The 144,179-nt window shown below is 43.9% G+C and overlaps 1 protein-coding gene across 1 annotated transcript; it reads left to right on the plus strand.

Annotated features, from left to right (window-relative positions):
* Window positions 1-23,443: 23,443 nt before the first annotated feature.
* AHSG (alpha 2-HS glycoprotein) lies at window positions 23,444-100,903 on the plus strand. Its single transcript, XM_085635315.1, has 7 exons — window positions 23,444-23,787; window positions 35,376-35,486; window positions 42,995-43,079; window positions 76,539-76,702; window positions 80,026-80,139; window positions 89,871-89,948; window positions 99,595-100,903. Exons 1-7 carry the CDS (start codon window positions 23,575-23,577, stop codon window positions 99,865-99,867), a joined length of 1,038 nt encoding a protein of 345 aa, XP_085491441.1. The 5' UTR covers window positions 23,444-23,574; the 3' UTR covers window positions 99,868-100,903.
* Window positions 100,904-144,179: the final 43,276 nt, after the last annotated feature.

Raw genomic sequence — 144,179 nt, forward strand, 5'->3', positions numbered from 1 at the left:
ACAGGGTTTGTGTTAACCTGGTGGAATGGATATGATATTGGTGACGTGGGAATGACATTGGTGGTGCAGGAGATACAAATGCACAGTGGGAGTGACAGTTGTGAGTCAGCTATTCCAGGTGATGTACTGCTGGTCATCAGTCTGCACACAAGGGGTGCATAGAAGAGGGTTGCCAGAGACTGGAGGGTACAGCAAGCCAGGCTTGAATTTGAGGTTCAGGCTACAACCAGTATCACCTTCAGAGCTCTCATCTCCCTGAACCAGGGCCAATATGCACATAACTCCTAGCATAGGTGCAGTCATAGAATTACTATCACAGAGCAGTGAAACATCTTGTATTTCACAGGTACTGAAAGTTCAGGGACATAACAGGATTTGAGGCAACAAAAAGTAAACAAGTATTAGCAACGTTAATAGCTGACAGCATTTTGGGATTATCATTGCTTGTTTGGTTTTGTCATGGTTCTTGCAAAACTTTATTGTTGGAGACGTTACCAGGCCCTCATCAATCTGAAAACATATTTGGCTAAAAACAAAAATATTTTTTGGTATCAAAAAGCGCACATTGCTATAGTAGTCCCTGGCACTGAAAGGAACTACTTTTTGTGTGGAGGTACTCCTTGTGAAAGAAAAGAATGCAGTCACTCACAGTAAATTTAGCCAATGGCTGAAGTAGGCAGACCCATTTCCTCATGCTGTATCCTGTGGTGGGCGGCAACAAATATAGAATGACACAAAAACAGGCCAATGGCTAATAAGAGCTGACTGAAAGCTCCTGTAGATAAGTATATTCTACATATAATTTTAGTGAAATCAAAAACTTTTGGCTAACTCCAGACCTAAAAATGCACAAAGATAAAAGTCTAATTTAAATTGATTAAGACGATCCTTCAGAACGTAAGCTCTTTGAATCGCTTTACGTTTGGTGGCCATATCATTCCTGCAGATGCTATGCTGTTATTATTATGAAGCAAAAAAAACATCCTTTGATGCACTACAGCCTATATCCTGCCTCTTGAGTGCTTAACCTTGAAAGGAATGTAATGTTCCGGTATGTGCATCCACTAATGATCTAGTTCCCAAGACAAATCTGTCATCGACGTCATTGGGAAAGTTAGATGACAAAGTCATGTCCTGTCGGTGAACTTGCTTTGAGGCGCCCATGCTCAGCAGATAAAATGAAGATTGGCTCAGTGTCCACAACTATATCCTTCTGTCATCTGCTTTCTCAAAGTAAAAGTTGGAGGTGGTGTGTGTTCTAAAGAACACACATGAACCAGTGTAGCAATTGGATTTCTGAAAAATGTATCTGGTGAAGGCAGTAAAGAGAAAAAGCAGTCTCAACTAGAAAGATGAGGACATCTCATGCTTTATTTCAATGTGATAAAATCAAAGAAAGGTCTGAAAACTGATTTCTACAATACCTTGAGGTATACAAAAGCCACTACAGAATAAAGCTCAACATTAAATAAATTATTTGATTTACTATGCTCATGAGAAACTTATGGCTGATTTAGACTTTGGCATCTGCTGTACTCCACCAAAAGTGCGGAGGAGTACCCGGTTCATCAAACCCTCGGTATGCCTGTGACATTATGAGCCGGCTGGACTGTCGCATTTTCAACGATGGTGGCCCTACCACTGGAACCCTAGACCAATGGCCTAATGGAGTAAAGGCCATCAGCTGAAGAACATTAGACCACCAGCCTATTTAGAGCGGTCGGTGTGGCATTCTTTTCCTGTGTTCTGGACCACCGGGGAAAACCTGCAGAGTCCAACAGAAAACAATTACCAACGACACCCGCACCTCATGAACGTTATTTGGGGGTCGCAAATGCAACCCCCAGCTTGAGTCTTGCCAGGAACTGCTGTTGCGACCCCTGGCATTAGAGAGTCTAAAAGCAGAGCTACTGCGAAAAAAGTAGCCTTATATTTTCCACTCAGTGTCGGGCAGTTGCTGTTTTGGAAATCAATTGGGTTTCATGGAAACAGTTAACAGCCTCAACAAAAACAAGCATTGGCATAGCCAATAGGTCTCGCCTTTGTGACCTTATAAGTGTTTAGCCAAGTAACAGTTGCATAACTAAATACTTATAAGGTCCCAAAAGCGAGACCTATTGGCTATGCAAGTGATCACGATCAAACATCAAAGCGGCAGTGCGGCCGCGAAAGTGAAAGTGATCGCGATCACGATCAAGCATCAAAGCGGCCCTGCGGCCACGAAAGTTAAAGTAATCGTGGTAAAGCGCGGCGCGCGCGCCCGCGCACATGCACTGTAGCTCTAGGCTGGCCTGGTAGCACTTTTTGGAGCCCTCTCAATAAGTCTTGCCAGACCAGCGCATGCGCTGGGTCAGGCGAGACCTAAAAAAGCTAAATTGTTGCCATTTGAACGGATCTGCAGTAGTATTTCCACGCAACAAGCTCACAAGCCCCTCTGACCCCAACCACCATCAAACATGAGGCTCACAGTATATAGGTGCCACACAGCACAACAAAATAGTTGGGCCTGAATTCCATAAGTGTGCATTGTGGGTTTTTGAATGAAATGATAGCATGGATACTGCTTCTGCATTATATTTCAAGGGGAGGTGCAGGCGGTCCAAACTCCAGAGGCACAGCTGAATATCTTGATGCTCCAGAGTGCATGATATTGAAAAACATTCCACCAGAACTGGTGAGAAAAATGATTTGCCACTATCCAGTACCTAAAAGTAAGAAGAAGAAAGTTGAGACAGGGAATGAAAGGCAAGCAGCATGTACGAGTGATATAATTTGTTATTTATTAGTTGCTGAGTTGAGCAGCCAACGATCTTAACAATGGATATGCAGAGCTACATTAAAACATTACATACAACCAGTGCATACAAATATGCTTAAATAGCTTCCAAGTAACCCCATGTCCTAGGTGAAATCATCAGATGTGTGACTTATTTTTAGCCAATTGCCTTTAAAATGGGGGCATTTTTAAAACTATACCTACGATGTTAGTGGTGTAAATAAAGTATTTGTCAGCAGTGTAAATAAAGGAAAAGGAAAATGATAATTACTCGTTGTTTCTGCTGCGGTGTCTTTGTGGGGCGGGGCTGCTCTGCTCTCAGAGCGGGGGGAAGGAGTGGTGGCCGGCCAAACTGTCATGTGCACTTTGCATGTTCTCTACCCAGGCTGCATTACAGCTCGGATGGAGACATGCCCAGGCTCCCATTCCCTGGCTGAGCACCGAACCACGGCCTGGCGCTGAGACCAATCATGACTCTTGTTAGACCTGACATCCTTGGCGTGGGTTTTTCCCCTATCTTTTGCCTCTGCTGCCTGGATTTTTGATGCTGTGCTGGATTTCGTTTTTGCTGGTTTAGATGCTTTGGACACTCTGCCACTGCTAATCAGTGCCAGAGTGTAAGTGCTCCCTGTGTAAAATATCATATTGATTGGATATACCTGATTGGCATATCTGTATCACCATGAAGTCCCTAGTAAAGTGCACTGTGTGTGCCAGGGCTGGTGATGACAGATGCTACTGGTGGGTCTGCAGCGCTGATTGCGCCACCCACCTGTGTAGCCCTAAAACGGTGTCTCAGGCCTGCCACTGCAGGCCTGCCTGCAGTCCCCGGACTGCCATGTCCTCCTGGCCAGTGTCCACACTGACCGGGCCTAACCCTTCCCTTTTCATACACGTCAGTCATCCCTATGGAAGGCCCAAGGTACCCCCCTGGGCAGGGTGCACTGTATGTAAAAGGTAGAGCATGTACTAGTGCAGGTAACATGTTCTGGTAGTGAACAACGGCGTTCACTGCTGCAAGGTTATCTTGCTCCATAGGCTAACATGGGGGAGGCTGGTGCCAATGGCCATCCGCCTATCTTCTCATAGGAACAAGATAAGACATGAGTGTTTGATATCCCTGAGCTCAGCATTTAATAACACATCTTTTAGGAGAGGTTGTTTTTAAATCCTGAGTTGGAGAATAGTACTTTTTAGAGAGTAGCTGTTCTCTTGTCTGACCCTTCTGTGTGCCTGGGCATGCTTGTGGATTGACTGTCTGGCTTGAGAGTGACAGGGGCTGGGGATCCCCCAGGAGGTTGGCTGAGTCAGCCCTCTGCTGAATGGCGACATTTGCAAGGAGAGTGGAGGGAGGAGATAGCACCTGGGAGTGAATAGGGCTGTGCCTGCCTGCCACACTGCTGGCTCCACCTCCTGCTGGGCGGCTGACGACTCTGCCCCTCACTCTGAAAAGAAAGCAGAAGCCAGGAAAACAAAGTGCTCCAGCAACACCCAGAACTGGATCAGACCGGGTTCAGGACCCACGTGCACAAAGACTTCAAAGACTTTTAGGGGTATAAGTACAAGACCCCTGACAACAGATTTTTAGATTCTACCATCAAGAGGAACCTCTGCTGAAAGACGGACCGCTGAAGAACTAAAGGAAGATTGCCTTGCTGTGTGCTCGAAGGGCTGACCTGTTCTGCTGTACAACTGAAGCTGAGGAGGAGAAGGGGTCTTGCTGTGTGCTGACCCTACCCACTTGACCAAACAAGACTTTGCTGTGTGCTGTGTCTTAAACCGAATCTCCAAGGGCCTGAGAAGAGCTGGCCTCCTGTTTCGCAACCCAGGGATAGAAAGGTTGCCAAGAACTCAAGACTCTGCTGTGTCCCCCCTGCGCTGCTGTGTGCTGCAGGGACCGGGGACTGTTCTACCAAGCTTCTCAACATCTGCCTGTGAAGTGGGCTGGCTGCTCTCTGTCTTGCTGGAGAGTGCCGCACTGACCCGGGCCTTACACCGGTTGCCGCATCAAGAAGACCGACGTGCTCATCGGCACGTGCCTTGCCGCGACCCGGGGGCCTGAAGCAGATCGAGAGTCGTACTTCCCTGCTCTACGAAGCCGCGCTGTGAGTGGCTGACTCCGGTGACGTCGACATCGTCACTGGGGGCTCGTCGAGGGAGTTGTGGAAACCTTGCACCGAACAGCCCGAGGAGCGCTTTTACAACGAGTGCAGCGACACCGCCGGAGCAACGTAGCTGCCTAAACATCAAGAGCCTACAAACTGATTCATTCTCAGTGAGTATCGAATCACACAAGAGACTAGAGACTATCGTCTTACGATCCCGACCAACCAAGAAAGCGAATATTGTATAAACCTGTGATGCTTGATTTCAACTGCGGAAACTAGATAAAGATATATTAATTTTGATATAACTCATCTGTGTGGTCTAAGTTTGTGGTGTACGGAAGGGGGATCATTGTGGTGTCTACGTGCAAATACCTTACACATTGCCTTGGGGATAAGCCTGTCTGCTCGAGCCAAGCTACCTAGAGGGTGAGCAGGGGTTATCTACCGTGTGTGTCCCTGTACCCTGACTTGAAGCAAGGGTCCCTATTTGGTCTAAGGTGTATACCTCTGCCAACTAGAGACCCCCAGATCTAACAACTCTTCATTGCAGCATTGTGTTTGGTGAAGGGAGCCTGGGTGATTCCTATTATGGCCGAGCAGAGGGACGGCATGGAGAGACAACGGGAGAGAGACACAACGAGGAGGTAAGTTTTATTTATTTATCCTGGAAGACGATATTGCAGCACCGCCCCCCACAGCTGCAAAACCATTCTCCACACCTCCTGGGGAAATGCCTGCTGCCAGTACAGCCATTCCAGCCCTGATTTGTACGCCTTTGCCCACAATTTCAATTTAACAGTTGCAAAGTTAGTTTTACAGAATCTTAGAGCTATTCCATTACTGATACATAATCAGTCTGATGTTGATTGGGCCATCTTGCATTTACTATTTTATACTGGTATCAAAACCAATAGCCAGATAATAAAATAACGGTCCCCTCATGGTGCGAAATTAAAATCCTAATTAGACTGGAAAAAAGTGAAGCACAGAAATACTTCACTCAAGGAATCGTACTGTGAGAATTCCATCGTTTTTTATCTTGTCCGGGTCATTGCAGATAGGGTCCTACAAAATGCAAATCTGTCTTGGCCCAATACCAAAAGAGAAATCCAGCCTGAACTGTCAGGCCATATCTCCACAGAAGGGCAAACCACCCTCCCCTCCTCCTCCACACAGTGAAGCCCCTCTCTAGCAGATGAAGAGGGCTGCCACTGGCGCCATTGGCATGTGAACTGGGCCCCAGTAAATAATGGGGCATCTTCTGTGTGCAGGCCAGATTCTCATAAATAATACTGTTAAGAAATATCATGACAGAGGATTGTGAGCTCAGGGAAAAAGAACTGATGATAACAGGATTAAAACAGGAAAAGTTTAAAAGTTACATTTCTGGCTATTTCCTTGCCCCCGAGCACATGCCACAAAAATGTCCAGTCTTAAGGAGGTCCTCCTTGTTGGACACATTGAACTTTCAACTTCAAGATGAAAAGCAGCTGGTGCTTGAGTCACTTGCCCACTGCTTTGAGAGTGTGTCCTGACAACACTGGACGGTGTCCCTGTCAACCAGCAGTGCTTTTTTTGTTTTTTGGCATGTCTGTTTGGACTTTAGTTACTCTATCCTTTTCCTTGGGGTGCACATAGGTCATGTTGGCCCTGCATGACCATATGTGGCAGTGCCCTTTGCCTTATGCAGGGTGAACACTAACTCATTAACTGCTCCCATAGTCTTGACAAGCCTCATACCCCCATGTAGCACTCCCATTTGGTCTTCACAGACCCCACAGTTCTCAGAGTGGCCCAGTATAATTGCTTAGCCTTCTGCTCAGTCTGCATTGGCCTGATGTCACCCTTACCTGATATCCTTTCCTGGTCTGCACAGACCTCATGAAGACCTTGAACCACTTTATTTAGCACTCCCTCTGCACAATCATTGTGCAGGATCTTCTGCCCTTTCCTTGCTCGTCAAGGACACCATTAGTCGATAACGACAATAAGGTAATCAATACAATTTTATTTCTTGGTTCGAAATGGTGCAGGACATCAATTCATTTTTTGATGTGATGTAAAACTAATACAGCGGCTACTCTACAGTGTCTCAAACGAACAAATGAATGAACACTTACATGTATAGGGTGCACGCTATCTTAAAAATTGATTTTGGCTTTGAACTACCACCACAACTGTTCTTGTAGCCTTAACTTTTCAGCAGCATGTCCATCTGTGTGGATTTCAGCTACCCAACATTCCTATTTGCTGATGTATTTATGTGCTGTTGTTAGTCACCTTTTCAGGTTGGTCCATGCCATCATTTGGTGGTAATCCGAGGTGATTTAAGAAGCAAGTGGACCGAGATTCACTTCCACCCATATATGCTGCTGGCCTTGTATGCTTCAGATTGTTGTCCATGGTGGCTCTTGCCTTTGCAGAGGCAGTGTGGATTTTTGAAAGGATGATGGTACCATAACTAGACTGACAATGTTCCACGATTGGCCTCCAGCCACACTGCACCTTACCTGGAGGCTCATTATGTAAAAAAAATTCATACCAGAGATAAAGAATATCAAAAGTTCACCTTCCTGAACCTGGAAGGAGAATCCACTAACTTCTTAAAATGAAAAGTTTAGATTTGTAGCTAAAGTTTGGATGCAGATCGCAGTAGCAGCTGCTACCGGGCATCAGTGGTGAGGCGAGGCGAGGCGAGGCGAGGTGGGATTAAAAAAAAAGAGAAAAATGGAAAAATAAAAACACCTTACCAGCGACCACATCTCCTCCATCCTTCTTGCAGATGTAGGAACAGGAAGCACCCAGGCTTCCAGATTCCTCTAGCCAAACATAATGCTGCTAATAGCAGCGTCGTGATTGGTCTGAGCGCTGTGGCTCGGCACAGAGAATGGGAGGCTGGGCATGTTCTTTACCAGGCTGTGTATTGCAGCCTGGTGGGGAACATGCATAGTGTGCAGGACTATTTGGCCGGCCCAAGACGGCCAGCCAAGCAGTCATGCGCACTTGGGGAGTGCCACCACTCTTCCCCTGCTCTTTGGGCAGCCCAGCCCCACCCCGCACCTGGAGATCCCTATGGAAAAATAAAATAATAATAACTTGGTGTTAGTATCATTTTATTTTTCTTGTGGGGTGACGCTCTTCTGCCATAGCGGAGGAGCCGCCACTGGCAGCTCGTATGACGCAAGACATAGAGTGTGTTTCCAGTTTCTTTCTGAAGAACATTAGCGCGCCATTTTGGAAGACCTGGCGCAGTATATTGCAGTGCAGTGCATTGAATTGTTTTGGATACATTTTTATTCATGTTATAAGGTGATACAAGAGCATGATGAATATATCCAGCCAGACTGCAACACTTTCAACGGGACACATTCATCAGTAAGCAAAAGGGCTAAGTCCCAGATGCAGAGAAAAGAGTTCCCTTCAAAAGAGGAGGCAAACATTCGATTGGTTGCTATACTGCTGGACTCAATGCCAATGTATGTTGCTTTATGTTTGAATAAACTCAATAAAAATATTTACAAAAAAAAAAAAAGAGGAGGCAAAGTAAGGGGAGGAGGTAATGGCGGTATGTGGAATCATAGGGGTAGTGGAAAGTACAGTGGTAAAAAACACCAAAGGCGTGGCACAATATGACTGCTTATGTAAACTAAAAGCAAGGTTACGAACAAGGCAATAAATATGCCATAAAGGGACAAGGCAGTAACTCTGAGGCACACTAGGCAGTATCATACAGAGGACCCCCTCTTTTACTCCTGCTTCTTCCCCTGAAAGAAATTGATAGATCCTGTAATGAAACTGAATGGGACCTCAAATGTTGAGGTAAGCATATACTTGCAATTGCAAGTGAGGTCACAATCCATCTACACAGTTGCAAAGTGAACCCGGGAATGTCCCCAGTATTATCAAAGATGGCTGGTCTAGGTGACAGTCAGAAATTCAGTTCATTAATGGCTGCCATTGTCTACTACATTGTGTCAGATTATTAGCTGTGAGCTCAGCAATACTACAGCACATGCAGGCAAATAGACAGGTGTTGGCATCTCCAGCAAGAAACACTGGGGAGGAGAACTGCCTTCTTCAGTTTATATGGGTCCAGTATCAATTATGTAGGATCACATGAGTTAAATTTATGTCTGGCCTCTTTTAGGACTCTATAACATGTCAGTAGAATGTATGACCATTCTATCTCAATGTTTTCACAGGTTAGACATGTTTGCCATTATACTTTAGTGTATTTCTTCATGTGTCTGGTGCTGTCATGACACTCTATTCGTAATCTTATCATTTAACACACAACTCTCTCAGAGGGCAGTATGGCTATGGCCCTCCATTACATTACATATGATGGTAGGGTCACTCACCTTTGCCTGGACTCTAAGGTGCAGATAAAGGCTGTATGTCATAGAAATGGGGCTGGTTGTCATTTATCCATCCTGCGGGAGCCATCTTGAATGAGTGCGTATGAAAGGCAATTCCCAGAGAGCATCTGCGCTTGCTATTGTGTTTCTGTCCAGCAGTTTACCTGCTGCCACTTTGTAGGAGGAGGAGTTCGCAGCGCGGCTGCACTGCTTGGTTACCTGATTCTCTTCACTCCTCGTCACCGGACTTTGGGAGAGTTGCTCTCGTTTAAGCTATCTAGAGCTGCTAGGATCGCAGCGGCCCCTCCTGAACCCAGTTTGCACTCTGGAAGACTGTTGGGAAACCTCTCCCAGTTGCTAGGAGCAGAAAGCCTTCACCGCCAGGACTGTGTTACGAGGCATGGACTGCTTCCGACGACGCAGCTAAGTATACCGGCTACTGGATGGCTGAGCAAGAAAATTCCCAAACACATAATGTAAAAATCACCTTCACTAAAAGGTGAATCTTTAAATTCTGAGCTCAGGCATACTAAACTTTATTTCTCTACCTTGTACCCAGGGCCATTTAACTCTCGTAGCGTCAACTTTTTAAAAATTGTACTTAAACTTGCACTGATCATTGCACTTACCTCCCGACTCTGTACACCTCCCACTTACCGGTCCACTGTGGTTTCCGTTTGAGTGGAGGGAGCGGGAGAAGTGGGGGTAGAGTTGGAGGCAGAGCCCAGGGCTGAACCTCCGGGTGGAAGCCTCATTAGCCGCATGACGGTGCGGACACGCAGCGGGTGTGATGCTGGCACACCAAAGGCACGCCTAAGGCAAGTCCGTCCGCGCCTGACCGGAACCAGGGGCCAGAACCCCTGCCCCTGCCCTGTGTGTTGCCCCGCAACACGCAGGTAAAATAGCATACTCACGCTAAGGAACTCCTGCCATCACAAATGCTGCCACTCTATGACCCTCTTAGTGAGGAGCTCAATGCTCCAACTCTACCTTCAGCTTTCACCTTCTCACAGAGAGAAAGCCGGGGACCAAACACTACTACGCACTCAAAATATTTCTCTTAAATTGACGATCTCTACCTAAACACTCCCTTGAGCTGAAGACGCTCTTAGAAGATGAGGCCCCAGATATATTATTTCTAACGGAAACCTGGCTTCATAATGAGTCAGAACCAGATCTGGAACAAACCCTCCCTATTGGCTATGATATCCAATGGAAAGACCGCGAGAAAAAGAAAGGGGGAGGTGCGGCGAGAAATATATAAAAGCTCCTTCAAATGTCAGGTGGAACCTAATATTATTGCTGACTGTAAGAGTCTTTTTTTCACCATCGCACCATCCGCTATCCAGTTCCTTTCCGGAGTGCTCATTTACCGCCCTCCAGGTGGACTTGGGCAATTCCTCCAATCCCTTCCAGACGTAGCAGCTACACTAGTATGTACCTCCCCAAATACTACGCTTTTGGGGGATTCAACATGCATTTTAATGACTTCGATAAGGCTGATGCCTCACATCTGACTAAGGACCTACTAGCGACTCCAAAAAGTCACAGGCCCCACACATAAACTGGGTCATACTCTTGATCCAGTCTTTACCAATGATAATGAACTATCGATAGGCGATCTCACCCCCCTGCCCTGGACCAATCATTTCCTGATTCCCATCTACATTAACTCCCAACCCCTACCCCCAGGTACAAAATGTACCACCAAGAGAGTCAGGCCCTGGGCCAAACTGTCAGTAGAAGCTTGGACCACAGCCCTAGAAAAACTTAAACCTGAATCCGATCTGAATCTCACCTCAGTTGCAGATTCCTTCACCACCTGCATCGAGACATCACTGGACATGGTCGCCCCCTGCCAAACCCTGCATCAAGTGAGAGAGAAACTCTCACCCTTGTACTCCCCCAAACTTCGATCACTTAAACAGGATTGTAAAAGATTGGAGAGGAAATGGAGGAAAGACTATAACGTCCTCAGCAAACAGAAATACAGAGAATCCATAAAACACTATCAAAATGAAATACAAATCTCCCAGGGTGCGTACTATGAAGAAAGAATTAACTCAGTGGCTAACACCCCCAGCATGGCGATGGACCTCCTAGAACTCCTGAGATCTGAATCTTCTCTCGTGGCAACCCCTGAGCGATGTAATGAACTAGCAGACTTATTTCTAGGAAAAATAAAAACATTTACTCTGTTTTCCACAGCTCACCCTGCCCTAGTGACCGCCCAGTAACGGACAAGCTTTCCCTCGGCCCAGACCGTACTCTTAAAGAATTCCCCCCTTGAATCTGGCCAGGCTATCAGAAATCCTCTCTCAAATAAAGTCAGGCTCCCCCCTAGACCCAGCTCCCCCCATGCACTATGCAAGGCAGGATAAGTGATACTTCCCCACCTAGAAATGATAAATCAGTCTATGGCTACCGGTTTAGTCCCTGCACCATGGAAAAATAACATTTGTTTTTCTTATTTTTACGGAGTTTTATATAGCGCAAACTTGACCTGTGGGTATCGGGTATCAGAGTGCTTTACATAGCACCAGTTGCATTACATGAGGACACATTCATTTTTGTTAGGCACGGGGAGATTACGTGATTTTCCCAGAATCACAGGATGTTCAGCGTCATTGCTGAGACTCAAACCCAGTTCCCCAGATTCAAGGTCAGCCACCCTAGCCATTAGGCCAACTCCTCTCCCCATGGTGAGGTCTCTACTAAAAAAAATCAACCTGAACCCTGATGACTTGGGTAACTATCGCCCCATATCCCTGCTTCCAGTGATTATTAAGGCCCTAGAAAAGCATGTGAACTCGACCCTCTCAGAATTTCTGGAAATCCATGACCTTTTACACCCCACACAAACAGATTTCTGGCATCAACACTGAACTGAAACTGCCCTGCTCGCAGTCGTGGAGGATTCTAAACTGATCCTCGATCAAGGGGGGGCAGTGGCTATCATCCTCCGAGACCTGAGCTCAGCCTTCGATGCTGTGAATTTCAACATTCTATTGGAGAGACTCAGGAGGAGAAGTGATTCAGGTGAGGCAGTTAACTGGATCCAATCTTACCTAGATAGCAGAACTTTTCAGGTCTTCTCAGGCAAGTCGACCTCTAGAACCCAAGCGATCAGCTGCGGAGTCGCTCAGGGATCCTCCCTGAGCCCAACATTATTTAATGTATATATGCAGCAACTGGCGGATATCATTCTGCCATATGGGATAAAAATTGTCACCAATGCAGATGATACTCAGCTGGTACTCACCATCAATGGCCCATGAACCCCTCCCCCTGACTTAGAAACCTGCATGGGGTAAGTAGCTTCGTGGATGGAGCACTCTTACCTCAAGCTGAATGGTGGAAAAACAGAACTAATGCTCCTGGGTAACACCTCCGGCCTAGACCTCAAATAGATTTAGCCCAACTGCCTGGGTCCTGCCCCAACACCAAAGACCAAGATAAAAAGCCTGGGAATCTGGCTTGACAGTTGCCTTACGTTCGAAGACCAAGAAGTAAGAGTAGCTGGAGCCTGTTTCGGCGCTATCAGACTACTTTGCAAGGTTCTCTCCCTCCTTCCGATAAGCACAAGGAGGACCCTGGTACAGGCCGTGGTCCAATCATGCTTGGACTACGGAAAGTCACTTTACCTTGGAGCACCCAAAGCAACTTTAAGGAAATTCCAAGTCACACAGAACTATGCTGCTAGACTATTGCTGGGGGTGCCAAAAAATAAGTCGGCCAAACCGGCCCTGAAGATGCTTCTCTGGCTACCTGTCTCCAAAAGAATCAAATTTAAGGCTCTGTGTATAGCCCACAAGGCCTTTTGGGGTACCAGCCCGGCTATTAACAGACCTCTCATTACCCCCTTCAACCCCAGAAAATGCCTTCGCTCAACTAATCTCCATCTTGCAGTCATACCGAAAATTAGAAGGGTAAGAGGCGGAGGCAGATCATTCTCTTACAATGTTGCCAGACTCTGGAACGCTATGCCCCCAATCATCTGTGCTGAATCTTCCCGTCCGGAAACTACTCAAGACCTGGCTATTCCAGCAATCAGCTCCATAAAACGGAAGTCGCAACCTCTGTCTAGAAGCTAGCACTGGGATGCTCTTAAGTAGCTATGCGCTCTAGAAATGCTAAATAATAATAATAATTTGTGTGTTTACATTTTTTTTAATTAAGTTTATTTTTTATATTTAGTTAAAATGTATATTAAATTTAATTCATTTTGTTAAATATAATAATATTTAATGCATTTAATATATATATTTTTATTTTATTTATATTTTTAAATCAATATTTTTTACATCTATATTTTTAACTTCGATATTTTTGATTCAATATTTTTGTAATTACCTGTTTAAGTATAGGTAGTCGATAATTTTGCATTCTATAATTTTTTTTCCGATATTTTTTACATCGATGTTTTTAGCATTGATATTCTATCAGTGAACCCTCCATTTGGTTCTCCATTTGGAGTGCCAACTCCCAACACTCAAGCAAGAAACTGGAGTGCACTGCATCTGCATGGACCTGACGTCACAGTGTCCATGGTGATGCACTTTGCAAGTTCCATCTTTCATCCTCTTTATTTTTTTACCCCATCCTTTCCTAACTCTGAGACGAGTTGGGAAAGGATGGTGTGACAAGCTCATTGATATATATATAGCTCTGAGTGCTGCAGGCCTGAAACTGAAAGTATCCAGGGTTACCATTACAATTTAAGCTGCAGCACATCACAAATAGGGACACGCTTGGGGTGGCTGGCCCGTAAGGCCAGGTTCTGGAAATTTGTCTGATTACTCAACTGAGACTGTAGTCACTTAATAACAATAGCATTTACTGCATACAAAGTAGTGAGGCAACAGAGTTAGACAGCATTCTAAAATATAATTTGATTATTCTGTAATTCTTATTCAGATAAAAAAATACTAAACGAGAGTCAAAATGTTCAGGCCAAATAGTGGAGCATATCATCAAGGACCGGCGATAATTATCGCTAAGCGCACTTAGCGCTAGAATAATTATCACCGGGTAAAGTGGAATTTTATCGCTGAGATAGTGTGCTATTAGCAATGCTTATCTCAAAAACTATAATAATTCTAAGCGCTAACTGCCAAATGTGAGATTCTCGCTGGAAATCCAGCGATAATCTCACAAAGTTTGGCGTTAGCTTGTTGATAGGGCCCCACAAGCTTAGCCATGATATCCACCTTCCATAGGATATCATGGCTAAGTCAGTCTTGAAGCAGGCGTAAGGAAAGTAGCGATAACAGAGGATATCGCTACTTTGCTTGTCGCTCTGCAGGTTTGTGTGCCCATTGATAATTGAAGAAATCTCGCTTAGCGACATTTCTTCAGTTATGTCAGGGCAGGAGTGCCCACTTTGCATCTCATTAGAGATGCAAAGCTGGGCGTTCAGTAAACAGGCGCTAATGCAAGGATTCACGCGATAGCGTGACCTTGCTGATAAGGCGATAAAATTATCGCCGCTGTTCGTCCGAAAACGGACGCAAAAGCAGCGATAATTTTATATCGCCTCCTTGATGATATGCCCCAGTGTAATTCCTCAGGTGTATCCTTCATGCATGTTTTGCATGTAATGTGTGACACTACACATGAGCACATCGAAGTTATAGAGTCATTTAGCTTATTCAATTAAATGTAACATTCTCTGCTACATTGTTTGCCCAAAATATCACAAAGTTACACCCTTGATAAAACTTTGAGTTTAGATATGCCACTGTGAGACACCCACCGGCTGTTGTCAAGAAATTTTCCACCAGTATCTATCTACTTAAAGACCCCTTCATTAGAATAGCAAGACTTATGTAAGCCACAAACTAACTGTAGACTATGGGGCAGATTTACAAGCCCCTTGCGCCACTTTTGCGTCCTTTATCATGGGAAAAGTGACGTAAATGTGGCGCAAGGGGCTTGTAAATAAGCCCCTATATATTTTATTTGTTATTATATTACCTTATTTTGATTTGTCACTCATTAACAAGACTAACTAGGTGGATGGATCTCTTGCAGGGCGTCCAACAGCCCTTCATCTGGACACTTTCAGGTGCATTCTGGAGAGAGCATGAAGAATATTTCACCTATTTGAACCAACTTTTGAAATTTGCATCAAATTCCAGTCCCAGCAATTGTGAGAGCTGTGCTACAATCCAGGATGTGTAGCTTTATTTCTCAAATTATTTGCAATTTGTTTTATTTTACTATTGTGCATAACGCCCCACACAAACGCAAAGGGTTTGAAAAGCTTTTTTCTTACAGTGTGACTATTTAGATGATGAACTAAGCATTGCTGTGCACGAATTTACTATTAACTTATTTACAAAAGGGAGCTGAAAGATATTTTTGGACAATGTTTTTCAGATGTAGAGTTCAACCACTGGACAATGCTCCCGCGTCCACCTATCATTACTGCGGCTAAGTTGGCTTTCTGCCTCAGTATTTACTTTTATTTGATGTTTATATAAAGATGAGATAAAGTCTTATCTAATGTCTCTTTTCCTTGTACAAACTCCATAGGGTAACATTCGGTCACTGTGAAGTTAAATGTCTCCCCAGCATAAGGTTTAGTAAAGTGACACTTTAAGCTGAATCTGGCCAGCTCACCAGGCTATCTGCTCTTCATACATTTCACCAGGGTAAGAATGCCAGCAGTAGAAATCCCTATCGATAAGGCAACAGCTCCTGTCATCTCCACACTTCAAAGCAGCATAGTAAAATGGATGATTACCTTCCTTGGGGGCTGTAGGCTGTCCCAACAAAGGGGAAATTCTGGTGAGCCCCTTAGCAGAATCACACAATCCTAATTCACCAGGAAAGAAATCCCCTAAATTCCCCTTTTCTTGGACAGGAGCTTGCCCAGCTTAGAAAAGGTATTCCTAAATACTGCCACAGTGCAATTGGTATCCCAGGTTCTGGGGATTCCCCAGGATTCTCACCTATATTGATGTGCATGCTGCATGGTAGGTGAGGTAATTGTGGGGATTCCCAGTGTTGAGGTTGTTTGCAAAGTTCGAATTCGGCTTGGTGACGGCTTAGTATTGCAAGGCAAACCAGTGACGTCAGCATGGTGCTGCTTGTTTTTTTCTCTGTTGCAATACATATAGGCATCACATCAACATCATCTCTCTCTCTATATATATATATATATATATCTATATATATCTATATCTATCTATATATATATATATATATATATATATTACCTACTGGCGGTCGCCAGTAGGTAGTTATAATTAGGACCACGTTTCCATAGGAAATCCGCAACATTCTATTTTGAATAACTTTGGCGCCGGTTGACGAATCCTCGCGAATTTTTCAAAATAGGTGGGGCGCTACGCTCCGCTCCTACCCTGAAAGTCTCGGGGGGATTCGTCAAGCGGGGGCTGAGATAAAAGGGGGGTCCCAAAACGCGTTTTTCCCATGCATTTTTCCATAGGACCTTTAGACACAGCTACAGCCCGAACGGCTGAACAGAATTACTTGAAATTTGACAGAGAGGTAGTCCTCAGGTCAAGGAAGTGCCTTTTGTAGGTTTGGTGTAAATCTGTTCAGTAGATTCTGAGAAAAAAGCCTTTAAATCAATATATATATCTGAGCCAGCGTACGGTGCGCTTACGGTGCGCTTACCGTACGCGTACGGTGGCGTGCGCGAGCGCGATTCTGATTGGCCCTTAGATCTTAGTAAACATTCGAATCGGTCGAAACCAGGAAGCGGCGGCCGCCATTTTCTCTCTCGCACTCTGACAGGGGGTTGAAAAACCAAGTGCAAAAACATGTAAAGGGGCTGTTTACACAGCTCCCAAGCACCTAGCCATGTCGAGGGAGTCCCCAACGATCCCCCAAGTGAAAAAAGGCAATTTTAATTTTTTCGAAAATTTCGCCGATTACGCTTACCGTACGCGTACGGTAAGCAATAATAAAAAAAATAAAAATATATCCACATTCTCCCCACCCCGTGTGCAAAATGTGCCCGAAGGGCACCTTTTGTGCATGGCTTATTAGAGCTAAACAAAACATATATTTTACCTGTCACAACGATGCTCATCATATGTCCTCCATGTGCGCACGGTGCGCGAAGCGCATCGTGCGTTCATGGCCCATCTAGCGTAACGTGGGCACGCGGTGCGCGAAGCGCACCGTGCGCGCACGGAACAAACTGCGTTAAGTGGGCGCGCACGCCACAAATGGCGTAAAGTAACTTAGCATTTAAAAAAACGTACAAATTCACTGAGAAAACCATAGGTTTCACACACGTTATAGTTAGGAATTAGCATTTAAAAAACCTTGCAAATTCACTGAAAAAACCATAGGTTTCACACATGTTATAGTTAGCTGGACATTTTACTGATAAAAAACCAATGAAATTCCCCCGTTATAGTTACTGTAGGCAACTATAACTCACGCGACCGTAATCCTCTGCTGATGACATATGTGTCTTTATGAAAAAAAAATATTTGTAATATATGTATAGCTAAAATTTAATGGAAGAAGACATGGGCAAATAAGTGTCTAAATACAGTATTAGCATCAGCAGAGGATTACCGTCGCGTGAGTTATAGTTGCCTACAGTAACTATAACGGGGGAATTTCATTGGTTTTTTATCAGTAAAATGTCCAGCTAACTATAACATGTGTGAAACCTATGTTTTTTTCAGTGAATATATATATATATATTCACTTAAAAAACCATAGGTTTCACACATGTTATAGTCAAGCTCAAATAAACTGCTTTTGTCGAATTCCGGAGCTGTGTCCTGCTTGCTTTTATTCAAAGTGAGCATTGGTGGTGGAGATATAGCCGGTTTGCTGAGCCCGGCACAGGACACGCCCTCCCGATCAGGTGCACCACGTCTTCAGCAAAACTTTTGGTGTAGCACGAGGAGTGCAAACGCGGTGCCCCCCCGAGCGAAAACTACTGCCACCAAGGCTGTGATGTGCGCGAGGGGAGAGAGGAGGCAGCGAGGGGCTGCCTGATAAGGACAAAGACATCAGTGTGAGCAGTATCAACTTATCCAGGAAGGCTGTGGCAATGTGCATTCCAGCGCCATGAATTTTGGGGCATCACTTGATGTTCTGGGAGCCTACACCACTGTATTAGGCACCTCGTTGGACTGCAAGTACCATCATGCAGCTTACCTGAGTTCAGCGGTATTAACGATTTCCACCTGGTCTAGAAGGAGGAGCTGAGAGACTGGTTTTAAGGAGTGGTCTCTCACTCAAAGGCAAAGCTATCAGCCGTTGAGACCGGCACTGAAGACGGCCATTCCGGCCAGAAACGCGTCTGCCATAGCGTTTCACGGACTGTAAGCAAGCGCTGTCAAGCTCAAATAAATTGCTTTTGTCGAATTCCGACGCTGTGTCCTGCTTGCTTTTATTCAAAGTGAGCATTTGTGGTGGATATATATATATATATATATATATATATATATATATATATATATATATATATATATATATATATATATATATATATATATATATATATATTCACTTAAAAAACCATAGGTTTCACACATGTTATAGTTAGGTGGATATTTCACTCGTAAAAAACCAATGAAATTTCCCCCGTTATAGTTAGTTCAGATAACTATAACTCGCGCGCCCGCAATCCACTGCTCATGACGTCACATATTACATCACTCATGACATGGTCAGTGGCCTCACTCATGACATCACTGATGACATCATCCTTGTGATAGAGTGGCGGTCGCGCGAGTTATAGTTATCTGAACTAACTATAACGGGGGAATTTCATTGGTTTTTTACGAGTGAAATATCCACCTAACTATAACATGTGTGAAACCTATGGTTTTTTAAGTGAATTTGCAAGGTTTTTTAAATGCTAATTCCTAACTATAACGTGTGTGAAAGTGAATTTGTACGTTTTTTTAAATGCTAATTTATTTATGTATTATTATTTTTTTTTTATATTTATTTTAAAATAAACTACGTATTAAAAAAATTATTATTTTTTTTGGGGGGGTTTTCACTGTGCGCGCACGGTGCGCGCACCCCCGCGATTTTTTTTAAAAAAAAGTTAAAAAAAAATTCTGCCTTCGGGGTCCTTCAGGGACCCCCTGACAAAGGCTAGGGGGTCAGGAACTCTCTACCCTGCCCCCTTTTCACGTTCGCCACCGTCCTTTTTCACTCTCGCACTGAAAACAAACAAAATGGCGGCCGACACTTCCTGATTTCGACCGATTCGAACGTTGACTAACATGTAACCACCAATCAGAATTACGCTCGCGCACGTTAGGGTGCTCGCACGGTGCGCGCTTATAGATATTTATATGCTTTTAAATGCTATTTTCTCAGGAACTACTGAACAGATTGACACCAGACCTGCAAAAGGCACTTCCCTGACCTGAGGACTACCTCTCTGCCAAATTTCAAGTAATTCTGTTCAGCCGTTCGGGCTGTACCTTCGACTAAAGGTCCTATGGAAAAATGCAAGGGGAAAACGCGTTTTGGGACCCCCCTTTTTTCTCGGCCCCCGCTTGACGAATCACCCCGAGACTTTCAGGGTAGGAGCTGAACGGAGCGCCCCATTAGTTTTGAAAATTTCGCGAGGATTCATCAACCGGCGCCAAAGTTATTCAAAATAGAATTTTCAGATTTCCTATGGAAACTCGGTCCTAACTATAACTATCTACTGGCGACCGCCAGTAGATAATATATATATATATATATATATATATATATATATATATATATATATATATATATATATATATATATATATGATGTTGATGTGTCCCCCTTTATTTTTCTTTAACACGATATTGATTTACTCCCTGGGGTTCCTATTAGAGGTTATTCTCTCCTGTTGCTGAACATTTTGTTATTTATTTCCATAGGTTGGAACATATGTTTTATTAGTTTTCATATTGCCCTGGTTCCTAGGTGTCAATGGGCGGCAGCCGTGTGCATCTAATAAGGATACTCAGTGCACTCTTAATAGTAGAATATATGCCAACATTTCGTTAGCACATCTGCCAATAATGGAATGAAACTTGCATACATCTGCAAGTGGCAAAATACACACCTCCAACCCTGGGCGTCCACAGATTTCTTTCTGGGGGGGGTATAATTTAAAAAATTTCCAGATCACGCTGGCGGTATCATACCAGCAGCGCATTCTTGAAATTATTTTAAAGGACAAGTACAAAATCCAGGGGGGCAAGCAATGTCCCTCAACCCCCCCTTGCGGATGCCCATGTCTCCAACCCTGAAAGCCATGATGACATCAATGTGGCACAACACACACATGCATACCCATGCTAAGAGAGAAAATAGATAGGAAAGCTTTAGTTCAACTTCTGTTTTACAGCCGCACCCAGCACAAGTAAGCGCAGTGGGGCAGGACGCGGTAGGGGGAAGGCGACGCAATAGGTATTATTTATTTATTGATTTAATTACATCTATGCTGTCGTATGTCAACTTCTCCCATCTCCCACCCCGCCCCTGCACTGTCCTACCGCATTAACCTGTGCCGGCCGCCATGAGACCTGTATGTGTGTTTTGCTTTCTAAGACTTTGTGAACTTATGTCTCTAATTCTAGAAATAGAATGTAGAATATGGGTACACAAAGGGGACTATTCACAAAGCAATTTGGAGGACATTAAGTACTGCGTCTGTAGTACTCTTTTGCATACTCTCAAATGGTTCCAAAAATGAGACCCAAAACATCAAAATTTCCGTACTCATAAATGCTTTTGTTAATCAGCCCCATCATTTTTTGGGGCTATCATATACATTGCTAAATCTATAAAACAATACAATAAATACTATCTGAATAAATCCAGTTCAGTAGCTCATTTTTATCAATTTTTCCTGGTAAATTTAGCATAGTCCGACCAACAACAAAGAGCCTTTGATGCCCAAAATAAAAACATTATTTGACATTCATCCTGTGTCTTGTGGAAACATGGGTTTATTTACTTTTTTTGGTAGTTGTCTCTGCGGCCTCTCTCTTATATATCTCCCAGAACCAGTGTCTGTTATCTTCAACTATTAATGATCTTTCCTTCAACCAGCCATTTGTTGTAGAGGTTGCTATAGAATCAAAATGGCTTCTCATTTCCATTTGAGCTCACCTCAGTTGTGTCTAATTTGGAAGAATTTTTTCAAAGAAAAGGGAGTTACCCCAATGCAAAGCAAAGGGACGGGGTAAATACAATACTACTAATTGTCCAAACTGTTCTCACCTATAGACCAGGCTATAACACTGTTTATCAGCAATAGAACTTTGACATAGACACTTGGTCCATGGTGAGCGAATTCTCTTGGTGGTATTGAAAAGATAGGGACATTGTGTTTTAGTAATTTGGAAGACTCCCACCAGTGCAAGTGCTCTTGGTATCACCATGTTACAATGTTATGGGCTTTACAGTTCTGCTTCATATGTGATATGATCACAGTGAGCAGTTCCAGATTACCAAATAGGCAAAGTAGGCACCGGCCTATGGGCCCCACACCTTTTAGGGGCCCCGCGACAACAGGTCAAATAATATTGATTTGATTTTGAAAGAAAATTACAATCAAGCTTTCTTAAATTGTTTCCAGAGGATAGAAAAAAATGAATCAACCCAAAGAAACGAAAACTTTACATTAAAGACTCTATAATTGGCTGGTAAAGTTAAAAACATATTGGGTGATAACTTGCGAGGGGGGCCTCGAAATTTCGACTGCCGAGGGGACTCCACATCCAGCACTGACAGTGAGATAATGGGACATGAGTAAAACCATTCCACTTTCTTTTTGGGAGATACAGTCCTAGATACCTTAGTAGAACTCCATGCACTCTTTTTTACACCAGGTGTCAGCCCCACTCAGGGGACCACAGGGCAGGTCAGCACTACTACGACCAAACAATGGCGCGTGGGCCCGGTTGCCATTGGTTTCCTGGGATAAGGCCTCCTATGCACTTAACTGGCAGGATTTTAAGGGAGGGCAGCCACAGGCTTTTCAGGGAGGTAGCGTGGTGGGCAAGAGCTCAGAAAGCAACAATCAAACAACAGACTCAATGATATATTATTCAGGCCAGTTCTTATCTTTTTGGGAAAAGGGAGTACTTTTGGTCCAACATCTAAAGGAAATGCTACACAATTCCATCAATCCAGTATAAAGACATACCTGCCAACTTGAACTACAATCTCACTGAGTGAGGAGGGGGCGGAGCTTTGAAGGGGTGGGGCTTAATGCTGAGAAGTACCTACGAGGCACTTTTAAACCCCAGCCCCAAGCCCCTCCTTAAAAAAATAAGCTTGCTGAGGCTGGTGCCGACGTCCTGGGGTATTTTCATACCCCTTAATAGACGTCGGAAGTTCAAAGCCTCAGAAAATGAGCTGGAAAACCACTATTTACAGCAGTTGTCAGCTCCTTTTCCCTGCTACCGTGTAAAATCAGCTCCCCACCAGGAGACCGTGTGATGGGAGCCAATATCGTGTGTCACACGGTGGCACCGTGTGAGTTGACGGGTATGTATAGAGTCATCATCAGTTGCACTTTTACATCCTACCTTAACTACCTCCGAACTATTTGTCCACATATTCTACGATATATTGTGTTCTTTTTTTATATATCTTTTTTTATATAGTGCCACTATGTATTTTTATTTACTCCACATGTATCTCATGTTATTGCTGCTGTGATATCCCTGTAAAGCGCTCTGATACCTTTGTGTCCAGTTTGCGCTATATAAAACTCGATAAATAAATAAAATAAAATAAATAATGAAGAGGTCCTACATGCCGCTTCCTTCCCCAGTAACCATCTTTCCTCCCTCTTAGGTCTGGTATAAAATGTACACAGATGTGGAAAAAGCAGAGACATATTAAGCAGACATATTCCTATGTATGCCTGGACACGTCCATGTTAAATGCATACACTGAAACTGGATCCATGAGAAGAAACTTCTGACTTGTCATGAAGCTCTCATGATGGGGAGCCTTTTTTGGGGTTGTTTTTCTGTAGGAACATCCAAATGCTGCAAACTTTACAAATTGTGTCCGACAGTTCATGGCACAGCGCCCCATCCAAATATTAACAGACGCATTGATTTCTTAACTGTTTACTTTTCTGTTTCATTGGGAACACAAAGTGTGGCCAAAACAAATAGTTTACCCCCCTTGTGAGAATTTATGAGGATATAAAAGATGCCAGGTGAGGGCTGCAAACTTCCCACCTGGGTTCCTTTTTTATACACTGCACTGGAAGCCTTTCAGGGGGTTTCTTGAGATTGTAAATTATATTTATAGAGTGCTTACTACCCCTGACAAGACATTGAAGTGCTCATAGATCAACCATAAAATGAAATTATTTGTAGCTGCAGTGTTTATGGCTCAGCTCTTGAGCTGCACAGCCATAGCCTTTCATCCATCTCCTGTCATACGGGCACTTGACTGTGATGACCCCGAGAGCGAAGCTGCCGCCTGGGCCGCCGTCACTCACATCAACGCCATCCAACAGCATGGATATAAGCACACCTTAAACCGAATTGAATCAGTTAAAGTCCTCCAGCGGGTAAGGTGAACATGGCGAGACGCATGCGCAGATCGATGGATGCTAACATTTTAGAGTCTGGTGCAATAGAAACTAATGTTTGCAATGGATAATTCTTGATTTCTGGCAAGGGGCTCTATGCACAGTTCCGCGCTGTTGGGCTTACATGCTGTTATCTGGTTCATGCTGTAGGTTTTGTTCCTTAAAGGTGGGTGGGCTCAGAATAGGGTCTCTAGTATTGTGATTTAACCTGCTTATTGAGAGACTTGACTGTTTGAAGTTTCTATAGCTGCAGTGGCCAAAACAGCCAACACTTATATCTGCATGAGACTAACTGGCCAACACATATATTACCAGGGGCCAAAACATTCAACTCATAAATCTGCAAGGACCAAGGCAGCCAGCCCTTATATCTGCATGAGCCAAAACACCCAATCCTTATACCGGCTAGGGCCAAAACGGTGAACTCTCATATCTACAGGGCCAAAGCAGCCAACACTTACAACTGCAGGAGGCAAAACAGCCAACATTTACTCCTGGAGGGGCCAAAACAGCGAACGCTACACATTGTGCAAGAGCCAAAACAGCGAACGCTTCTATCTGCATGAGCCAAAGCCGTCAACATTTATATCCGCAGGGGCCAAAAAGTCAACTCCTATACCTGCGTTGAGCAAAGCAGCCAACTCTGATATCAGCGGGGGCCAAATGTTCACTTTTGCAAGGGTCAAAATTAGCCAAAGTTCATATCTGCAAGAGCCACAACAACATTTCCCCCACCTCTAGCATTCCTTCTCAGTCATAAAAACCGGGTATGATCTTACCCTACCACAGCTTGCTCGAACTCATCACCCTTCTTGCGTCACCTTTGCCCCTAGTCTACTCTGCATGCGGTGGTCTTTAGATGTTGAGCCTTGGTCCCATAATAGCAGTCCTCTGCCTCTAAAATGAGGCTTGTTGTCCACTGCCAAAATAACACAGTAGTAAACTATTAGCTCTAGATTTCAGTGTTGGTCCTTCGTTAGGATTACAAGGCTACTTTCAACAAAGTTACCTTTTTGATTGGTCAACTTATAGCAGCAAAACTAAAGAAATTGTTTTATGACAGAAATAGCTTTATAATACTCAGTGGAGCATTTTACATAGAATAGTATTACCTACCCCTATAAAAAAGTATCTGTGAAATATCTCAGGGGCCTGATTACAAGTTTGGTGGACGTGGTTACCCTATCACACACGTGACTGATATCCCGTCCGCCCAATTACAATTCCATTATATCCTGTGGATCTTATAATACGGGGGCAGGATATCTATCACATTTGTGACGGAGTGTCCCATCCGCCAAGATTGTGATCAGGCCCTTAGTAGAGCATGAGTTCAATGATCAATGCTTCGAAGCCATGCTCCCCAAGTTCGCTTTATGTACTTTTCCAAGCTCATGTTGGGGATTACTACATTTTTTATTAAAAAGAATAAGAAAAAAATCACTATGTTATTTGCATCCAGGTCTCTCTTCATCTCTAATTTTGTAGCTCGTTCTCCCTTTGCCTGTGCATTACATTCTCCATTTCATATCTTTTTTCAAACCTTTACCAAAGTTTTGCCAGCAACATCTCAAATCATTGACCCAGTGTCTGACCTTGATCCCTGCTTCTCTCCAGCACACACACCACAGGGTTTTAACTGCATTGCTCTGCATCTCTGCTGATTAAATATTTCAAATGTTTTTCTCCCCTAACAGAAGTGTTCTTCTGTGTTTTCATCAGTCATTGGTTGTTTCTTATTGAATGTATTTATAATTAACTATCTGTTTTCCTGTGGTGTGTCGATTGGTTAACTGATGTGCCGAAAAGCCGCATTCAATGATAGGACCTACATTTCCAAAACAATTTGATTGAACCAATCTTTAAATAATTGAAATGCCAAATTCCATTAAGATACTATATGCTTGAAAAGCATCCCAATTTCTGCAGATCTATTTGGCCTCTAATTTTGAAAAGAGACCCTCCTTTGCCCAAGGAACTTGCTGGTCTCCTAACCCGAGCTCACATTCCATATACCACCCCTAAATAGGTATCATATATGCTAAACAATTATGAAAAGTGCTGTGCCATAACAAATGATGTGGCTTAACGGCTAGAGCGGTCCATCTCAAAGCTGGGGAACCGGGTTTAGTCTCGGCAGGGATTCTCAACATCCTGTGATTCTTTGCAAATCACTCAGTCGCTCCATGACCAACACAATGAATGTGTCCTTCTGTAAAGCGACTGGTGCTCATGTAAAGCTCTCTGATGCTTTGTGTTCGAAGTCACACTAAAAAAAACTAAAAAAAATAAAAAATAAAAATAAGATAACACACAAAATCAAATAACATATTGTGACATATTACATCTCTCTTGTCCGGTGTCTGCTTTGCCCAGCTCCTTTCAGCTCCATCCAAAATAACCTTATCAGGAATGTATGATGTTACAACGCATACATTTACAATGCATGCCTTTACAACGCAGTTTTTACATCGCAATATCCTTTACAACGCACACATTTACATCGCATGCCACTACAACACATTTTTTTAAACTACACTTACAATGCATTCCATTACATCACATCATACCTTCACAACACATACCATTATAATGCATACCATTACATTGCATTTAAGGTAAGTGGTGGATAGTGTAGGGGTAAAAATTACTATTCTAACTCCAGGGGGTGCAACAGTAGGGTAAGTGTTGGTTAGTGTAGGAGTATTATGCGTTATAATGGTATGCGTTGTAGTGACATGCGATTTAATGCCTGCGTTGTAGTGACATGCATTGTAGTGTTATGCGTTGTAGTGACATGCAATGTAATGGCTGCGTTGTAGTGACATGTATTGTAAAGGATGTTGTGATGCAATGACTGAGTTGTAAATGTAGTGCAATGTAATGACTGCGTTGTAAAGGTTGTTTCCCCCTTATCAGCTTTCACACAAGTCTAAACCAAGTAAAGAAATAACAATAGCGCTTAAAATCCAAAATAAATTAGTAATAGACATTATCATTAGAAAGTCCAAAAATCTTAAAAATGTTAGACAGTTTCCTCATACAGCTCCCCCTGAGAAGTTCCAGTTGTTGCTAAGAACTGAGAGACTTTGAAAAGCACTTTGAGCATTACCTGACAGTCCTAATACAACTATAATCATTTTAGGAACCGCTTCAATTCCTGTGAATGGCAATGTGATGCGATTTGCTTCTCCACACTCATCTATGATGCTAAAGTGTTAAAAGTGTGCTTTATTCCTCTGCGGTTTATCTTGTGATTTTTTTATATTGGAAAAAGTGACGCACCGGCGGCGCAAGGGGCTTGTAAATAAGCCCCGAGGCATCTTTGAGCAGAATAATGCTTCAATCCTAGGCAAGGCTCAAAGAGAGAAGTACAGATAGGCAAGGCTCAAAGAGAGAAGTATAGATTGAGAATCTACTTCCACTGCAAGAATGGATTAAAATGTGATTGTTCACATGTCTTTTGATAATAGATTGATTGCAAAGGAGACAGGTGCTAAAGGAACTGTAGGCAATGGGTGGTGGTTTGCTTAGACAACTGCTACCTTTGGCCAGGCTATAGAAGAAGTGAGCCCTGCAGTCATGTTGGCTAATCTAAACTGAGACATAAAAGATGTCCAAGATGTTCAATGATTCTCCTAATAGAGAAACCATAAAACAAATAATCTTACCCACATATTCATGGGAACTGTCTAAACCATTAGATCACTACCCACAAAGCAACTAAGAAACTTACATTTTTAAAGAAAATCCTTTAAAAAAGAATACGAAAGTTAAATAAATAAATAACAATTCAATAGTGAGACAATTACACAATTAATTAAATGAATGTAAATGCTTACAGACAAGCTACTTACCGGGGGGAAATAGATTATCCTCTCCAAAACATTGAACAACAAAAAAGTTATTGAAGGAGTGTAGTTGCCTTTTCCCCATTGAGATATTAAGGGAGCCTAAGACGAATTATATAATTTTATATGAACCATTCAATTCCTTTGAAGTTATTCATGCATCCAATCCGCTACAGTCATCAGTGTTTTGGCTCGCCTCTAGTTGGATGCCACCTTCATCAGAACTGAACTAGACCACTATATCTGCGACAACCTAGAACCTTTATCGCTTGCCTCATACTTTTCTACAAATTTGTCATTTTGTCTGCCCACTTGACATTGGAAGTATGGGACAGCCACAGGCGTTGAAAGGAAGACAATGTTTCTAGTTTCTCAACCAAAATAGAAAAATTGATCTTTGTGCATCTCTGGGTATCACAAATTATTTTTGATTTTGAAGAGTTTACTATTAAGCGTGGCTCAAGACAGGATAAATACATTTTTGTATGAGACATTTTAACACATTTAGTGTTCTGGCAATGATTGTAAGGATATGACAACAAAAGCTGTGATTTGTAAGTTAATATTGGAAAAAGTCACCCCTGATTTTGAGAACATTCTTTTCAGTTCATTAATATGAATGCTTTAAGGGAAGGAATCAATGCACATCCTTGCCTGACCCTCACTTGAGCAGAAAAGTACAATTCTTTCTATAGCAAATTCATGTGGTCTTATTTTAATAGACTCTATATGTGATAGATATCAAACCTGGCCATACTATGACCTCATGAAGTGCCACCAAAAACCTGGCATTACTCGTTGTCCAAAAATCAAGAAATGGAAAAAAGAGAGACCTTCTATAATGAAGCATACCTCTTGAGCAGAGTGTATTGCACAATAGATTGATCCGCCGTTGATTTTCGTGACTGAGAGCTGCCTGTGCTCTTTTAATAGACATTCTTTTATTTTCTCTGAGCCTCTCCAGTTCATGAGCTTGACTTGGTAGAATAGATTGGAAACAACATAAAGCAGGCCTATTGGGCAATTTCCCAGGTTCTGTGGTGAGCCTTTAAAGATGGAACAACAATGCCTTCATTCAGCTAGCCAATGGTTCTCTTAAGGCCACAATCACACTATATACAAATCTCAACACTTACTATAAGCACAGAGGGGCATATCAGCAACGAGGCAATATAAAATTATCGCCGCTTTTGCGTCCGCTTTCGGGCGAAAAGCAGCGATAATTTTATCGCCTAATCAGCAAGGTCACGCTATCGCGTGAAACCTTGCATTAGCGCCCAGATTCTTAACACCCAGCTTTGCATCTCTAATGAGATGCAAAGTGGGCGTTCCTGACCTGACATGACTGGAGAAATGTCGCTAAGCGACATTTCTCCTATCATCAAGCCTCACACTATGAAGCATAGCGGCAAGAAAAGTAGCGATAACCCCTGTTATCGCTGCTTTCCTTACGCCTGCTTCAGGACTGACTAAGCCATGATATCCTATGGAAGGTGGATATCATGGCTAAGTATGTGAGGCCCTATCATCAAGCTAATGCCAAACTTCGTGAGATTATCGCTGGGTTTCCAGCGATAATCTCACGTTTGGCAGTCAGCACTAGGATTTTTATCGCTTTTGAGATAAGCGTTGCTAATAGCACGCTATCTCAGCGATAAAAATCCACTTTAGCCGGCGATAATTAACCTAGCGCTAAGTGCGCTTAGCGATAATTATCGCCGGTTGTTGCTGATATGCCCCAGGGTTTTTCTTTCAGCAAAAAGAAATGTCAGGCTCACTTTCGCGTTCAGTATTTGGCTGCACCACTGAGGCTGAGCCAACCATGGCCAGAGTTTTAAGCAGTGGGGGAAAATATATGCCGTATGCAGGGGCAGCTCCTCCACTTGAGTGGAGAAATGTCGTCGCACAAGCCCCAGAGCTGAAAAATGAAACAGTAATAAAGTTTATTTATTAACGTTTAATTTTTCAGTAATCCGTCATGGAGTAAGTGTCAGGAGAGGCGGGCCTGTGCTGCGAGTGGCAGCTGCAGAGAGCTATGCACTTTAAAATGCACAAGTCCCTGACTGGACGTCTTGGGACGGCCAGTCTGACATGCACATTTTAAAGTTCTGTAGCCCAGCTGTCTTAGTCTTGGGTTATAGAAAGTGCAGGCCTCCAGTGCCCTTAGGAGCACTGAGAGAGCCTGCTGTATCCAATCCTGGCGCTGCTTTCATGCTGTGAAAGCAGCGCCAGGAGTGGGTAGTGCAGTTTCCCGATTAATAAACTTAAGTTTCACCCCCCCCAACCCTTGGTAAATGCCAGCCGCCACTGGCTGTATGGCAAATAGATCTTGTTATTACCCCTAGTACAGGAAACCTTGCCATCAGGGCCATTTTAAGAGGGGGGCAACTGGGTCTTTGCCTCAGGCCTCTCTCTCATATTAAAGCACCTAGCGAGAAGAAATCCTTTTCTTGTAAGTAGAGTTTCTTGTGTGGTCTACATTCAATTCCTTTCTCAGCACAGGCAGCAGTAATTAGTGTTTGGACCTCGTTTTGAGCAAAGTGGTAACCAGAGGCTGCCCTGCATATTGGAGGGTTGGTATAGGCAGCCATATCCCAGCCCCTGTTACTGCATCACTCCATTTCAGTGCCTTTGCCTTGTATATTGGCGCTACCATCACAGCATTTACATCATATGACAATTACATCGGCTTCAATACAATGGGCATCACCATATTGCAGGTATGTTTGTGCACCGGGGACCAATACAACACAAAGTTCATCATTTCTCAGGACGAGGTCCTAAAAAAAAAAAAAATGAAAAAAGCATTGGCAAAGGCAATTTGTCTGGAGATTGCATCATATCTCAGAACGCGGTCCCAAAAAAAAGCGTTGGCAAAGGCAATTTGTCTGGAGATTGCATCATATCTCAGAACGCGGTCCAAAAAAAAAGCATTGGCAAAGGCAATTTGTCTGGCGATTGGAGCAACCCTTGTGCTTTGTCAATTATTGTTTTGTCATGTTTTTATCAAAACATCATTGTTCGGGAAGCTGCCAAGCCCTCACTCAACTGAAAAATGGGCTAAAAGCAAAAGGTGTTTTGGTTTAAAAAAAACAACACATTGCTATTGTAGTCCATGACACTTAAGGGAACTATGTTGTGTGTAGATCTGCTCATTGTTAAAGAGCAGAAAGCCGCCAGTCACAGTAAAGTTAGCCATTGGCTTAAGTGGATTGACACACTAAAAGAGCAGAATGCCATCAATCACAGGGAACTTAGCCAGTGACGGAACTGACTGACAGACTGTAGCGCGTGTTAGAAAAATGTGAATGATACAATTTAGGACCAATGCCTAGGAGGGTTTGCAATTAAGAAAACACAGGTAAAGGTTTAAGGATACGTAATGAAGTCAACATCAAATAAAAAGGCCAATTCTAAATGAAAAAACATTTAGAAAATCTATAGCTGTAAAATAAAAAATAAAAAGGTAAGAGATGTAAAAAATAGGAATAAGGTTAAAGGAACATAAATTAGGAAACATATTAATAATAATAAAAAAATGGTTTAGGGCTTAATCCACAGAGTGTAATATGATATCTATCACCAGTGTTGAGTGTGGGTAGGGTCCATGACGCACAAAAGGTGAAGCCTTGAATGAGTCATGCCGCCACGGAACAATGGTAATAAATAGCATATTACACTTAGCACATCTACATACATGGTTTATTCCATGATATTTCATCATGTGTATGTGTTTTACCAAAACGGTTTTCACTAGAATGAGGATGCAAGGGATAAATTTGTGTGGACCCCTAAAGTCACATTGAAGTGACCTCATGGTTATTAGGAGAGATGCTTCTCTGCGTGAAGTAATTGTTCCATGCAAACTGCGAGACAGTCAAAAGTGTTTTCCTCCTGCCAGTTTTGCTGTACTGTGGTATTAATCTCAAATATGACTTTTGCTCCCCAGTATTACATTCGTGAATGTGCCTTTATCAGTACAGTTGCTCGAAATTACACTTGTTATTGGGCCACATATATTTTCACTGCTATGGTATAAATTTAGATATTTTTTTTTTTTTTTTTTTTAAAAACCTTTATTTGTGCATAGTAAAGGAACAAATACGGGCCTACAACCATCAGGCCGGCCACAATACGTTGCGCACAGAAACAAACGGTACACCCCCTAAGCATCAACGGTCAAGGCAAGCAACGATTCAGGATTACACTGGAGGGATCCGTGACACTGGGGCAGGAGAAGTGAAGGTTAATTTTAAGGTTTTTTAAAATAATTTTATCGAGACAGAATCAGTAAAAGAAAGGAACAAGGAGATTCGAGTCCGCGAGATATCTTCATACACTGGAGAGCAGCAGCATCGGTAAGACAGCCATAGAAATCACATACAGTAAGGCGATGTAACTAGAGAACAGGATCATAGCATTAGTGCATACACACCCCCTAAGCGCCGCCCCTTCACAATCCACCCCACACCCGGACCCGGAATCGAAACAAGTATAGCACAGAGAGATGAAGAAAGAGGCCCATAGAACTAAGAGAAAACAGTAATTTACCCCCCCACCCTACACCAATGCGGAGGCTACGGCCTACCCCCCCCCCAGCATAGTGCCTGTCGCCCAATGAACCCGAAATATAGACGAGAGAGAAAGTAGGAATAGAGTGAAGAAACTAGGGGAAGAAAGAAAGAAAAAGGCGGGGGGGAGCCCACGCAACCACTGAGCACCCGACACCACCGGCCAACCAAGCCTCCACACACTGAAACCCCACTACACCCAAAGACGGTCGTGTGAAGAGAGCATTCGATAATAAGGAAATGAAGGCAAACAGATCACGACAAGCGTGTACAACATGTGCAACAATTCCAGTCCCAGTCCAGCCCGTCCGTGAAACCATGATGACATCGAACAATCTAGCCCTGGCCCGTTCGCGGGCTTACGAGTAGGCCCGCCCCCTCGTGAAGGCCCCGCATCCCAAACAAACAGAGACAATATGGCCGCACGGAAGAAGAAGGAGAAGCAAAGTCACAAAATGGCCACCGATCATCCAACAAAGTCCCCTTGCACACCACATGAAATCCAAACCTGGCTTGCAAAGTACATAAGTTCCGTATAAAAGGAGCCGTAGACCACCGTGCACGGTTCCTCGTGGGCGTCAGTTGTGGCTCCGCTGGCAGCTCCTGCGGGCGCGGTGAGACAGGCAACATCAAAGCAGGGAGCAACGACCGGGGAAACAAAGTATCCGCCATCGAACAGGAGGGCGTGCCATCCTGGGTACCGGGAAAGCCAAGTGCGGACTCTAATGTAGCACTGTTATACCCGGTCGCCGCTTCCCCGCAGGAGGACCAGAGCACTGGCAGACTCACATCTCGTTGATCACAAGCAGGGCGCTCACGACCCGCGGCAGGCAGTATGGTATCGAACCGCTCACTGAGCGTTTGCAAGCCGGCACACAATCGCAGCCGAAAGTCCCGCAGGGCAGCCAGGACGGAGCCGTATGTCAGCGGAGGCTGCGCCCCCACAGCGGCAGCAGTCCGGGACGGCGCCGGGAAGCTGGAGTTTGGCAGAGGGAGGGCGAAGCGGGCAGCGGGCGAGACAGAAACATCCCCCCCCAGCAGCGAGCAGGCACCCAGCGCCATGCTGTACCGCTGGACGTTACCGTGGGCAGGGGGGGGGTCGTGAACAGGAGGCAATCCCCAATAGGTCTGCGCCGCAACAGGTGAAAGCCAACAACCGATGCCCTCCCTCTGGGCTCTCGTTGCGGCCGACCAAGCCAAAGGAGAGGGGGGTCCGCAGCCCTCCACAGCGTGGTCCACAGAGCGGGGTAGGAGACCGGCCACGCCGGGGCTTACCCTCCAGTTCCAGGTTCAGGGTGCAGGAGGTGTCCGGGCGTCTCTCCCCCGGCTCCTCTGGCGACAGTCCGTGGCGCGAGGCCGGATCGGGACCGCGGGGCTCAGAGTTGTACCAGCGGGTCCGGCGACCGCGTCTCTTCCAGGGGGCCGGCCGCGGTCACAGTAGAGCGGGGGCCCGCACGGGGAACGAAGGCACCAGGAACAGGCGTCCGGGCGAGCCAAGACTCCGGGAAAGCAGCGGCGCGGTCCGCGCGGCGGAACACACGTTGCGCCTCAAAAATCGGTCAGGTATCTATCGTCTGGAAACGTCGGTAAACATTTGATGAGCACAATTCCATCCTCACCGGCACCTCCAGTCTACAAATGGCAGCAGATTGCACACAAAACATACAGGGCAGCCTTGGGGTGGAACAGCCACAACCATCACACGTCTATTGGCTTCCACGGTAGGTTCAGATTTCGCTAATGTTTAGTTATAGAGCCGCTATAGTCCGGGGTTGACTGTCACACGGCCTCACCAGGGTCCCTCATCGGCCTCTCCCTGGCTGCCCGGTCTCGTTAGTACGCCAGAATCACAACTGTGCAATCAGATCCTCGGAAATAGTCCTCAATGGAGCCTCCCCCGTTAAGGGCACACGCGTTGCTAATTAATGTCTACCCTCCGCACTCCTGCACACGGTACAGACCCAGCCGCTGACGTCTTCAGGTGCACATGGTGTCCGTGCTCCCCATCGGGCTTATCATATCGCTGCCCATACCTCTTATTTGGGGGATCTCAGTCAGGCACTCTCCTTCCTCCTGCACTTATCTTTGTTTTGCTTCGCTTTTCCACAGCGCAGTGTGCATGAGAAGCGCCGTCTGCCACACGTCTCTTCGCGGCGCCCGGGAGCAGGCCTCTTCACATCCCCGTCCTCGCGTAGGCGCTGCGCCCGCCACGCTGCCACACCTCGCCTGTCGCATCACCCTCACCGCAGTCGGCACCGCCGCTCCTCTCCGCTTCGTCCTGCGGGAATACAGATGATTGCCAGACCCTCGACTTCGTCTCTCCGGTTCAGACTTGGTGACACCGCCTCGGGAGCACAAAGGATCGGTGCGCTCCACTCCTTCCTGATGTTACACGCTCAGCAGATTGCTGCGTCATTAGGTAGCTGGGGGCATATCTTCTGTTACGGGTGCCCCCCCGTCCTCCCGGTGGCACCAAGTCTTCACTGCCGGTTCCGCTGTATACCATCGCGCTCCGGAGGCTGTCCAGCGCAGATTAGCTCATTTATTTCAGGATTAGTGCGGCCCGGGTCCGGAGCTCCTCTAAAAGGCAGCCGCCATGCCTGGCTGCTAGCCACGCCCCCCCCTAAATTTAGATATTTAATAATGCAGACAACTAGGGTTTCACTCTTGTTGTCTATCTGATATCCCTCAGAAACCCTTTTGGGAAAACAGTCTTAGCAACCAAAGTTACTCATCTATAATGGTATGTGTTATATAGGTCCCATAGTATAGTTCACTACAATTATGTCACAGCAGTGAAAATTAAGGCTTATTTTCCACTACTGTGATGTAACCGTGCTCAGTCCGGGATATCGCCCTTACCTCTTTCAGTCCATTTACATTTCTGTGTTTAATAACCCATATACCATATACAATTGTAGATGGGTCGCTGTGCGTAAGGTGATATTTTCTACCTTAGGGTTCTGATTTACAGTATCGACAACTCAAGCTTTCTTTTCAGTGTCTATTTCATGTTCTCATGAACCCCTTCGTGAGAAACATCCCCTTTGTTCACAGTTGCCCATCTAAAACTCTACATATTTTACAGTCTTTCATAATTTTGTGATGGTGTTACAAATGTTTAGAATTATGTTTTTCATTTCAGAGACCTGCTGGGGAGGTTTTCAAACTAGAACTTGACTTTCTGGAAACAACATGCCCTGCTCTGTCCCCCACACCTCTTCAGGACTGTCCAGTAAGACCACTAGTGGAACATGTAAGTTTCAAAGGTTAACACAGGAAAGTACACTTAATATGCTGGCTGTAATTCCAGGCAGCTGTAAAGGTGGACAGCAAAATGTCTGTTTTGTCAGGAATCATCAGACTCATCTGTGCAGTTGTAAGACCTATTGTTAACAATTCATTATAATTTCATGGATGAGCTTTTGCTCCACATAGAGGAATTAATACCCTTTCACCTCATGTCATGCTAATGGCTGCTTTTTATATAATTAAGTCTACTTTTGAGTGGTGTATTGCAAAGCAAAAAGGACTATTTTGCATCTCAAAAGTATACTAAAATATCAGATATTAAAATATGTATCCTAAAGATGCGTTGTATACAGAAAGCACTGTTTTTGTTGTTTTGTTTTTGATTGCAGCAAGTTTCTTTTCATGTTTTAGTCAGAACCCAAAATGGAATTCAGACCTATTGGCTTTGCAAATTCTTGTTCTTTCAATGACTTTCTGAGCTGGAGGATGGTATATTTTTTAACTCCATCTGTCTGGTCTGGGCTTCACAGCAATATTAACTGAGGTGTTTTCCTGTTTAATATTGCATAAGAAGAGGTTTACTCCTCAAATAATATTTCATATCACTAGGTGGCTCATTTTTTAAATTATTGTTTCTGTGCCACCCCAAAGAATCAACTTGAGGAGTGAGATCTTTGTGACTATAGAGAAGATCAAATATTTTAAAACCTGAGATATTCCCCATAGGTTCCATAAAAGTATGTAAGGATGGGGGGCTGTCCTGCTGGGCAGATTTTCAAATATTTGTGTGTTCATTCTCTTTCCACTACCCTAACTTGTCAGGTCTGTTTCATTAGTTTTTTATTTTGTTAATCTGCTGATATCATGTTGAGGGATTAGATAATACTCAGCTAACAATCTGACCACAGTGTTGAGACCTGGCCCGGAAAGGACTAGTGAGCCTGAATGTGGGGTTAACTATGGGCCAAATGTACAGTTCAGTGGATGGAATACAGTCATCATGGAGGTAGAGGACATTATGTACACCACCCCTGAGGAACTACTGTCTGTCAAATTTAGAAACCACCACCGCCGCAGCGGTGATCTCTGTGCCTTGATAGAAACCACCGTCATAAAGGGTTCATCTCAAGATACAAAAAGTTGAGTTGACAGCCACCATCAGTTTTAACCTCAGTTGTCCATTCATTACAAAGATTTTTGATTTTAAAAATAAACTCCCAAAGTGAGAATTTGTTATTAGAAAACAAACAACTTCTATCCCCACACCCAGGCATTTTTTCCCTGCATGTGGGCATTATTTATTTTTTCTGTCACTCACCTGCAAGTTTTACCTGAGGGTGAAGGTCCAAACAAATACCATTTACCCGAAATAGGCCAGACAATGTAATGTCCTATTTCAAATGGCCCTTGCTCCATCGGCCATTAGGGGAAAGATTCCCATTGATGTATTTAATGGGGGCATTGCCGATGGATAGCTAATGGTCCATCTGACCTAAATGGGGTGGGTGGTCAATCACATGTGCGACAGAGTACCCTGTCCACCAGACTCTGACACTAAAGGCCTGATTTAGATCTCAGCAGGAGTGTTACTCCGTCACAACAGTGATGAATATCCCATATGCTGAAATATAAATCCAATAGGATTTAATGAGATTTATATTTCGGCAGACGGGACATTCGTCACTATGGTGATGGAGTAACCTGTGCGCCGAGATCTGAATCCTCCCTCCTGCAATCGCTGTCAGACAAGGGAGCTGAACTTTCAGGAACTCATCCTGGACTGCCTGCAACACATGAGCATGAGGCCGATTGACACAAAGAAAGAGAGGAATGACATGGGAGTTACAGTTATGATGATGTGAGCCAGAGAGTTTTGTATTATACAACATACTACTTAACCCCAATGACTTTTGGATTTTTCACTCTGCCCTATATAATTACTCAGCCTTCCTGTACTCCTCTTGAATCAAGAATATTCCTCAATTTAACAATACTCATCTATATTTTAGTATGTTAGAGTCTATTGAAATTCAAAGCTTTGATTGTTTTAGCATTGACTTCCCGTCAATGATCACTGACTTGTACATTTTGTTTGGCTTGCAAACATGGTCGTATGGCTGCTTCTCTGTACTTAAAAGCCAGATACAAAGCATTTTTGGGGTCACAAACGCTCCCATTTAGAGTTTGTGATCAAAAAACACAATTTGCAATGTATAAAATCCATTATGTGATTCAGTAACAGGTTACCAAATCCCAAAATCAGTTTATATGGGTAGAACAAATCACTAGTTGGAAGGGATGAGTTTAAGACATCCCTTACAAATATTGAAATGTTATGGTATATATCAAAGTTTTGTGACCAACATGCGCTTTCAAAACATTTTTACTGAATCTTAAAATAGGGTGGTAAGCCATCTGCTTAAGAGTAGGGGTACCCTTGGGACAGTCTACACTTTGTGAATGTAAAAAAAAAGTTTGTTGGGGAATAGGGAGTGGTCCAGGGAACCACCGTCTACCTTCAACAAAAGTTTTAAAAATGTCAAACATTTTTTTTTTTAAATGCAATTCCATTTTCCTTCGGAAAATCAGGCTGCATTTAAAAAACAATTTATTTATTTAAAAAGTGACCCCTGACATGGTGGTCTGCTGACCCCAGGAGGTCACCATTCCAGTGATGGCCACCAATTTTAGTGAGTCAATTCTGAGTACCTCAGATTATTGATGAGGTCTGTCGTAGTATGACTCACTACTCTAGACTTTGTGAATCAACCTATTTGTACATAAGTTGGTTCTACAAGCTTCTACACTGGTCATAGAAATACTTGTCACAATTATTGACCAGTTTTTTGCAACCAGTGTTTCGCACATCTGGACCTAGGTCTCGACTGCCAATCCATGTTGTTGCAAGCTCGACATTTTGGTTTGAGAATGAATTAAGGTAAGTACTCATTACTTATCATTCCCAAGCATATGCCTGAATTAATCTTTTCATTTACTGCCATGCTGCCAGCATTTCTACATTCCTACTACGCCATTTATTTTTTTATCATCCACAGTCTCTTCCTGGCTTGATGGTGTAAAACACAGTGGTACAATTAACTTTCTGTATTGAAAGAAATTTAAATAAATGTAGGTACCACTCTTGAGTGTTGTTGATTTTAGATATTCTCCACATCGTGGACAACAATGTCTTTGACCCAGCGTGGCATGGACCCAAACACAACAACCTACCCTCACAACAAGTATATACACTTCGCATCTACACCATCATCTTAACCTGCGCCGTCACCTCCACTTTCTCAATGCTTTCCTACATTTTAACCCTAAAGCGATCCCATTGTTATCCTAACATTCATACTATTACTGATGATACCACTGATCCTAATGTTGAATACAATATGGACATAGCTTGCAATAAAATATATTCAAACTAAGTTCTGCAAAAAGAAAACCCTAATTCTTACCTTAAGAGAAATACATATATTGAAATGGTAAATTAAAATATTGACTATTAATTCTGCAATATAATAAAGAAAATCACTGTGATCCTATTAAATTTTTACTTACCTACAAGGTCAGTTGATTGATGTACTGGCTCACAGAAAATATGATTAAAGTTATCACCTGCAGACCATACAAATTAAGAACTTCTCTCTGAAATATGGTCTTGAAAAAACGTCCTGTTATTTATAAATAACTTATAGGTAACATGAACTCCAGAAATTGATCTCACATAATTCTCTTTTAACTGATCACTGAGAGACTCCACACCAACTTGTACAATGGAAAGCCCACAAAAAATATCACATTCTCATAATAACCTTCAGCTTCATCACTGTTCACTGCTAACTTCACAATAAACTCCTTCACATGACCAATCACAACCTCAAAACACTGATAACACACCTGCCCACCGCGCAATCTAAGCCAAGTATAAATCCTAAAACCAAACAATCCACCAAAAGTCAGGCCTTAAAGTGCAAGCCCCAGCACTCAAGGGTATACTTACTTCCAAGACCTATACTGCCGAAGGAGCTAACAGCCGTGTTACCACTCACAGCACTATTTTTCATTTAATCACAACAACAATTAAAAGTCTTCCTGTTCCTTGACTGATATCACATTTAGCACGCCGTACAACCACAGTGGATTAAATCATCTCTAGAAGCCCTAAAACACAACAGTGCTGACACAATCAAAAACACATTTGCCTTAAGCAGAAACATGTAACATACAGCTGCAATCATACCAATAAACACATTATTTCATCAGTAAAATTCAAGAGCCCACCATCTCAAACCACTAAAGTGCATTACTTTCTCAAATAGATGTAGAACATCCCAACATTTTTCTCCAAACCGTGTTCCATTGATAGTATATTTAAAAAACGTATACCTACTTGCATAACAAATGCACACATGCAGAAACAATGCCCCCTCCTACCCACAAGTACCCAGACCAACAAAGATAACAAATGAAACTTAAAGCAACATATCGGACACTATACCACAGCCTGCAAACTTCAGACAGTAGACCGTACCATTTTCAAAAGAAGGAACACCCTACACACTCCTTTCACATTCACACTGTTCAAACTGCAATGTGCAAATCAAGAATTACACAACTGTTAAAGACGCCTAAGATCGACCATTTGCAACCCATCGCACTACTATCTTATTTGAATAACTAACTTATTAGAGGAAATCTTTAAAACAATGGCTGCAGACCGGCTTGTGTTACAAAAAGCAAATGCCGACTAACACTCATCATCCAGCCCTTCCAGTGGCACAGTCCACCTTATCATAGGTGAGGCTCCACCGTAGTCAGTTTTCAATGGAGAAGAAGCATTTCTGATCCCACTCACTCAATTATTTCTCTAGTTAACCTGTAGTAGGCAGATGAGAACGGGCATAGTTCTTCTAATTCCTAACAGATCCATTAGCAGATGTATTAATACACTCTTACCAATAAACCAATCACATTTCCTGAAGAAGTATCCAACAGAGCTCTACATTGCTCTTCTCTTTATACATAAATGATGTGGAAGAAACACTTCCGGTGGTGGGTGCATATACACCCAGGATTCGGAGGAAGCAGATCCCAATACTCCTTTATGCTCACTATGCGGCTGTCTTAGCATGTACCCCAAAAAGTCTGCAGTTTTAATAGACTCATTCTCAGACTTTATGGAAAGGAAGAGTATGAAAATCAATATTGCTAAAACTTATACAATGAGTTGTGATCGCGTGAGATGGAAACAACGCAACGCATGGTCGCCATACAGTAGTATTGGGTTCTGCTGCCTCCCAATCCTGGGGGTATCTGCATCCACCGCCTGAAGTGTTTTTTCCACATCATTTATGTATAAAGAGAAGAAGAAGGTCCCCCAGGATGCACCCCTGTTGGACCCTCTCCTTATACCAAAAGGTGCGGTCAATTCACCCTGTCTGCCATATTGAACTTTGGATTTTAAATCATTATACAGGTGTGCCAAAAATGAAATTACTAAATGCAAACACTTTTAGTTATCTGAGGATCCAGTTTTCATCTAAACTGGACTTGAAGTACCATAGGTAGCTCTGTGTATCAAATATGATCAGGAAAAATAAAGTTTTTTTGAGGTTTACCTCTAAAGTAGGCATCTAAGAAATTGCTCAGATGCTCACTCTATTGGGGACAAGGGTGTTCTACATAAAATAGAAAATGCCTTTCTACAGAGACTCCTGGAAGTACCTCCTCTACTCCAGCATCCATTCTTCTCTTGAATTGGGTGTTGATTTCTTCTTGGATACCCTTGAAAGTAATCGCCTCCTATTATGGTGATCTGTTGGTCCAAACAAGAAACTTTGTTTATTAAATCAATTCTTAAGGATTTGTGGACCTATATATGATGAATAGAAACTCCTGGCTACGGAATATAAAGCAGGCCCTGTCGGGATTGGGCCAGACAGAGGGCGACTTATGGTCTCACCCGGAGGAAATTTTAAGTCATTCTAAAAAAAGATATAACAGAGCATGTGTTTGGGGTCTGCCATGGCAAGAGGGTACAAGTAGACTTCCCCAAGGTAACAGTGGGGCAATATATAGTATAGAACGATCAGCCTGGATGTAAATTGTACCTCAAGATAACCAATAATGCACAATATAGGTACCTTCTAACTCATTTTCACTTTTTCACTTTCCATTATTTGACTGTATCCCCCATAAAATTAAGGTTGTGGTAAAATCACCTGAAAATGCCCTTGCGATGATTGGTCAGAGCAGACTACTCAGCACGTAGCACTTTTTTGTAAGTTTTACCTAATCCCAGGATATCCATTCTTAAATCTCTTTTTCTACAAGAAGGAATCATTCATCATCAGGTGGCATTTAAAAGTTTTGTATGAAAAAGGGGACATGACAGTAGGCCATTGGGTCATCCTGTTTCTTTCTGAAGTGATCCGTACTAGAGCTCTATTAGATGACTCAAGGAATACAATAAGTTAATTGGGTTAGGGCCAGGCTTTGTTTTGCTGTCGCTACCCTTAGTGATTTAGTGGCTATATTCAAATGGTGTTAGATTAAATCAATTTTAAATTGTAATGGCTATTGCAGGAATTTGATGCTAATTTGCGAGATGTTTGTTTTCCATTGTATTTCTTTAATCTATTTTAGATGTTATTTTAACTGTCTTCACGCTGTGTAAATTTTGGTTTTATGAGATGCATGTTATAACTATATTGTAATATATTTTATTGTATTAACCTGGTGCTTTTATGGTTCACATAACGTGTTCCGAATAAGGCTTTTGACTGACTGTCAATCTACTCCGTTCGCTCTCTTCAGAGTATAGATTGAGGATATGTGAGTTAGATTATGAGGCAGTGCTAAGGTAATACTCAAAATATCACTTTAAAAGAAGTGAATTCAGAAGAGCATTCCAGTTAGCTTTTCAATTTTTTTCTGATCATCTAATTGCCTACTTCAATAAGTTCACTATTTCAAAGCATATGCAGCATTTACTCCTACGGTATTCAATTTAGTCAACACAGCACCATCCGAAAAAGCACCCCATAACTATTAATGTGCGTATTATTTTGTGGAACACCGGCCCAGTTTTCAGTTTGAAAATATAGCGCCTAAACTTGTGTGAGCCCTTATTTCTATTTTCCAAGGCAGAACATGTTCAAATCATGGTCACTCTGGGGTAAAATAGCCTGGAAAATATCATGAATGACATCTCCCTTAAATTACATAAAGCCACATCTAAACCAGTTGCAAAACTATAATGGCTTAAGTGTGGCTTATGTGTTGTTGGCTTGTAAAGGCTGATTCTTAGCTGCTGATCATTCTATATGATACTCTACATAATGGTGAGAATTTGCAGCCACACTCAGAATGGCTTTAACCTAAAAACATGTACAAAAAAAGATTAGATAAAGTAGTTAAAGTAAATGTCCAAAGCTTTGCAGTGAATGTTCTATAATTGTCATGAATTTAAGTCTACATTTCAGGTTTCTGTTTTACCTACAGACAGTTGAAGGCGACTGCGATGTCAAACTGCTCAAACTGGATGGCAACTTTACTGTTCTGAGCTACAGGTGCAAATCAGAGCCAGGTAAGATGTTTTATTTAATTTACAGTTTCACATTCTATGTTACCCTTCTTATCTGCGTTAAATATCATTAAATAATTATTTCAAAACAGTAAAATGTAGATAAGTCCCTGATTTCAGACGAGGCCACTCAACTACCCATCAGAATGGAAAATGGTAGATTGGCATAAAAGTAAAGTTGAAAATTCTACTTCCTTAGGTCTTCTGATGCAATTTCTGTGTTGTCACAGCCTTGGTATTGGCCAGGTAAACTAAGCAGAGGGCTTTATTGACATCACTGGTATAATTAGGGCTTTGGTGGGCAAGGAATGAGTCAATGACAGTCCTTGATAGATGCTATTAGCTGTGTATTGAATCTTTCTTATGAAAAGCCTGTTAGGATTTGTCTGAGATGTGCTACCACAGGTCTGTGCAACATTAGTCGATGAAGGACAATCTTATGCCAGACTTTTCATATGAAATACATAAGCTTAAATATTATGTTTGATGGAAATTATGATTATCTTGAGTTTCAGGAATGGATACTGCTCTAATGGACCAACACTGCACTTAGGTCTACAGAATCCTCTCATAGGCCTTGAAAGAGCAAACCCTAACAAGCTCTTTGCTAATTTCCCACCCTGAGCTGACATGTTAATATATGGTTTGTCAATAAAGGTCTGTGGGAAGGAAAAAAAGGCACAATATCTACTGCCCTCTGGTCAAGTCTGAAAAGTAGGAGAAATGCCATTCAACCTAAAGGACACGAGTCACGTGTTTATACTCCCTTTTATACTCCAAGTCAGAACCCGTTGGGTCTGGGTACAGCTGTGCACCTTATTCTTATGGAAGGGCACGTAATCTAGCCATTACTCTGTGTTTCCAGTTAGAGCTGCCTTGTAGACCATGTTTCTTATTAAAGGGACCAAGAGAAAAAGGCAGTTCTCTTTTCCCTGTCCTGCATGCTAACAATCACCAACAACAGGCACCTTAGAAAGTTGTTTTATTTCTTTATTTGATGAGGCCAGCTTGGGTTTTGAGATATATTGTGATATAATTCACTGGAAGGCCCCTTTAATAATGGAAATAAGCAGTTCAGACAGGAAAAGGGCTAATGAGTTCCAGAATGAGGTTATGCAGAGTGGGCAGTTATATCTCAATTTACCCTTTGAAATCTGCAGGCCATAACTAAATACTTGTTCCAAGGTAATAGGTGAGATGTCAGAAATTCAAAATGTGAAATAAAAAAAAACATTTTTACTATTTTTTCACTGTGTTGCTGTCCCACAATTAATGGCTCATGAGAATGGCAATGTAACTAATATTTTTAGAAAGATCCACAGAGGCTAATTTAGAGCTGGGTGGTAATGGGAAGACCTCCTGTTTCTAGGGGAAGTGCTATATATGGAACAGGATCTTTTAGTGCCGTGGTACTCAGAGTACAGCCCGCAGGCCACCAGCATCCCACCAGACCTTTCTTGGTGGTCCACGGACCTTTTCATGGCCCGTTCTTGCTTGGGCAAGTCCAGGACAGTTGCTTCCTAACGGGCTCCCCTGAGGTTTTTAGTAAACACAAAGGATTTCTACTGTAGCATGTGCGATAGCAACTTCACTCTGTATGCTTCAGTGACCCTCTTTTGTGTTTACTGGAAGTCTCAGGGACATCAATCACTAAGCACTGGTGGGAAGCAAAGGCCCTTTAAAAGTCAAGCTGTTGCACATTCACAGCCGACATTTAAGGATCCTTTCAGCAAGCTTCCTGCTACCTCTGCTGAGGGCGTCACTGGATGCAGCCTAGTCTGTCCACACCGCTTGCAGTGTCCACACCGCTTGCAGCCTGCTCTCTCTGCCCTCCCAAAGGACTACACACGCAGCAGGGGGCCTCCCGTGAATCTGGCCAGCCAGTTCCCCTCCTCGCCGACCAGCTTGTTTTCCTTCTTTACCAGCCTGCTCCCAGCCAGCCAGCTGCCCTCCTCGTCAAGTTGTCTGACTGCCCTGTAAAATGTGCCTGCAGGTTGCCTTTGAGGCCAGTGGTTGGTCTGTTTATTGACAGTTTTTGGGCCTGTTTTACAGTCTGCTGGGTCCAAATTTGCTGACATGGGCCACATTTTTAGGTATCTAATTTACTTAAGAGGGCCAATTCTATTTTGGTACCAGGGCCTATTTTATGTCCCAGTTTGACCCTGTCCCTCATGCCCTCCATGTCCCTGCATGTCTCTTGTTACAGGTTAAAACTAGTCTCCTTGTCTCTGTTCACAGGACACAGCAGTATTCCTCTTGTTTTTGCATGTCTGTTTACAGGTGCATGCTGGCTCACCTGTAACTGCATGTGAGTTATGAGTGAACATTAGTCACCTATCATTGCAAATACACATCTATCAAAGAGTTCTTTACCAAAGGCAAGTGCATGGTTTATTTATATATGCTGTTATAGTGTTTCTTCAGTGTAAGTGCAGCTCTGGCTTGTAATTTGCAAACATGTGCCTCTTTATTTTACCTGTAGTTTACAAGTGGGGACCACTTTTATTTTGGTGCCCGGTCTATTTTTTGTCCCAGTCTGACACTGCCAATAAAAAGGTTTGCTGAAAATAATAAGGGTGACTTAATGACACTGTTTGAGCCTCTGCAGAGCCTGAAAACTAGTGGTGTCACCCTGGGAGGGGGTGTCCTTGTGGAGCACTACCAGTACCCTGACCACCCCCCCCGCCTCATCACCAGCTGCTGTCAATAAAACAAGGACATTGGCCACCCAGCCTGGGACCACCATATTGTTGCTCTTTTTTCACATTTTCTTCACGTTTGAATTCCCTGTGTTGTTTTATTTGGTAGGGTGTTGTGTTTCTGTCGTTATTTTCATGCAATATATTCCTTTTGTTTGATTTACTGTGAAAAGAGCTCCCTCCATAACTGTGTGCGCTCAGGTTGTTTGCAGGTGTTTATGAAAGGGCACAGATGAGAACTGTGCAGTTCAAGCCTACGGCAAAGCAGACTTCTCACAGTACCCATTAGTGGGTCAAAAATGGGTTCAGAATAAATGGTCATCCAATCCTTGGACTGCCTCTTCAGAGCGCATAGAGAGCAATGTTCAGGTGTGCCAAATATAAATGTGTTTCTATGTGAAAGTGGGTGGATGAGGAATAGAACTGCTTAAATATTGCAATGGCAAGAGAGTTATATAAATCACTTCTAGAGGTGACAAATATCCAGTATTGTTAACTGTAACTGTGGAATGTGGCAATCCTATTTCCGTTACATTAAAAAAAAAAAAGAGAAAATGCTTGTCTCTAATCCTTATGTATCCCCCATAAAATATGTTGCAGTCCTGTATTAGTTTGGTTTCTTTGCGTTATTTTCTTACAGAGTGGATTTCCGTTTTGTAACCTTTCTTTTTTTTTAGGTCGAAATTGCAGGCAGCGCACATGTGCTTTTGCTTGGCAACCTACTGCATCTTAAAAAAATCTATTAAAAAAGGGGGTTTTAGCCTGCCAATCACTTACCATTCATTGGCATCATCTTCACTTTTCTTTGCTGCCTTATAATTCGGCATTGTGTTTGATGCTGTCACTTCTGGGGCAGGTAGACAAAATTAGATATGCTCTGGTGGGATACCTTTTACCCATCAAACTAGGATACCTGGCAAATTGCAAGCATATTCCAAAATTACTTTTTCTAATGTGCTTCTCTGGTCTCTGAGAATGGACCAAGGCTAATTTGTGTGTTAAAAATTAAATATTTACTCACATGTGAGTGCCTCTGTTTTTATACACCACTTTGTGTGTTTAAATAAATAACATTGCTTTGGTGTTGCTCAAAAAGGTCTATAGCCAAGACTCGTTGTCAGTCCTTTAGGCGCGAGCCGAGGTGCTGGTCCTTTTGTAATGAGCCATGGCACCGCTCCATTTGTCGTGAGCCAAGGTATCAGTCCCTTTGTCATGAGACAGTGTCGGTCCATTGGTCATGAGATTACCCCAGTCCATTGGTTGCGAGATGGTGACGGTCCAACTGTCGTGAGGCACTGTCGGTCCATCAGTTGTAAGCCTTGTCGGTCCATCGGTCATAAGACGGTATCGGTTCATTGGTCGTGAGGTTGAAAGTTTGATTCCTGGTCCTTGTTACCTAATGTACAGTAATACACCAGCTGGAGAGCTCTGGAATGGCCTTGAGTCCAGTTACCAAACAATACAAACACCCCAGATCCATACAGAGTGAACACAGAGCATTCCAGGCAGCATGGGAAGAAGAATACTTTTTTGTTGAATGTCCAAAAGAGAAGGCCACCTGTTTGCTTTACAAAGAGAAAGTAAATGTCATTTAAAAATCTGACCTGTAGTGACACTGAAAAATCTGACACTCAGAATAGAACTTCCCATTGAACTCAAAACCGCATTCTGCAAAAGTGGCATCATTAAAGCAACCTCTTGTTTCCCATCAGAGGCTCTTCCTTTGTCAGATGAAGGAATTTGAGTCTGTTACAGAAGCATCATTCAAAATATGCTACTTATCGGCCAAACATAAGAAACCATTCAGGGAGGTTGAGCTGGTGAATAAATATTTCCTCTGGCACACGCCAACGACTGTTATACAACTGGGAAAAGTATTTAGGGCCGCCACGGAGGTTTGATAAGGGAACAGTGACTCTGATCTGCACATGGTGATGATTGTTATGCAACTGTGAAAGTATTTTGGGCCGTGACGGAGGATTGACGAGGAAACAGTGACTGTGATCTGCCCCTCAAGAATCCGTGACATAGACCATCATTGGTGCTCATTTGTGTGAGGTGGTCCCATTATGTGTTTGAGGTGCTATTACAGACGTCACGAATTTGGGTCTGTGAGAGACACAACCCGTTTAAGAGTCCATTACTATTCCATTGCCCTTGTCCTGAGGAGGCCAAGAAAAATTCCAAAGGCTGAAACGCGTCCGCGTAAACATGTATTTCGTGTCTCTATCAAGTTGATTGAGTCGTTTAAATAATTTTGTTACTGACACTCTAGAGCTATAAGAATATTAGTCTTTTTGCCTAAAGTGTTAATTTAGACTACCTCTGAGGGTATCACCCAGAATAAATGGGTGAACACTAGTATCAATGTATTTTGGGGTATTGGAAACGCTAAATTGAATGTATAGTTCTGTATATATCTTTTTCACAGGTCTTTTTGTGGTCTTATTCTTTGATCAGAGATCGGTGCCATTGTATATGTATGTTGTAATTCATGTGATAATATAGATTAAAAACTATAGAGAGGGTGATTACTCATAAATAAAAGTCATATATTAATTCCTCCATATCAATGCTTGTTTGTACATGTTAATGTCCCATACCCAGGTATAGGAGGGTGAGTTGGGTATACCCCGGATATATATATTTGAAATATTTCCTTTCGGCATCCAAATTTTATTTCAAAAACTATAGTAATAAAGCCAGCATTTTAAAGGAAATCAGCGAATTACAGCTATCAGATTCCACTTGTGCATGCAGAATAGAGGCAATGCGTCAAAACGTCCAAGTAGTTAGAGGGTTACCTATCTTCAGCATTGCCATGGATGAGTCAACAGATATAGGTGATGTGGCCCAGTTAATTGTTTGGGTGAGGTCTTTGGACCAATAAATTCATCCAAAAGAAGGGCTCCTGTGCCTTCTACCACTGCAAGGGCACACAAGAGGAGAAGATATACTGGGCAGCATCTATAACGTCTTTGAAACACATCACATACCACTCAAAAATATTGTCAGCATCACAACAAATAAGCCTCCTGCCATGATAGGCTTGTATCTCTGTTTAAAAAGAAGCTCACCGGACAGACTATCATAGACTGCCACTGCATTATTCATCAAGAAGTTCTGTGTGCAAAATTAAAGGAAGGAGAATTTAATAAAGTCCTAGAACTTGCAGTGAACATTGTTAATTTTATTTGTGCCAAAGCCCTTGACCATAGACATGTTAAAGCAATGCTGCAGGATTCCGAAGCTGAATATACATTCCTCTTAATGCACACTGAAGTGCGATGACTAAGCAAATGGAAAGTTTTGGAGCGGTTCATCGCTTTGCTTCCTCAAATTGAGCCCTTTGTAAACAGTAGCAGTTAATTATTCCCAGAACTAAAGGCTGCAAAATGACTGATAATGCTCCTTTTTCATTCAGATCTATTCGCACGCTTCAATGCTCACAATTTGACACTGCAAGGCAAACAACAGCTTGTGTTCTCCACAATCAATGATACTTACTCATTTGAAAGTAAGCGTGTGCTATTCAAAGAACAGCTGGAGGATGCAGACTTCACCCACTTTCCAAAACTGTTGGCTGTGAAGCAAAGGTTTCCAAATGCCCCAAAAATGCTGTCAATGCTAAACCTTGGTGCATGTCTTGGGGACAAATCTGGGGAGTTCAAAAGACAATTTTCTCAATTCAGAGCTCTCCCCACTCTGTTCAGGGTGGTTGGAAAACCCTGGAGGGTGAGTGCACAAAATATTGATGATGACCTAATTGCCATTAAAAGGCCACAAGCAGAAATAGAGCTGGTTGACATGCAGCATAATTCAGCTCTTAAAGCATCTCTTTTGAGGTGGGCACTAGAAGAACTCTGGAAACTTTGTCTTCTGATAAATCTCCTCTTTTTTTACAGTGGCCCTAGAAAGTAATTTGTATGTTTGGGTCAGCATATGCTTGTGAAAGCTAGTTTTCCACAATGCGAGTGTTGAAGAGTAAACTTAGAAATAAACCTACAGACTTACATCTGGATCAGCTCTCGAGGCTTGCCGTTTCAGACACAGTACCCGATTATAAGACACTAATAGGAGATGAAGTGTAAAATAAGATTCTAGTATATCTGTCTTTAACTTATTTTTCAGAATCAGTAAACCTGTGCTGCATTGGCCCTGTGCTGAATATCTTTTTAGTGAGGATTACCATGCATTGCCTCTTAAGATTGCTATTGCCTGATAATAAAAATTAATTATTAAAATGGCAATAGAATGTGTTTTTTGAAGTATGCATACCTATGAAAGGTCATTCAGCTGTTTGAAAAGCTCCTCCTTGTAGCTTTGTAGTTACATCTGCTTTTGAAATATAGCATTGTCTAGTAATGTTTTGAAAAGATGATTTTCTTTTACTCTAGTAGCCCCTCCCCTACCCAAACCTTCCCCACCCGCAGGCTCACAAACCAGATTGTAATTCTGCCCCTCGAGAATATGTTTGTGAGTACCCATGCTTTGGAGAAAGTTTCTTTAAAATTCAATCTTTCTGGTGAAAGAAATCCCATTGATGTATTCCCAACATTCAGCACTTTCTTCTCAAAATGGGTGATTTTCTTTGGCCATACACAATAAGGAGCAAAAGAGGGATAGACAATCAGGTCGCCCTCCATTCAATTAAGTCACAATATATAAAAGGCCTGATTGCCTTTAGACACCCGTCACATTCCGATGAATCAGAGAGCAATTTAATAATATTCCTGCTCAAATGCTAACTTCTCAAGAATGCTAATCACATTCGGATCTGGGTGTACAAATCTCACTGTTTGTCAGACTACCAAGGAGTGAGCAGTCTTTGTTGAAATAATCAAGACAAAAAAATGTGTGAAATGTCAGAAAGTACCTCACGTAAGAATCACCAAGGGAGCTGCTGGTTGGTACTCACCAGTTTGCTCACATTTTTCATCATTGGTGACTTTCATGACTGTGAAAACGGAAAAGAAATTCAGTGTCAAAACAATGCTCAAGAGGTGATGGAAAGGAACAGAAATGTGTGAAAGAATGCGCGCCCAAGTGCTTGTGGCATTCTATACCCACTGGGCCCCGTGGTGAGAAAAGGGCACACTTTGCTTCTCCAAGCTAAAATAGGTTGTGGCTCACTTGCACATATATGTACTTTATTGGAACCCGTGAGCACACTCAAATTGAAATGAACGGTATGCTTCAGACTATTTCATTCAGGAAAGGCCAACATGTTTCATTGCCAATAAATTCGGACAATTTCATAAGGGCTTCGGGGACCAGTCTTCACCTCACTGGTACTTCGAGTTTAACCGGGTGGTTGCTAACTTGATTCATACCAGTAACACACCCCGAGGGGAGTGTTCCTTACTTCGTGGCCACACAGCCCCTGTAAATAGTCCTAATGGCTGTTTGTCGACAGCTATCTTTTGCACATCAAGCTTGATAGTATTAATTACTAGGTCAGCCGCAAACTTGTGCCGCCCAGGGGCAGCGCATTCAAGTGAAATACAGAGCGGCAGCTTCAAAGCTGCTCTGTGTTTCACTGTGCAGGCGGCAAACTGCCTGAACTTTAAAGAGGGATTAGAGATCCCTTTGCAGGTTGGTGCAGTGAGTGACTATACCTACTAGCAAGGTAATGTCTGGGGGGTCTATAGGCCGTCCTTTTCCCCCTCCATAGGGATGCCATCAGGGGCCACATTGACAGTGCGCCACCTTATTGTGTTGCACTTTCTGTGCACCTCCTGACAGCTCCTTTGTATCTGCGTCCATCGCATGGCGCAGGTGCAGAGGTAAAGAGATTCCCTCATTCACATGTGGCCATGCCCCCATGCAAATGAGGTAATACCCTATTGAGATAGGGCTGGTGCTACATGTGCGCAATCTAAATTACAGAAGGGGCAGCACAAGCGTCTGTGACACCTTCTGTAATACTAAAGTGCGCCAGGGGCACACAAAGTGGGTTCACATGCCCGTTACGCACATCCAAATAAAGGACAACTTTGTAACTGAAACGTAAAACATAGTTCTTCTTTCTACTCTATGATGAAAATATTTATCCCCTTGAGGAATCCTTTCCATCACACTGATTCCACTTTTAGGTGTGTTTTCTACCCATTAACACAGTGGAAAACTGTTTCCAAGGTGGAAAGATAACTGAAAATTAGTTTTTAAATATCCACAAACATATATGTTTGCTGGTATTAACTATCTTTTGTAGGTATAGCCGTTCGGGTACTGCGACAAACCTGGCCTAGTACTGCTGGGACATTCTATCAAAATGGTGTATTAACTGGGTGTAAATCCCATATGCACTGATATCTTTTTCCCAGTTTCGGATTTAGTGAGCCAGGAATTGGATTTTGGCATGCAAATGATGTTTTCTGCACACCTAGATAGAACTTTGGTGTGCAAAATGGTTGAAGAATAGAGCAAAACGTGTCTTCTTCCATGCTGTGTTTTTTTCCAGCAACAGACAGGTAGATCTCAGACGTTGAAACAAAGAAGAAAAGCATATTTTGTGTTCATTGCCTATGGGTATATTCATATGGCACATTGTATGGAAAAATAGGTCTTTTCACAAGAGATTAAGTGGAGAAACAAGCAAGAAGTTAGATATAGGTTAGATGGTAGAGATCTGGTGTTTGTACATAGGCATATATGAGGAGAGTTAATAAATAAGAATGATGATACTACCAATAATGTAGAAAATCAGTTCTTGGCAAGATACCTACATGTTCATGACTTTATAGTTCTCAATAACTTGCAATATCTTTTGTGGGTAAAATTCATCACATATAACACATCCCTAATGCAACCAACTTCTTTTTGTCAGGTCCTATAACGCTATCCCATTATAGAGGAACTCAATAATAACTGGCAAAAAAGAAAACAACATACACAATTAAGATATAAAAAACTATTCATAAAAAGGTTGAGGTACTGTGCCAGCAACACTGCCCTTTTACTTCAGATGCAATTGGAGGGGTGTGCTCTTTTGCACCTTCTTAAAACCACTACTGACTACACTCAATATGATATGAAAAATAAATACTGAAAGCAGGGTAAAGAGAATGGGATGAGAGAGAAAACTGAGACACTGGAATTTAGTTTCTTTCTTATTGCTCTGCTGGGCACAGATGCCTTCAGAATGGAACCGATGTCTCAATTCACATAGGAAAACACACAAGATGATGGACGGAATGTTGCACATTGGCAAAACATTCACCCGCCAGTCACAGATCTGGGTTTAATCCATTGTTATTTTGCTCCCCACACCACCCCAGTTCAGACATGGCCATATGCAAATCACTCTTGACCCTATGCCTCATGGGAACAGTCCAGCCCGAACTGCCAAGCCATGTCTTCCCTGGACCGGAATCAAGCATCCTAGGACCGGTTTCGGGGTTTCACCCCTCTTCAGCCAGGATAGCTTGACTCCAGTGGGGTAGTGAGCACGGGACCCATGTATGGGCATACCCTTCCCACATAGGGCGAACAGCAAAATACACAAGATGATGGACGGAATGTTGCACAATTCACATAGGGACATTTTTAATACTCTGCCATACACATCATGCATTGAACTTCAGCAGTGAAACTACTTACCTTTAGAACATCTCTGTGTAACCTACTCACTGTGATTTAGTATGAAACTGAAATACACGAAGATACAAGTGACCAATGAAATGCTGATCTCAGCTCCCTCTCCATTGGCCAGATAACTTCTTCTTACTTCATATGGAAACAACTTTTGAGACTGATTGGCTAATTCCTGATTTAGTCTTGGTGCGCCACATATAATTAAAGATGTGTTAATACTCCTAATCTTGATGATATACATTTAACTTAGGAAGCCTGAGGTATACAATTCCTTAGGATCAAAGCCCTTCCAAATGACCAAATATTGCAATTGCTTTCTGACAATTTTCGAAGCTAAAATATTATGCACCTTACAAACTTTTTCGGCATTCACCTGACTCAGTGCAGGATTGGGAGCAAGTTTTGTCTTTGAAGCACATGATTTCAGCAAAGAAACATGGGATACTGAATGAATTTTCATGGACTGGGGCAGTGTCCTCTTTTCAGCAATGGGATTCACAATCAGTTCAATAGAGAATGGACCCACAACATTGAGTTGCAACTTACAAGGTTCTTCAAGATATATATATTTTTATGAGTACCAACACTTTCTCACCATCAACATAATAAGGCACTGGATTTTCTTACAATCACCATAGAATTTGAAACTAGCTTTATCTAGGTCTTCTTGTGGTGACTGCAACACTTTTTTTTAACTCACAAAGTGAACTTGGACAGATGGACCTAATAAACGTAGGGGCTGGTTACAATGCAGTTCAGAAGGCTCCAACTGTCGGTCGGAGCCTTCTGAACCGCATTGTGATGTGCCAGTCGCATTCCTTTCCGACCTCCTCATTTTGATGGAGGCGGTGGGAAAGGAATCCAACTGGTCATTCTGGCTGGCTTTGAACGGGCTCAGAGAGCCCATCCACCAGTTGGAATGCCGCAAGTAATATCAAGGGCGGGCCTTTCCGCCCTTGAGATTACGATGAGGGTTTCCGGCATGGTTTCCATGCCGGTTTCCCCGACATGGAAACCATGTCAGAAAGCATATTTGGGCGCCCCCTGCAGGCCCCTCTTGGGTGCACGGCCTACGGTTGGAGGCCCCCCAGTTGTTCTCTGCACCTTGTGGGTGCAGGGATGAACCACACTTCCCATTTTACTATGGGAGCTTGCATTACGGCCGGTTTACGGCCAGAATGCATGCTCCCATATTAAAATGTAGGAATGCGACTAAACAGTATTCGGTCGCATCCTAATTAGGTGGTCGTGTCCGCCGACAGGGTGTTGGTCAGTCCCATGACCGATGCGATGTAGGGGGAAGTGATTCCGCCTGACATCGTGATGAGGGCCAGAATGTCTGATCTAACAGTAGTACTAGAGGAAGAGGGCCATTTAAGCAAAAGAAGGGAGGTGTTTCCGATGAATGCTTTGGATTATTGCATGTTACTTTTGGCCTGTGTCTTACTCCAGTCCTTATCTTAACTTTAGATCTCAGATATTGTTCAGTGCTAGATAGCAATCATGAACTGTGAGTTACTGTAAATATGGAGAGAGATTGTTACTGGACAGTCATCACAACTGGTCTGTCAGACTGAGGTGGTGTGCACAGTGCCTTGGCTTGTGTGTTAGTGTGTGAGAGGGCATTGAATGTAGGTGATTGTGTGAGTATAGTTACTGATGTGTGTGAGCTGGTCTGGTCATGATCATCGTCTGAGTATTAGGCAGAGTATGAGGTAGGGACTTGATCATGTGTGCCAGTGTGATCCTAGGCAGTGATCATGAGTTCTGCCTGTATGAGGTTATACTGTCAACATTGACTATGTGTCAGTGTGAGGCTGGAAAGTGATCAAGCATTCTTTGTAAGTGTAGGTTTTCGACAATGCTCATGGTTTGTGTGCCACTAAGATGTAGTGTGAGCTGTGTACCTGTGTGTCAGTGTAAAGATGGGCAAAGAATATGAACTGTGAGGTTTTATGATGTTGGGCAATTATTGTGATTTGTGTGAGGCTGAACCGTAGTAGTCAAGTTAGTGTTTTGGACAGTAATGTTCCCCTGCCCTGAGTACTTAACTGTAAGTACCTGACATTCCGCATTTTGATTTTGGTCCAGGCCTCACACTAAAGTATTGTGTCTGAGAAGGTCTATGCCTGTCCCTTCACATGAGTAAGGTCCTGTAACTGTTCTGTGACCCAGATGGATGCACCAAGTGTTCTTTTATTTGACTGACAGTGGATCACTGTCCCTGTCAATGGTTTAGCATGTAAACCGGTGGTGGCACTGTACCGTGTTTTGTGAATCAGTAGTTGTGACCATACCTTTTTATCTATGTCACTGGAGTGCTAACCCGGATCCCAGAGATAACATCCCCAATGTCTACTATATGTGTGTGCAGGGACGTACATGTTTTGTGTGTCTGAGTGAACCAGATTAATTGAGGCCAGGGGGTTCCCTGTCATCGTCATGTCCACAAGATGTAGTTTAGGTTCTTATACCAGACAGTGATAATGTATCATGAATATTTCTGAGACTGCAGGGAGGAGACCAAGCTCTGAAGTGGGGAAAGAGGAGGCAGAGTGCCTTTATGAAAATGAATTAGTCATTTTGCTGAGAGGAGCTGATTAGTCTTCCCGAGCACTGCCATTTGGTAAAAGGTGGAGGTGAATGGTGGAACTGCAGCTTCTTTTGTTCAGTATGAAGGATCCTTTAGGTAAAGCCATACCTTTCTCTCTTTCTCGATCCATGTTCAGTGGGGTTGTTGATAGCAGGTGCACAAAGTTCACATCTCTTTGCGCTTCTGCTGTAGGTACTATAGGCTGGAGACTTCCCTGCTGCGTGGAGCCTCACTTTATAGAAAGTCTGTTTCTGGAGAACAGCCTGGTAAAGACACTTAAAAGAAGTACCATTGCTAACCAGTCAGAAAGTGCATACAGAGAATCCACATTCTCTTTCTGCCTTCACTGTACAAAGGTGGTTGCCACTGACCTACCTATTGTTGCATTTCCAAGTTCTCTTTGACCAATATAGGGAGTGCTTCTACAGCATACTCAGAGGACTACTGTGTAACCAAAGCTATTGTCAGCCTCTTATCCAGTTTCCCAAACGTGAGGGGACATCACACAGAATCTGATTTGGAAGGGAGAAGTTGTCCCCCGTCCTGAAGTGCCTGGAGGCCAACCTGCCTGCTGAGAGATTGAAGAGGCATGACAATCCTATATCATTGTGATTGTCCAGGATGAGCCAAAAGCAGCTGACTCCCGAGCTTTAGGGTCCTTCTGATACATTTTCTAGATTTTCTACAGCATGGCCTGGAAATTAGGCTTTCTAGACCCCTGGCACTTAGGACTTTTCAATGTGCCAAGACAGACAGCTAGTTGGGCTGCAACCATCTCGCAGCCCAATAAGCAGTACTTTAGTCAGATGCATTTCAGGTAATGGTCAATTCTATGAAACATCACAGGGATGATTAGTGGAACCCAAACCTTATTTTATGACAGCGAGACACACTCAAGAGCACTAGGAGACAATGGATTAATTTTAAATATTTATTCTATAATTACAATCCTATCAAATACACAAAATTTGAATTATAACTATAATAAAGACAAACAGAATAGTAGCTGCAAGTAATATGAACAGCAAATAATATTCCAACATATTGGCTGTTTAGCATGAGATCAATCTCACCTTCATTTGTTTTGCTTACTAAGCTAAACTCAGCATCCACCCAAATAAAAGCCTAATTCGAGTATTAAGGACGGTTCACACTCTCATATCTGTTTTGAATAACGAAGTTACTGTTCAATATAAGTGAGTCTGCTATTCTCGCCTCTGCTGGAAGAAAGGCTGACAAGCCCCCAGTAAGTGAAGACTAAAAGCGCCTACCATTAGCCTTCAGTAAAAATATGTGAAGTGATCCTGGATAGCCTAGCTCATCTCAGTCTCCTGTCATGAAGTTCCTCTCTAGCTTTTGACGCTTTGTTCCTAACTTATATAACATTATAAGGCCACTGTTGAATCTTTAACAATAAACAATTAACAGAAAGTGGCCTGGTGATCTTTCAACAATAATAATAAACGAGAATGAATTTTTCAGTTTTCATGTAACTATATTCAAAACTTAACAATTATTTTCGAACAGAATGCAGCTCAGGTTAATTAGTGTGAACATATTAGAGCAGAATTGATTATCACATTACAAGGAACAGGTACAAATAAACAAACATGCACTGCAATGTATATGTAAACAATTAACAAATGTAACCTGAAAAGGGGGACGCCTAATAGAAGAAGAACATGATAATTATAACATATCCACTGAGGAGGAGGAAGGGGAGCAATCATTAAGCTCCATGTAGCGGAGCATAGTCTCTCCCTGCAACCAGCCGGCACCGTGCCACATCGGAAAGGTGTGTCTGGGCTGATTCTGCCACGGTAACATTGTGAAGCTGGGCCTGAGTGGTCTGCGCTACTGTGACTTTGGCCTTCACGTGAGCAGGCTGAGATGCTAACCCAGCAGCGTAAGCCATGGTAGGGTCATGTTGCCAGAAGAAGAGTGCCTCAAGGTGGTGCCATGACCCTTGACCCCATAGATGACCAACCCCAATTCACCCAAAGCCCAGAAGCTGTCTTGCGACCAGGCAAAGATCTGAAAAGATGCCAGAGCCTCCACCTCAAATTTGCCTTGAGTGCCGTGCAGGAGTATTCAAAAGCAGCACGTCTCCTCGCAGAAGAGAAAGAGACTGCCAGATATTCACCGTAGGTCCCTGCTGAGGTTGAGGGGGACAAGAAACTCCACAATAGTGAGAGAAGAAGAATTAAAATTAATAAAGTAGCTGAGTGCACAAACTCAATAGAGTAGGTAACACTGTACCTGTGTCTGATATCTAGTCAAGACATAACTTGAACCCAGGTGAGGGGAGAGAATGAGTGGAGGCGGGCAGGAGGCATTACCAGCCCCAAGTACAATTGCCTTGAGCCAACGAAGGGTCCATATCTATGACCAGTAGTCTGCAGTATTGAGTTTTCTGTGTGTATTAAAGTTCTTTCTTTTTAATGAAGATAAGAATTAGGTTAGATAATCCATTATTCACTTGTTTTTTAGTTCTGAGCTTGAAGCACCCCAATCTACCTCCCTAGGACATCCTGCCATACCTACCACTGACAGTCACGTGCAGAGGGAATTATTCTTGGCCGAGTTGCAGAGCCATAGCTGGACAAACCTGGAATATCAGAGAAATAATCGAAGTTTCCACTGCTGAGGCCCAATAGCTCATGCTTTCCCCTTGGCACCCCAAAAAGGGTCTGACAAAGGGCCATTCTAAAGCTAGACAGTGATCTTACATTATGTGTCAACTTGATTGTAAACAGTGATTCTGAGTTGTTTGGCAGACTGAGCCTGGATATTGTGAGTTGTGTACCAGTGAGATGATGTGAAAGACAGTATTCATCAGCTGATATTTTGTCAATGTCCAGTCTATTGGATACTTTCACTGCATCGGTTAATGTGAGATTGGGTATCTTTGGGGATGCATAAGAAAAGGATCCATGCGGGGCGCATTTGGTGGTAGCTCTGAATACGTAACTCACTGTGCATTCACTGATGACATTCTAGTGGGTCCCTCTTGAACAAGTATGTAGTGTGGAGGCTGATTTGCAGGTCTGCCCTCTAGTTACAACGCGGTGAGAGTTAATGTTTTATCTTTGGACCTTAAATGATACATGGTGTTATCATGAAAGATAGAGAAGGATGGGCCTGCACACCTAATTTGAGTGTGTCAACAATGATAAATACTATATGCAATAGTTGTGTGATTTTTGTGTGCTATCACGTTAAGGGAGTATGAGCCCTGACCCCTTGACTATAATGCAAATAAACTGGAGGTTTGGAAAAATCCAAGCCTGCGTGATGCACAACAGGGGACCCGAAGGTCTCAAACAAGAGTCCACAAAAAGTTATTGAAAGTAAATCAACCACAATACTGTTGTGAAAGAAAAAACGACTTGTATTCAACTTGAAAGCCAGTCACTTGGTTCAAACCTTGTACAATCCATAATAATATCATGAAGTACAGAGTTGACAGGGTGAACAAAATCCCGTCTTGCAATATCAAATTCAATGAAAACAAAGTCCCAATCTTAAACAAAATCCCAATGCATTTCGGGTTGAAAAACTCTTCTTCAGGGGATGAATATCATCAGGGGAAGTTGACTTTGTAGAAATCCACCAAAAGGAATTACAACAAAAGGTCAAAAGTCAATGTCAAATGTAGAATTCATTATATTAGGATTTGCACTCACTGCGTGATGTGAACCTGAATAACACCCAACAGTGTTCATGGCCCTATGACGTGCGTAATGAGAGTGGTAGATGTAGGCGATCTCAAAACATGCAAGTTACTGTATGAAAACATACATCCCTTATGTGGGTCTAATAACAGCAAAGCGGCGAGTATTAGTATTCAAAACTGAGAGAAATGGAGCGTTAACGGAGTGCACTACGAATGCTTCTAGTGCTTCTAGCAGGACGTCTAGAAAAATCAAAACACGTATAGTTGAACATAAAAGCACATTACGTAACACAAATCTGAAATCATGCTTAGCCGCACATTGGGTTCATTCCGCACATACCATACCTCAACTAAGGTTCACTATTTTGGAAAAAGTAGATGTTACATCTGGCGTAGATTTACATACAGCTCTAGCTCGGAAAGAGACTTTTTGGATAAAGTATTTAGGGACAACTATCCCTGGTGGCCTCAATGATCATTATGAATTAGCATGTTTCTTATAACATTACATGTAAGGTTCGTTTATGTTGCTGCATACCGTTATTTCATTTTCTCACTTGTACAGGATTTACACTCCTCCTGCGCTTGGACCAACATTGTTTATTTGCAGCTCTCTTTACGACCTTAGCATATTTTTAAATAGTGGGATGCTGTTCTGGCTGACAAACAGAGTGTTTCCCTTCTAAGCGCATATACACATTCTCCCAGCATACACCATAGTTTTATGGTTGATACAATTCACATACCATAATTTTGGAAACAGTAGGAAACTTTCTTCTTTGCATACATTCATTTACCCAGCATTTATCACCGTTTCATGTTTTGTTCTATCTAACACACTATATCTTCTGGTTTAGTTAACACACTTGGCTGTTTACATTTACTCGTGAAACGAGCGCAATAAAGTTTTTTATGCATGGAATTCTTTCTTCTTTTTTTACACGCTTTGCATCAAACTCGCGCCCATTCCTATTGGATGCACATCACACGCGCGTACGCATTGACCTTGATGGTGCCGGTTGCTAGTTAGAGCCCTACACTCGCTCAAATACGCGTTACACATACACACGCTACCGCAGACATAGTCAGAGGCAACTCTACGGACACCATAACAATACCTCAGAGGTGAGCAGCTATTGAACTCTCACCACTTTTTGAACAAGTCACTTCACACGAAACATGGATCGCTGACTATGTTTGTTGTTTTCAGCCTTCTTCTTAATCGTGATGACTATTTTACGCGTTTGGGTAAGCCTGATCTGTGATACATGGGACGCTCGGGTTCACTATTGTATTGGGCACACCTCTAACTTCATGTCCCCTCATCTAAATATTTTTCCACATTACTTTTCCAGATGCATACTGCGGCTTGCTAATATTGTAGTTGCAGTCGGGTAAGCGGTTCGCTTGTCTGACTTCCACTAATGCATGTCTACTGAATCGCGGAGCTCCTTCTTTTTACTGTTTTCATCTTCAAATTCACTTCTTGAATTGCACTCTTCATTGTTCCTCCTTCTTTCACTGTTTGCTTCGTCACCGCAATGTCGTATTTCATTTGTTAGAAGCATTCGTTGTGCACTCCTTTAACTCTCCATTTCTCTCAGTTTTGAATACTAATGCTCTCCGCTTTGCTGTTATTAGACCCACATAAGGGATATATGTTTTCATACAGTAACTTGCATGTTTTGAGATCGCCTACATCTACCACTCTCATTACGCATGTCGTAGGGCCATGAACACTGTTGGGTTTTATTCAGGTTCACATCACGCAGTGAGTGCAAATCCTAATATCATGAATGTACCATTCTACATTTGACATTGACTTTTGACCTTTTGTTGTAGTTCCTTTTGGTGGATTTCTACAAAGTCAACTTTCCTTGATGATATTCTACCCCTGAAGAAGGGGTTTTCAACCCGAAATGCATTGAGATTTTGTTTAAGATTCAATCAATCAATCAATCAATCAATCAATCAAGCATTTGTATAGCGCGCTACTCACCCGGAGGGCCTCAAGGCGCTTGGGGGGGTCCGCTACTGCTCGAACAGCCAGGTCTTGAGTTGCTTCCTGAAGGAGAGGTGGTGTTGGGTCAAGCAGAGGTGGATGGGGAGGGAGTTCCACGTCTTGGCAGCCAGGTAGGAGAAGGATCTTCCTCCCGTTGTGGCTCTTCGGATGCGGGAAACGGTGGCGAGGGCGTGGCTGGTCGATCGCAGCTGGCGTGTGGGAGTGTAGAAGGTAAGGCGGTCGTTGAGGTATCTGGGGCCTTGGTTGTGGAGAGCTTTGTGTGTGTGGGTGAGGAGTCGGAACGTGATTCTCTTGCTGACTGGGAGCCAGTGCAGATCTCTCAGGTGTCCGGAGATGTGGCTGTGTCGGGGGATGTCCAGGATGAGTCGTGCTGAGGCATTCTGAATGCGCTGGAGCCTTTTCTGAAGTTTGGCTGTGGTTCCGGCGTAGAGGGCGTTGCCGTACTCCAGTCGGCTGGTGACGAGCGCCTGGGTAACCATCTTCCTGGTTTCGGTGGGGATCCACCGGAAGATCTTCCGTAGCATACGTAGGATGTTGAAGCATGACGAGGAAACGGCGTTGACTTGTCTGGTCATCGAGAGGGAGGAGTCCAGGATGAAGCCCAGGTTGCGTGCGTGGTCCGTCGGTTTGGGTGCGCTGCCCAGGGCAGGTGGCCACCAGGAGTCGTCCCAGGCGGAGGGTGATGATCCTAGGATGAGGACTTCCGTCTTATCTGAGTTCAGTTTCAGGCGGCTGTTCTTCATCCACTCGGCTACGTCTTTCATCCCTTCGAGTAGGTTGGTTCTGGCGGTGGCGGGGTCGTTGGTGAGGGAGAGGATCAGCTGGGTGTCGTCGGCGTAGGAGATGATGTTGAGGTTGTGTTGGCGTGCGATGTCCGCGAGGGGACTCATGTAGATGTTGAACAGCGTGGGGCTGAGCGATGATCCTTGTGGTACGCCGCAGATGACTTCGGTGGTCTCTGATCTGAATGGGGGGAGGCGGACTCTCTGTGTTCTTCCGGCGAGGAAGGAGATGATCCACTCCAGAGCCTTCTCTTGGATTCCGACGTTGCTGAGGTGCTGCACTAGGGTGCGGTGGCAGACCGTGTCGAACGCTGCGGAGAGGTCCAGGAGGATGAGGGCCGCTGTTTCCCCATTGTCGAGCAGGACTCGGATGTCGTCGGTGGCTGCGATGAGGGCGGTCTCGGTGCTGTGGTTGGCTCTGAAACCGGACTGCGAGTGGTCGAGGGATCCATTCGTCTCGAGGAAGGCGGCCAGCTGTCTGTTGACGGTCTTCTCGATGACTTTGGTAGGAAAAGGAAGAAGCGAGATGGGGCGGTAGTTTTTGAGTTCGGTGGGGTCCGCTGTGGGTTTCTTCAGTAGGGCGCTGAGTTCGGCGTGCTTCCAGCTCTCTGGGAAGGTGGCGGTGTCGAAGGAGGCGTTGATGATGTTCCGGAGATGGGGTGCAATGATGGAGTCGGCCTTGTTGAAGACGTGGTGCGGGCAGGGGTCGGTTGGTGATCCGGAGTGGATGGAGTTCATCATGCGGATGGTGTCTTCGGTGTTGATCGGGGTCCAGGCACGGAGGGTGGTGGTGGGGAGCGTAGGTGCGGTCGTGGGGTGCGTCGGCTGTGTGCTGAAACTGTTGTGTATATCTGCGATCTTGTTGTGGAAGAACGAGGCGAGCGAGTTGCAGAGGTCTTGTGATGGGGTGATGTCGTTGTTTCCGGCGCTAGGGTTCGAGAGCTCTTTGACAATGTTGAAGAGTTCCTTGGTGTTGTGGGCATTGTTGTCTAGTCGTTCCTTAAATGCGGTTTCTTGGTGGTGTGGATCAGCTGGTGGTGTTTTCGGGTGGCGTGCTTGAGGGTGGTCATGTTGTCTGTTGTCGGGTCTCTGTGCCAGGCTTTCTCGAAGGCACGGCAGTTCTTCTTGGAGCTCTTGAGTTCGTTGGTGAACCAGGCTGCTTTCTTGTTGCCGGGTCTGACGGGGGGGGGTCTTCAGTGGAGTGAGGTCATCTGCGCAGTTGGTGATCCATCTTGTGAGGTTGTTGGCGGCTTGGTTGGGGTTCGCTGAGCTGGCAGGAGGGTTCTGGCTCAGGGATGTGGCTAGCTGGTCGGTGGTGATCTTGTTCCAGCTTCTGCGGGGAACCTGTTGCGGGTGGTGGTGGAGCGTGGTCCTTCTGAAGCTGAAGTGGACGCAGCTGTGGTCTGTCCAGTGGAGTCCGGTGGCGTGGCTTAAGGAGATGTCCTTGCTGGAGGAGAAGACGGGGTCAAGCGTGTGGCCGGCATAGTGGGTGGGGGTGGTCACCAGTTGCTTGAGTCCGAGGCTGGCGAGGTTGTCCAGCAGGGTGGTGGTGTTGCTGTCGTTGTTGTTCTCTAGGTGGAAGTTGAGGTCCCCTAGGAGGATGTAGTCAGCGGAGGGGAGGGCGTGCGGGCTGATGAAGTCGGCGATGTCTTTGCTGAATTGTGTGCACGGTCCCGGGGGTCTGTAGATGAGGGTGCCTCTGAGGGTGGTCTTGGGGTCGGTGTGTATCTGGAAGTGCAGGTGTTCGGCGGCTGTGAGGGTGTCGTCGGAGTTGGTCGTGATGCGGATGGTGTTCTTGTGGACGATGGCGATGCCTCCTCCTGTCTGGTTGACGCGGTCCTTCCGGGTGATCTTGTATCCGTCCGGGATGGCGATGGCGATGTCGGGCGCTGAGGAGGCGTTCATCCATGTTTCCGTGAGGAAGGCGACGTCTGGAGATGTGGAGTCGAGGAGGTTCCAGAGCTCCACGGCGTGTCTGTGGACGGAGCGGGTGTTGAGCAGGATGCACTTCAGGTGGTTGCTGCTAGGGGTCGGCTTGGCGGGTGCGGTACAGGTCCGGATGCAGGAGAACTTGCAGGATTGGCAGGTGAAGGGTCCGTGGGTGCGTCCTGGGGTGGCTCGGTGGCAGCCGGGGATTCGGCCGGTGTTGAGTGCGTTGAGGGTGGGGGTGTCGTAAGTCCGGCGGGCGGGCTGGCCTCTACGGGGGCCAGGGGTTCTGGCGCTGGGCGCGGTCCAGGTGCGGATGGGTGCAGACGGGCTTACCTTTGGCGTGCCTTCGGCGCACAATCGGCTCGCTCGCTGCGCGTCAACGCTGCGCGTACGCATGCACTCTGCCATAAATGGAGAGTGGGGGGGGCGGGGCGAGGGAGGAGCAGCTGGGAGGCGGGAGCGGGGTGGCAAGTGGGGGGGAACGATGCAGTGATGCAAGAGGGAGCGGGGGTGGGGCCGTGGGGGAGCAGCGGCAGGGAGCGGGGTGGGGCAGCGGCACCGAGGTGCAGGGGAGAACTGGAGCGACAAGGGGCAACAAAAACCAACACGAGATGGGACGAGAAAAACGGCAATAAAACAATACAGAATGCAATGAGAAAAACGAAGCAGGCACAGAGGGAAAGTCAGGGGCAGGGGGCCAGACCTAACAGGGGCACAAAACTACTCTTGGCAGCGGCGGCGGCAGCGGGAGGAGAACGGCCACACACGGGGTGGGCCACGCGGCAGGATGAGCGACCAAACTGACCAGGTCAGGTCAGGTCAGGTCACAGCTCCATGCCCGTGAGCCTCGCCTAAAGTACTCTTGTGGGAGGGAGGAGCAGCTGGGAGGCGGGAGCGGGGTGGCGAGTGGGGGGGAACGATGCGGTGATGCTAGAGGGAGCGAGGGTGGGGCCGCGGGGGAGCAGCGGCAGGGAGCGGGGTGGGGCAGCGGCACCGAGGTGCAGGGGAGAACTGGAGCGACAAGGGGCAACAAAAACCAACACGAGGAGGGACGAGAAAAACGGCAATGAAACAATACAGAATGCAATGAGAAAAACGAAGCAGGCACAGAGGGAAAGTCAGGGGCAGGGGGCCAGACCTAACAGGGGCACAAAACTACTCATGGCAGCGGCGGCGGCAGCGGGAGGAGAACGGCCACACACGGGGTGGGCCACGCGGCAGGAGGAGCGACCGGACTGACCAGGTCAGGTCAGGTCACAGCTCCATGCCTGTGAGCCTCGCCTAAAGTACTCTTGTGGGAGGGAGGAGCAGCTGGGAGGCGGGAGCGGGGTGGCGAGTGGGGGGGAACGATGCGGTGATGCTAGAGGGAGTGGGTGTGGGGCCGCGGGGGAGCAGCGGCAGGGAGCGGGGTGGGGCAGTGGCACCGAGGTGCAGGGGAGAACTGGAGCGACAAGGGGCAACAAAAACCAACACGAGGAGGGACGAGAAAAACGGCAATGAAACAATACAGAATGCAATGAGAAAAACGAAAGCAGGCACAGAGGGAAAGTCAGGGGCAGGGGGCCAGACCTAACAGGGGCACAAAACTACTCTTGGCAGCGGCGGCGGCGGCAGCGGGAGGAGAACGGCCACACACGGGGTGGGCCACGCGGCAGGAGGAGCGACCGGACTGACCAGGTCAGGGACTTTGTTTTCTTTTTTTTTTTATATTTCTTTATCGATTTTATGTCAGCATACAGCCAAAAAAAAAAAGCAAATATGTAACAAACACAATCAAACATATTGCTTCAGATTCAAATTATGACTCTCTTAATAAAACACAATCTCCATTAGTACTAAAAAGAAAGAGCAACATAAGTAACAAATTCATAACCACTTAGAAAGTGGAAACCATAATTTCTGACCCATTAACCTTCTTCTCTTGCCTTTTATTTTATATACTGCCATTTCCAAATGATATACGGTCAATAATCTAGATTGCCAATTGCTGAAAACAGGTGCTTCTATGTCAAGCCATTGTGTTGTGATACAAAGTCGGAAAATTGACATACAAATGAATATAAACCCATCTTCTATTTCCGTCCTGGTACTGTCCCCACTTGTTTGTAGACCCAGAATACTTAATTCTGGAGTTAATTGTAACTGAATACCTAAATAGGTATACAGAAAATATTCTATATCTTTAATAAATTGACTTAGTTTGAGACACTGAAAAAACATATGAACAGTATCTGCGGCGAATGCACCACAATGATTGCATTTATTCCCTCTGTTAGATTCCCACTTCGCTAATTTTGCAGGTGTGTAATATAGATCGAAAATAGACATAAAATGTTGGCTTTTTAACGATCCACTAAATAAAATTTTAGTGGATATTTCTAATATTCTATTCATGTCTATTTTATCCACCCCGAATTTATTTTGCCATTTATCCTCCCAAACCAATAAATCATCTTCATAATTTTCAATCATTAATTGATAGATAGGGCCAATTCTCAGTCTTTTACGAATTGCTTCAATGACTTTAACCTTTTTAAGCGTAATCTGATTTTTTGTGCTTTTTCTTTCAAGAAAGCTGCGTAGTTGTAGATATTTAAAAAATTCTGTACGAGCTACACTATATTTTTGTTGTAAAGAAAGAAAAGAAGCCATCTGATATCCATCAGATAAATCTCCCAATTGACATATACCCGCCCGATACCATCCAGCCATAATAGAATCTCTGAAAATATCTGGTAACAAGGAGCAATTATTTAACGGGGTATAAAAGTTTAGATTTATTTTAGGCCAATTCTCTTTTTAATTTTTCTCCAAATCTCAAAAGCTGTCATAATAATTTTAAATTTAGTTTTTTTTATAATAGCTAGGCTCAATAATACGAACTAAACATTGTCGGGCCTCCTCACCCAGTACCATCTCATATATTGATGGATTTGCTGACTCTTCGGTCCGTGTATCGTGGGTAAGCAGAACACCCATGTTCTGCAGAAGAGCTGACCAATAATATAGCCGAAAATTAGGTATCCCCCAACCCCCTCTATCTCTTGGTAATATACATCTTTTAAAAGCTCTTCTAGACCTATGATAACTCCAAAGAAACCTAGAACACATTCTATCAATTCGATCAAATACAAGAGTAGAAAAAAGTAGGGGAATCGTATGAAATAGATACAAAAATGTAGGAAAAATAGCCATTTTTAATACATTGCTGCGTCCATATAATGATAAATGAAGATTATACAGCCTTTCTAAGGTCTTATTAGCTGATACTATTATCGGATCAGTATTTAGCCGTACGATCTTGTCTCTATCTGCAGATATTTTAATTCCTAAATATGTAGCTTCTGACTCGAAATTCATGTCGTTTGGACGCCCTTCGTCCGAGTGAAGCAGCTGGGTCTTAGAAACATTTAATTTATACCCAGAATACCTTCCAAATTTTTCCGCTGCTTCCACTAATTTAGGTAATACGGTCTTAATATCTGTTGTAACTATAGCAATGTTGTCTGCATATGCAAAAACTTTATAAGTTATATTATGTATTCAAACCGGTTCGATTCCAGCCTTTTTTTCCAAGCTATTTAAGAAGGGCTCGATGTACAAAGCAAATAGCAAGGGCGAACTGGGACAGCCTTGTCTTGTCCCCCTTGTGATCATTATATTGCCTGAGAGTCTGCCAGAGATGCGAATTACTGCTTTTGGGTGAATATATAGAGCCTGTATAGCTTTGATAAATTCAGCAGGGAGCCGCTTCCAAACTAAAGTTGACCATAAGAACTTCCAGGAGACCCGGTCAAACGCTTTTTCGGCGTCTAACAGGGCTACTGCAACTGGAGAGTTAGAAGCCTTTGCCCAATCTAATAAAGATATCATTATTTTGACATGATCTGTCGTGTCACGCTGCATGATAAATCCATGTTGTCTTTTACATACCAGCATAGGCGTAAGATTATTTAACCTGTTGGCTATTATTTTTGAATAGATCTTACTGTCTGCATTAAGAGGAGATATCGGTCTATAAGACCCCATGTCAGTATCTTTCTTCCCTTTTTTTTTGAAAATTACTATGATTGCTTCAGACCACGAGTCCGGGGGGCTACCCAGAAAGGATTGTTGACATACTTCTAATAATTCTTTTTTAAGGATCTTTCTGAACGTATGATAAAATTCCAGAGGAATATTGTCAGGACCCATCGCTTTACCCAAAGCTAGTTCTAATAAAGCATTTTCCAATTCCTCCCATACTATAGGAGCGGATAACACTATTTTTTGTGCCTCTAAGAGTCCTGAAGACTCTAACCCTTTCAAGTAGCCCCCTTCCACAAGATCTAATATCTCATTTAACGGTGCACTATATAAAGATTGATAAAATGCTTGAAAGGCTTCTAAAACCCCCTCTTTAGTTTCTTGGAGAGCCCCATTTACGTCGATAATCTTGACTATATCATTATAAACAGCTTTTTGCCTTAACCTTTTAGTCAGTATTTTGCCAGTTTTTTCACCAAATTCATATGCTTGTTCCTTATATTGTTTATATTTTAAAGCAATTTGGTCAGCAATATTAGAATATACTATAGCCCTTTTAATAGTAAGTTCTCTCTGAGCCAGAGCTATATCCTGACCCAATCTAATCGCATCAGCTAATTTATGTTCCGCTAACGTAACCATCATAAAATCGTTTCTATATTTGACCATCAGTTTTTTACGTCGTGTTATTGAGAAACTTAGAGTTTCCCCCTAACTATAGCTTTGAAAGCATTCCAAACTATCTTATTAGATGCAGTTCCTTTATTAAATTTAAAAAACTCCTGTATCACCTTAACCATAAATTGACAGTACTCTTCATCCAGTAATAAACTCCTTTCAAAAGACCATGGGTGAATTCCTTCTCCCGGCTACGGCATGACCATAAATTCTAATACTAAGGGATTATGGTCAGAAATAAGTTTAGGCAAAATCTCTACGCCGGTTTTTCCTATGTATTGCAATGAGATAAAAAAATAATCTAACCGAACAAATTTGCTATGTGGGGCTGAAAAAAAGGGATAGCCAGGGTCGTCTGCATGAATTGCATTCCAGACATCATACAAACCATGATCTAAAATTAACTCCGGCAAGGCAGTAAATATTCGCGGCTTTCTACCAGTATACAGCGGGGTCGCCCTTATATCCAAATTAACTTCCAAATGGATATTCATATCCCCACACATGACTAATGGTTGAGGCCATTGGGCTAATTCTATATTTAGAAAATTCATAAATTCCACATCATCCAAATTCGGGCCATAAACAGTACATAATGTAAATCCAAACTGCCCAATCTTAAGTACACTGATTGCCCATCGACCCCATTTATCTTCAAAAGACTTAATGCATGCCCCTAAACCTCGTTTCATAAGAATGGCGACTCCTCTCTTCACCCCTGTTTGTTTAGAGCAGACAACCAATTCTAACCCTAGCTTATTCAAACATCCCCTTTTAGCCCATGCAATGTGAGTTTCTTGTAAGCATAATAAATCAATATGTGTAATCTGAATAAGTTTAGCTAATACATCTCTTTTTTTGACATCGTTAAGCCCACAAATATTGAGAGTACATATCTTTAATTTACTAGCCATATTACAAAAAAAGATTCAAAAAGTATCTCACAGCTTGAGGTAAAGTAACTAGTATGACATATAGCTTTTGTGTTTGTACAATCCATAATAAGACTATAGCAACGTGCATGGGCCTGCTTCGAGCCCTACGTAAAATCTTGCCGTTGCTTCCTCTAGAAGCTCGAGCAGAGGTGGTGCGCAGTACTATACTCAGTAGACTAGACTACTGCAACGCACTACTTCTGGGGGCACCTAAGTCTTTAGTATCTAGGCTGCAGAGGGTTCAAAACATGGCAGCCAAGTTGGCATTAGCCCGACCTCGCTCCGCGTCATCCTCAGAAGCATTATCTGACCTTCACTGGCTGCCTGTCCAGCAGCGTATTCTCTTGAAAGCTGCCTGCATTGTGTTTAGAGCGCTGCATGGTCTGGGACCGCTGCCACTCCAACACCTCTTTTCCTGGTACCAGGCTGCTAGACCCTTAAGATCCTCCTCTGCTTTTTTGATTACAGTCCCGAAATTTTTTAGAGTGAGGACGGGCGGACAGGCTTTTGGCTTTGCAGCAGCTAAGCTGTGGAATACCCTCCCTCTGTTGCTAAGGAGTAAGCAAGAACTAATCTCCTTTAAAAAAAGAGTTGAAGACTTATCTCTTTCTAAGAGCAATGTAGTGTATTAGATCTGATGACTTACATAAGGTCAAGCGCCAGGATACCCTTGGGGTGGCAGTAGCGCTCAATAAGAACTTAATACATACATACATACATACATAATATTTTCTACGCATTAGAATCAACCAGTATACATATCAAGACTGCCGCTGACTTTTCACCCTCCCAACATCCCTCTCCCTCCTCCTTCCCCTCACCCCGTTCCCAGTGCCCCGTGTATTCCGCCCTCCCCTCCCACCCCTCCCAACCCACCATATGAGGCATAGGGACAGTCAGTCCCTAAAGGTATGGAGTGCCGCCTTCCCCCCCTGAGTAGGAAAGAGAATATCTTTATTATCCACACATTTATGCTAAATTCCCCTAATCGTAAATTATAATGATTTTAAAAATTCTTTAGCTTCAATTTATGACAAAAAGAACCTAGTCTGGCCCTTAATTGTAATCTTAAGCTTGGCAGGACTCTGTAGATAAACAGTTGCACCTTTTTCTTGAAAACCTGATATAAGTTGACGTAGATGCCAACGTTTTGATACCGTTTCCTTACAAAAATCAGGTATAACAAAGAAATTGCAACCTTTCGCCGTTCTTTTTTTATCCGGCCTAGCTAAACCAAAAACCGCCTCTCTCGCCAGAAAGTTATTAAATCGTACAAGAATGGCTCGTGGTCTATCTTCCTCTCCTTGCCTCACTTTTCTCACAGTAAAAAGGATCCTGTGAGCTCTTTGTATCTCCATTGACCAATCCCAAAGAGTCAATTCCGGAAAAGCCTCTGTAAACAGTTCGCAAATAAATTTCCGGTCATCCGCATCTTCTTTTTTTCCGGGATACCTAAAATGCGTAAGTTCTTTCTGCGAGCTTGGTTTTCCAACTCTGCCAATTTGAAATTAATGTCGTCCCGATGTGCTCTAATAGAGTTTATCTCAAGTTTCTGCGCGGCCAGATCATCTTCAAGTGTAGAAATCCTAGATTCTGCTTCAGTCACTCTGAGAGCCATATCAGAGCATATTTTAATTACTCGTCGAACAGAATTCTGTACTTTGCGACAGGTAGCTTGCATGCGAGTATTATCTGATTTTATTTCTGCTCTATGTTCCATCATAGTGTTATAAATCGTAAACAAAGTTATCTCCTGGGCCGATATTTGTACGGCGGGTTCTATTTCTGAATCTAACCTAGAAACATCTTCTCGATCTAATCCCGCCTTTATACTCTCTGAAGGTATCGAGCCAAAAAGCACGCTAGCACTGGATGGTTGTTTTTCACAGTTTGTGTGTCGGCTTCTTCCTTATTTGGCTTTTTTAACAGTGATTACAGCTACACTGGGGGAGTCCATACTTGATCTGACTCCATCATCCGTGCTGCTGCCCTCTTCATTATCAGTCCAGTCTTTGCTTAAATTAACACTTTCATCTGACGAGTGATCTGACAGAGAGTAAAAATTATCGACAATTTCCTGAGACCCCGACATATCCTGTGGCGACATCTCCTTATTCAATCCTGGCAAATCTAGCTCCGATGTCAAATTATCCAGGCTGCCGGCTAGCTCTTCTGACGGAAGGCGTTCAGAGACTTCAACTCCCAGAATGCCCCTGTCTTGACTAACATTGTGCTGGGTTTCTTTTCCTTGCTCCTTTGCTGGCTCAACGCCCGCTACAATTAGCTTTGTTGTACATAAGGGAACCGATACAGCATTATCTTGAGGAGGGGAGAGACTGCTGGAAACATTGTTAACAGTGTCAATTATACCCGAATCTGGCTCCCTTCGTTGTTCAGATTGCAACACTGTATTTTTTTTTAGAGCCTGCTTTTCGAACAAGTCTGGGAGAGTTCGTGCCCCCTGTTTTGCCAAACGTGTCTTTTCCTTCGCCGCTCGCTCCCCCCCCCTCTTCTGAGCTGAATTAGTAAAATTCTGAGCCAAGACAACATTTCCCGGCCCCCCTTTTTGGTGGCATTTTTCGGCGAGTGGTTCTTCCGTATCCAATGACCGCTCTTTGGAAAACACCAAAGCAAAAGGTGGGGGGCCACCCAACCGGAGCTTTAATCAGGCGCAGGAGTCCAGATACCATGCGACAGTTAAGGACTACAGCAACAACCGGAGGTAAGAGAGCTCCTCCCAACATTCAGCGGACTCGGCAGGCTTCAGCTATTTAGAAAGTAAAGTTTTCAATACTAAGTCCACGCAGAAGCAAGTTATTGTCAATTTAAACCAGCGTGAAGATCACCATACTGTTCCTCTGTAGTTTCACAGGTTCACGGGGAAAACGGCTGACATAATTTCTCTCTCCAAACCCAGAGCGGTGATTTGAGCTGCTTACACAGCCAGGGCTGCGGCCGCCATCTTGCCTCGGGACTTTGTTTTCATTGAATTTGATATTGCAAGACGGGATTTTGTTCATCCTGTCAACTCTGTACTTCATGATAAACAAGAATATTATTATGGATTGTACAAGGTTTGAACCAAGTGACTGGCTTTTAAGTTGAATACAAGTCGTTTTTTCTTTCACAACAGTATTGTGGTTGATTTACTTTCAATAACTTTTTGTGGACTCTTGTTTGAGACCTTCGGGTCCCCTGTTGTGCATCACGCAGGCTTGGATTTTTCCAAACCTCCAGTTTATTTACATGGTGTTATCAGCCATGTATGCCATGGGGACTTGGGCCTGTGTCTTCTTGTTTCCTTTTTGTAGGGTTTCCTGCTACCATGAGCACCATATTAAGCCTTAGCACATATTTTCCTTTTTCTTTGCTCTCATATAGGATTATTTGCCACAAACTTTCAAACCACTTACGTTACCTTTACAGTGTTGTGAGAATAAGATTTACTTAATCTGTCCCTGGTCCTGGCCCTAAGTTTGGTGCTGAGCATAGATAGCTTATACTTCATCCATATAGGAATGTGTTTGATAATTGTCAAGAGCTCGGTTCCTCTAAAGAGCTCAGTGAATCAGGAAGTTATCTAGAGCTGGATGAAGCAGGTAGGAATGCCTGAGACGTAGTAAGAGATGTGATCTATATTCAGACTGAGAGTGCCTAAAACTTATTCAGAGGTGTATGTCCATTTATTTTATTTAATGCATTTTTATATAGCGCAGACTTTACCCGAAGGTGTCAGAGCACTGTACAATAGAACCAGTTACGATACATGAGGGAAATGTTGCAAAATAGAACGTTACAAAAATAAACAGGAGACTAGAAGAGGTAGGGTAAAACCATAGAAGGCAATAACACAGTATAAAACACAGCAATCAAAGGTGGGGAATATACAAGAACATATTACAAATTTACAATGATGAACGAACTTCCTGGAGGGGTCTGAGAATGAGGTTATTAGTTCTGAAAGTGTCTTTGGAAGAGGAGAGATTTGAGGTCAGCTTTGAAGATCTGGATGGAGGTGGGGTACGGAGCAATGTGGAAGCGAATTCCAGATTCTCACCGCATTACCTGAGAACGATTGAGCCATCGATCTTTCACTTTTGAAGGAGGGGGGCTCAAGCAGAAACTTTTCCGCATTCCGAGAAGGTCTCGAGCCTCCAGACATTTTCAGTTTATTCGCCAGGTAACGAGGGGAGGAAGTGTGCAAGGCTTTGTGGGTGATGCAGGCAGTTTTGTAAATAGATCTTGCCTCGATTGGAAGCCATCGCAGAGAAGACAGGATAGGAGTGATGTGGTCACTTCATTTGGACCCTAAAATAAAGCGAGCTGCTCAATGGAGGACGGATTTGAGGGGGAAGAGGTGAGATTTGGGTAGGCCAGTCAGAAGAGAATTGCGGTAATCCAGTCTAGAGAGAACTAGCGATTGGACCAATGTTTTTAGGTCTTTCTCCGGGAAGAACTGACGAATCCCCCACAGAAGGCGCAGCTGGTAACGTGAGCTCTTAGCAATGGAGTTGATGTGGGAGATTAGGTTGAGTCTTTTGTCAAGTAAGACACCTAGGGACTTAGCGCTGTCGACAATGAGGGTTTTTTTTGTAGAGAACATTTAGCTGATCCATCCAGGATTGAACAGGAAGAGAGGATAGAGAGGTAGATAGTAGGAGGAATTCAGTTTTGGAGGGATTGAGAATGAGTTGGTGAACTAACATCCAGTTGTGAATAGAGTTGAGAGTAGAGTTGAGTAGTGACAGATCGTGTGCGGAAGACACCTTGAGGTAGATTTGAGTGTCATCCGCATAGAGATGGTAGTGGATCCCAGATTTACTTAGGAGGTTCCCTAATTGTTCCAGAAAGAGATTAAACAAGGTGGGTGCAAGGATGGAACCTTGTGGGACAACTTGACCTACCGCCAATGGAGACGAAAGACTGTTCGCTATCTTGATCATTTGGGATCTGTCAGAGAGGAATGAAGCAAACCATTTAAACACTGTGCCTTCAAACCTTCCATTCTTTACTAAGAACAGAGAACCTCAAATACAAATTCAGAGGCATTTGATCATTTCCTGAAATCTGTTGATTAGCAGCACATGTATTGTTTACTTGGGTGATGCAAAATATAACCACTAGAAAACATTCCTTTAAGAAACAAGAAGTCTGATCTGCCTCTTTTTGCCACCTAAAGATAGTTCCTTCATGTATTAACCTATTAATGGGATTTCAAAAGACTGATGAATGCACCTTCTATAAACATTGGCAAAGCCAAAAACACTTTGAAGGGCTTTGACTGTGTGTGGGAGTGGGTCATTGAACATTTGAAACCCTCTACTATAATTATGTATCTGAAAAACTCAAATAAGGTATATTGGAAGACACACTTATCCAGTGGCAGCAGCCAACTTCGGTGAGTGGAGCGACGGGCAAATGGGTGGTTTTTACAAAATGAAAACAGTTAAGTAAATAAAATAAAAATTTACTGTGGTTGCTGCTGCATCGTCCTGGCTCCGTCTTTTTCCCTCATAACAAAAGGGCCCCAGCTAACTCTCTTAACCAATCCTGGTGTTGCTCTCACAGCATCAGAGCAGCACCAGGATTGGTGGGAGCGACCTCTATCAGCACTCAGAAGAGCACTGAAGGCTTCTGCTTTCTCTAACCCAGCTGGGATGGCTGGCAAAAGATGACTGGCAAAAGAGACATGCACACTTTAAACAATTGCAAAAGGCAGACCACCCTCTTTCCTGCACTTGCTGTCATTCTGCAGCGTCCTGCCCCCTTCCTAACACTCCATTCTGGACCGGGTCACGAAAAATAAAATGGCAATGAATTAACTTCATCACTATTTTATTTTTCCATCTCTGGGGGCATTTTAGTGGGGCGACACTCCTCTACTATAACAGAGGAGTCGCCCCTGCACTCAGTGGCGGCTCCTCCGCTAAGGAGGAGGAGCATCGCCCTACTGCTTTGCAGCAGTCATGCACACTTTGCATGTTCTCCACCCAGGCTGCATTACAGCCTGGGCGAGGAACATGTCCAGGCTCCCATTCCCTGGCTGAGCGTCAAACCACGGCGCTCAGACCAATCACAATGCTGCATTGCAGCATTGTGATTGGTGAAGGGAGCCTGGGTGCTTCCTGTTCTTGGCTGGGAGAGACGCGGCAAGAAGACAAAGGAGAGACGCGGTGACGACGGAGGAGAGACGTGGCGAGGAGGTATTTTTTAAAATCTTTTTTTATATCCTAACAGGAAAAAATTCTGTTAAAGAACACAGGTTGCTTTATTAAATGGGAGAAATAGGAGGCAGGAAAGGTACAAAAATGTAAAACTTATTGTGAGATCTCAAACAATCTGGTTAAAAATAGCAAGAAAAAACCAAAATGTTGCATACAACACAAAGGAGCAAACAGCAATGGACCAATAAGAACTTGAAAGATGTAATTTGAAGAAAAGTAATTCATGTGGTATCTTTCATGACAGTTAAATGATCTGCATCTTCTATTTGACAACCAACTATGATTGTGCTTCATCTTTCAGATTCAGCTGAAGATGTTGCCAGCGTTTGTCCAAGCTGCCCTCTGTTGGCAGCGATGAACGACACGCAGGTAGCTCAAGCTGTTGATGCCTTACTCCAGCAGGTCAATGGTCCTGATGACAATGTCTATTTCCTATTTCATGAAATTGGACGAGCTCGAATTTGGGTAAGTGTCAAAAGCAATTCATTCACCATTTGAAGAGCCAATGGCTAAGCTTGCTATTCCACCCACATAAAACATGAGCAATGATGTAGTCCTGCTTGAATCTAGGTCATGAAAGAGAATGGCATGGCAACTAATGACAATGATAATAAATCCATACCCTTGCATCTACCACATGATCAAGGGGCATATGTATCAACCGAATTTTTAATCGCAAACGCTGCGATTCGCAAAAAACAGCGTTTGCGATGAAAAATTTGCAAAACGGGATGTATGAGGCAAATTCTCATCGCAAATTTAAGGAATCGCTAATTTAGCGATTTCTTAATTTTGCGTAAGCAATTAAGAAATCGCAAATTGCGATTTCTTAAATGCTATGTAACACGCACCAAAGTATTGCGAATTATCCTTAAGAAATCGCAACTTCCAGTTGGTGGTAATTTGCGATTTCTTTGAATAATGCACGTTTTGGCATTTTTCAAAGTGCAACGTGGCACACATACATGCCCTTAGGGCATGTATGTGCGCCATATGTGCACACAAGCTCATTTCAGGGGTGCATCAGGGTGTCATCATGACACCCTTGCACCTTTGAAATTATTCTCAATTTGCGATTAGCAAATTGCTAATCGCAATTTGAGAATTACTTCCCAATAATTCCTATGGGTCTCCTGGCCCATAGGAATGAATGGGAAGGTATTCCTTAATTGCGATTTCGCAATTTGCTAATCGCAATTAAGGAATTTTAAGACATCGCTAAATATTAGCGATATTTTAAATACATCCCGCTTTGCGATTCTCAAATAGCGATTCTCAAAAAATCGCTATTTGAGAATCGCAAAATCGGGTTTTGATACATATGCCCCTTAGTGCCCTATCTGTTGCAAAGCGGTCCCTACTATAAGGAGCTACATGATAAACATGTTGCTTTTCTTTCCTCACACTAACTCTAAGCCTCACCCTCACCTTTACCATAACCTTTCCCCTAACTCTTCCCTAACTCAATTTCTCAGTCTTTTTAGTCGCTATTCCTACCCATATGACTAACCGTATAATGGCCCATTTGCCCAGCCCTCACAATTCCCCATTATCACTTTTTTTAATACACAGATTGTATTGAATTTTGTGCAGAGGAAAATAAGAAAATAGGACACACAATAAGTACGTTTTATTATCACTTTTTTATCGTAGGCTCAAACCATTCCCTATCTCATAACTTTACAATAGTCCTAACCAAATAACTAATCAAAGAGACAGGGCAGAAATTTCAACAAAATGCAGAACACATTCTGAGCTACTGCTTTAGAAACCCGGGACATACAACCTGTAGAGAATAAGCATTTTATCAGGAATAGTTCAAGTTGGGCCTTTGGCTGAGCAATATGCAGAACCTGGGCCCAGGCACCATCCGACAAGAGCCTCCCTCTCATCAGGCCAGTACAAAAATATATTTGCTTCAATTATTCCATTGCTCAGCCATCACTACTTTTCTTGAGGGGACAGACTAGGAAAATGGGATATATTATCTCAGTCTTACAGCTTTGAAAACATATTGTGACCACTTCACAAAGAAGTAGTACATTTGTACTCATAAAAATACACATACGTTTGGGTACAGATTTACCACGCTTTGTCAATCACATACATTCCCAGTAGTACTCCTAGACATCTGTGAGTGAAGCAGGTTTGTGAGTGTACGTCTACTAATGTAATGACCTTCAACACCGTGCTCCTACTCTCACTGTGCATAATTATACATATTGTAGAAGTACGGAGAGGAGAGATTGCTTGAGCTGTCTTGCCAGCCTCACGTCTTCCACAACAAAAAAATCATAATGGAAATGAATACATGCATACGTAAACACAGAGAGGCTTCCAGTCAACCCCCTTGCCCTATTATTTTGCTTAAGGGCCATTCAGCTTTTGGTTCTTCCCATTACAGCCTACAGCATGAGGAAAATGGGTCAGCCCTCTTCAGCAATTAGCTCACTTTACTATGAGTGCTGGCCCTACAGGGGATGCATTCAGAGGGGCACACCATGTGCCCCCTGTTTACATGCCCCCCAAGTTCCAGCACGGCATGGACTTCACAGTCCATGCCCTGCTGGAACTGCTTCTGCGTTTCCATTGCGGTGCCCATTTTCAGGACACCGCCGTGGGAACGACAAAAGGAAAGCCCACCAGCCATGAGTTGAACTTGTAATCTGGAGGGCGGACCAAGCACGGCTTAGGCCGTGCTGTTCCGGCATAAAGCCGGCACTGCATCGCCAAAGTCCTAATCAGGCCGCTAGTTTTTTGCAAACATATCCACATCACCATTTCATTTGTATTTTTTATTACTTTTGTGTTGCACTTACACTTTTGATTTCAATTACATATATTTGCAAAAAAGAAATCAGAATAATAATATAGCCTTATAGCCCGCCGTAGCGGGCTATACCGGCTATTAAAGGCCCGCTGCAGTGTTAAAGGCCCGAGCCGAAGGCGAGGGACTTTAACAAGGCAGCGGGACTTTAATAGCGGTATAGCCCTGCTAGGAAGGGCTATAAGGCTATTAGAACATTCTGTCACTAGAGGGCAGAATGTTCTAACAAATTAAACAAAGGCTTCTCGAAGCTCGAGGGGATTGAAATTCCCTCGAGGTTCGAGAGGCTTTTGTAAAACATTCGAATGTTGCTCTGCGGGCCTTTTCCGGCCATAGAAGCACGGAGCACTCCATTGTCTACAATGGAGCTCCCGACATTCCAATGTTCTATTAATTAGTAATAACAACGAGAAGAGCAATAATAATAAGCTAGCAAATGCCAGACATGTTGGCTTTGACAATGCTTGTTTTCGGGTAAGAGTCAGACAGAGAACCTCCTGTGAAAATGTGGAACGAAAAGAAAACATAAAACAACATCTTTTACACAGTAACAATCGGAAGTTTACACCAACACGAGACCTTGAGCTTGTTTCTAGAATCTGTATACTGATCAATGTCTGTGTTTTACCCAGGCATGGGTGTCATCACAAAGCCACTTTGAAAAAGTGTAGATTTTGGAATTCAATGCTCTTTTTCAGCATCTCGTTAATATATACTTGTCTTAAAAAACATTACAGAAAGAAGACATTTAACATTCTCAATGAGTGGTATTGAAATCTATAATCTCAGGTGTTGTGTATAGCTCTGTCAGATTCTAAAGAAGAACATGGTGACTCAATCAACGTGTTTACACAAAAATTACATTTTTACATGCAAAAATATGAGTTGTTTACAGAGGTCAACATCGGAGGTAGGTCATTTTTGGTCAGAAACACTAAATGCATATTTCCTTTGTGATTAGACTGTTCCAGAGAATGCTGTGGAGCTTGAGTTTGTTGTTGTGGCTACTAACTGCACCACTCAAGATGCCAAGAATGCTTCAGATAGCTGTGTGAGACTTTCCGGAGATGATGAAGTAAGTGTGATATCTGACCATATGTAAGTGGGAAATGGTCGGCAATGGTTGTTCTTTAACTAGTGAAAAATGTGAGACAAATGTATGAAAAAGGCATGCAGTGCAACGCAGCAAGACACTTCCTGCGCCTTGTTAGGTGATATCTACTAAGACATGACACATTCCTGCTCTTTTCCTGCACTGGCGCACTGAGTGCCTGGTGCAAGGGTACCAGTGTTACAGACAGGATTGGTTTTGTGCAGGAAGCGGCAGTTTATGAAAAAGTCATGCAGTGCAACGCAGGAAGACACTTCCTGCGCCATGTTAGGTGATATCTACTAAGACATGACACATTCCTGCTCTTTTCCTGCACTGGCGCATTGAGTGCCTGGTGCAAGGGTACCAGTGTTACAAACAGGATTGGTTTTGTGCAGGAAGCGGCACTTTCCTGCTCAAAAACAGTCCTTGGACACATTTTCCTCTTTTTATGTGTGCTACAGCACTCGTAGGAAAAGGAAATAACGAGGAGAAATTAAGATATTTATCCTCGTTACGCCTCTGTTGGAAACACGTACCATTTTGATGCAATCCCAGGTTTACTACATTGATAAATGTGGGATTGCGTCAAAACCCATGTGTGGATATACAGAAAAGTCCATGCTCCACCCATGGAACGCCTCCTTAACACAGAGCAAGGCAAGGCAGCGATATACGCCGCTTTGTGTTACTCTGGATTTACTCAGCTATGCACAGCCACACAAGGCCGTTTTGCGTGGCTTAGTTAATCCCACCAAGGGCTTGCATTGCGTTCTGCCACCATGTGTGATGCAAGGGCAACGCAAGCCCTTTGTAAATGCTGAGAGGCAACTTGAAACCCAACTTCGTAATAGGGCTGGAAAATTCAGTTAAAGGTCTACCATTCAACTCTACCTATTCATTGGCAAACTAATGTATTGTTAAGTAGATACTTGAATGCCAAGGGACCCTCTACTTGAAATGAATATGGCTTCTTTAGTGTGAGTGGGTTAACACAAGAAAGTTGTCATAGGGGATGTTGTGCTATTTGACTCTTTCAATCTGGTGCATCACAAGTGCTTCATGACAGCATTAGCACAGTTTTAGCGTCAAACAAGAAGATAGAAAGAGAGGATTACCAGATGACTCCATGTCATCAAGGACACCATATTCAAGTTAATGCTTGAGCTTATACAGAGCATCAGCTCCTGAAACACTAGCCTCGTTCATCTGAGGCGCACCACTACCACCAACTACTGTTTGATGTACAGATTTGCTGGGTTGGATTGTAGTACCTGCGGTTTGTAGTCTAGCAGTTATTCTGTGCTTATGCTGTGCTTATCTGTAAAGAGCACTATAGCCTGCGAGGGTTTCCTGGCTCTGAGCAGGTGTGGGCCTGGCCTTGCCTAGGGTGGGAGGAGCTAATCAAAGAACACACAAAAGGCCATGGGAGGATGCTTGCAATAAGTCTAACCACTGGGAATCCCTAGGGGTAGCATTCCAGTCCATCGTTTTTTTCACACACCATGCCACCTCGGATTAAACCTAGTTTTATGCAAATCAGTCTTGACCCTGCTCCAATAGGAACACCAGCCTGAACTGCCCTCTCTAAAGTGGAACTCAAGCAACCCTAGACCGGCTTCACCCTGACTGGGGCTCTTCGGTTGGTTGTAGCCTGGTTCCAGTGGCACAGTGAGCAAGGGACCCACATCTGGGCACACCCTTGGCCACTTGGGGTGATACATCAAACACAAAAAAGGTGATGGGACGCTGCTTGCAATAAGTCTAACCACTGGCAATCACTCGGTTCGTATCCTAACCCATCAGTCGTTTGTCCACCATGATGGTTGGATACTGCATGGCGGTCCACACACCTCACAAAGGGCTGAAGCCAGACCTCAGAACAGCCCCAAAGACAAACCCATTGTGCACAGTATCTCACCGGAGAATAAATGACCCACTATCCATAAGGCTAGATAAGCCCCATTGCTCAACCGTTAAAGAGCGAAACACGTGTCGGCTGGTTATTTCAAGTCCATAACTTTGAAAATTAAAACACGGATGTAAGAAGTGAAAATGCATCAACATTGAACATCCCATATCAACCCTAATATATGTCATGCCAAGCCTGATGTCCATGTAAGTCTATGTTGTCTGTAACACACTGTTCTAATTGTGCTATAACACATTGTTCTACTGCACCAACATTTGTGTTGCACACATTTACGTTCTCGTGCGAAAGGCCAATTTAAAAATTCAAATTACATCACTATGGCGAAAAATTACTGGGGTTTCTCTCTTAATTGCCAACTAACCACTGGGTACTACGATCCGACCCCAGCAACTCTCTTCAAAACTACAACTGGGAAAAGGGCAGTCTCAGTTGGAGAGTCGAATCACCACCACCAAGCTATTGGGAAACATCAGCGAGGAAGTGTGTTGTTAGCTTCAAGCACTTAATAGTCGTTTCTTCATTTAATGTACAATTAGCCTGTTGCGCCATCTAGTGGCCATTTGCATTAGAAAGGCACATTTCATTTTAATTACCAATATTTCCATCTAGAACCGAAGCTTACTCTCATGTTAAAGACAGTGAGTGAGAGAGAAATTAATGAAATGCCTTAGGGATGAGTGAGTAAAGCGTAGGAAGAGACTATTCACTTCACTGTGTGGAAGCAGTGAGAGTGTTGTGTAAGGAAGAGAAAATGTACCATTAGTTACCGAGAGACAAGAAAGTAGTGTGGACACTGTAAATGTACCACGGACCTGATACGATGTGGAAAGCCTGCAAGAAAATGATCTTAAAGAGTGATAAATTCGAGGTGAGTGAGTTTAGTGTGATCAACAGATACAAATCTCGCGAGAAGTTGGAGGGTACAGTGCGCCAAGAAGATGGATAATCTCTTTAATTTTGAGACGTGCAGAATGTAAGACTTTAGCAAAGTCTATTTAGCAGGAAGATACGACTGTTTGAGTGTCTTTTCCTGTACCCTTCGGTGATCCTGGTGTTTACATTTTCTGCCAAGTGTTTTGGCTTCTGCGACTTGTCGCCCGAGGAACAAGGATGTCATGACATATCGTGTATTTGTAAAACGCACATTCACCCAAGGGCATATTGGCGCTGAATAACAGATGTTTATTGTTACCCAGCTAAACGGTACTCACTTTATCGACCTCAGAAGAATGAACGTCTGAGTGGACCTGCCGAGATCTAACGTGGATGCATTAGTCCACTAGGCCACCAGACCCAGCTTACATGAGGATGTAGCTAATTTGTTAGGTGTAGTAGCTTTGTTGAAGCCTGAGTTTGGATCGGTCTTGAGGTCTAAGACCTGTATTACTGAGTGTAACTGCACAACAAGCATTTGCAATGCAACAGGTCTCGCATTTACAAGAGTTTGAGCTATTGGCATCAACAATGCCTTTTATTTTATGTGTTTAAAAAGAAAAAGACCAATAGCTTGAACTCTCACAAATGCGATCCCTATTGCATTGCAAATGCGTTAGGAGAGAGTGCTTCCGGCCTTTTACTGCCAGCAAGAGCAGGCAGGACAAAGCTCTTTGAGAAAATAGTGCTCAGAGGCTGTAATTAATGCCTACCGAGCAACAACACACGTAACAGGGGTTGTCCTCATGGGAGGTTACAATATGGGAAAAGGTGGTACTAAGGAGGGACTACTAAGCCTATTTACTAATGAAAAGCCACAGTTTTCAATGGACAATGACACAGACCAATGAAAAAACTGGGCGGAGAGTGGGCAGAGCTTCACACCCATACCTTAACACCACATGCCTTGCAGAGCATCGCATGCGCTGCCCCGGCTCGGCCTAAAAAATTGATCTTTTCCTGAGTTGTATTCCACATATATTAGGGCAAGTGAAATACATCTGCACTGAGTGCGGCAAAGCTGTTTTCTAGGTGCTTGGAAGTTTGGCAGATTAAGAATATTTAACAGTTTTGACGGGAGCCTTACTCCTACTTGGAAAATCTACAACAGTGGTCCCACTGTGGTGTGATCAGCTAAGATTGGTGGTGGCTGTGCCCTTTTACACTAAGCCTTCTGTGAGCCAGCTAATCCAGAAAGAGAAATATGGTGGGTGAGATGCTCGCAGACACTAGAGAATGTCCAATCATATTGTCACTTCATAGAAGTCCAGGTCAGGGTCAGAGCAGCTTGCCTCCTGGCCAGCATGCAAGTTACAATCACCAATAAGGCTCAGAGCTTGATAAAGTGACGTAGTTCGTAAAAGATACACATAAACGCCTCCTGGAATCCTTGGTGGACCAGGTGGCCGAGACTAGACTGCCATCATTATATAGGTCTGAAGAAATCTAAATATGAGCATTGATGTTCTACATGCTAAGGATTCCACATGCCTCTCACTTGTACTTTTACTCATGTAATTGCAAAAGACCCTATATCATTGAGATTAAAACACCTCTTTCTGCCAGCGGCACCCTTGTTGGAGCCATGTTTCAGGAATGAATTGTGATCCAGTGTGGCCCAAATGTCAAAGGATATCTTTGAAAGCAGGCTGAACATTGATATACCTCCCGAAACTTACCTGGAAGCAAGTTTTCGAGGAGCTAAATATTGAGTTTCGGGTCTAGTTATCACTGGAGAAGCAGGTGTTGCAAATTCAGCTTGCCTCTAGTCACTTTGTTTAAGCTCAGGGCATGGGGTGAAGCTTGAGCTAGTGCTATGAAAAACTAGTTCAGGAAGGTGACTAAACAATAACTGGTGTATTTCAGTAATTTTTTTAAATTGTTTTAAAGTTACCTCATGTCTCATTCCAAGACTTAACTATTACATCACTTTAACCTTTGTTTGTTTCAGTGAATTTCAGAGATTTTTGGATCCTATTCTAAATTGGATCAACAACCAACCGTTCACATGCAGCCAACCCCTGCTGCATGTAAGAGCAAGCCCTGCGGTCAACACCCAATGTGACTGCCAATCCCTGCTGGGCGAGGATTTAGGCTGTGCACGCTGAACCTGCATTCTCTTCTCTTTTATATTTTTCTTTAATTTTTTTAAGGCAGTGGGGTACTCCTACAGGAGCTGCTTCACAAGTGTTAACCATATGGTACCGCAGCACCATGCAAGCCTCCTGACTAACATGGTGCTGTGGTACCACAGGGTGGAAGTTTGCATTGAGGCTCCTCTGCAGCACGGGGTCCTGGTAGAGTACAGTGCTACCTTTAGCTGAAAATGACTTTTTTAATTGGTTCCTCTGCATCATCCTCCACCCACATATGTGTCTTAGGGTTAGGGTGTCCCTACCCTGCCCCCTTAGGGCTTTAAAAAAAAATCTGGACACTGGGACCAAGTCAGTCAGTCCTGTAGTAACTGCTGCAACATTTTCTTGAGCCATTGCGGCTGGCCAATCTGATCATTCCATACTGGCCAATAGGGGGAAAGGGTCCCTCAGGTAATGGGATTCAAGTATTTTCTTTTAATTTTCAGTACTGGAGGTGTTCCGCTGGACTACTGTGGTACATGACTGTCTCGATAGCACCAACTTTTCCAGGAGATTAGCCTGTTCATTGTGACTCAAGCACCTCTTTAAATACAAACTACTGAAAGGATTTACACGAAATAAGGAAAACCATACTTTCTGAATAAAGTTCTACATTTCAGACAAATCTGGTGTAATACTGTTCAGCATTTTTTTCTGTATCAAAGTGCTAAGTTGCCCATGGAAATTAACATGGGAAATTGATGTTTTGGGCCACCCCTTTTTTTCTTTGCACCCACTTTACCGATCAGCATGAAACTTTCCAAGAATAAGCTGAAGTTAGTGAACTATTTGTAGTTTCATTGAAGGGCATCAAGGCTACTTAAGAAATATGGAAAGCCAGAAATAACTATAACTATACTTACGTCAGCACCACCATATATATATGTGTATATATACCCATGCATTTATATATATATATATATATATATATATATTCACTGAAAAAACCATAGGTTTCACACATGTTATAGTTAGCTGTACATTTCACTCGTAAAAAACCAATGAAATTCCCCTGTTATAGTTAGTGCAGGCAACTATAACTCACGCGACCGCAATCCTCTGCTGATGCTAATACTGTATTTAGACAATTATTTGCCCATGTCTTCTTCCATTAAATTTTAGCTATACATATATTACAAATATTTTTTTTTCATAAAGACACATATGTCATCAGCAGAAGATTGCGGTCGCGTGAGTTATAGTTGCCTGCACTAACTATAACGGGGGAATTTCATTGGTTTTTTACGAGTGAAATGTACAGCTAACTATAACATGTGTGAAACCTATGGTTTTTTCAGTGAATTTGCAAGGTTTTTTAAATGCTAATTCCTAACTATAACGTGTGTGAAACCTATGGTTTTTTCAGTGAATTTGTACGTTTTTTTAAATGCTAAGTTACTTTACGCCATTCGTGGCGTGCGCGCCCAGTTAACGCAGTTCGTTCCGTGCGCGCACGGTGCACTGCGCGCACCGCGCGCTCACTTTACGCAGTTAGTGCCGTGCACGCACGGTGGTCACGCGGTGCGCTGCGTGCACCGCGTGCCCACGTTATGCGGGATGGGCCATGTACGCACGATGCGCTTCGCGCACCGTGCGCACATGGGGGACATATTATGCGCATCTTTGTAAAATTTATTCTTTGTTTATTTCTTATCTGAAATAAGCCATGCCCTTCGGGCACCATTTGCACACGGGGTGGGGAGGGTGTGGATAATTTATTTTTTTTAAAAAATTTTACCGTACGCGTACGGTAAGCGTAATCGGCGATTTTCCGAAATTTTTTTTTTTTTTTTTTTGGGCTTGGGGGTTGTTTGGGGACCCCTATATCAATGCTGGGTGGTTAGGATCTCAAGAAACTGCCTCTTTAGACATTTTTTGGCATCGTTTTTGCTGCCCAACTCAGAGAGCGAGAGAGAAAATGGCGGCCGCCGCTTCCTGGTTTCGACCGATTCGAATGTTTACTAAGATCTAACAGCCAATCAAAATCGCGCTCGCGCACGCCACCGTACGCGTACGGTAAGCGCACCGTAAGCGCACCGTACGCTGGCTCAGATATATATATTGATTTAAAGGCTATTTTCTCTGAATCTACTGAACAGATTTACACCAAACCTACAAAAGGCACTTCCTTGACCTGAGGACTACCTCTCTGCCAAATTTCAAGTAATTCTGTTCAGCCGTTCGGGCTGTAGCTGTGTCTAAAGGTCCTATGGAAAAATGCATGGGAAAAACGCGTTTTGGGACCCCCCTTTTATCTCAGCCCCCGCTTGACGAATCCCCCCGAGACTTTCAGGGTAGGAGCGTAGCGTAGCGCCCCACCTATTTTGAAAAATTCGCGAGGATTCGTCAACCGGCGCCAAAGTTATTCAAAATAGAATGTTGCGGATTTCCTATGGAAACGTGGTCCTAACTATAACTACCTACTGGCGACCGCCAGTAGGTAATATATATATATATATATATACATATATATATATATATATATATATATATACACACACACATATATATCTATATATATATATTCACTAAAAAAAAGGTTACAGGGACGTTATAGTTAGGCTGACATTTCACTCGTACAAGAACAGAGAAATTCAGCCTTTATAGTTACCTGAGTTAACTATAACTTGCGCACCCTCAATGCACTGCTTATGACCTCACATATTACATCATTCATGACATGGTCAGTGACATCTGTGATCACATCAGAGATGACATCATCCAGTGACTGTGAGTGTTTTAAACAATTTATGAGTTTTAAATATATATACACCAAGGTGTATTGGATGACTGAGTGGGTGCATGACTGACTGTATAAGTGAGTTATTAGGTGTCTCAGTGAATGTATGGTTGAGTGACTGGTTGTGGCAATGTATCTGTCTGTCAGTCGATGTCTAGGTGGGTGTATGAGTGTGTTAGTAAGTACATGAATGGCTATACAGGTGATTGGTTGGTTGACTATCTCTATGGTTTGTCTGAGTGTCTGTGTATGTGGGTGAGGAGGTGTGTGACTGCCTGTATGGATGAGTGAGTGGGTGAGTTAGTGCCTATATGGGATAGTGAGTGCATGTGTGAGAAGCTGTATGGGTGAGTGAGTGTCTGTATGGTTGTGTCAGTGATTGAGTGCTTGTGACAGTATGGGTGTGTTACTGTATGTGAAAGGCAGTAAAGGTGAGTGACTGGGTATATGAGGACTGTATATGTGAGTTAATGAATGGGAGAGTGGCTATTTGGATGAGAACATGCTTCTGTCATTGACTGCATAGGTGAATTATTATGTGTTGCTATTTGTATGAGCAAGTAAGTGTATGTGTATGTAACTGTTTGGGTTAATATGTACCTGTATGATTGACTGTATGGGTGAGTGAATACGTGTGTGAGTAGTTCTAAGGGTGACTCACTCAGTCTGTGTCAGTGCCTGTATGGGCAATGATATGAGGGGATATGTCAATGGTTGTATTGGTGACTGAGCTGGTGTATGATTGGCAGTAAGGGTGAGCAGGTGGATATGTGAGTAGATCTATGAATTAGTGAGTGGCTGTGTAAGTACTGGTATGGCTCTGTCAATGGGTTTGTGAATGGTTGTGTGGGAGTGGCAGTGGGTGTATAAAAGATTCTATAGGGGTGTGAGTGGGTGCATCAGAGATGATGTGGATGATGTCATCACTGATGTCATCAGTGATGTCATTTGAGATGTCATCAGTGATATCACTAACCATGTCATGTAATATGTGAGATAACTATAACGGCTGAATTTCTCTGATTTTGTACGAGTGAAATGTCAGCCTAACTGTAACCTACTGAATTTTGTAGTGAATTTCTAAGGTTTTTTAATTCTATTTGCTAACTATAACGTCCCTGTAACCATTGTCTTTTTAGTGAATTTTTAAGGTTTTTTTAAATTATATTTGCTAATTATAACGTCATTGTAACCTTCGTTTTTTTTAGTTAATTTCTAATGTTTTTTAACTAGCAGTCACGTGTGCAGAGTGGTGGAAAAAGGGGGCTGGGCCTCCAACCAGCTCTCAGGAATTCTACTGCGTAGGACTTACAGGATATACCAGGCGGGTGTTCATGGCCCCCAAGGTTTCTCAGGAGTAGGAGTAAAGTGGACTTCATCCCCCAACCAGTAGTTTGCCAGGAGGCACATTTGCAGAGTGGTGGAGAAAGGGTGTTGTGTCCTCTGAAGACCTCTTACTAATCTGGGACTTACTGGAGGTAACAGGAGGGGTAGCTGTCCACCAAAGACGTTATTGGGGGCCAACTACCCCTTCTATTACCTCCAGTAAGTCCCACACAGCAGGATTGCCGCCTCTTCTGTTCCTGTAAAGTAATTGTTCATTGCAATCTGGAAGGCAGTAAAAAAAGATTTTCTCATGTCACTTTTGCTGTACTGTGGTAATAAATTTGAATCCGATTTTGGCACTGTAGTAATAATGTGTGTTAGTTGCACAGTTGCTTTAAATAACGTATGATTGGGACACATTTATTTTTCACTGCCAGGGTGTATATAGTGGAGTGTGTATATATGGATTATATATATTATATGTATATAAATATATATAGTTTTTGACCGGGATTTCGGTATTACTTTATCTTTTTTTACATTTGGCACTTTTATACTATAGTAATTTGTTCCATGCTCCATTATCTTTGATATGTAACACAAAATAACTTTGAGTCTTACATTCTTTCTGCTCTATACATGTTTACAGCAATATGGATTCTGTGTTGGAACCGTCAAGGCTGATCCTGAACTCAATCATGTAAACTGCACCACCTCTAAACCTAAGGTAACATTCTCAAGCATGTCTGATTAACATTTTGAAAGTTCTATGAGGTACCGATCTGAGTATAAAGAAAGAGTTAGTGACTAGAAAAGGATATTGAAATATCCAACACAAACCCTCCAAAGACTATGATGTATAAAGTGCCTTGTGAAACGTCATTGTGTCCTTGATACGACCTACACACAAAATTATAAAATGGCAACTTGATTTGCTATAGATTTGAGTAAGAATCCCAGAGTTTTGAGCTTGTCTAAACATTAAGGGCCTCATTACAATTTGGTTCAGACCACAGCCGACAAGCTGTCGGGTGCGGTCCGAACTGCATCTACTGCTGCAGTCCGACCGATGCATTAGGATGCGTGCGGTCAAGGGCAGCAGTCAGAGGGACCAACCAACACAATCTGAAAGGCTCATGGAGCCTGTCCATCAGTCAGAAACTCCTCATAATCCATTTCGATTTCGGCTGTCGGAAATATGATGTCAGTTTCCGACAGCTTTTCCATGTCAGCCTTTCTGGAATGGAAAGGCTGTTGAAAATTTACTTTGGGGACCTCTAGCAGGGCCCCTCAACCCCTTGCCCTCTACATTTGGCCCGGGGGGGGGGGGCACCAACATCCCTGCACCATGTGGCAGGCACCTCGTGGTGCCTGCCACACGGTGCAGGGATGTTTCAAAACTTACATTTTTTAATGGGAGCTTGTGCTGCATGCGGTTTTGGCCCGCTGCATAAGCTCCCATTGAAAAATGGAAGTTTGCGACCACAATATCTGTGGGGTCGGAACTGCCAACCTGAGGATGGTCAGTTCCCATTCCGCAGCGATGTCGGTCGGAGGCAACTGCGACCGACATCGTAATCAGGGCCTAAGCGTTTTGTTTTCCACACAGCATAACATCAGTAATTCAGTTGCAGTGTGCATTAATCCTGTAATCATTATGAAGTGGAATGAGATAACCTGGAGCAAATTAGCATTCCATAGATATAACATATATCTGCTTCCTAGTTTGTTTTTGATTTCTGTATACATTTTAATTCCCTAAATATTTCTTGGCCAACAAGTAACTTAGCCAAACATTGTTCGGCAAGTCGGATTTGCTGAAATGTAGTGCAGTAGTTCAAACATTTTGTGGTAAATCAAAAAGTACATCTTCTGCTTTCAGAAGACCTTCCTTGACAGGTTTCAGAAAGTTTGCTGCAAACATGTCCAGCATATTTCATAGACACTCAGGATTTGTATGACATTTTTGAGAAGTACAAGAGTAGAGCCTTTAATATGCAGGCCACCCAGTTATGGTCCGGAATATCTAGTTGGGAATGCAAATTTACTAGAATATCATAACCAAAATACAGAGGAGGAATTCATATAGTCAAGTATACATGTACTATTCCTAGTACCTTGAAGATGTATAACACCCATTTACATATTTGTGGATTTAAGTACTGTAAACCTGTACTTACCTATATATACAAACCTGTGGATATTTTAGTTGTTGGTATGTGAGTTATGGTGTTGTGGTAAGCAGATATTCCTGATGTAATTAAATTGACTCGCGCTGAGCACTAGCGCTGTCTTACAGACTCTCTCCTGAGGCGGAAGCCGGGAGATTTTAGCTCACTAGCACGCTGTTGTTTTAAAAAGCATTTGACTGTCACCTGCATTTTCGTTGAAGCGCTCGCTCGCTGGTTACACCTGACCGCCCAGCAGATCCATTGCTGTAGCGGAGAGGGTTGCCACAGCAACGCCGCCCTCGGTCACAGGACACGCCCAGCGGCGCTCACCACGCCCACAAGCCTGGCCTTAAATTGACTCGCGCTGAGCACTAGCGCTGTCTTACAGACTCTCTCCTGAGGCGGAAGCCGGGAGATTTTAGCTCACTAGCACGCTGTTGTTTTAAAAAGCATTTGACTGTCACCTGCATTTTCGTTGAAGCGCTCGCTCGCTGGTTACACCTGACCGCCCAGCAGATCCATTGCTGTAGCGGAGAGGGTTGCCACAGCAACGCCGCCCTCGGTCACAGGACACGCCCAGCGGCGCTCACCACGCCCACAAGCCTGGCCTTAAATTGACTCGCGCTGAGCACTAGCGCTGTCTTACAGACTCTCTCCTGAGGCGGAAGCCGGGAGATTTTAGCTCACTAGCACGCTGTTGTTTTAAAAAGCATTTGACTGTCACCTGCATTTTCGTTGAAGCGCTCGCTCGCTGGTTACACCTGACCGCCCAGCAGATCCATTGCTGTAGCGGAGAGGGTTGCCACAGCAACGCCGCCCTCGGTCACAGGACACGCCCAGCAGCGCTCACCACGCCCTCTACGTTTACTCGACTCAACACTATTTACATGCATTGGAACCGGAAGCGCAGCGGACGAGCGCAGCGGGCGCGACGATTGCGCGCCGAAGGCGCGCATAAGGCAAGCTCGTCTGCGCTCGTCCGCGCCGAGGCCGGGCCTAGGGCCACCCCCCCTGTCCTGCCCGGTCCGCGGCCCATCGCCAATTCTCCTTTGCTATCCTACTCCTCTGCCGAACTCCTGAGATATAAACCATACGCCGAGAAAGCCCACCCCATACACTTTCTTAACTACAAATCTTGCATTGGACCGCTTAAATGCCCGACTTGCACGGAAACGCTGCCCATAGACACTACTATTTCCCCACCCACAGTGTCTGCAGCCCTAATAAACGTCCGTTCCTTACCTAAACACAGAATTGAAATCGCTGAGTTCATTGACTCCCACGATCTGGATATTCTATTTCTTACCGAGACATGGGGAGACGAATCCTCCGGACCTGACTTCAGAGACGCTACGCCTAACAACTATTGTGTAAGCAAGCTAGATAGACCCTTAAGAAAAGGCGGAGGAATAGCAATTATACACAAAGAACACCTAAGACTAACAACATCAGAAATAACTCTTCCGGAGTGCGAGGCCCTCCTTTTCACCATTTGCATCTCCAGTAAAATTACTTTTAGAGGTCTGCTAATCTACCGCCCCCCAGGTTCGAGATCAATATTTCTCTCTAACATAGACAAAATCATTGAGATGTCTATTGGATCCCAACACTTCACCGTTTTAGGTGACTTCAATTTTCACCTTGAATCCTATGAAGACCCGGATACAGGAACGCTACTCAGTGACTTGGAGACAGTAGGCCTCATGCAAACTGTCAAATCACCTACCCACCTAGCAGGGCACACCCTAGACGGCTTATTTACCAACAATAAAGACATCACAATCACTAAGGTCATCCCTTTAATATGGACAGACCACTCTGCAGTATGCTTTTCATTTCCCAGTAATCCTTGTCTACCCTCCCAGACAATTTCTGGATCAACAAAATTCAGAGACTGGAAGAACATTAATCTAAACCAGCTCACCCAGATCATACATGATAGCCCTCCGCTAAGCACTCAGGACCCTGTAGCTGCTTCAGCTACCTATCTGGAGAATTTGAACGCAGCCTGCAACAAACTAGCCCCTACAAAAACCTCTCATAGGAACAGAAAGCTGAGATCCGCCCCCTGGTTCTCGGAACCCCTTAGACTACAGCGCCAATATTGCAGAAATTTAGAAAGGCAATGGCGCCGACACTATAATAACGCGGATAAGATTAGCTATAAACACGCCCTCTCTAATTACAAAAAACTGATTACATCCGAGAAAACCGCCTACTACACCAACCAAATAAATCTTGCCAAAAACTCATCAGGTAAACTGTTTCAGGTGGTAATATATCTGTCCAATCCTCTGATACCCTCCTCGGAGGGATCTCAGGCCCTTTCAGATACACTGGCCACATTTTTCGAGGATAAGGTCAGAGCCATCTTCTCCACCTTTTCGCCTGATCCTTCCGTATCCCATACCGAGCACTCCACTGCCAATAATACGACACAATTTTTAGCCTTCAAAAACACCACGAAAGAAATTGTTCAACCCCTGATCGTCCGAACTAAATCCGGATCACCTCTCGATCCATGCCCTCCTGCCGTCCTTAACCTCGTCGCAGAAGCCGTTGCCCCTTCACTCACTACCATTTGCAACGCAATGTTCACATCCGGCACCTACCCTTCTGTATGGAAAGAAGCCATCATTAAACCACTACTCAAAAAACCCAGCCTAGATCCTTCTCTTCCAGCCAGCTACAGGCCTATTGCATGCCTCCCTTTCCCGGCCAAAATCTTTGAAAAGATCATGAACCAGCAATTGTCAACGTACATCCATAACAACAACTTATTGGATGACACTCAGTTCGGGTTCCGTCAGGGACACGGCACGGAGACAGCTCTCCTGAAAGCCGCGGACGAGATACGATCCACTATGGACAATGGAGGAGCTGCAATCCTCATACTTTTAGATCTGTCCGCAGCCTTCGACACGGTCGATCATACCATACTGATCGACCGGGTCTCGGCTATAGGAATAAGGGACAAGGCTAAGGAGCTTCTCGCCTCATTTCTGTCAAACCGCCTACAAACGGTGAAGTTGGGACAATTCACCTCCCAGACTTTCTCCCTGCCTTGCGGTGTACCACAAGGATCCTCGCTAAGCCCGACACTATTTAATATATATGTGTCTGACTTAGCGAGGATCATCAAATCCTATGGAATTTCTCTCACCACATACGCAGACGACACACAACTGGTGTTGTCCGTATTCGATGATGGCCATACAGTAGCTTCTAACTTCCAATCTGGCATGAAAGCAATAAGCTCCTGGATGTCATCAAACTGCCTTAAGCAGAATTCTGATAAAACAGAAGTGATGACATTCGGGAGACTACAACCAATCTGGTCTCCACAATGGTGGCCCCAACGAATGGGACAACCACCAGAACCAGTAGTTAAGGTACGAAATCTGGGGGTTGTCTTTGACAACAAATTGTCCTTCCAGCAGCATGCAAATTCAGTGGTTTCATCCTCCTTTTACACCTTAAAAAAGATCAAAAAACTCATTCCGTACTTACCATCTTCGGCAGGCAAAACTTTAGTCAGTACGTTAGTCTTTTCTAAAACAGACTATTGTAATGCCTTGCTTCTAAATGCACAACAAAAGGTCCTCAACAAACTACAGACTGTACAGAATGCAGCAGCCAGGATCCTGCTACCCATTCCCAAATTTGCATCTGTCTCCCCTTACATCCAACAGCTACATTGGCTGCCGGTGAGGAGCCGCATCAAATTTAAAGCCTTGTGCATAGCCTACAAAGCGATCCACAATTATGGCCCTCTATTCCTAAAACAAGCCTTTCACCGGCCAGAACAGCGAAGAACACTGCGTTCATCCTCAGCCCATTTGCTAACAGTCCCCCGTACAAGAAAGGCTAACTGGGGAGACAAACGCTTCACCGTTGTCACAGCTAGACTGTGGAACACTCTCCCTCTTCATATCAAATGTGCACCGACTTTGCTCAATTTCAGAAAAAAATTGAAAACATGGCTGTTCCAAGCCTAATCCCCCCTTCCCCTACAGAGAGTTCTGTGACAACAGCGCCGAGACACCCTCGGGTAATTGCGCGCTCTAAAAATCGCCATAAATAAAAATAAATAAATAAATAATATCTCATGCTTCCAACAGGCAAGATTAAGCATGATTTATAGTGATGGGCTGTGGACAGATTCCAAGTTCAATGCTGTTGAACAAATGCAGGTTTGATCCATTTATATTTGCCAACCAGTTGGCTGCCGATACATGTACAAGAGATCATGGATTTCATTAGCCTGGTAAATTGTTCTTAGTCAGGGCTGTTGACCGTGTGCTCTGATTTAAAGACACAGGGGCAGATTTACAAGAAAGTGACGCATCTGTAGAGATGCGTCACTTTCCCTGCGCCACCATGCAAAACCCTTGTGTCATCATGGATGTGCCGTATTTACAATACGGCGCACCATGGCGCAAAGATTGACAGATGCGTCAGAAATTCTGATGCAAATGTTGATGGAAAAGTCACGCATTGCTGGAGTTGTTGTGCAAGCACGGCGCAACTCCAGCAATGCGTGTTGCGGCCTATTCCCAATACACTGCGTCACTCCTTACGCCTGCTTCAAGCAGGCGTAAGTTTTGACGCAGTGGTGTCCTAAAAGTCACGCAGTGAAATCTTGTAGATTTCACTGCATCACTTTTACAAGCCTTTCCTGCGTGGGAACGCCTACCCTGCATACGTTATACCTGACGCAGGTATAATGTCACGCAGGGCTTTACAACGTGATGCATCTCCCTAAATGTTGCCGATGCGTCACAAAAGTGACGCAACAACAGCGCAAAAGTGACACAAGGGGCTTGTAAATCTGCCCCAGAATCTTTGAAGCAGAGGTCTTCTGTTGAAATCCTTTAGAAATGTCATAGATTTGCTCTCAACTCGAAACCAATATTTTCCAATCTGTAATTTTGTCTTATTTTTACACACACATTATGTGCAATGTAACTTAACACATTTGCAAGATCCAAGCACCAGACTTCTAATTTCAGCGCTCTTATCACTATAGTGAGAAGAAACATACGTCAAAGTACATGCCAAAGTCAAATGAAGAGGGATTTGAGTTACGTAGTTCAAAAAAATATATTTCTACTTTAATTGCTTATACTTTAAAGAAAAGAAAATAATTATTTGGAAATGCGCACATCCACTATTGGGAAGGAATCCCAGTGAAAAGCAGTATTCAAAAATTACCAGTACTGTGTTATCAACATTTGAGAACTGTATGTCTATATGTATTGACTTTAAAGATTGACAACATTGATACATGTTAATGTAATGTAATGTAATGTTAATACATTGATGTAAGTTTAAGGTTACCATGGTCAGTAAGCTCAGTCCAAAGTGCATGTGGGTAAACTATGGTACACTCAGTGAATCTACTGAAGAATTGCAAGCATGCCCCAAATTCATCATGTGTAGAGCTTTTCTCATAGATTTGGGGAACTAATGTCATAATTAAGAGATTAAGCTCACACATTTAGAAAATAATGTATGCACATGGAGAGACCTGAAAGGAGAGAAGACAAGAGATCATCAAATACCCTTTTTGCTTTTCTCTTCTATGCCCTTTCAATGTGCCACAATGCAGCTATATGAATTTCTTCCCTCCACACCCCCTAACTAATGATGCTGCATATTTTCCACATCACATCACAAATATACACCATCACATCACAAGTATACACCAGGCAGCTTCCATTGCTTGTGCCTTCCACATTTCCATTGCGCCTTCCACATTTACATTTTGTAGGGCAACGGGCCCATCTCCTTTTTATGTAACCATTATGTGAAACCAAGGAACCTTTATGATGGTTCCACATCACACCTGTACCCTGCTTCCATGGAGATTACTTGCACCACTCAAATCGAGCAAATTAGGAGGTGTTGGATACAAGCTATTCTTGGACACTCAAGTTAATGAAGTCACCAAAGTCATCTTCTGACCACTGAATTATTTGAATGTACCCATTTGCCTGCTGCTGCTACCATCCAAGACCGCTAGGCTCATTTTCAGGGTAGTATGTCATCTTTTGCACTGAAACTACATATCCTCATGTTTCTGGGCCATATCAACAAGATATCCCAATAGAACAGTGGTTCTTAACCTTCTGACTTCAATGGTATATCAGTTATTCATTACTGGAACCCGGGGACCCCCACCCAGTCATTCCTAAAAGATGGGGACTCCGGCATCAGCATTTTCTATGATTGGAATGACAAACCAATACACACAAAAAATACAGAAACAAGCATTTATAAAAAAAAACACAAATGTTGAAATAATGAATTTAATTCACAAACAATTATTTAAAAAATCAAACTTTTTATTTTACTGGGCTCTTTTAAGCTTTTCTAAATTCCATTGAGGCCACCCATTGTCCATACTATGTTCTGTATGATGCATTTGCACTGCCCCTATGGATCAATCTGAGGATACTAACTCAATTCTCCGCCTCCCGTTTCAAATACCTTCACATTTACAGAAAGTTTAAAAGTTTTCGATTTTCAATAATGTTTCTTTATTTATGTATACTTGATTCATCTGCTAGTATTAAATTAGTTTTCTAAGTATTCATGGATCTCCTGAGTAGTCTTTGTGGACCCCCAAGGATCCTCGCTCCTATAGAACATTTATCTTACCTTTGTAAGGAGCTCCTCAGGTCATATGTTATTGGCCCTTTGAGCACTATATGAGGATCAAAATCCTTAGTGTAACTAAAGAAGCTTTATATGGGCACAACCAGAACTATATTGACTGACTAATCTTTCCTCACAGCTGACCAGCTGCCTAATGCTTGCTGCTGGAAATAACTGTCCATATCTATGCTGAGGTACAAGCATTATGAAGGAAGAACTTTGAACCTCTGGAAGTGAATTCCTTATAGTCCTTGAGGCATTATTTGATGGTCTAAACACCTTCTCTAACTCTCTGACTCCATACACAGCTTTCTACAGCAGCCCTGTTTGTTCATCTTTTGAAATAATCTTGAAGCTTCTGTAAAGCGCAAAAGGGTAATGGACACGGCAATAACAAATACAATAATTAAGAATGCTACCACAAAGTTCTTACACTGCTTTAGTATTTCACTTTGCCACTTCTTCTGAGAGTTTGATTAACACCTTGCTTTCTCATGTTATGTCCGCGTAATCTCCTCTCTAGTTTTGTACCAATAATGGTTCACAGGAAATGTTTTTCTTCATTATTTTGTTTATTTCATTCAGTATCTAGTGCCTCCCACATAATGGGTGATTTCCCATCAGAGTATATGAAAGGATCCTTGTTCTATCATCTGCTTTTGATTGGTCAATATATCTCCTACAAGGTGTAATACAATTGACACACTCAGACAAGAGAATTCTTAAAAATCTAACTTTCTCCTACCGTTTCCCAAAAATATATACTCTGAAATCCTCATAGCAAACACACCTTCTCAGTGGAGGATATTGCATCCAACTTTAATGAATTTTATTTTTCCCAAACATAACTCCTTAATTATTCAATACTATTCACTGGAGATGCAACACTCACCACTGCTGTATTTTCCTCTTTTAATTTCACTTTTTGTTCAAATGTTTGGTGCTAATGTGCTCAATGGTGTCAGTCTTTAGTTAAACTGATGGCACTATGATTGAGCAGGATTCAACATGATAAAACATAATACTGGCAGGTTAGAGCACACAATTTTATACTTTCCTCATCTAATTTGATCTATGATGATTTCCTTTACACAGCAGGTGTATCCAACCGACACTTCTTTATTGGATCAAATCAGATGTTTCAAATATCATATCAGATCGATGGTGCACCATCACGTCACCTCTTATCGCTTTGGACATTAATGACCCACACTCAAATTCCACAAGCCACGTGCAAATTTTAGCCACATCAGTGATACTTTGGATTTTACTAGTGAGATGAATAAGACAAGACTGGCAGAAATAAAGAGAAAGGTGGGACATAATATATAGAACAAAGAAAAGAGCTTATGTATCCATGAGAATGGATCAAGATAGATGGATTAGTGAACTGAATCAAAAGTGAAAAAGGAAATATATTCAGAGATGGCTAGCCTGATTAGACAATGAAATGGAAAAAACAGAAACATTAGAAAGTTGTACACTAAAAGGTGAATATTTTTACAAAAGCGACCAGAAAGCAATTTTCTTTTTTTATTTCAGGTGGCAGCAAGCAATCCTTCGGGTGCTCACCCTTCTCCAAATGCAAATCCTGCTGCGACAGGCCATAGCTATCACAATTTCCATCCTGTCCACTTGACCTCGTCCTCAGGAGAATCCTCCTCTTCAGAGATGGTTCTGCCAACAGCTGACGCACCTCCAGCACCACCAGCTGATCCTACTGCGACCAAAGTTATAGTCAAAAGATCCTTAGCCGCAGAGCCCATTCCTGCAGTGCATCTTCCAGTGTGCCCAGGAAGAAAGAGATTTTTCTAAGTTTAGTCTAAGCAGGGTTTTTATGTAAAAGGTTCTAGATAACTGGTGCTCAATGTTGAAATACACTCTCTGATGACCACAAATTATTACAGCATTGCATACTCTATTTCTGTGTAACTTTACCTATCAGAACATGGAGAACATGTGTGCCTAGAGTATGGATGTTTGGAAGGTGTATTAGAGGTAACAAAAGAAATGAGTTCATTGATTTTGGGATGGTTCTCCAGAGTTCTAGTCTAAAATATGAATTGGTGCTATTCAAATACGTTCTGTTAAATAGAGTTTTGTGTTTATGATGAGAAAAATCATAACCTTTAAATATAAAACAAGGACTGTATTACAGTCTAAAACCTAAGTGCATTTTTACCAGGGGTTGTAGGTCACAATATCATAGTCGAAATATTGACTTGCAGATAAGAACCGTAAATATGCACTTACCTTTACCATGTAGTGCTAGAAGATGTAGCAGATGCAATGTTTTTGTAGTTCAATATCATGGCCTTATTATAGCGCCATACAACCACACCACTATTTACTGGTAGCCCAACAAAATCGTGAATAAATGATTAAATGACACAATTGAATCGAATCAACATTCCACAGGATAACAGCCTAATGAAAAAGAAACATCAATTAGGGGCATAATTTGGACCAATTGTGCTTAGGTCTTTTAAATGTTCAGAGTGGTAGATGGTACTTGAACAGGGTTTGCCACATTTTGACTCAAATACTTTCTTTGTTCCAGCTGCTGTGTAACTACTATCCAGGGAGTAACAGACTTTTTGTTTAATATCTTAGGGACATAGAAACACAGCATGCCATGGAAGAATGCAAGACATTCATGATTACACAAAATAGCAAGGACTGGAAATATGTAAAGGCATTAAATGGTAACCGAATAACATTTGTTATCGAACGTTCTAAGAGACGTGTTCACATTTGCAAACTCATGGACTAAATTAAACTGTTACGAATCACACCTTAATAATATCAAAGAAAATTATGCGCTTACTCGAATAAAAGATATTCAATAGAATTATTTAGCCTAATTTTGTGCTAGTGAATTTTTATTAAGAATTTGCTTACTATATCACTGTTTTTAGGCATTATAGGTAATAGATATTATTTTTACCTAACTTGCTTTAGAAGCAAGTGAAGGAGGAAAGAATATTTTGCTTTACCAGGATGTCCACTCATGACGAATATGTCTCATTACATCGTGATGCATTACATCGCGTGCTTTTACGAGGTTGTTACAACGACCGCGTTGTTAGTACGCGATGCATTTACATCGCAAGTCATTACAACGACTTGCATTAGGGGGCGTGTTGGACTAAGGAATAGTATTAATTACTATTCCTACTCCAGTTTGCCCAACAGTAGGGAAGGTGTTGGAATTCATTTCCAATACCTCAGCGCCCCTTAGTGCAAGTCGCTGTAATGATTTGCGATGTAAATGCATTGCGTTCTAACAACGCGGTTGTTGTAACGACCGCGTTATAATATTACCGCGATGTAATGACAGCATTGTAAACGCAGTTTCCCACTCAGAACATGCAACACATGTCAGCAGCAAGGACATAACTCACAAAGCTATTTTGCTCGCTGGTTTCCCAGCTGGAGGTATGGGGGGGCAAGGGGTAGATTAGGAGCATTCTGAAGTCCCTCATGAATGATTTTACACTCTCAGTTTGGGAAGCAAACTATGATCTATAGATTTGGGTCCCCACCCCATTCAAAAAAATAATTATTGTCTAACTTCTTCAGCATGTTCACTTAGGCAAAAATGTATTTATAATATGATGTTACAACATCCCTACACATTTTTTTATGCCATGCTACTAATGGTAACTAAATGCACTATTTAATTCTACTTTTCTCCATTATTCCAGAGCAGCTGGTTGCAACATGTTAATTCAATGTTTGCATCACTTAGAAATTGCACTGTTTTCAATGGAAAATAATTAAGCTTAGCGTTACAGTAAAAAGTGGCACTTTTTATTGTTTCCCTCATATGGATAGTCAGCAACTGTGACACTTATCAATTATAAACATAGGGGTTAACCCTACACTCTCCACTCCTAGCCCCTTAAAATCCAAGTCTTATACCCCAGATCTGTAACTCTAGCCCCCAATGTTTTAACCTTATGCATCAAACCCGTAACCCAAATCCTTAATACTATACAATATACATTTAGCCTCAACCCCCTATTCCCACAACTTTAAACCTAGAGCATATACTCTTAACTCTGTACTTCATGACCCTACTCCCTCTGCATCCTCTGTATCCTAGCCCCAGCCCTCTGGATTCACAAAATACTATATTCCTTAGCCCATAACACTGTACCTCAAACAACTAAGCCTATATTGTTAACCGAAAACCACATATCCTTAAACACCCATACATTATACCCAGAAACCCAAAACCCTATACCCTATCCCTTGATCCTATAATCTGAATACTACTATATTCCTCACCTCTATAGTCCAAATGTTTACACCTTAACCCAATAACCCAAACCCTTAACCTTATTCCGTTAACCCTAAACTCAGGGCCATAAACTCTTACTCCTTTACCCCAAATCCATGGCATCTCAACCATGAAGCCTATTCTTAACACCTATGCGCTTAACCACTAACCTATGCCATGAACCCTTAATTCTATATTCCATACCATTTACTCCTATAACCTATATCAGGGTTCTCCAAAGTCGGTCCTGGGAGCCGGATCCATGTCAGATTTTCAGCAAATCCCCATTTAGATAAATGTAGTTATCTTAAAATCTGGCATGGATCTGGCCCTCTGGGCCCGACATTGGAGAACCCTGACCTATATCATTTGACTTATACCCCTCACTAATACATTTTGACCCTTAATATCCTAATTTCTTTACTCCAAACCTTTCATCCTAAACTCTATATCCTTAAATATTATGACCTATATGCTCAACCCCTAATCTTTAGCACCTTAATTCCTTTCACACTGTCTTTACTTCAATATATATTGTGGACAAACATTTTGAAAAGTTCTTCTTTTTCAAAACATTTATTTTTAGAACAAGTTAAAACTGTGACTTTTAAAAGTTTTGCTTTCAAATTTTTGAGGCAATGCCACATTCAGATATAGATTGTGCAGTTCCTGTGTTTCAAAAGCTGTGTGCCATGTAACTGCTAATCACCCCTGCCATCAAAATCCAAAGTTCTGGTACGACCTGGGTAAAAACATCACAAAGAAGCATTGTCAAGACATGCAACTTTCACTTACATTTGCCCAAAACCATCTCACCATTTCTTAACGTGGAGGAAAATCTTCCTTGATCCAAGGAACCATTCTTATCACCCAGAAATATGTATGTGTTAACTCTTGTGTTGTTAACCCCTTCAGTGCCCATGACGAGCTGGACTCGTCATGGGCCGCGGTTGCGCTGTGCCCATGACGAGTCCAGCTCGTCATAGACCCCGCCCGCTAATGCAACGGCCGGCACAGGGCGGGGAAAGGGGCGGGCACTGAAGGGGTTAAAGGGAGTGTGAGAAGTTGCAATACTGGGTAGTTTAATTAACAATCATTTTCAATGCAATAGGTCTTGCATTTACGAGAGTTTCGTTAATGCGACACCTATTGCATTACAAATGCTAGTTTCTAAAAACGCCCATGCACTTTAACTTTAATATCAGCCTCGCCCCTTTCTTTAGACGAGTCATGTTTAAAGAAAGAGGCATGGCCGCCATTAAAGTGAAAGCGCGGTATGGGTGGCTTTACAAAATAAAGCATTTGCTTGCCAAGTTGACAAACAAATGTTTTTTTTTGTAAAAGAGCCCGATACCGTGCTTTCACTTTAATAGTGGACACACCCCTATCTTTAGACACGGCTCGTCTAAGGAAAGGGGCGCGGCCGACATTAAAGTGTAAGTGCGCCATGGGGCAATAAAAAAAAGAAATAGTAAAAATACAAAACCTAAGGCTGCGTTTGGTGCCGCAAGTAAAGCAAAGGCAAGGTCACCACTATCAGCTTGGCGTGGCGTGCAATGTAAACAAAAATACTAAAGAGTTGCAAGAGAGAGAGTCTGCTGCAGGCAGGAGAAAAACAATAAACAAAATAGTGCTCGGAGGCTGAAATTAAATGCTACTGAGCAACAACAAATGTAAAAGGGGGTGTCCTCATGGGAGGTTACAAATGAAGACAAGGAGGTGCTAAGGAGGGACTAAAAAGCCTAATAACAAATCAGAAGCCAGGGTTTATGAAGGACAATGACATAAGCCGATTAAAAATATGGGAGGAAAGTGGGGGGGCCTTCAAGTCCATACTCCTATACAGGACGCCTCGCAAAGCAGCACATGCGCTGCCGGGCTCGACCTAAAAAGGTAGATTCATTGGCTCATTGCTGTTACTGCAAGGGGTGTGAATGGACAGATGCCACTGGGCAGCCCTCCGTTGGAGGTACCACACCTGGAATGCTCAATTCCCCAAATCCGAACCCCGCTTTCAACACAATTCCCTGAACCATGAGCTAACTTCCGTGATCCGGGCTCAGTACCTTTCTTTCGGTCTCCCTATCTGACACCATCCTGATAGCATGGTTACCACATCCCATATGCCCTGCAAGGTTCTCTCTCCTCCTACAAGTTATAGGGCCATTTTTCGCCTCAGGATGGCCTGTCCTGTATGGGCTGGCCAGTATCTATAGAAATCTGTCGGGTATGTGAGATGTGGGCAGCTGGGCCGCTGCAGGTAAGAGCGGTGGGGCCAGGTGAGGGGGGATTACGAGAGACGACCACGAGGGAAAATTAAATAAATAATGAATTTTCCCTTGTAGTCATCTCTCAAAATCCCCCCTCACCTGGCCCCACCGCTCTTACTGTCAGCGGCTTAGACTGGATGTGGGTAGGTCAAACTTTGCCTCCACGATGCCGGGAAAAAGCAGGAATTTTAAACACCTTTGTTGGCGAAGGGAAAACCTTCTCCTAATGCTAGTGGTTTTTTTAATCAACTTTGTTTGTTTTAAGTAACACACAACACAGGTGTACAATCCATTGTCAGCATTCATTGACAATGTAGACTTAGACACATTAGTTGCAATCCCAGCAGCTACACATAACACAGGCAATCACATGGGAGTCTCCCCAATCATATAACCATCTCTTAATGCTAGTGTTGACCGGTCAAGGCACATTTCATTGGTTTTATAATTGATGCACTCTGAAGCAACCTATGTGTTTGTATAGCTCTATAGACCCCTTGAGAGGGCTATGAAGAGCAATACAGATGCTGCAATGCAATAGCCTTTTCATGGAGCTGTAAGGTAACATTACTCTGCCTGCAGTGATATTGTCGACCATGACACTGACCATCATTATGATGAAGATCGCGACACCACTCGCTCTGCCACAATGAACCTCCCATTGTTGTCTGTGACAACGCTGACATACTGCTTGGTCTATGGTTCACCAATTCCTTTTAAACACTTCAGTAAATGAAACTCAACACTGGTGCATCTCGCCTAGCTGAAGCTACCAGAAAACTGGGCCCTTTTACACATAGGTGGTGTGGAAAGTCAGAAACTGGAGTCTTCTCATCCAGCCTTTGGGGAGCATGAAGACGTAAACAGGAGAAGAGCTCTCTCATTGAGTGTGGCTGAAGGGTGTTGGTGGGAAAGGTACACAGAGGCAGATATTTTTGGCACTTCAAAAAAGGAGACACTATGCATTGTGAAAAGATAAACATCAGATACACATAAAAGTTGTTAGAAAACTGACAGCTTTGGGGATAAACAGAATACATATAACAGTAAAAACAAGGAAGTGGTGAGATTTGTCTCTTTCACGTGTAGATAAAAAGCCCTCATTCATTGAGAAGCTGAGATTGAAATTAGTGGTTCCTGCTAATCACATGGGTCATCTCATCCTCTTTAATTTTTGTTTGTTTTTTGGACAATACTGAAAATGGGAAAGTAGAACTACAATTCCCAGAATCCAAAGTACTGTTGTCTAGAAAAACAGTACTGCCTGAAGATGGCCCTTATGACATGGGGCTTGTCAGCATGTGGCATTGAGGGGGAAAGAAGGCTCACACTTTAGCAGGCTGCATGTTGGTGTATCATACCATCGATAGGGGACGGATATCCTGTCCGCCCATGATAAATGCCATTGGATATAATGCACTTGTAATTTGGCTGAAGGAATATCCGTCACAAAAAATACAGCAGACAGGATATTCCTCACGTCTGTGATGCTGTAAGCATCCGCGAACTCTGAATCAGGCCCAAAGTCATTCACCTTGAGTTATTACTCTGACTTCGGCACGGAATCACAAAAACATAGGATTTTGGTCAAACTGTTTTATTCCATGCCTCACATTCTAAATATGTGTAATGCTCATATTTTGTGATAGGTACCCATGTGCACTGTGAAAAGAAACGTTCAAGTGCACTGTCCCAACTGTATTGTGTTTTATATACCCTGCTTTCACCTGGACCCTGTGCAAGCAACGTTCTTCTGTGTACTGTACAGTACCTCATATCTGACATCCTCCTGTGGTGATAAAAATGCTCTTTGTAAAGTAGCCTATCTTCCTTGGAACTAGATCTGTACTATAGTCTATATTAAACCCTAAAATAAATCTATAAGTATAAAATAAATACTAAGGGCCAGATTATGATGTCGTGCATATTGCAACCAATAGGCCGTCAGTGGCGGTATGTCTGACATCTGATGCTGCGGTCCGACTGCCGCATAATGATGTGGTTGGTAGGAAAGCAGCAGACAGAGGGACGAGCCAACGCCTCCGAGAGGCTCAAGGAGCCCATTGGAGCATCAGTCGGAGTGTAATCCCTACAATGGGGGCGGTGCCTGTGGAGGCACCGCTGTAGGGATTACGAAGTGCCTTTTTCCTCTGCCTTTACATGGAGGCCCAACTGCCATGTAAAGGCAGACGGAATGTGACTTTGGCGGCTTCTAGCAGGTCCCCCGTACCCTGTGGGCCTCCGCTATGGGCCCAGTGGGGCACATGTGGTGTCCCCCCAAACATCGATGTATTTTGTGCCAGGCACCATACATGGTGGTTGAGAACTGCCCTTTTCCACTGCAGCCCTTTTCTAGGGCCGCAGCACAAGCCGCAATAGAAAAGAGCAGTTTTCCGACCGCCTGCACAGCAGTTGCATTCTAATCGGGCAGGTGGGACCACTGACATATAGTCGGTTGGACACCTGCCTGTGGTGATGGCTGTCGGACGCTCATCCGACAGCATTCTAATGAGGCTCTAAATAATTAAATAAAGAAATATATCAAGGAAGAGTGGTGAAATAGAGTAAGGAAAAAATGTGAAGATGCAAAGGCGTAGGAGAGGTTTTATGAACATGTGAGTACAGAGAAGAGGCCCTCTGGAGGATTAAAATGAAACCGTAAAACAAATGACGGTGTCCCGACCACTGCATTGCACAAAGTACATTAGGATGGTGCTCACAAATTCCTGTACAAAAGGCTGAGCGAGCCGGGGTTGCACCCAAACAGAATATATTTTTTTTATAATAAAACCCTAGCTGTGTTCTTTCTTTGTATAGTGCATATCCTAGGAGGGGAAACTTTTTCATGTGAGAGAGAAACTGATTTTATACACTGAGGTGGGACTAGAACATAAAGCTTCTCCTTCCAAGAGAGGAGTTGGTGCCTGACATTTAATATACTAGTTATTGCATCTGGTTATTACACTCCAGCACCGATATCTGCACCAGCTTCTGATACACAGGGTTAGATTCCACACACCAGGGTCGGATTGGGAAGGCGGGCATTCGCAGAAATGGCCGAAGGGCCGGTAACCGAGTTCTAGCTGTGGGCTGCATTTTTGGGCAGCCTGGGGGCTGTCTGTGCTGTTAGAATGCCGGCGGCGGCCCAGTGGGTGCCTGAGTGGCCTTTCGAGGAGGCAGGTGGGCGGAGGTATCACTCCCTTTCTCTCGCTGGGCCGGCCCATTAATGTATGCTGATGGAGTGGGGGCAGGGGGCCTGAGCAGAAGTGGTCTCCCTTGCATTCATGTGTGGCTCAGCAGTGTGAACTAATCTGTGCATTTTTTTTTTATCTAAGTGAAGTTAATAAAACATGCCCCCACTCCCTTTCTTTTCATAAAACTTCGCTGCAGCAGTGTTTTGCACAAAGGCAATATGCAAATGTGGGCCTCTATTTTTTTGGGTGTGCCCCAACCGATTTTTGATCCCAATCCAACCCTGCCGCACACCTCTTGTACCTGCTTGGGATACAACACTGGAACTACCCCCCCCCCCCCCACCCATCCTTTGATGCCTCAGGAAGACAAGCCATTCCCAAGCAGCTGGGGCTTGATTGGTGGGATCAGCTTTTGCAATGCTGGTAGTTGATTGTGGACTCTCGGAGCTTGCCCAGATCTGCAGTGCATACAGACTGGGATTGTGTCTTCATGGCCACTGTGATTCGCTCATCGCTCAAAATCCATTTCAGGGTTTTGCAAAGTCCTTTAATGCCAACATCTGTTTGTTCTCTGTACACATGAGGCTTTTGGCCTTTTGTTAAGCAGGCGTTTAACCCTGTGTGAGCAAATAATTAACATTCCGTCCAGCTGTTTGCCCACGAAGAGTTTCAAAGACAAATATACCGAGAGCTGCAGTCCACAAACAATGTTTTTGCTGCATCATGCAGAAAAAGTCTTCCTATTAACATTTTGCTGAAAATCCCGATTTTACCCACGATAACATTCCCTGAAATTCAATGATTGCAGTTGTTAGTTCATGTAAGGTTCTTGTTAAAAAATGTTTCCCTTTATTTGCCTTTCATTTGGTAGTTCAGTGTTAAACATGAATGAGTTACAGAAATACATTCCTGCAAATGCATGTTTTCCATTTTACGTTGTTAGATACAAACCATCCACACAGATGCAAAGAGTGTAATTTATCCCTATGGTGGGCGGGGGAAAAGCGGTGACGCCATTTTGCCCTCCTCCCTTAAAAATGGTAACAAATACCATAAGAATATCTGCCAATTCCAGTAACAAGTTTATGCCATGTATGTTACTCATAAACTATGACATTTGAGCAGCAATGGAATACAAGGGGTTAAGCATAGATTGAAATTAAATCACACATAATAGGCTTCCTATTAGCAGAGGTGCTTTCCTCTGTACAGGCAATTTAACATGCATTTTGTGAGTAAGTAAGCAGTGCCACGTCACCTACTCTATAGTAAGATGATAACATGGAATTTGGGGGCATATTAACAAGGGTCAGCGATAAATATCGCAAAACGCGCCTAGCGCTTGCATATTTATCGCCAGCTATCTCTGGCTATCTCTGGAATTTATCGCCCGGTTAGCGCTTTATTAACAACGCGCATCGCCGAGGCGATAAAAATTCCAGAAATAGTTGGGATATCGCCATTTTCCATGGTGGAAAATGGCGATATCCTAGATGATAGGGCCTGTGGTCTTAGCCACAGAATCCACCCCCCATGTTAAGTATGCCTTAGTCAGTAATTTAACAGACGTTAAATTCCTGTGTTACGGCATACTTAACGCAATTTAAATAATCGCTACCCTTCCTTGTTAATATTGCGAAGCTGCCTTCGAGATATTTTCCCTGGTTGGTTTCACAGCCACGCCTACTATGCATCTCATTAGCGATGCAAAGTTAGGCGTGCTGGAAACGGGCGCTAAGTCAGCAAAACATGCAATAGCGTGTCTTTGCTGATAAGGCGATAAAATTATTGCCGCTTTTCGGCCGAAAACGGCCGCAAAAGCGGCGATAATATTTTTATCGCCGCCTTGCTAATATGCCCCTATGTCTTGCACAGTGGTAATAAACAGCAGAATATGTGCTTCTTAGTTGGACACTTTTTAAAATGTATATAATTTATTTACATAGTTCTGTAAATAGCAAACTAAGAATAATGGGACTTGGAGAGCTGCTCAACAGCAGTGATGCAATACAGGCAGGACCACTGACATTGAAGGGCATGGAAAGACCACATTTTGTGGCAGTGTTGACTACTGTGAGAAACTGGGTTACTGGTTGAAGTGGGTGAATCCCTACTCAAGTAGCAACCACAATACTTGTCAGGGTGAGGCACAAGAAAACCCCAAATTAACCTGTGCTCATTGCTCTGTTAGCTTGGCACAGAGCAGTCAATCTTAACTTAGAGGCAGTGTATGTAAAGTATTTATGTAGCACTTCAAACAGTAATAAAGTTAAAAAATAAAAACAAGAAAAGTCCCACACCAAATTAGAAAAATAGAACACATTTTAATAAATAAATCAAGACAAAAATCACAAAAATACAATCAGTAGCAATTTTAAAGATTTAAGTGAGAATAGCGCCAAAAACACAAAGCGCCAACCAAGGTTTTCTTGTCGCGCTGGACCAGGACAAAGTCACAAGTTCAGGCTGACCGCTAATGAGCGCAGGCGGGCTACAGGGATCCACTTAGGTCCAATGAACACAGTTCATTAAATCCTGGTGCACAGTCTATGTGGTGTTGCTCTGCAAGACTTTGCATTGCTTTGCCTTGGTTCTGGTGAGCTGTGCGGTGTTGCTTGGCAGGGCTTTGGATTGGTTATGATCGAGCTGACAGCTGTGCAGTAAGGTATTGTTGGTGCTCTTTGTCACTCTGCATCAATTGCAATGTAGCTGGCAGCTGTGTAGGGAGACACTGTAGGGCTTCACGTCGCTTTGCATCAGTTCTGATGGGGACCACAGCTGGGCTTGGCACAGCACCTTCAGGCCCACTTTCAAGGTTCCAGGACTGGGATGGCACTACTTGGGAGGGCAGGGCTCACAGATGCAGAGTCCAAGTGCTGGGTTCAAGGTTGTTGGAGTCCTATTATATCCCTGAGGCTTCTAATCAGCAGGCCAGCCGACTAGCCCTTGGAGTCACTCTGTAGTCCTGAGTTGTAGGTCCAGTCCTTCTAATCCAGGCAAGAAGACTGCAGGCTGCAGGTCAGCACAGCAGGGCAGCAATCCTTCAGAGCAGCAATCCAGCAGAGCAGCAATCCTTTCAGCAGCACATCGGTCCTTCTTCCTTGCAGAGTATCCACAGGTCCTGAAGTGTACTGAAGAGTTGGTGGCTGGGTTCCAATAATTATACCTGGGCCTTCTTTTGAAATGAAAGAAGTTTCATTGAGGTTTCCCTTTGAGGTTCACTGACATCCTGGCTTCAGATTACTGCAGGGTGTATGCAGCCCTTTGTTTGGAGGCAAGACACGCCGATTCAAGTGTAAGAATGGCTGTGCCCAGCTCTACCCTCCCACCCAGCCAGTGATGGCCCATTCAGGCACACCTAAGCTCCCTACTGTATGTGGCTGTCTCCGAGGAATACACAAAGACCAACTGTCAGCTACACTCAGTTATGTGACCCAGAGACAGCTGCAGACACTAAATCTTTAGGGCAGGAAAATGCCACATTTTTTAAAGTGGTATATTTAAAATTGTAATTTGAAATCTGACTTCACCATTAGAAAGGATTTGTCATTACAGTTCCAAAGACACCAAGCACGAACAGGTTATCCCATTTGAAGTTATCACTTATTAAATGTAATAAAGTAACTCCCATGTTATCCTATGGGACTATTGTAAACGTTTTTCAATACCAGGACATGTAGAACTTAAAGGTACATGTTCCACTTTTTGAATTCACTGCGTCCTGCCCTGTGGGCTGACCAGGACCTACCCTAGGTGTGATATATGTATTAATAAGGAAGGTTTGAGTCGGGCCATGATTCAAGACAATCCAAACTGGCCTTTGAGGCAAAACGTGCCCATGGTTCAAATACTCCTGCAGAGGATGATCGCTCGCACACCGCCATTACCGCCTCAGACAATGCAGATGTAAAATCTCTACTATAAACGATTCCCAAAACTTCCTTTCCATTGACAATAAGCTAGACCCGCTGACAGACCGAGCCAACCAGATGAGGAATACTTTAGACCGACAGAAGGGCCGCTTATCCACTGCAGAATCACGTATCTGCACTCCATAGGATGATGTGACACAAACAACAGAGAAACTTCTTAATATGGAGAAGGTCCTCAACATAATCTGGGCCAAGAATGAAGACTTAGAAGTCCAGTCCTGCCACAACCACAGTGGTTACTTGCCATTTCTGAGTTCACAAACACAGGGGACATGGTCACATATGGGGAAAGTCTTCTGACTACTCTGTTTGGTGCTACACACGTTTCCAGCCTCTTTACGTTTAAGCGGGCGCATCACTCCCGTGGCCCCCGGCCACCTCCAGGTGCAACTCCACACCCTGTAATTGCAAGGCTGCATTGCAAGGCTGCTCAACTTTAGAGACAGAGATACAGTTCTATGGTTGGCGCAAAAGAAGCAAACGCTGGTGCATAAAGGGTGTTCCCTATCAATTAATTTAAACTTCACACTGGCATTACAGGAGACTTGTCAAGAATACCTCCCCTTAAAATCAAAGCTGTGGCAAACAGGCATCTCATAAACTATGTGGTATCCCGCAAGACTGAAGATGGCCCACCGTAGAAAGCCGCATGTCTTTTCCACACCACAAACCACCCTCCCATTTATCAAGCAGATCCTGGTGCCTGACAAAACTGTCTCCCCTGGCTCTTCATATACAGGGAACTCTTCTCTATGTGATAATGACTGACATACCAGGCATATTCATGAGGGACCCCTCAGGCCATCATTCCCTGATCTACATGTAATACACTATTTTTGTTGAAACATTTTTTATTGTTTTCCAAATCAACAACTCAACAAACATCCCCCTGCCTCCACCCGTCCAGGAAGTACCACAGATTCATCATCAAGACCAATTATCCAGGAGAAGGAACAACCTTCCCACCCAGTCCCCTACCCCCCCCCCCCTCCCTCACCCTATGTCAGTGTGCCCCCGTCCCCTACCCCTCTTCCGATGTGCCCCTCCTCCCTGATAAATAAGATACAGGAGCCCAACCTCTCCCTAAGCAAACAGAGCCTTCCCTCATGCCGAGCCAAGGTGCGGGCGGCCAGGGCCTACCGCCATTCCCCTCCTACTCCCCTCTCCTCGCTACCTCCTGCCTGTCAGATGTGCTCTCCCCTTCCCCAGCATCAGACATCAACCCCTGAAGTTCCACCACCAACGCTTCCCATGCCCGGGCCGTCGCTAGTGCCTTCTCATCGTACATGTAATACACTAGTGCAAGGACCTGCCCTTCTTGCACTTCGGATGGCATTGTACTACAACTCGCCACTGTCATCGATGGCCATGTTATTCACATTCCCCATTACCACGCCATACTAAAGTATACAAAACGTTATGGATGGTATACTTGAATTAATCTCAGTCACAGGTGATTACTCAGGCTGCATCTCAGCCCATCATTATTTTGCACACCATGCCACCTCAGTTTGGGCCCAGCTGTATGCAAATCAGTCTTGACCCTACTCTGATTGGAACAGTCCACCCTGAACTGCGAATTCAAATCCTCCCTTAACCAGAAAACAAGCAACCCAGGACTGGTTTTGCCCTTGTTATGGGCTCATTTCCTGGATACAGCTTGGTTCCAGTGATACTGTGTGCACGGGAGGGCCCACATCTGGGCATACCCGTCCCATTTAGGGTGACATACTAAAGGTTACGAAAAGTGATGGATGAAATAGTTGAATTAATCTCAGCTAAACTGAGGTGGGATGGTGGAGAAAAATGATGGATTGGGGTGTGGCCCCTTGCTATCGCCAGTGACTGAGATTAATTCAACCATTCCATCCATCACTTTGTTTTTTGATTCCACATTAGCGCAGTGGATCCCGTTGGAAGCTGTTGCTACTGTCTCCAAGACATTCTGGTCCAATAATCTGAGATGCATCTTTGCTCCGACGCACCCACCAACTAGACCCCCACCTCCAGGTGGTGGCAGACTTCTTGGATACCACTAATTCTTTTGATTCACTGTGGGACAACCTTTTCTGGGTCTGGCCTGGCCCACAAGGGCATCCCGTCCAGCTTCTTCAGCTGGATCAGACTCTTATATGACACCCCCATCTAGGATGTGCTTGAATGGGCTGCTTTCTGCCCCATCCCCATTAGGAGGGGCACCCACCAAGGATGCCTATTTTCTCCCTCCTTTTTGCTTTGGCACTTGAACCACTGGCCATGGACGTATGACAGATCATGCACAAAGAGGCTTCAAGTTTACCACACACAATCTGATAATTTTCCTTTATGCTGATGACATCACCCTCTACCTACACAACTCCAAAAATCATTTAGGTACAGTAATATGCAAATTCACAACCTTCCAATGTCTGTCAGATATCTCCATTAATTGGATCAAATCCACTGTATTCTCTCTGACCCCTCCCCACACATGCCCCCATGCCCTGGAATCCCCCTTCTTTGGTGCACCTCCTCAGTCAGATATTTGGGCTTTTGAATCAATATAGACAGGCACAGCGTTATCTCTGAAAACTATGCCCTGTGATGTCCAGGATACAAAACAAGAAATGGCTGACACTACCTCTATCTTTATTAGGCACCCACTTATGAAAATAGTCATATTTCCTCAACTGCTCTACCTTTTTGTTGATATCTCTATCACTCTGAACCAGACGTTTTTTTGAAAACTGCACTCTGGAATGGTGGGCTTGGCCTGGACAGGCCCCCTCCCCGCGACTTTAATGAGAGGTGCTAGTGCTGTCCTTTGACTAGAGGGGATCTGTTGCACCTGACATTGATCTTTACTACCTCTGCGCTCAAGCATAGTTTGCATTCTGTTGGCTCCATCCACCCCCTTTATTGCCACTGAAATGAATACAGTGGCACTGCAGCCACTAATAGCTGTTCTGATCACCCAGCTGCCTGTATCCGCTCAGAGATCAACTCTATAGTCTGTATGCAGGTAGCCTTGGACAAACGTTGTAAGGCACTTTTCCACACAATCGCTCATACATCACCTGATTCACCCACTCACGACAGACAAGGAAACCCTCAATAGACTCGCCACCTTACCGCCATGGCTGACCTGTTCCCGCGGAGCACTTTTTAGGCCTAATCCCCGATTGAAAGTTGGAACACCTGTACTATGCTACAAAAATTGCGATTCTACAGACTGGGGATGGTGGGCAGTGAGACTATTCCCTTCATATATGTACGACCTCTCATTCCATGACCCCCTCTTGATCCCCTCCACTAGGGTAAAGTGGGAAGCCAACCTTCAAGCCCCACTTACCGATAAGACCTGGTCCTACTGCCTCACACTGACAGGGGTGATCACACCCAATAGTGGACCATGATTGATTCACTTTAAGTTCCAATACTAGCTCTACGGTAATCTGGTGCTCTTCATGAAGAGTGTCCTGGTTGCCGATTTGGCCTGCCAGAGGTGCCACGGCATGCACAACAATTTTTTTCCCCTGGCCTGGTCCTGCCCCTATATATATACCTACTGGATGGAAATATTCCATGCCTTATCCCAACTCCTAGAGGCACACATACAATCACTCCCATAACTGGATTTGCTGGGCTACACTTTTCCCTTTCCAGAAGAAACTCATCGACAGGCCTCTGCTTGCAAAAAAAGGATAGTATGTATATGGGGCAGGAATCGCTTCGAGACTGCCAAATCCTGGCCCTTTGACTTGATCTACTTCAATGAACAATTGTACATTTACCACTCCACGCTGCCCTCAACCAGTTGGCCCAGAGATATATGAGCCCCTTGCAAGTTTCCTGATTGCTACAATGCTCCTAGGGGGGATCCCCGACAACATCAAAAGAAAGGCGCGCACGTATCAGAGATGATTTAAGGGGTGCTCAATAGAGCGAGTCTCCGGATGGTATGATGAGCGACTCAGTCAAGTATGTTCTCCAGCCGTCATGTAATTTGTATCCTGCAATGCCCAGACGTGTGACTGGAGATGCATGGGATTCCTTTTACCAGTATTGCTGCACTGTAAGCCTGTGGCTTCTCCAATGGCATTTTTAGGGGCCGGGGGTTAATTGATCTTTAGGTTGCTCAGGTTGCATGACTTTTTGGAAACTTAATAAATTTCCCCCAAAAAAAGCAGGATGTGAAGAAATGAGAGATGGTTTCTGTGAACCAAGAGTTAACGTCCTATAACAACTTCAGACACCATTCAGGTAAGGCACAGGAAACCATGCAAAAATATAAGTGGATGCATAACTGCTAATGATGCTGTGTGCGGGCCAGGTATGACAAAATATTAGCAAAGCTAAAAAAACAGCATGGATAAATGGGGCTATACATCAAGTGGCAAACAACGGGAAAAGAAGAGTGAAACTAAATCAGAACATGAGAGTAAAATGTTTCAATGTGTGCTGATCATTTCCGGAGTGCAGTTGCTGAGAGAGTAGGTGGAATATTTCTCTTACCTGAAGAAATGGGTAAGTGCTAAAGATTTTTAAATGAAGTTGCTATTTTTGATTTGCCAATGTGACTCTAAGCAAGATCATACTATGCTGAATTTACAGAATCTATTAATACATTGTGTGATTTGTGTATACAAACTCTTTGGCTTTAGAACCACGGGCTTCATTTTTACATTTGCCTCCAAGGCCGCTGTTGCTGGGAGATTTTTCCTTTTTTTATGTCAATTAGACTTAGATTTTCCTATGGGGATGTTGTCTATACTCTTTAAAATTTTGACTTGAGATTTGCTTAAATTATTTAGTTAGGGTTGAGTTTTATGATTCTGTATTTCTGTACTGCCTTTACTACAATTCTGTAATAAATATATTTTTACCCTTTTTTTAAAATATATTTTTATTTTCAGTTCTCATATAGATGCATAAACCAACAAAGGCAATACAGTCACATATGTCATACATCATTGTCAATATAGAGTGTCAACAGTATACAGTGTTACACTGAGATGCTTAAGACTTCTTAGGACACACAGGTCACCTTTCTATCAATTACCTCTGAATGGGAGTCTAGCCCTGTGTCATGTCAAGGTCACCCTCTGGGGACCCCAACCAGTAATAAGCCCTCCACCGCCCCCGTATCTTGTAAAACCTGCAGGGCTAACCCCTACTACCGTATGTCACCTTTTCTGCCGCCATGTCAAGGTCCACCCCTCGCTTCCATTCTTATATGCAGAGTAACTCTGACACGCCCCGGTACTTGGCCCCTACAAAAGCCAATGAAAAAGCAACTGAAAACACAGGACATCCACATCACTGGGGATCCCCAACAAGACAATCCTTGGTTCAAGTGGGAGTGAAACCTCCAAAATGGTGGAGAGCTCCCGGAGGATCGCTGTTTAGTATAATTGTATGCGGGTACAGTCCCAGAGTGTCTGAATAAAAGTACCCATAGCAGCATCACATCGCAAGCAGTTTGGGGTAGATGCCCTCCCAAAAGTATGTACCTTGTGGAGATCGTAATAAACCCTGTGGAGTATTTTGAACTGTATCAGACGTAGGCGTGATTTGTTAGCAACATCGCATGGGTGCATTAGCGTCGCATTCCCAGTCTATGTCTTCAAGTTCCCCAACATCCCGTTACCACCTTTTGAGCAACTGGTCTAGGGTATCTATCATGTTATTGTAAATTGTTCTGCATGTGGCCGAGATCTTTCGTCTTTCCAGCTCATCGATTAATATTTGTGCCTCTAACAAAGCGTATTTGGGTAACTCTGCCAATTCCAGCCCTTCAGCCTGACAGCTTGCCTCAGCTATGCGTACTTTAGAAATTGTGTCAGGTGTATGTGTATATCAAGAAACGTTCTGATCACAATGAAGACCTGCACATATTCTCTGCAAAGTGGAACGAACAATAGCATTACCAACATGTCGTATCATGAAAAACAGGTGAACTTCTTGTAAAGACACAGCAAAAGAACTTCACAAACCTACCCAGAAGCTAGTAATGAAACTAGAGCCACAGACAGACGCAGTTAAAAAGAGTGGTGGAGTCTAATGCATATGGTATAGGGCCGCTGCCTACAGCTCCTAGTAGAGAATATAATTTGTCATAGGTTCTACTTTCATGAAAACAGAGGAAAATTATTTGCTGAGATTTAAAGCTGAGTGAGAGAAGTTGAGACAGATAATGAGGAGGAGTATGACCAGAAGTAAGTTCACTGTGCCATAGGACTTAAGCTGCATCACACTTATGATGCACCCAAGGCCATAACGGGTATGGAGTCACTTATGTTCTAAATTAGAGGGGACCTGGCTAGGCAGGTTGTTCTAGACAGTCCCGTCTGGAGTTGGACCAACATTGATTTACATGAGGTTAGTCCTTTTATATACTAATCTCACAAATGAACTAAAAATCAATGGACTGATTTATGGTCCAGAGTGATTACCAGTGTCTGAGATTAGTACAAGCATTCCATTCCTCCCTTCATGTGTTGAACACAGCATGGCGAGGGTCTTACTTGCTACTTGTTTCCCTTGAGTCCGACCACGCTATTCTTCAACACTCCTCTCTGTGTGTATCCAGAGTGATTTTCCCTATATGCCGGTGACCCCCTCCCCAGGAAATATGCCTGTAATTGTTGAACATCTCAGACGAGGTCGGATCCTCGAGTGGAGAGGTGAGTAAGACTAGGGATCCTTGACATGGATGGTGTGGACTTAATGTCCCCAAATACTAATTGGAAGCCACTCTTAAAATTCAGTGAATCAAAACTCCACAACCAGAGCACTCCTACACTCCACCCAGTGGACCACATTACCCCTGCATCACAAGGTCAGATAGATGAATCCTTTTTAATGATCTTTGCATCACCCCCACCCCCAGCAATCAATGAATCAGGTCAACTGTCCTTGCAACACAAGCTCAGGAACCTCGGTGGCTGGTGATCAAATGTCGTCATAGCAACAAGATCAGGGAACATCTCTGGCTCGAACACAGAACATCAATTGTTTCCAGATAGGCCACATTGCAACTATCCGACCTACCAAAAGGAAATACAGGCTTAGGCCTATCCAAAGCAGACAAGACCAGTTCACCTGCAAGTTTACACAATAAGGCAATCATGTCATAGAAAGAGGAAAAAATTAGGAGAAATTAAAACGTTTCTCCTCGTTGCGCCTCCCTACGCTTTCCAGGTTTACAATTGCTCGTAAATCTGGAAATGCAGCAGAAGTCATGGGTGTTGAGTGGTAAGACCCACACCAACACCCATGGCACGTTCCTTTCAAGCAAAGTGCTGCATGTGAAGGATATATATGTACATGGACACGAAAAGCCACACAGGATGGCTTTGCGTATCCTTGTAAATATGGGGCAGCAAGATGCGCCACCGGTGCGTCACAAAAAGTGACACACTGGCGGCACAAGGGGCATGTTAATAGGCCCCTTAATATAATACAAACACATGGAAATGGATGTGTTGGTGAGCAGCTATTAACATTTTGACTTCTGTCGACCCCCACTAATTCAATACAGGAACCCAGTAACCCCCCTATGAGTCATTATTAGAAGCTAGGGATCCCTGGTCTAAGCCATTTCCATGATTGAAACTTTAAAACAATACACATAAATACAGGAGCAAGTATATACAAAACAAATGCTAACAATTTAAATTCTTTATTTAATTCATAATCAAATATAGAGAAGCTTTTTCACATTTTATTTGTGTATATTTTATTAACTTTAATGTTATTTTAACATTATCTAATTTTCTAACAGTCGCAGGCCCTCTGAAGCTTTCCCACGGACCCCAGGTTAAAAAACACTGTATTAGGGGATTGTTTGTTTCAGGATCTTGCAGCAGCAGAGAGTAAGAATTTTCATAAAACACGTTCAAGCTTCTTCGCTCAAAAGAAAGACTCTATAACTGACTTCTCCAGCAGAGAGTCTCCTTGTTGAGGCCCCTTCTGTGGACTAGGCAGCGGCATAGCATGGGCGGTTTCCCCGGGTGCAAAATTCTTAGGGGCACAACATTTTAAAAGAAAAGTGTAATAGGACTTAAGCTGCATCACACTTATGATGCACCCAAGGCCAAAAAATTGTGTTTTATCCATGTGATTGGATTTTACTCATGCATAACATTAGGTCAATCCAGAAGAAATTAAACAGTGAGTAAAAGGTCAGACTGGCCTATAGGACAACCAGCCGCTGCCCGAGGTGATGGCCTCACAGGTCTGCGTAGGACAATTATTTGGCTGTTTGAGGGGCTTTTTTTAATAGTCTGCTTGGCTGTTTTTTTATACTGTTGAGTTTCCTAATATGAAAACGAATATTGCCCGTTGCAAACTCAGACCAATGCAGCCTTCTATACTTTGCAAAACACTTACACAGCGTGTCTTTACAAGTTCAAAATGGCCCCAATTTGCAAACATCGCTCACTTTATTAGCTCTCTAATTCACAAAAGGGGGGCCCTTTCAGAGACGTTTTAAGGCATGGGCAAAGTGGGCTCTGACCCAGGGCCTCAACCTTTTCAGGGGGCCCACTTGTAGAGCCAGCTCTTTTCTGCAGAGGGTCGTGCCCTAATGACCTTAAATAATTGTTAAACAGATTGTTTTAAATACCGTTTCCCTTTAATTTATTTTTAATGAGGGGTATGTTTGAGAGTCTATTACAGGCATTTTGCAGAGAAATGTTGTGTTTATGTTTCATGCAACATCCTTAAAAAAAGTTCCTTTTAGATCAAAACATGACCTTATATATAAGAAATGGAAGGGTGTCACAGAGAATATTTGTTACAATATTAATGACTGCTGCAATATTGAAAACACACGTCACTATTCCTGAATATTTTATATAAACACATTTAGAATTTGGAGAAGTGCGCCTGTGTACTGACTTACACCTGGCCAAAGAGGGTATGAAAGAGCTGAAATTGGATAATAAATTCAAAGCTGTTCTGGACAGGGGCCCCCAAAATAGGTTTGGCCCAGGGCCCCCAAAATCCTCAAGATGTCGCTGGGCCCTTTTATTTTCATGCTCGGGCCTATTTTGTGTGTCAGTCTGACCCTGCGAGTAAGCCTCGGGCAGGTTGGGCGTGTTTTCCGAATCGGAGCCCCTGAGCGATGTGGTACACTGCCACAAACGTGCAGGATTTGGGGTATTCAGTTTACTGGTGTAAAAAAACGGAGTAAAATGTTTTGCAATTTATTCCTGTCACAGAAAAAAATATTTCCAAGAGGAGAAACAAAATGAATATATTTATTAATTGCAAATGCAGTTATGCATTACATTTACAGTAGACTTCCTACAATTCCATCTGTATAAATCCGTAAAGATGTGAATACCTCTGGAAAGTTGTGATTGCCACTGTTTCCCAGGACTGCTGGAATTCATGAAAAGTCAGAAAATAATATAAAGTGTAATTGTACACCTAGAACGTGGATTACCGGATTTGCTTCTGAACATTTTGTTAATCCAGAGAAAATGTAGCATACAAAGATCCTTAGTATCAGAGACGGTTCTGCAGTAATAGGGGAAATTAGAATTCATAAACCACTATTTTGTGCAAGATGCAAAATTAATGACAAACAAACTTGACAATTCTTTCCTTCAATCTAGGCCGTTGCCCCTTAATCAGATTACCTCTTCCATCTAGTGTCAACACCAGAAAGAGCCCCAGAGTTAATTGTTAACAACAAATACATTTTTAGTTAAGGCTAAACTCTCCAAAGTCAGTGAATGGGTCTGACAGTGGTGTTTGAGAAACCACTAAACTGCCATTTTGATACCCATTTAAGTTTTTGTGCTGTGGAGCCATATAGCGCCTGCTGTAAGTCCCCTCCTCAACATAAATAGCTGTTTTTAATTTTTCAATTGTTTTAGAAGGCATATTGTAAGATAACTGTTCTCCTGCATATTTACCTTTGCACTTTCTTTCTACACCGTCTTTTTGTCTCTAGTCCTAACGCAGCATGTTCCACCATTTCATATTCATTTAAGTTTGGGCACTCCGGGTTTGAGCAGCGGGCCCACCCAGTGGGTGCGCAGGCAACCAATGGCAATCCGTCTGCACCCCTTTGTGCCAGGTCCACACCTAGCACCAGAGGGAAATGGCCTTAACAATGCGGGTTCAGCCACGTGTGCCGTTTCCCCGCAAGCCGTACCACACATGCCCTAACTACGCATATGCCTTGACAACGCATATGCGTGATTAAGGCAATGCGCGATCTAGTTGCAGAGCGGATGGGCAGGCACAGGAAGACAGGAAGAGAAGGATTGGGAGAGGATACAGTGAGGTAAGTAGGGCAGGGGCAGGGTCATGGGCGTGGGGGTAGTTTTCGGGGTGGTGGGTAGTTTTTAGGCTCACAGGAGGTCGTGGTTCTTCTTAGTGCAGGGAGCAGTTTTAGGGCTTAGGGCGGGGGGGGCCGGGACAGGGTACTTTACAGGTTTAGGGGACAGTTTTTAGGGCTTAAGGCGGGGGGCTAGGGTAGGGGAAGTTTTTAGGGCATGGGGACAGTTTTTAGGACTCAGGGCGGGATGGGGAAAAGGGACAGTTTTGAGGACTGGGGGCAGTTTTAGGCCTCAGGGATGTGGGGCTGGGTCGGGGTACTTTAGGGATGTAGGGGACAGTTTGTAGGGCTCAGGGCAGGGGGCTGGGATAGTTTTTAGAGCATGGGGACAGTTTTTAGAGCTTGGGCACAGGAAAATGGAACGTTTTAAGGGCTGGGGTCAGTTTTAGGCCCCAGGGAGGGGGGAGGGGCTGGGTCAGGGAACTTTAGGGTTGTAGGGGACAATTTTTAGGGCTCAGGTTCTCAGGTTGGGTGGCTGAGACCAGGTTATTTTTTAGGGTGTGGGGTTAATTTTCAGGGGGCAGGGGGGAAAAGGACACTTTACAGTGCAGGGGTATGAGCTTTAGCATGCATCTCTGATGAATACAGGCCCCAGCTAGGCCCGCAAAGCACAAAGGTTCGCTCTCCTATAACGGAATCTATAAGGAAGTTGGCACGGAAACTGCAAAGTACAAAGACAACGTTTATTAACCCTTAAGGGTGGTCCTACAATCCACACAGCACTCTTCAGTATTGTAAGGAGTAGCACAAAGAACATTCGTACACAGTCCCCTTTTATACACAACAGAGGGGCTCATAAGTGGGTGGATACAACATGAGGCCGAAGAACATTACCATTTATGGTCATTCTCGATACTGAATCAATACATGGGCGGAGCCAACACACTCCTTGAGCCCGCGAAAACACATGGTCAAGCAAGGCTAATTATAACAGATGTGGTCAAGTCTGGGCATGCGCCAGATGGACAAGAGAGAGCTATTTATAAACTGTTACTAGGCAGATTACAAGAGCAACTAACACAGAGGTCGGACTCTCCTCGTGGGGAACACGTGGCAGCATGTCAATACAAAATGGAGTCCGGACTTCGGTCAACATAACGAAGAAAACATGATCTAAAGGGAAAGCATTAATGTCTTTTAGTAAATGCTTAATCACATTGCTGTTTCAATTTACAACAGACGACCCTTTCAGCATTTACTGAAGACATCCGGTTTCCAAAAATCATCATATATGTCAATTATCATCATTCCTTTAACCTCTTTGGCTAGACGCTTCTGATGAGCAACATCGGCAATAGCTTTCTTATCCGGGATGCAGAATGAAATGCATACGGAACAGAACAATGGTCCACATTGAACACACATACAGAAAAAGAACAGAATTGCTATAATAACACAGAGACCAGTTAAGACCTTCCATCCCCAGGCAGTAACCAACGCCCAAAACCATCCAGAAAAGGACCAAGTGCCGTTTTCTGTGTGGATTTCAGCTGCTATTTTATGCAGCTTATTAATGGCGTTATAAACGGATGGCGTATGATCAGGGATGAACACACAGCAGCTACTTCCAATAATTTTACAGGCTCCACCTCGATCAGCTAGCATTACATCTAATACCATACGATTCTGTAATGCAACAATCCTAGTTATTTGTAACTCTTCCGTAAGATTCCCAAGAGCAGCAGCAGTCTGATTTGTCACAGCTTCTACCACTCTTGTTAATCTTCGGATCTTTCTACTATTCAAAGCAGCTCCAACAAAGAAAAACAGTCCTAAGTTGAAATCAATATACTGTTGCAAGCTGGTATCGGTCTGATCCACATCATCAATTGATAGAGTACGTTTATACCTATTTACAGTCACATTATTCAGCAATTTCAAATCCTTATGATATGACGCGGGTGCTAGGAATACAGGAGGTAATAGGAATGATACATAGCATACCCCAGACCACCCAGCCGGCAAACGGTAATAACCTTTATTTCCACATACAAAGTAAGTATTATGGGACGCTAGGAAGGTACTGTTGTTCAACCCGTCAATGTTCAATACGGTTATGCAATCACTGACACCAACAGGGATAAAACCCACACTCTGGACACATAGGTCCGCTTGAGCTTGTGCTACTTGGATTACGAATTTGTCCTTCCCCACAGTGTCTCTGGTGTTCGTGAAGATATAGGGAATGGATTCATTGTCCGGTCGGTACTCTTCCCATTCCCAAATTGTCCCATTCGCTTGTGGATACCCATTCTTGTCTTGATGGCATTCTCTATTAAGTCTGAAAAGCAATCGTCCCACTGTCGGTTTCCGAGTGGCAAACAGCAAAGTGTACCATGCTCTACAAGAGCCATTATGAGAGAAAGGAAGTGGTATGAATGGCGTACCTCCTTTCTTCTGATGGGCTGGCATCATCCCACATATCCAACAGTTCGTAGCGTTCGTAGCAACGTGGGTGTGATGCAGCATCTGAATGAAAGTGTTATTCAAATAGGATTGTCGATGCTTCAACTCTTGATATGGCAATGTATAAAAGTAGTGCTCCGCAGGCACTGGAGTCGTCAACACAAGCGTCTTTCGAGCAGGAGTTGCCTCCTCCACAAACCATGTGGTTATACCAACGATAGCTACGGTTAGCATGAACCCCAACACACAAAGAATTTTCTTCTTCTCCATGTCAAAGGAAACAATACCCTGATATCTTCCTGAAACTAAAAAGGTCTGTCAGAACTCTTCCCCTTGGGCAGCGGTTGATTTCTTCACCAGCGGGCCAAGACGGGTGTCACTACACTAATGCAGGGCTGATCCCCCCCCCTTGCCTCATCGGCTCTCCGTTTCACTAACCCAAGGGCCGTTCTGACAGTATGTCCCGGTACTGGAAACCTCACTTCCTTGGTCGCAGATGATATCGCCTTCCTCCAGAAGTCGCGTGGTCCGGAAAGAGCTCCTCAGTGTCGTTTGGCTCCGCAGCACGGCCTGTCTCTGCTGCTAGGATTTCTCGTTGATCGGTCAGCACGGCAGACTCCACCAATCCGGGCGGTACCTTTCGACAGTGCAAGGAATGGATCCAATTCTTTCGGTTCGAGACTCGCACAGCCGTCCTCGTTGCAAGGAGGACTTGCTCAGGTCCTACCCATCTCGGCTCCAAACTGTTCGTTCTGTCGAAGACTTTCACCATAACATGATCTCCAGGCCGGAGACCATGTCCTTCGCCGGTAGACCGATCAGGGAGCGCCTCTCGGACCTGTTGATGAATAGAAACCAAATTATCCGTTAACTGTGCCAGATAATCGCTCATCATTACACAAGGTACATCATACACCGCCTTAGGCCTTGGTGGACCCCAAATATTCATTGGGCGTCCAAATACGATTTCATATGGCGTAAGGCCAGTTCGAGAGTGTGGCACCGACCTAATTGACAATAACGCCAGTGGCAGGGCGTCTGGCCAAGTCAAAGATGTTGACGCTTGGATTTTGGCGATCTTAAGCTTCAGTGTACCATTATACTTCTCGACTAGTCCTGCAGACTGGGGGTGGAATACGGCATGAAACTTCTGAGTGATGCCTAGGCCCTTCAAGACATACTTTATAACATCCGCTACAAAGTGAGGGCCATTATCACTCCACAGAAGTCTACAGACGCCGTATCGAGGGAAAAACTCTTTTAGCAGTAGCTTCGCCGTGGTCATTGCAGTATTGTCTTTCGTAGGGTACGCCTCAACCCATTTGCTGAAAGCGCAAACCACTACTAGAACATACTTCAAATTGTTACAGCGCTCAAGCTGGATGTAATCCATCTGCAGAACCTCAAAGGGTGCAGTGGGTGTCGCAAATCCTCCTGCTGGAGTTCGAGTGCCTTTCCCTGGATTATACTTCAGACAGATCATACAGGTCTGCACCACCCTCTTTGCCGTGCTAGCAATCTCTGGATGCTCCCAGACTTGGGTAAGCAATTTCACAATTGCGGAAGCTCCAACATGTGCTAGCCCATGTGCCATCTGAACCATAGGTTGTACAAAGGCCGTGGGTAATTTCCATCTATCCATCTGCTTATTTCTCCAACAACCCTCATCATCCAGTTCTCCTTCGCTAGCCCATCGTTCCCGCTCTTTGTCAGAAGCGGTCCTTTGTATTTCTCGCACTTCTCCCTTCGCATCACGCCATCTTTCCACCTGTGACTTTACTACATACATGGCAGTAGCGCCGGGCTGCATCGCAGTCTCCCGTGCTACCCGGTCTGCTAACGCATTCCCTTCTCCAACTTTATCAACTACTTTCCTATGGGCACTACACTTAACAATGGCAATTTTCTTCGGGTATGTCAATGCGGTTAAGAGATTGTGGACTAACTCCCCATGCATTATCTGTACCCCATGTGACGTTAAGAACCCTCTCTCCTTCCAGAGTAGGCCGAAATCGTGCGCTACTCCGAAGGCATAGCGGCTATCTGTGTAAACATTCACACACAATCCTGTACTGAGCTCACATGCTCGTGTTAAGGCTATCAGTTCCGCTGCTTGAGCTGATTTCTGCGGTATGCGTGCTGTCTCCACTATCGTCTGTAACGTGGTAATTGCATACGCTGCTGAAGTCGTACCATCTGGTAGCTTCAGGCATGATCCGTCTACCCACAACTCTCCATCTACCTCTGAAAAGGGCGTATCCTGGAGATCAATACGACCCTTTGTTTGTTCCTCAGTCACAAGAATACAATCATGCGCTTTCTGCGCCTCAGGCTGGGTCTCGGGGTATGGCAACAATGTGGCCGGGTTTAATGTCACGCACCTTTTTAACGTAATATGAGGAGCCAAAAGCGTCAACTCATATCCCGTTAAACGGGCACTGGTCAAATGCTGTGTCTTCGTTTGATTAAGCAGGGCATCAACAGCATGGGGAACTAACACCAACAGTTTATGGGATAACACAATTCCTTCACTCTGCCGTATTGACACAGCTGTCGCCGCAACCGAACGAAAACACCCTGGCAATGCTCGGGCGACAGGATCAAGTACAGCCGAAAAGTATGCACAAGGGCGTTGCTTATCGCCGTGCATCTGCACTAAGACTGATAATGCACATCCATCTTTCTCATGCACATACAACGAAAAGGGTTTTGTATAATCAGGGGTCCCTAACACTGGTGCTGAACAAAGGGCCTGTCTCAATTGCTGAAAAGCAGCGTCACACTCATCTGACCAGGGGATCGGGATGGGCGTGTCTTTTGTCAAGAGAGCTAGTAATGGCTTAGCTATGTGTGAAAACCCCAATATCCACTGTCTACAAAAAGAAACAAGACCCAAAAATGCACGCACATCCTTCTGCGTGGATGGTCTCGGTGTGTCCAAAATTACTTGGATACGATCTGGTGTGAGTGCACGCCCCTCCTTAGACAAAAGGTGACCTAAATAAGTCACCTTTGGTCTACAGAATTGCAATTTCTTCCTAGAGACCTTGTGATTGTGGGATGCTAAAAAGGAAAGTAAGGCTAGCGTGCTTTTCTCGCACAACTCCAGGGTGTCAGCCGCCAACAAGATGTCATCGACATATTGAATGAGGGCGACCCCCTCGAGTAAAACAAAGGAATCCAACTGTCGCTTCAAAGCCTGACTGTAAATACTAGGGCTTTCTGTATAGCCTTGGGGAATTCTACAAAAACGATAAGATCTATTGTTTAATGTGAACCCAAAAAGAAATCGGCTATCAGGGTGAATGGGAATAGAAAAGAAGGCATTTTTCAAATCAATCACTGAGAACATGGTCGCCGTAGGCGGGACCAAGGTAAGCAACGTCGTGATATCGGAGACCACCGGGTACTGAGGTATCACGATCTTATTTACCTCCCTCAAATCAATTATGAACCGATAGACCCTTGCATCTGTATCCTTTTTCAGAATAGGGAGAATCGGACTGTTACAGATATTATAGGGAACTTCTTCCACTACTCCTACTGCGATCAAATCTTGCACAATCTGTATGAGAGCTTCCTCGCCCTCCTGGGAAATACGATACTGCGGGAGGCGTGGTAGCACCGCCCCCTCCTGGACACTAATGTGGACCGGAGGAATCACCATTTGTCCCACATCTGTGTCCGAAGTCGCCCATAAAGCTCGGGGGAGGGTAGCCAACAACGCATCCTCTGATATCGTACACATCCGCCCAGACCGGGGGTAGTTGTCATTTAAGATCACCCTCACACCCTCAGGGGAGCAGCGGATTGTAGCCCTAAAATATTTTAACATATCAAGGCCCATAATGTTATCCGGCGTATACGGAGCAAGCAGAAACGGACAGGGCGCAGAAAAAGAATCAACCTTAAATGTAAGGGGCTGTGAAAGAGGGCTTCGGGAGAGTGTACCGTCAAACCCTACCGATGTAACCATTGAGCCGGATGGGGGAGCCCCCGGAACCAAGTACCTAGACAATGCACTACGTGTCGCTCCTGTATCCACTAGGAACTGATCAGTAGAACCTAAAACCTCAGCCGATACATAAGGACCCATCTGATCGACCGGCACCTCAACTGATTCAGACCCCCATCCAACGCATTCCTATGCATGTTGAGAATCGCGATACCCCGATCGATCGATGTCCGATACATGATACTGGCGATCGAAAACATTTGAGCTATCGCGGTGCTGCCCAGCAGTATCGAAACGGGCATTATCATTAGAATTCCCTCTAAAGTTCGAGGAACCCCCTCTACCTCTCGGGCCACCCGGAGTATGCCCCTGACGCGAAGCACGCAACACTGGGCAATCCCTGGCCCAATGGCCCAATTGCTTACAATACGCACACTGGTTCCTATTCAAATCAGATCGGCCCGAAGGGGGACCATAAGATCCTCCCCTTCTTCTATTATTACCCCGTCGGGGCGGGCCATATACTTGTGCCAACATTACCTTAGTCTTAAGATCTTTCGATTTCTTTTCCTCCTGGCCCTTCGCCTCATGCTCCTGACGCTCATAATACTGAGCGATAGTCAGAAGGGCCGTCGGCGTCGCGGAGGACCAGGAACTCTCGCTCGCTTTTAAACGGGCCGCAACTGCCGGTAGCAGATTAGCCACATATTTGTCCGCGAAAAGGTGGCGGCCCGTGTCGTCAGTAAGCGACTGGCCCCTAAAATCATGAAACGTTTCCTCAAAGCGCGTGAAGAAATCTGCAACTGACTCGTCAACTTTCTGTTTACATGCAGCTAACATATTCCAGTCAATCTTTTTAGGGGGGATAATCGTCTTTAACTTAGTCACAATAGCCGCGGGGAGATCTAAAATACTCTGCGGCGGTTTCTGCGCGGGCTTCCTCTCCCTGTCTTCATCCTCAAGCTCAGACCACCGGGCCTTAAAGGCAACTATATCATCTACCTTTCGTACAGATCGCCACATATCCGGTGGTAGAATAAGGCCAAAGAACAGGTCTATATCTGCTAAAGTCATAACGCAAGAATTCAAGGCCCCCTCGACTTCTTCATAGAAGGCCGCTGGATTCTTACGGGGGTCAGGCAATGCATTCTTTAACGCCATAACATCGGCCCTATGCCATGGAGTATAAACCCAATTATACACAAAGTATCCCTTAGCATCGGCGGAGGTAATGTCCGAGCTAGTCCCCGCTCCTTTAGGAGGAACACACAAAGGCGCCGCCTCTCGCATTGGTTTAGCATGCACTATGTCATCCTTATCTGACTGGGAGGCGGATGGGTGGCCCCCTGCTGCAGACGAATCCGACTGCTTCTCCTCCTCCGTTTGTTGGCGTGCTTTCTCTCTAAGGGCCAGCACCTCGTCCCGCAGAGCGAACAGCCGCCGAGCCGCCTCAGGAGCCTTAGAGGGAGAAAAAGCACCGTTACGTATTGCTCTAGCGTCCGAAGACACTTCGTCAGGCTCAAGGACATGAGAATATTTTCGGAAAGCAGTAATCACTTCATCCGCGAAATGACCCAGAAAATACACTTTATCTCTCTCCTGCCACGGCCCCCAAGTTTGAAATAAGTCCTCCATGGATACCTTGCCTTTAAGCGCACGGAAGGAAAGTGTCCGAAGCTCAGCCATTTGCTCGGCCGACAGCATGGACCGTGTGTCTACCTTACCCGAAACCGGGTCAGAATCTTGCGGCCGCGGAGCGGATGCGCCAACATAAGGGGGCGGAGAGCGATCTAGTAAATAAAAATCATCATCAGAATTATTAAGGACAGGATAAAGTGGCTGACGAACAACATATTGACCCGAGACCTGTAGCCTACGCTCTTTCTCTTGTCTGTCCGTTTGCTCTTTGTCCTCCCGACGCTTCGCTTCCTGCGCTCGCACATGATCATTCTTCCGTTGCTCTTTATCAAACAGCGCTTTCTCACGTTTCTCTCGCTCACGCACTTCCTTCACCCATAATCGCACACACTCAAACATATCCTGACGAGCACGTCGCTTACACATACACTGTTCCACATACTCAATCTTACGTATATCAAACGATCCATACAAAGGCCATCGCAACTCAGGATCCTTCTTCGTGTATTTCCTCCATAGCGTGCTGTACATTATGGAAGAAAGACCATGCTTCACGTACATATCCCTATTAGGAGTCCCCTCTGGGGGAGCTGGAGCAGATTCCTCGAGGTTCAACCGGTTTCCAAAACAGCAGCACCACTTACGGAGTGCGCTAAAAGCAGGCATGCTAGGAATAATGCAAAATATGCAATATTATAAAGAAAATGGCACTTAATCGTTGCGCCGTTCAAAGTTTACACAGCTCCGGAGAAATTTCTCCACATTACCTGCCTATATGTGTTGCAACGCATATATTTTCACAAAGACAAATTCAAAATATGACTAGTCACCATCAATCAAACTCAAATAGCCAGACCAGGCTTCAAAACTCGGAGCAAGTACCGTACAACGGTTCTTACCAATCAAGAGTCCAGGTTCCAACTGCCAAGCTCCACAATCGCCCAAACGGCTCTCACGGCAGGACCGACAGAAGAGGTCTCAGTCGATGACCGGCGCCACCCAGACGGTCAGCTCGGAAGGGAAGGAAGAAAAACCTCGGGATGCCAAGGCTAAGACGCCGCTGGCAGTGATCACGTCCCCGGCCAGACTCCTCACCTTCGTCGCGACCAGTCCTTCGAGCATCCGAGTCGCCGATGAGCCCCACGTGACGGGCGCCAATTGATGAATACAGGCCCCAGCTAGGCCCGCAAAGCACAAAGGTTCGCTCTCCTGTAACGGAATCTATAAGGAAGTTGGCACGGAAACTGCAAAGTACAAAGACAACGTTTATTAACCCTTAAGGGTGGTCCTACAATCCACACAACACTCTTCAGTATTGTAAGGAGTAGCACAAAGAACATTCGTACACAGTCCCCTTTTATACACAACAGAGGGGCTCATAAGTGGGTGGATACAACATGAGGCCGAAGACATTACCATTTATGGTCATTCTCGATACTGAACCAATACATGGGCGGAGCCAACACACTCCTTGAGCCCGCGAAAACACATGGTCAAGCAAGGCTAATTATAACAGATGTGGTCAAGTCTGGGCATGCGCCAGATGGACAAGAGAGAGCTATTTATAAACTGTTACTAGGCAGATTACAAGAGCAACTAACACAGAGGTCGGACTCTCCTCGTGGGGAACACGTGGCAGCATGTCAATACAAAATGGAGTCCGGACTTCGGTCAACATAACGAAGAAAACATGATCTAAAGGGAAAGCATTAATGTCTTTTAGTAAATGCTTAATCACATTGCTGTTTCAATTTACAACATCTCACTTTACCCATCATGTTGTTACCACAAAATTGCATGGTAAAGGCATGCGTGGTAAAGGCATACGTGGTAAAGGCACAGTCGTGGTGGAGACCGCGTGCTACAGGCATGCGTTGTTCAGGTTTGCGTTGTATCATCATACAGCCAGCACCAGAATCCCTGGTCATGCAGTGTCAGCTTCTCAGGAAAGAATAATGTATACTTCTAATTAACTCTTTGCCTTGGGTACGTGGAATAATTGTAAGGCTACGCCACGCTGTCTCACATCAGAGCAGTACAAAAGGGGTTGGTGATGGACGGAGCATCAGAACCAATCAAACACTCACACCCAGTCAACAGATCTGGGTTTGATCCATCACCATTCTTTAGCCCACTCTGCCACCCCAGTTCAGACATGGCCATATGCAAATCAGTCTGACCCTGTGCCTCATGGGAACAGTCCAGCCCGAACTGCCAAGCCATGCCTTCCCTGGACCAGAAACAAGCTTCCTAGGACCGGTTTCTGGCATTTCAGCCGTCTTCAGCCAGGCTTGCTTGAATCCAGTGGCAAAGTGAGCAAGGGACTCACGTCTGAGCATACCCTGCCAACTTATGGCGAACAAAGCAGTACAAAAGGGGTTGGTGATGGACGGAGCATCAGAACCAATCAAACACTCACACCCAGTCAACAGATCTGGGTTTGATCCATCACCATTCTTTAGCCCACTCTGCCACCCCAGTTCAGACATGGCCATATGCAAATCAGTCTGACCCTGTGCCTCATGGGAACAGTCCAGCCCGAACTGCCAAGCCATGCCTTCCCTGGACCAGAAACAAGCTTCCTAGGACCGGTTTCTGTCCATCACCACCCCCTTTTGTACCGCTTTGTTCGCCATAAGTTGGCAGGGTATGCTCAGACGTGAGTCCCTTGCTCACTTTGCCACTGGATTCAAGCAAGCCTGGCTGAAGACGGCTGAAATGCCAGAAACCGGTCCTAGGAAGCTTGTTTCCGGTCCAGGGAAGGCATGGCTTGGCAGTTCGGGCTGGACTGTTCCCAGGAGGCACAGGGTCAGACTGATTTGCATATGGCCATGTCTGAACTGGGGTGGCAGAGTGGGCTAAAGAACGGTGATGGATCAAACCCAGATCTGTTGACTGGGTGTGAGTGTTTGATTGGTTCTGATGCTCTGTCCATCACCACCCCCTTTTGTACCGCTTTGTTCGCCATAAGTTGGCAGGGTATGCTCAGACGTGAGTCCCTTGCTCACTTTGCCACTGGATTCAAGCAAGCCTGGCTGAAGACGGCTGAAATGCCAGAAACCGGTCCTAGGAAGCTTGTTTCCGGTCCAGGGAAGGCATGGCTTGGCAGTTCGGGCTGGACTGTTCCCAGGAGGCACAGGGTCAGACTGATTTGCATATGGCCATGTCTGAACTGGGGTGGCAGAGTGGGCTAAAGAACGGTGATGGATCAAACCCAGATCTGTTGACTGGGTGTGAGTGTGTGATTGGTTCTGATGCTCTGTCCATCACCACCCCCTTTTGTACTGCTTTGTTCGCCATAAGTTGGCAGGGTATGCTCAGACGTGAGTCCCTTGCTCACTTTGCCACTGGATTCAAGCAAGCCTGGCTGAAGACGGCTGAAATGCCAGAAACCGGTCCTAGGAAGCTTGTTTCCGGTCCAGGGAAGGCATGGCTTGGCAGTTCGGGCTGGACTGTTCCCAGGAGGCACAGGGTCAGACTGATTTGCATATGGCCATGTCTGAACTGGGGTGGCAGAGTGGGCTAAAGAACGGTGATGGATCAAACCCAGATCTGTTGACTGGGTGTGAGTGTTTGATTGGTTCTGATGCTCTGTCCATCACCACCCACTTTTGTACCGCTTTGTTCGCCATAAGTTGGCAGGGTATGCTCAGACGTGAGTCCCTTGCTCACTTTGCCACTGGATTCAAGCAAGCCTGGCTGAAGACGGCTGAAATGCCAGAAACCGGTCCTAGGAAGCTTGTTTCCGGTCCAGGGAAGGCATGGCTTGGCAGTTCGGGCTGGACTGTTCCCAGGAGGCATAGGGTCAGACTGATTTGCATATGGCCATGTCTGAACTGGGGTGGCAGAGTGGGCTAAAGAACGGTGATGGATCAAACCCAGATCTGTTGACTGGGTGTGAGTGTTTGATTGGTTCTGATGCTCTGTCCATCACCACCCCCTTTTGTACCGCTTTGTTCGCCATAAGTTGGCAGGGTATGCTCAGACGTGAGTCCCTTGCTCACTTTGCCACTGGATTCAAGCAAGCCTGGCTGAAGACGGCTGAAATGCCAGAAACCGGTCCTAGGAAGCTTGTTTCCGGTCCAGGGAAGGCATGGCTTGGCAGTTCGGGCTGGACTGTTCCCAGGAGGCACAGGGTCAGACTGATTTGCATATGGCCATGTCTGAACTGGGGTGGCAGAGTGGGCTAAAGAACGGTGATGGATCAAACCCAGATCTGTTGACTGGGTGTGAGTGTTTGATTGGTTCTGATGCTCTGTCCATCACCACCCCCTTTTGTACCGCTTTGTTCGCCATAAGTTGGCAGGGTATGCTCAGACGTGAGTCCCTTGCTCACTTTGCCACTGGATTCAAGCAAGCCTGGCTGAAGACGGCTGAAATGCCAGAAACCGGTCCTAGGAAGCTTGTTTCCGGTCCAGGGAAGGCATGGCTTGGCAGTTCGGGCTGGACTGTTCCCAGGAGGCACAGGGTCAGACTGATTTGCATATGGCCATGTCTGAACTGGGGTGGCAGAGTGGGCTAAAGAACGGTGATGGATCAAACCCAGATCTGTTGACTGGGTGTGAGTGTGTGATTGGTTCTGATGCTCTGTCCATCACCACCCCCTTTTGTACTGCTTTGTTCGCCATAAGTTGGCAGGGTATGCTCAGACGTGAGTCCCTTGCTCACTTTGCCACTGGATTCAAGCAAGCCTGGCTGAAGACGGCTGAAATGCCAGAAACCGGTCCTAGGAAGCTTGTTTCCGGTCCAGGGAAGGCATGGCTTGGCAGTTCGGGCTGGACTGTTCCCAGGAGGCACAGGGTCAGACTGATTTGCATATGGCCATGTCTGAACTGGGGTGGCAGAGTGGGCTAAAGAACGGTGATGGATCAAACCCAGATCTGTTGACTGGGTGTGAGTGTTTGATTGGTTCTGATGCTCTGTCCATCACCACCCACTTTTGTACCGCTTTGTTCGCCATAAGTTGGCAGGGTATGCTCAGACGTGAGTCCCTTGCTCACTTTGCCACTGGATTCAAGCAAGCCTGGCTGAAGACGGCTGAAATGCCAGAAACCGGTCCTAGGAAGCTTGTTTCCGGTCCAGGGAAGGCATGGCTTGGCAGTTCGGGCTGGACTGTTCCCAGGAGGCATAGGGTCAGACTGATTTGCATATGGCCATGTCTGAACTGGGGTGGCAGAGTGGGCTAAAGAACGGTGATGGATCAAACCCAGATCTGTTGACTGGGTGTGAGTGTTTGATTGGTTCTGATGCTCTGTCCATCACCACCCCCTTTTGTACCGCTTTGTTCGCCATAAGTTGGCAGGGTATGCTCAGACGTGAGTCCCTTGCTCACTTTGCCACTGGATTCAAGCAAGCCTGGCTGAAGACGGCTGAAATGCCAGAAACCGGTCCTAGGAAGCTTGTTTCCGGTCCAGGGAAGGCATGGCTTGGCAGTTCGGGCTGGACTGTTCCCAGGAGGCACAGGGTCAGACTGATTTGCATATGGCCATGTCTGAACTGGGGTGGCAGAGTGGGCTAAAGAACGGTGATGGATCAAACCCAGATCTGTTGACTGGGTGTGAGTGTTTGATTGGTTCTGATGCTCTGTCCATCACCACCCCCTTTTGTACGTCTCACATCAGAGGGCTCACTTCCTGCTTAACCTGTAGATCTTTTCTAGGTAGCCTTCCTCTGATATAAAGGCCACCTTTATTCAAGCATTCATTTTCTCTATTGTCAATATGTTTCTGAACCCTGTCAGCTGCCAGTAAACGGTACCCCCTGCTCAAGAGTTGCCTGAGAACCTTTCTTCCTATTTTTTAGAAGAAATGCCACTATTTACAAAAATGTTGGTACTCTGAAAAATGGAGCTCAGTATTTTTTAAACTTGTGAAGCCATCAATTGTTCTCTTCTGCTCAGGTTGCTATTTTCCCTGCAATTTCTCTAGATGATATCCTTTAAATATCTCAACGTTCCTCTAGCCCACCTTCCGGCCCAGGTCCTCCTAACAATCTAAAGGTTTGTACTGTATTGGCCCTCAATTAAGTGAACTGATTAACAGATCACTTGACTCTGCCTCGATTCACCCCATTTGGAAAATTGCTTGTGTTTGTTCCTTTCTAAAGATAAACAACTGCAGATCCTTCTGTATTTTCAAATTTTCAACCTATATATCATTTGCCTTTTCCATCTAAGGTCTTAGGAAACGCACTTAAAAGACAGCTCTCATCCTACCTGAAAAACATCTGCTGATGATGATTCTCAATCAGGCTTTGGATGGTTGTGCTGCCTCAGTCCTCTTAGGCTTGGCAGCAGCTTTTGTCACCTTCTACCATACCATCATCTTAGAGCATGTCTTGTGAGCGTCAGTGGCATAGCCTTAAAATGGATCCACTCTTCTTTGATCAAATGTTCTCCAGTGATGATGTTGGGTCCTTATAAGTCAATTCAGTTTCTGATTGTACAAGGAGTCCCACAGAGATCACGTTTAAGTTTCATAATTTTCAATGTCTAACTTGCCCCTTTAGCAAATTTAGTTCAATCCTTTGGCTTCATATGCTGATGAAACTCAACTAATAGTGACAATCACCAACCAGAACTTAGAGATAAGGGAGTGTTTCAAATTATTGCTCTCTGCAACTACTAAATAAAGGAATGCCAACAGGTCAATTCAAGTACAAAAAGCTTATACTCTTTTGTTCCATTAATATAATTTGCTTGAGGCCATAGGCCATCTGAACTGACCCTAATCCAGTTACCTCAGATAGAGTTTGGAATTTAAGGATATGTTTGGATAGTTGTCTTTCTTTTAAGGCTCAAATTTCAGAAGTTTAAGCCACATGCTTTCACCTATTAAAGTCACTATTCAATGTTTTGGATCTACTGCCTTCTTCTAGCCATAAAAATGTGGTGCATGCTTTGATCATGTTTAGACTTGATTATTGCAACTCTCTCTATCTTGGTTTGCCTAAATATTCTGCTTGCCAAATTATTTTACGAATTCCTAAGTATCACTCTATCTCTTACCACCTTTGTGGTATGCATTGGCTTCCTATAAATAAAAGACTGGTATTCAAGACTATGGTTCTCATATACCAGTTATGAAGGCCCAGGCTATTTGCAAAATTATTCCCAACTTTACTCTCTGACTAGAGCCCTAAGATTCAGTGACACTCGTGTTTTGGCGGTTCCCAACCTAGGCAAGTCCGAATTGGAGAAGAAGGTCTCTCTTTTTTAGTGACCACACAATGGAATCCACTTTCTATCACGCTAAGTCTCTTCTTTTCCTTACGTTTTTGGAGCATAAAATGAAGACCTGACTTTTCAACCAGGTTTTCGATTTTTCAATGGCCCTCTTGCTATTGGTCTAGTCCAGAGAGACCCAGTTGGGTTAGCTGTTTTTATTAATTAATTCATTCTGTACTTTGCTTTAGCATGAGTGAATATAAAAGACCAGTGACTAAAGACACGGAACCTTCAAAGTCAAAATTCTGAAATGCATTTTTCAATCATATACCTCGCTGTTAACAAGCCACTGTATATACATATGTTTTATTCAAAGAGCGCAAACCAAGGCATAAGGCGGCGGAATAGTGTAAAGGGTCAAAGGCCATTCTTACAGTCCAAAAATGTAAAGTCTAGAAGCTGGCAAATACTCAAATGAACCCAGTGCTGTTGTTACGAACACACCCACTGGTACAGCAGTTTATTTACTAGTGGTTTATATTGCACATACCAGCCAATTAGGGTGTTCAAGCACTTTACTAAACCAGATACAATTACGTTTTTCCATGGCAGCATGAAGTAATAAATAGACCCAACGGCTACATACATGAAGGTAGAATATAATTATATATATGTATATATATATATATATATATATCCACCAGTCCTCTGCCAACAGCCAAGGATGACGACGCCGTGTCTGGGCTCGATAAAGTTTTATTCAATCAGCCAAATCGGCTGATTGAATAAAACTTTATCGAGCCCAGACACGGCGTCGTCATCCTTGGCTGTTGGCAGAGGACTGGTGGATAGTTTGCGGACTTTGCTGGAGTAGTTCGCTTAAGACGACGCACCCTCTGGTTTGGCGTGCGGCGGCAGTTACTCGAGTGAGGAGGAGCAATATATATATATATATATATATATATCTTCCACATGGATTTCCCCCTTTGAACTCCTCGCGAGGAAACAGCCACGCCGACACGGTAAAGGACTTTACGGGTTGTTTATTCCAAACAAACTAAACTGACGCGTTTCAATCAACAGATCTTGTTTATATATATATATATATATATATATATATATATATATATATATATAAAATATATATATGTATCCATACACAAAGTGGTACAAACAGAATGGATGGTTAAGCATAGTCACAACTTTAAAATTACAAGTGAAGTGTAGATGTTATGTTGTCCAATCAGAAGAAGTACTTTTTTCACAAACAGCAATGCCACTGGAATAGTTCTTTCTGTTATTTTGAAGGATTTGAGGAGTGGGTGTTACCAGGTCGCAGTTGTGGAGGAGTTCAGAGTCTTCAGAGATATCTCTGGGAAGGATTTGGAGAGCATGCGTTGTTTTCTGAACAGAGGATTGACCAGATTTTTTAAATCCATGCTTCAGAGTGATCGGCGGGCTCCAGATGGCATAACGTTTTTGGTTGATATTTGGTTGAGTTTCTGTGAAGGTTTTTGTGCACAATACAGTTTAGCTATGATATTTTTTTATTTCACTGAGTAACCATTGTAGGGTGATAAGTACAGGGGTGATGTGGTCCAAACATTTAATTAAGACAAGTTGAGATGTCACATGAAGGGCTGATTTTATTGTAGCATTGCAAAACTTTCAAATTCCAGTTTGTTGGGAGATCACATAATTGTGTCAGGAAAGAACTGGGGGTTTGTCCATTGAAATGAAGTCTGGTTCTGCGATTAAGCACTTGATCCCTCTCAGGAATCTGGGCTGATGTTGGGCACTTCTTTCCTGAGCAATTTGCACTTGCATGTTAGGTTTTCTGTAAATCCAATCAATGAGGTTTTGCAGCCCATGATGGTGAATTCAGCTAAGATTGACCAAAGTGAATTCATGTGGAGGTATGATGAAGAGAAATACCACTTTGGGGACGTTCGGCTTGAGATGATGTTCCTACCTTTATCACTGGATATGTGTTAGAATAGTGTTTAGGTGTGAAATGTCTTCAGGGTAGGATCTACAACTAGATGCAATGTCTTCAGGGAGAGGAGGTACAAATGGGAGTTAACTGCAAATAGCTGATAATTGGTGTTGGTGTGCTGAATAGGGCGATAAGGAATTCATTGCAGAGTTTCAATAGTTTGGAGAACAAATGGAGCCCTGTTATATGATGGAGAGGTCAGAGAGGGTGTTGCTTATTTTAATCATTTGCTTTTGATCTTCAAGTTAGGAGAACAAGGTGAGGTCTTTGTCATTTAATTCAATGTGTTTACTGAAAATATTAATGGAGGTGTGGTGGTTGACCGTACTGAAGGCTGCAGAGCGGTGTAGTAAGATGAGGAGACATGAATCTGTGTTATCTAGGATGCCTGGTATGTCATCAGTTATTTGCAGCATTGGTAGATATATGCTACAACCGGCTCTGAATCTAATTGGAGAGCATTGAACAATCATCTTTACAATATTATTGTTCAGTCGTCATGCAACTGAGCACTCCATGATTTTTGTCAGGACAGGAAGGCATGTAACTGGTTGAAAGTTATTCAGGACTTCTGGAACAGTGTTGGGCTTCTTCAGGAGGGTATTTCTTAGTCATTTTGGTAAGACACTCTGTTTCAAGGATGTATTTATCAGGCTGAACAAGTAGAGGCCACTGCGGTACTTACGTCTTGAAGAATGTGCCCTGGAGTCAGGCCAGTGAACTGGGTGGAGGGCTTAGTGTTCACTTTAGTTTGGCCCCTTCCTTGAGAAAACCTTGTCAAAGGAAGACTAGATCTCTGTAAATTTCTTGGTTGGAGGCTGATGGTTATGCTTCCTAGTGTAGGTTGTGTGGGTTGAGTGGGAGGTTTCACTATTTTTCGTTTTCTCATATATGAACCATAAGAATTATTTATTCCTTTTTTGGTTATATTCAACAGAGGCAATAAGATGGCTTAGCGATCAATTAAAGAATTTCAAATATCTTTTCAAGTTGATTTTTGGATTGCTCATTTTCTGTTCGAATGAATGTAGATTTCACTTCAAAGATTAACTTGTTTTGGCTATGCATTGTTGGAGGAGTTGTTCACAGTTTTTATGGGGTGTTGGATACCAGGTTTGTTTGAAACTCTGACAGACTTCAAAGCTTCATTAAGTTGATTAATGTACCAGGGTGCTGAGTGTAGGAGAGTAGTATCAGCTTCTTATGGATACCCCCACTTTTTGCTTGATGTCTCACTGTTTTTGACTAGTCTGACTAGGATCCTGCTAATTAGGACCCCAGTCTGCTTTCTCCCTTAAATTGACATACATGTACTTTGGTACACTCCAAATTGGATGCTGGGGTACCCTTATCAGTCCCTAATATATGGTACACATGTACCCAGGACATAGGTACCCCAGAGGCCTCCCATGGGCTGAAGCATGTATTATGCCACCCATGAAAGGCCATGCAAAATGAAACTCGAGGTCTGCTACTGCAGCCTGTGTAAGATGGTGCTTGCACCACTTACATTAGATATAGGTTCACTATATCTAATTGTCACTACACCTAAAACGTATAAGTCACCCCTATAGCAGGCCTTAACAATCCTGAAGGCAGGGTGTGTGGTTTTATGTGAGATGGTGCCCTTGCATGAGCAGAGCCTCTCTGCAACCTTCGGAGACCATTCTCCTGGGTTGTCTGTGACGCAGCCGGACATATAGGTAGAGGTGCAATATAACCTCGCGGCAAAGGCTATCTCGAAAACGGCTGCATAGAAACATATCGAGTTTGGTATCAAACAACTTCGAATCATACCTCCACACCAGTAACTAGTGTGGGAGGTATGATTCCACCCTTCTGAAGCGAGGTTTGTGGGGTCACTGGTCTTACCGGTGCCAGCCTTCTCGACCCGGACAGCACTAAATGGATGCTGCTGACCAGAGACACATTTCTGCCCTCCTACGGCTGAGCCAAGCTCGAGCAGAGGAAGGCAGCACAATAGGCATCCTGTCACAGGGAGGTGTGACCACCTCCCAGACAGGATTTAGTGTATTGGTGCTGGGTGGGTTCACTCTGAGAGTGCCTGAAAGCCTGCACTTGGGCCACATTTGGTGTTCCTGTGCATAGTCCAGTTCAAACCAGTTCTTGTCTTAAGACAACAGAAGAATCTCCTTTGGAGGGAAGGAGTCACTCCTCTGCTTTACAGGCTCCTAAAGCGCAACTGACCGGTCTGCTGCTCCTGAGCTCCTGTAGACTCCGAAGATTTCAGCAACACAGAAGGTTGGTTCCTGAAGATCCCAGAGGTCGATCAAGTCACCAAGTTTGAGGCCAGTATCCCTTGTGGGGGCAGCGTAACCCGAACCCCTGTGCATCGCGTCCATTTGCAAGTGCATATGCTTGTTGACAATTCAACATTGGACTCCGTGTTGTCCTGACCCTGAGCAGAATTTGCACCAAAGAACTCCGGCATCCTTGCACCGTGTGCTCCGTGGGGTAGTACTTTGCAATCTTGCTCGAGGTCCCCTCGTGACTAATGGTCATTCGGCCTGTGGGTCCTCCGGAGGGTCATCTTGATTGTTCTTGGGCTTTCCTGATTGCTCCAGACGTGCCCTGACTCCCCAATGAGTGGTGAGTCCCCTGGACCTTGCTGGTCCACACTGTAACCTGCTTGATCTTCCTGCTTGGGTTGCTTTTGCCAAGGCTTGTTGGTGCGCCCGCTGGACACCGACCCCTCAGGCCTCGACATCCTTCTTGGGACAGCTCCCCTCCGGCTCCTGGTCATCCTCGACATCTCCCGGTCCTCCTGGCTACAGTCAAGCATCCCTTCTTCGCACCGGAAGCACCGACATCGGTGGGCATTCGTCTCCCGAGCCCCTGGTCACTCTGAAGTGACCCAGACTCTGTCCCCTCTGCTTTCAGGTTCCTTCCATCCAGAATCCTGGCTTGGATTCTACCGGACCCTTTTCACCTTCACGGCAGCAGTACTTCTTCACAGCCTTCCACTGAGAACAACGAGAGTTTCCGACGCCTTTTCAGACCTATGCACCCGGCTCCCCTGGGATAGGTAACTCTGATACTACGGTATTCACGCGTGGGGTGGCTCTTCAAACTCTTAAGTTCCAAAGGGTTCACTCGAAGTCCTCCTAGAAGGGTCCTTAAACTTTAAAAGTGTAACCACGACTTTCCCATAGAATTGTACGGAGCCCGCGGTCGTGTTCCCACACTGCACCCAGCCTCCGTGGGGTCCCTGTCTACTCACCTTGGGTGGTTCCCGAGGGTCCCAGCGATTCTACGTGCTCTAAACCTTGTCTTGATCTGTCGTGACTGTTATTCCACTATTTTAGTATATGGTTTGGTCCCCCCTTGGAGCCCTACTGTGTATAGTGCTACTTACAAGTGTTGTATTGATTTCATATTGTGTGCTTTGTGTTCTATCCCAGTGTAGAGGATAGTAGAGAGTGTTATATTAATAAATACATATTTTTATATAACTACTGTGTGGTTCTCCTTCATTTAGTCATTCAGGAGGTGATATTCTGGTAAAACAAGCTGCTTTACATTCCTTCAAGATTAAGCCTGAAGGCTGCTCTCCACAGATACCATTAGGATAGCTTTTAATAAGGTTATCTTTGACCTCATATATCATAAGGGTGGTGTGGATTGGTACAGGGTGCCCACTTTAACTAGTGGACAACATATATCAAGCCACATTCTCACACTGATTTCAATAGCTTTAGTCATTTTGATTTTGCAGAGTGTGTACATGGTGGGGGGAACACTCTCCGAGATAATTGTCTTCTTCGGTCGGCGGGCCTTTTATTAGGCTACTAAATGGAGTTAAAGGGTTTTACTACAGGACTAATATTTGGCTCAGAAACAGACTGATATAAATGAGTCTCAAAAGCATATTATAAATGTATATTATCATATAAATAAATCCAAATCTCCTAATGAAATGCATTCTAAACAATAGAAAAAACACCAAAAACTCGGTGGCTGTGATAGAGAAAATGAGAAAGAGACTCTGAAGATTTAAATGCAGAATTCGATCCTCCTGCCTAGTCATTAGTACCTGTAGTATAATCTAACTTATCCTACACTATTTTATTTCCAGGAAACCCCAATCAAGCTATAGGCTGCTAGGAACAGGTCTTAGCATAATGGAGCCTTTTGTAAAAGTACTCCAAGTCTAAAGAGTAAAGCATAAAGCCACACAGTGAGAGGAATAGTCAAAGAGGTCTGCACCTTGTGAAATCCTAAGGGCAGCTGCTCTCTAGATAACAATGCAACACCCATTAACACACAAAGTCTTCAAGGTAACCAATGTCATCATCTCTAGCACATTTCCATTTTCCCCTGTAGAATATTTCTCCTAGACCTCCAGTTGGGTACAGTCAGCTGACCTTGAACCTATCTCTCTGCTATGACAACTCTTTTTCTTGCCAAAAGGTTCCCGTACTTTACTATCACTACAAATAAACAATGCCTTTCACTCACTAACGAAGCCTTGTATCTGCACCTGCAGAGGAGAGATTGACCAAGCAAAACAATGCTCACATGAAAGTGAAACATCAAAACTCAAGAACTTGAGGCTGACAATTATGCTAAGCTAACACAGCAGTTAAAATGCACTTGACATTTGAATATAGGTGCACGCACATCCACAATTAGTACATATATGGAATCTCATGTGTATTAAATCATAACTACATATAACTGTGTTAAAGTCTTAAAACATTTGTATAGCTATAAATGAGAACGACATATTTACGGAAATCTTCGACATTAGTACGCACGCTTTAAATTATATTATTATGTTTTTAACACAGAACATTACAGAAATACATTTGGAATCCCATTAGTTTATTAGAATGTTAGACCACACAAATAAAATCAGTGCCAATCTGCATAAATCAATGAAAATAGGTGACGAGTAAAGGTGGAGCCAAAATTAGGCGGCTCCACTTG

The sequence above is a fragment of the Triturus cristatus genome, chromosome 11, assembly GCF_964204655.1.
Source record: "Triturus cristatus chromosome 11, aTriCri1.1, whole genome shotgun sequence".
Lineage (NCBI taxonomy): Eukaryota > Metazoa > Chordata > Amphibia > Caudata > Salamandridae > Triturus > Triturus cristatus.

Coding starts and splice junctions, on each gene's coding strand:
- AHSG (XM_085635315.1), top strand. CDS start 23,575: ATGAAATTATTTGTAGCTGCAGTGTTTATGGCTCAGCTCTTGAGCTGC. Junction 23,788..35,375: donor CAGTTAAAGTCCTCCAGCGG/GTAAGGTGAACA, acceptor TTTTCATTTCAG/AGACCTGCTGGGGAGGTTTT. Junction 43,080..76,538: donor CAGGTGCAAATCAGAGCCAG/GTAAGATGTTTT, acceptor TTCATCTTTCAG/ATTCAGCTGAAGATGTTGCC.